General features: G+C 44.1%; 2 protein-coding genes across 2 annotated transcripts; one reads left to right on the forward strand and one right to left on the reverse strand.

Moving 5' to 3' along the window:
- Window positions 1-3,834: 3,834 nt before the first annotated feature.
- STXBP3 (syntaxin binding protein 3) lies at window positions 3,835-69,428 on the reverse strand. Its single transcript, XM_040407429.1, has 19 exons — window positions 69,271-69,428; window positions 58,583-58,632; window positions 56,454-56,535; window positions 56,029-56,105; window positions 52,757-52,835; window positions 47,119-47,219; window positions 46,894-47,042; window positions 46,683-46,773; window positions 44,713-44,837; window positions 34,023-34,127; window positions 28,106-28,163; window positions 27,275-27,340; window positions 24,337-24,417; window positions 21,959-22,097; window positions 19,365-19,471; window positions 16,297-16,389; window positions 14,526-14,611; window positions 12,514-12,662; window positions 3,835-4,617 (listed from the first exon to the last, which is right to left on the reverse strand). Exons 1-19 carry the CDS (start codon window positions 69,308-69,310, stop codon window positions 4,520-4,522), a joined length of 1,776 nt encoding a protein of 591 aa, XP_040263363.1. The 5' UTR covers window positions 69,311-69,428; the 3' UTR covers window positions 3,835-4,519.
- A 12,494-nt stretch (window positions 69,429-81,922) lies between these two features.
- On the forward strand, window positions 81,923-120,532 carry FNDC7 (fibronectin type III domain containing 7). Its single transcript, XM_040408759.1, has 14 exons — window positions 81,923-81,985; window positions 91,298-91,316; window positions 92,353-92,610; window positions 92,696-92,950; window positions 95,075-95,335; window positions 95,582-95,848; window positions 96,674-96,928; window positions 105,326-105,583; window positions 107,681-107,935; window positions 108,061-108,315; window positions 114,240-114,500; window positions 116,302-116,331; window positions 117,033-117,087; window positions 120,006-120,532. The coding sequence occupies exons 1-13, from the start codon at window positions 81,923-81,925 to the stop codon at window positions 117,062-117,064; spliced, it is 2,469 nt and encodes an 822-aa protein (XP_040264693.1). The 3' UTR covers window positions 117,065-117,087; window positions 120,006-120,532.
- The last annotated feature ends 4,404 nt before the right edge of the window (window positions 120,533-124,936 follow it).

Genomic DNA, 124,936 nt, shown 5'->3' on the forward strand with positions numbered 1-124,936 from the left:
CAGTACTATCCTTGTCCGTAATGCGGACAATAATAGGACATGTTCTATTTTTTTGGGGGAACGGACATACGAAAACGGAATGCACACGGAGTAACTTCCTTTTTTTTTGCGGACTCATTGAAATGAATGGTTCTGTATACGGTCCGCAAAAAAAAATAAAACGGAACGGACACGGAAAGAAAATACATTTGTGTGCATGAGGCCTAAGACTTGACACGTATTCTACAGACCTCTAAGTGCTCCATTCGCTGCCACCTCTTTGCAAGATGATATTCTCCTGTGGCAGCAGATCTAACTTTTTGGGGAAAATTCCTCTGTAATATGGCATTCAGTGGAACAAGCTACAATTGATGCCACATGAACCCTACAGAATATGTTCAGCATGTCTCCATATGAAGTTATATTAGAAAACAGATTTCTATGGCTGCTGTTGGGAAAGCAGATACAGCATTAGGACTCATGCACACGACCAGATTTTCTTTCTGTATACATTCCGTTTTTTTTTTTGCAGCCCATATGCGCAACCATTCACTTCAATGGGTCTGCAAAAAAAGACGGAACAGTCCTTGTGTGCCATCCGTTTCCGTATGTCTGCAAGTCCGTTCCGCAAAAAAATAGAACATGTCCTATTCTTGTCCGTTTTGTGGACAAGAACAGGCTTTTTTTTTTTTTACAATGGATCTGCAAAAAAAGGACGTAATCCGTTTTTTTTTTGCGCACTGCAAAATACATACGGTCATGTCCATGAGCCCTTATAGTAATAGACATTCTACCATAATAACACGCTTACTCAACAGCATCATAAAACCTTCCCTGGATGCTGGTACAGTAATACCAGCCGCCCATCCACTCCACCCTCTCTGAAAGCTGTAACACTTCTGCACATAAAGGATGCATATTTAACGACTATTGTGATCTTACAAAAGCAGCTGATAAAGTTACAGTTCGCATGGATGTGACTATAGCGGATATGGCCTTTAGATACACCACAAAGACAACATGCCAGGAAATCGCGTATAATGGGATGATACATAATCCAGTATCAGAAGGTCTAGAAATATTACAGATTGGCCGAAAGTATGTGCATTTCTCAAATCGGTCAATTTTTTTTAGGCTGTGTTCACACTGGTGCTGGGTTCTGTTCCTTTAATTTTGGGACATCGGTTACTTGTCGGCCACAAGAATAGCAACGTCTGCAGCAAAACCCTGACAGACGCATAATGAGTAAATGGGATCTGTCAGGGTGAGTTTTGAATTTAATCCGTCAGTCACGATTCCAATAAGAACGTGCAGCACCCATCTGTAATGGTGGGAAGGCGCCACCAGCCGTCATTAGCACTTAGGGTTCGGCTACACAGCGACCTTGTAACGCATCACTTTGCACCCAAATATCGCAGTGTAGCAGGGCATCCACAGAAAGGAATTGGGTCGCAGCGTGACGCGCACATTTACTGCGACTGCTGCTGGACTTCTTGTGATTCTGGGGTCGTGGTCACAGCAAACGTGAGCCTGTTCTGCATATGTACAATGTAGGTAGCTGCTAGAGGTGTGAATACATGGACACATTGACCTAACCTTTTTCTACCACAGAGGATGCTGGGGATTTGAAAAATATGTCATTTAGAACCCCATTCACTTGCACTGTACTGTAGTTGTCTGTGTTGTGCACCTCTGCATCCGGCTATATACCAGGCATAATACAATGTATTCGGGTTGTGCATTCAGTTCTTTTAAAGTTTGTCTTTTTAGAGTTGTCCAGGATTAGAAAAACATGGCTGCCTCCTTCCAGAAACAGAATCACACCTGTCCATGGGTTGTGTCCGGTACTGCATCTAAGCTCCACTGAAGTGAATGGACCCTAGCTGCAATACCACAACCAACCTATGGACAGGTGTGGTGCTGTTTCTGGAAGAAGGCAGCTATGTTTTTATATTCATGGACAACCCCTTTAAGGGCTTGCAGGTTTGTTCTGTGAACTTGAAGCACGGCTAAGGCCGTTTAGCTTTCCATTCTTCTGATCCGTCAGAACAGGAAAAAAATAAACGGATCAGTTATTTTGAGCATCAGTTCTGATCAGTTTGTGTCAGTTCCGTCAGAGACGACTATTTCTGAATGGAGAAAAAGTCCTGCATGCAGTGCTTTCTCCCATTAAAAATGACTGATCTCTGACGGAACTGATAAAAAAAATGGATCATCAGTTATGTTTCTTTTTCTGTTCTTCTGACGGATCAGAAGAACGGAAAGCTAAACAGTGACAAGATGGCCGCTTGTAACTAACAGATCCCACTGTGAATAAGCCGGTTGATAACTCAATGGATTTTTTGAGTGCCCTAATAAGATGTACAATTGGTTTTCCATTTTACGGTCAGTTCTTACAGATGTATGTCCCTAGTAAGCACATCAGAAATGCAGATCTTCTAGAACAATGGGAACATTTACTAATGCGATTGTGCCAAGAACTCTCTAAAAATGCTCTAAAACTTGTGGCATTTCTGACGCACAACGTTGAAGTTTAGACCAATTTATGAAGCAATTTCTCTAACAAGAATAATCCACTGCGCCAGACTCACCTGTTTGAGGTGACAAGCGGGAATGGCTAATTATGTGACAATGTGCAGCAAACATGTACTAAAATGGTTTGGGCAAAATGTTGGCTCTGAATAAGCCGATCACTACTGAATTTTATTGTACTCATTTTAATGCTAAAGGGATCCATTTGGCACATCCATAGACTGCCCGTCTAAGTTTACGCGGTCTACGTTTTAAACAGCATTAGTAAATGTGCCCCAATATTCCCTTGCACCAGTGTCACACTGAGCTCAGACACCCCCCATGTTCAGGATAAACTGTACCACCTGAAGCCAGGCTCACATGTACAGGCTTTATAACAAAGAAACCCGCAAAAGAAAGGCTTGCCACAATGGTGATTGGAATTTATCATGCCCACCCTTCTCTAAGGAAGGAGGTTGACCCCCAAAATGATAAGCATTTCGCTAAAATGCTTTAATTGTCCGGGTATCCAGACACGTAAAAGCATTTCATCACATACCATTGATAAAAAGCAGGTGGGTAAATAGGAGCCCATTGTCTCTACCTAACAACCAAGGCAAATTGATACTTGTTTAATTTGCACTGATCACATTTTTTGACCAGAAATTGGTTGTCACTTGTAGTAGAGCAATTGACCTGACACTGAAGTTGGCCACACACATCAGATAGCTGCCAGCCGAGAGCTCGTTCAGCTTTTCTCTCTCTCTAGCGAGCTGGGCTGAGCATTGGCTGAGAATAGGGAGGAAGGTGAAAGTCGCCGACAATCACCTCTGGCATGAGTCTTATTGGGCATACTGAAATTTGACACACCCATTCTGCCATCGGGGGAGAGTCTGGAGGCCCCACATGCACATTACATCAACGGATTTGGCCAATATAAATCTAATATTTACTGGAAGCTTTACTAGTCCTTTACCTCAACTACTACCATAATACTGCGCCCCATAGAAAACAATGGCACGTGAACTGATAGGAAAACCTGAGTAACCAAAGAGAATGTAGACTCATCCATTTAAAAGATCTTTTATTTAATATGTAATACTTCTCTTTAGTAAACCACGTTTAGCTGACTACAGCGCGGTGTTCCCTTTTCATCAGTGCCTGGTTAGACATAAAATGACTTGCAAATAAAATGACCCTCTTTTCCTTGTGTTACAAGTCTTCTGCCAAGCAGAGGTACAGGTTGTGATGAGCAGATCATACACATACAGTGCTGCCAGAACAGGCAGGTGGTGGCACATCTGGGTGGGATGGCTACAAGAAAATTAAAACTGCTCACAACACTCATCTTTACAATGTTTATGGGTCAGTCATGGAAAACATGGAATTAAACAGTATATCCATAATTCTCGGAAAAGATATACACACATACACAGTATATATTATAGGCAAATCTCAAAGCAATAAAACCTTAAGGGGTTTTCCAGGACTTTTATACTGATGGATACTTAGGAAGGGGATCAATATCTGTTCGGCGGGGGTTTGACACCCGTCACGCCCACTGATCAGCAGTTTTTCAGTAGCTCCGGGACTACTCCCCTCCATTCACTGTGTAGTGGACGGAACTGGTTACTGCAGCACCGCTCCCATTCACTTCAACAGGAGCAACGCTGCAGTAACCAGCTCCGTCCACTGCTCAGACGCAGTTTATCGGTGGGGAGTGCTTGGAGTCGCAGATATTGATGACCTTCCCTAAGTATAGGCCATCAATATAAAAGTCCTGGAATACCCTTTTATGCTGTAAAATATTAAACTGTACAAGAATATAATTCAGTGCCATGGTGGTTATTTCATATGGAAAAGGCATTTGGGTGATCCTTTCTGTTGAAACTTCCAGTTTTGTAGATGCAATTGTTAAATGATGACGCCAGATAGCTGGCGGAAAGCCAGGCATCTACACACGTGTAACTCAATGTGCAGACAGGTTACCCTGTAAGAAATGGTCTGAAAAGAGCAGATACATTACAGTTTATGCCATTATGGTAAAAACTTCTTTTGGGACATGAGGTTTTGTGAGATTCTTTACATCATCCAGCATTTTCTCCGGAGTTATAATATGTGTGGAACCTAGAGAGATAAAAGAAACAAAAACTACTGACATAAAGGAAACATTAAATTCTCAGCTCTAACAAAACCCACGAGACTTCAAAAAGAAAGGCGCCTGTGAATATCCCGAAATTTACAGATTTTGGCTACTCGTGTACAATAACAATTGTGGTTTTTATTACACAGTACGACACCAGGTTCAGTCTACGATAAACCCTCTTATGTCAAATTTAGCAAATGACAATATAACATTCTCCACTGTCCCAACGCCTGTATTACAGACCCATCAGAAAGGTAACCATATCTAACCACAGATTCCTATGCAGACTGTTCGCACAACAGTGAAAAAAATAAAAACAAAACGGACACAAAGTCAGTTTTTCATGGAAATTTTGTCTCCATGTGTGCATCCATTTTCTGTCCATTTTTAACGGCCGTTTTGCATTTATTTTTAATGGGACCTCCTCCACTTGCATGCCCAGGGACAGTTGATTTTCTTGATGCAGAGGGACCTGCACTTCCAGCGATCATGCATGGTGACATCATCACACTGGAAGCACAGGTCCTTCTGCATCAAGTAAGAAGCAAATGTCTCTGTGCATTCAAGTGGATGAGGCGAGTAATTTTTTTTTTAACCCCTAAAAGGCAGTTTTTCACTAGTGTACCTATTTTTAACAAACGTTCGATCGATTCACTCCTGTCTAAAAGGCCGTTAAAAATGGTCCCAACGGTTTCAATGGGGGTCTGTCTAGCAGTGAAAACAGCCACAAATAGCACATGTCCTATTTTTTGATGGCTCTGAAAATTGGTTCTGAAAATGGATGTGTGATGGCAGTTAAAAAAAAAAAAAAGTCGTAATGTAGCCCCTTATGCTGTGACCTAAACTATGGCCCCACTTTGGTCCAGCTCCATAACAGCAATGAAGAAAACCGGATCCCCATTCTCCCAATCACCGTTGTCACCAAAATCATACATTTATGGTATATCCTTAGGCTCTATGCAAAGCGAATAAAAAAAAAAAAAAAAAAAAAAAAAAAAACTCTGGAGGGGATTCTAATTTAGAAATACTTCAATTACTCTTACCGGTAATATGTTTTCCATGAGCCCATGACAGCACCTGTGAGAGATCCTCCTCCTTCCGGACAGGAAACAGGAACTTCCCAGATCTTTAAATTGGTCCCATGCCTTCCACCTTCAGTATTTGACAAGATTCCTGGGACCAGCAACGCACCTATATATAGTAAAAACTAACAACATAGGCGAGAAAACATAATAGAAAAAACTCTGCGCCAAATATATGCCAGGCATATCTCCTCTTTGGCACTATACTAAAGAGTAAATTTCTCCTTCTCTCTTTTTTTTTTTTTTTTTTTTTTTTCCCATCATCATTCTTTATAAATAAAAGTCTTATTATTATTATTATATATATATATATATATATATATATATATATATATATATATATATATATATATATATATATATATATATATATATATTTATTTTTTTTTTCAAATAAGGGAGGGAATTATGTAGGTGCTGTCATGGGCTCATGGAAAACATATTACCGGTAAGAGTAATTGAAGTATTTCCATTACGCCCCATGACAGCACCTGTGAGAGACTAGACTAGATAATTATTAGGGAGGGACTACAGCCTGCAGCACCTTTCTCCCAAAAGACATATCCTGCACAGATGAAAGGTCCAACCTGTAGTGCTTGTAAAACGTAGAGGGAGAACTCCACGTTGCAGCCCTACAGATCTGTTCTATAGTAGCACACCCTTTTTCTGCCCAGGAAGAGGCTACTGCCCTGGTAGAATGGGCTGAAAAATCTGAAGGGACCTGACACTCTGATAGTGAATATGCCAAACCTATCGCTCTCTTGATCCATCTGGCTAAGGTACGGCTTGTAACCTTTGAGCCCCTGTTCTGACCCTGAAATTGAACAAAGAGTTGCGGGGTCTTTCTAAAGTCCTTTGTAGACTCTAAATACTCACAGACACACCTTCTAACGTCTAAAGTATGAAAAGATCTTTCTCCCTCATTCTTTGGGTCCTGACAAAAGGAAGGGAGAACTATCTCCTGAGACTTATGGAATACAGACACTACTTTGGGCAGGAATGCAGGGTCTGGTTTGAAAACAATCCTATCCTCCAGAATCTGAGTATATGGTGGGGAAGAGGACAAGGCGGACAGCTCTCCTACTCGTCTGGCAGATGTAATGGCCACTAAAAATACGGTCTTATAGGACAACATCTTTAAGGGGATGTCCCCCAGAGGCTCAAACGGAGCCTTGGTAAGAGCAGAAAGAACCAGGTTAAGGTCCCAGGGGGCTGACTTAGATCTAACTATAGGACATAGTCTAGAGGACCCCCTAATGAACCTTTTGACCCAAGGATGAGCAGCCAATCGAAAGTCAAACAGGACACTCAGAGCTGAGACCTGCACCTTGAGAGTGCTGGGTTTAAGCTTTTTGTTAAGGCCCTCCTGCAAAAAGTTCAAAATTAACGGGATGTTGGGTGAGCTCAAGTCTAAGCCTGGACCTGCAAACCGAAGGAAGGTTTTCCATACTCTCAGATAGATTTCGGAGGTGACTTTCTTCCTACTAGCTAGGAGAGTCCCGATGACCTGTTCTGATAGGCCTCTAGACCTGAAGAATGTCCTCTCAAAATCCAAGCCGTCAGGTGGAGGTTCTTGACTTCCGGATGATGTAGAGGGCCCTGATATAATAGGTCCTGTCTTTCCGGAAGCACCCAAGGATCGGCTATTGATAGTCTCCTCAACCAAGCAAACCAGACTCTTCTTGGCCAGAATGGTGCTATTAGTATCACCGTCGCCTGCTCCCCTCTGATCTTCTGGATCACTCTGGGCAATAGACCGATGGGAGGAAACGCATAGACTAGGCCTTTCCCCCACGACTGTGAGAGCGCATCTGTGCCTATCGACTGATCCTCCCTGCTGAGAGAAAAGAACTTTTTGCACTTTTTGTTTTCCACTGAGGCGAATAGATCTATCGTAGGGGATCCCCATAGGGCCTGTATTTGGTGAAACACTTCCTGATTCAGACACCAATTCGCCTGACTGAATCTGTGTCTGCTGAGAAAGTCCGCCTGGTGATTCTCTGAGCCTTTCAGGTGCACCGCTGAGAGGGACAGAACTTTCCTCTGTATCAACAAGAAAATCCTGGATGCCAGCTCCATTAGTCGATAGGATCTTGTCCCCCCTTGTTTGTTTATATAAGCCACCACCGAGGCGTTGTCTGATAGGATCCTGACATGCTTTTGGGACAAAAAAGGGAGACTTTTCTCTAGTGCGCACAGGACTGCTCTTAATTCCCTGGCATTTTGGGACTGAGCACTCTGGTCTCTTGACCAAGGACCTTGGAAAAACCCCAAAACTGAATGGGCCCCCCATCCCCAAGGGCTTGCGTCGGTGGTAATTATCAAGGGATCGTGTCTCACCCACTCTACCCCCTGACCGAGGTTCGAAGCCTTTAGCCACCAAGCTAGGGACCGGGTTACTGAACCCGGGACCACAATCTTGTGATCCAGGGATAGCGACCTCCCATCCCATTTGGATAGAATGAGCCGTTGCAGTATTCTGGACCTGAATTGGGCCCACCTCACAGCCGGAATACAAGCCGTCATCAGACCCAGAATAGACATAGCTTTTCTTAAGGGGACTTCCTTGACCTTGCTGAAAGACCTGATCTTCTGCTGAATCCCCTCCTTTTTGTCTGCTGGAAGATAAGATTTCTGAGTCTGAGAGTCTAACAGGATGCCGAGGAAAACGCATCTGGATGTTGGAATCAGGGATGATTTGTCCCAATTTATTAACCAGCCCAGGCTCATGAGGATCCCCAGGACCTTTTGTATGTGAGATTTCAACTGCTCTGGGGACTGCCCTACCAGGAGAAGGTCGTCCAGGTATGAGACTATAATGATGTCCGACCTCCTTACTTCCGCCATTACCTCCGCCATCAGCTTTGTGAAGAGCCTCGGCGCCTGTGATACCCCAAAAGGAAGTGCTCTGAACTGTAAATGGACGATTGATTCCCCCATCTTCACTGCCACCCTCAGGTATTTTTGGGACGAGGGATGGATGGGCACGTGGTAGTAGGCGTCCTTTATGTCTATTGAGGCCATCACGCAGTTGGGAAACAGATGGAGGACCGTGGAGGAGATGGACTCCATCCTGAACTTCTGGTAGGACAGATACTGGTTGAGACCTTTTAAATTTATAATCAGTCTGAACGTACCGTTGGGCTTGGGGACCAGAAATAGGGTTGAATAGAAACCCTCTCCTTGTTCGTCCATGGGGACTGGGACAAGGACTGCCTTTCCCAGGAGGTTGTTTATTTCCTCCGAAAGTGCCACCTGTTTTGGAGAATTTTGATTTAAAGAAGTAACTTTGAATGTCCTGGGTGGTAGTCTCTTGAAGTCTAGGCGATAGCCTTCCTTTATAATATCCTTTACCCAGGCGCTTGCGGTAATATTTCGCCAGGCTGGAAAAAATAAAGAAAGACGACCGCCCACCTGGGGTCTGGCGTCATTGTTGAGTGGAACCTGATGTTTGAGGTCTGGGTTTAAACAGGACACTTTTTGATTTATCAGATCTCCACTCCCTCCTTTTCTTTGGATCCCCAAAAGCCTTCCTTCTTTCATTATTCCGAAATGGCTTCCCCTGTTTAGGAAAGGACGGTGCTGGAAATCCTTTCTTTTTATCGGATGCCTTATCTAAAATGTCATCTAAGGCTGATCCAAATAAAAAATCTCCTTGGCAAGGTAAGGCGCAAAGCTTAGATTTTGAAGCTACGTCGCCCCTCCACCCTTTCAACCATAAGGACCTTCTGGCTGAATTGGATAGGGCAGCCGCCCTAGCGGAAAGCCTCAATGCATCAGCAGAGGCATCAGAAATAAAGTCCACTGCCCTGGACATAGTTGGTATTGCCTCAAGCAGCTGATCCCTAGGAGTCTTATTCTCTATATGAGACTCTAATTCCTCCAACCAGAGCTTTAATGACCTAGCCACCGAGGTAGTTGCTATATTTGGCTTAAAGGCAGAGGTGGAAGCTTCCCAATTCTTCCTTAAGTATGCGTCAGCCCTTTTGTCCATGGGATCCTTAAGGGACCCTAGATCCTCAAACGGAAGGGCTGACTTTTTATTTATTTTAGCTACAGGAGCGTCTACCCTTGGTACCTCCTGCCAAGCTGAGACCTCCTGATCATCAAAGGGGTACTTTCTCTTGACCGCTCTAGGGATAAAGAATTTTTTATCGGGCTTCTCCCATTCACGTTTAATCAGGTCCTTTATACAGTCCTGAATGGGGAAAACTCTAGACCTTTTGGGCTTAAGGCTCTCAAACATCAGCTCTGGTCTAGACCTGGACTCCTTTTCCTCCCCCAGCTCCATCGTGGATCTAACCGCCTTCAATAATAGGCCCGTATCTTCAGCTCTAAACAACGGCTTCCCTGTCAAATCCTCGGAAGAGGAATCTGAGTCTACAATAGCGCCCTCCTCAGACTCGGAGTCCGTAGTATCCTCCGCTACCGCCTGGGCCTTCTTATGCCTGGATGAGCTAGGCAGGGATTTTCTAAGCTCCTCTACGGACGAACGGACTTCATTTTTTACTAAATTCTGGATACTCTGTAATAAAGATGGCGACTCCTCTGCCACTAACTTATCCAGACATGGCTGACAACATGTCTTGGAGTAAGATGAATCCAACTTCCTCTTGCAGATTCCACACTCCTTAGCTCTTTTGTGGGAAGCTTTCCTTGGGGCCTCTTTAGCCTGCATTTAATAAAACACCCCATCAGTTTAACCTGGCCAAAATAATAACTCCCCAAAGGGAGATGGTGGGGGTTAACCCCTCTTACCCCCAGGAGTACCATGCTGGGTTCCAAAAGCTGCTCCTGTCTGTCGGTGCGCTGTTGAACATCCCCTTCTTCCTGCATTATCGTGCTGTGTAAAGGGGGGCAATCGAGGGCTGTAGGTGCCGCTTGTGCCAGTCGCCTGCTGCTACTCCCTCGACGCTGGCTGGCCGGCGTTCCCTTTTTCAAATGGGCCGCGCAGCGCCCGCCATGTTTAGCTCCTCCCCTTCCGGCCGGTGGAACGCACGCGTCACTTCCGGCGCGACGCGCGCGTCCAGCACAGCCAGCCTCAATGAGAGGGAAGACGCAGCTCCCCCCTCATGCCGCGACTTCGCCGGCAGGCAGGGACACGAGGCAGCCCAGGCATCCCCCCATGGCTCCGAAGAAGGGAGAAAATGCAGACGCCGGACTTCTCAGCGGCTCCTAGTGGAGACTTACGCCGACAGGTACCTCCACTAGGTTTCGTCTTAACCCTAGAGGTCCTGCAGCCACAAAATAGACCTGGAAAGAAATCCTCCTGTCCCTGGACAGGAAACAGGAAAGAACTGAAGGTGGAAGGCATGGGACCAATTTAAAGATCTGGGAAGTTCCTGTTTCCTGTCCGGAAGGAGGAGGATCTCTCACAGGTGCTGTCATGGGGCGTAATGGAAATATTATTTTACTGATTACTCATCCCCCATAATCTACAGATGTGAATAAATATTAAACTATCTACAATATTTAATACAAATGTGCATTATTAAGAAGTCCAAGGCATGACCATTATCTCTTACTCGCAGTGTAGCCACCTAAGGGCTCTTTCACACCTGCGTTCTTGTCTTCCGGCATAGAGTTCCGTCGTCGGGGCTCTATGCCGGAAGAATCCTGATCAGGATTATCCTAATGCATTCTGAATGGAGAGTAATCCGTTCAGGATGCATCAGGATGTCTTCAGTTCCGGTACGGAACGTTTGTTGGCCGGAGAAAATACCGCAGCATGCTGCGCTTTTTGCTCCGGCCAAAAATCCGGAACACTTGCCGCAAGGCCGGATCCGGAATTAATGCCCATTGGAAGGCATTGATCCGGATCCGGCCTTAAGCTAAACGTCGTTTCGGCGCATTGCCGGAGCCGACATTTAGCTTTTTCAGAGTGGTTACCATGGCTGCCGGGACGCTAAAGTCCTGACAGCCATGGTAAGTGTAGTGGGGAGCGGGGGAGCAGTGTACTTACCGTCCGTGCGGCTCTCCGGGCGCTCCAGAGTGACGTCAGGGCGCCCCAAGCGCATGGATCACGTGATCGCATGGATCACGTCATCCATGCGCATGGGGCGCTCTGACGTCATTCTGGAGCGCCCCGGGAGCCGCACGGACTGTAAGTATACCGCTCCCCCGCTCCCCACTACTACTATGGCAACCAGGACCTTAATAGCGTCCTGGGTGCCATAGTAACACTGAAAGCATTTGGAAGACGGTTCCGTCTTCAAATGCTTTCAGTACACTTGCGTTTTTCCGGATCCGGCAGGCACCTCCGGCAACGGAAGTGCATGCCGGATCCCAACAACGCAAGTGTGAAAGAGGCCTAATGTGTCATACTGTAGAGACATGTTACCGTGTCTGCAAATAGGGTTTTTAGAGTTTGGAATGTAATCTATAGTAGAAAATATTCCTAGGAAAGGTCATGCTAGTTTTTCTGAAATAAACTAGACTTTTGTTGTGTGAAATCTTCAAGCTGCACTCAGCTTAATGTTTTTCACCCCAAGTCCATCGTATAGATTTGCTGTTTTTCATGAAAGCGGCATCCACATGCACCTCAATGGTTTTTATGGACTGCAGCCACCAAGGGTTCATGTGCAGCCCCATCCTAAAACATGGCCTGTAACAGGCAGCAGGGAGTGGAGGCGAGAACCACTGTTCTACATTATACTGGCCGCTCGTCACCAAACAGCGTCTCCAGCGGAAGTTCTGGTCATAGCTCGTGTGCGTCTTTACTCCTCATGGTATTTAAGACATATAAGACTGTATTTCTATGGACCGCAGGGTAAACTGAACTCGTATAATACTTACCAATAATAACCTGGACAAACTTGTTGGCTCGTGACACTTCATAAGCACAACGTATTTCAGAGTAAGTGATCCCACCGATTACAAAAATAATGAGCTTGGAAACTGTTTTCCGATCCTCCCGGTTTAGGGTATTGTGCTTCTGTCGGGCACTGAAAGCAATCCATGCATTAATATTTAGGCAATAAGACAGCATCATCTCCTGTAAGTTCACACAGACGCATTCATCCTATGTCAGTTTCTGATGCTCTTTGACTCCCTAAATAGTGGACCAATCTATCCAATCTATCTAACATATGATATCTATATAACTGTCCTATCAGTCATGGATCCTGTAAAAACTGATTTAAAGGGGTTGTCCAGCTTTTTAGACTTTAACCATCAATCCCTGCTTGCTGTACCTGTTGAAAAACATAACAAAACATACTCACCTGCACCCTTCCACTCTGTTCTGGCTCCCTTCACCAGTCTTACAGTCCCAGCATGTAAACTTCCTGATGGAAAGGGTCACATGTGGCGCTGCAGCCAATGACTGGCGTCAGTCCTCTAGCAGCACGTCACTGGTGGGTAACATGCTGTTTGGGGACACATCACCGCTGAGTCTAGTCATTGCCTGCAGCAGCTCACATGACACTGTCTGGAAAGATACAGGAAAGACCGCTGAAGGGAGCAGGAATTAGGTACAGCAGCCTGGGGTTGACAGTTAGGCCTCTTGTATTTTCTTTCCGTGTCCGATCCGTTTTTGTTTTGTGGACCGTATACAGAACCATTCATTTCAATGGGTCCGCAAAAAAACGGAAGGTACTCCGTGTGCATTCCGTTTCCGTATTTCCGTTCCACAAAAAAAATAGAACATGTCCTATTATTGTCCGCATTATGGACAAGGATAGGACTGTTCTGTTAGGGGCCAGCTGTTCCGTTCCACAAAATACGGTATGCACACGGATGTCATCCGTATTTTTTGCGGATCCATTTTTTGCGGACCGCAAAATACATACGGCCCTGTGCAAGAGGCCTTATGCTCGGGCTACATGTGTAGCATGACAATAAGTCACGCAACATATAGGGTACAACTACACTGTAACAATGCTAGTCTATGGTGTCGCACTGACATGCTACGACACGACAGTCGCCCAAAAATCCATCCTGGATGGATTTTTTGCAACTGGCATGTCGAAGTATGACAAAAAAGACTAGCATTACAAAATAAGTTGCACGACATATGTCGTTGTGTATCCCTAGCATTAAAATCCAAAAGCTGGACAGCCCATTTTAATGTGTTAGTCAGCATATATAGATGGCTCCCTACTGTAACCCAGTATGGTGAATCAGTACGGTTACTACCACACAAGTTCTATCAATCTATACTAGCTGATATTATAACGGCAGTGAATTCCCAAATACAGGGTTTTCTTAAAGGGGATGTCCCATCCGACAACCCCCTTCATATTCCAACTGCCATGGCGATTGGAATGATAACTCTCTGGCCACATATTTCCAACATGGCAGCTGAGGGGGTTGCATGGCAGTCAGATGAGTGGAGTCTGTCACAATGCTCTGTCTCATAAACGGGAGTCCTAAGTGGGGGATCCCTTTCTATAAGGGCTCTTTCACACGAGCGGATGCCGTGCGGGTAATCTGCTGTGTGAAAGAGAGCCAAGCCCCGTTCCGGACAGCAGAGACACGGAGCATTAATATGATTGACAATGCTCTGTGCCTCTTTTTGACCCTTGTACTACAAAATCAGAGTGAGATAAAGTGGTCACCGTGATTTTGTAGTAAAAAGGTCACAGAGAGGCACGGACCATTATCAATCATGTTAATGCTCCGTGTCCCTGCTGTCCGGAGCGCGGCTTGGCTGTCTTTTACGCAGTGGATTACCCGCACGGCATCCGCTCATGTGAAAGATCCCTAACATTCACATGCCTCTCGTAGGGCATATGGACAGGGCTGCTCCTCATCAGACAAGCCCTTTAAGCATCACTTGTAAGGTTTTAATAGATCTCTTAACTTACCTGACAGCCCCCGAACCGTTCCACGAAGCAGGACACTCGGAGCAGTACGGCCACTCCCGGGAGTCCAGTTTATTTTCTATATTGTCCTTCAAACATTCAAGAAACAAAAAAATAGGTTAAAGGATTTCTGTCACCAGAAATACCTACATTAAACTGGCTGACATTAGCGATGTGCTAATGTCAGCTGAACCTAACTAGCCTATTCCTAGTTTTATCCATGCCCCCGTTACTCCAGAAATTTAACTTTTATAATATGCAAATTAGTCTCTAGTAGCAGGAAGGGGGGGGAGGGAGTGTTGCTTCTGCTCCTAGAGGCTCCGTTCTCCCTCCAAGTCTTGATTGACGGGGCCAGGCAGCGTTTACATCCTCCTGCCGGCCCTGAGCGCATGGTAAATCTCGCACCTGCGCCGTTCAGCATTCAGCGCAGGTGCAGTAAGGAAGTCGGCAGCCAGTGAGTGTCCTTCCTTCACTATGCCTGCGCTCCAAATACTGAACGGCACGGCGCAGGCGCGAGATTTACCATGCAGTCTATATATAATGCTTTTATTTTGCAGTCCATTACACTTGTCAAGAAAACGCCGACAGGCATTCTACCAGGCAGTGCTGAAAAAGAATAAGCATGCTGCTCATAAGAGAATCTGTAGAATGCTCATTTTTCCATGGAGATATTTCTGCTATATTACATCACATCTGCTGTGGATCTGCAGTGTGGAATCTGCACTACTTACCCTCATAGTTTGAAATAAGTAAGGCTAAATTAATAGTGTGCCTAGAGTTAGCTATATGTATAGCCTAGCTGCCATTTAACCACTCCACACAGAGATGCATGTGCATGCTTGGACTGACTGCATTGGGCATGTTGAAATACAACTTGCCTTGTTTCTTTCATACCAAAGCGCCCCTAGTTGTCCAATTCCTCAACAAATTAAAATTCCGTCCAAAACAGCCGATCTTGAAGAACAGTGCTTGGGAAATACTGACTGTGGAGAGATTATGGACGATATGCATCATTCCCCCTACGATGGTTTTTGGCTTTAAAAAGTAGCAAATTCACTGGATTTGAGACTTTTCAATGCCATTGAGACTTTTCTAGACGTAATTGGCTTTTTACAGTGCTCTGGCCAATTTTACAAAAAGGGTGGTGTGGCGGAGTGTGGGCAGGGTCATCATTATTTAGGCCAGAAACTGGCGCAAGGACTGCTGGAGGAGGCATGTCATTTGTCATAAGTTACATACCTCCTCCGGCAGTGCAGGCCCTATCAAGACCAGCATAGCGCACACCAGTCTTGATAAATCAGGGCCTGTATATTAGGAAACTAGTGCACTAACTGTAATTTGCTTTAAATGAAATATAATATGCAGATTGTTCACTCTTGTCCAACCTCTGACACTGGATTAATACAAAGACTTTACACAAAATTGCAGAATTATAGGTTTACAATCCACAATCTCTTCTAAAAAAGCATAGTCTTTGACAGAATATGCTGTCCTGCCACAGTTATGATTATAATCAGCTCAGACAAGCAAAATAAAGGGTTAAGTACTTTTAGCTTTTGTGAAACATTACAAAGATTTACCATAGAGTCATGTAGTATATTCTTGTAGCATTCGCTACGTCTCATCATGCTTCTACCATAGAACAGCAATTAAATCAATGTTTACACTTCTGGAGCAATGAAGACATTTAGAAGATATAATATAAAATGTAATCATCAACACCCGTCCGTCATTCTGACTCATCAAGTGATGAAAGGACAGCTTTCTACCTCACCTCTATTATATCTTTTATCACCGGCGTCCATCTAGACAGCTGAAAGGTTTCTTCCCTTGATCGGTCTCTTCTGTGTGGTTTACGTTGTGAAGACTGAAAATAAATGTTCATTTTTTTTATTTTTATCAAAAACTGTTTTACCTTTACACAGGAGAATTCATCATCCCATCATAGTAAGCCGGGATAACAAGTTCTCCTATATTATATCAAAAGGACCCTTGTCTGCAAAGATAACAGCCAAACGAAATTCTAAGGGATGTATAGCCGAGAAATCTGATGCAGCACAGGCAGACGTGGCAGGGAAGACCTAGAGATGAACATTGCAGATACTTCAGTTATTAAAGAAAACCTCTGGGTCTTCTTTCACATTCCAGTTGAAGATTCACCAATTCCAGGTCTTCTCTTTTACCATCCAAGATGGCTGCACCACTTCTCAGACTACCAGGTGCATAATGTGCATTTGGTGGCCCTGATCCCTTCCTGCTGCCCTTGGATTGGCCACGCAAGCACTGCTGGCCAATCCAAGAGCAGGGCTGGAGTAACAGGAAGTATCTTGGACTACCGATGCACAATCTGCATCAGGTAGTCTGAGAAGCGGTGCGGCCATCATGGATGACAGAAAAGGAGGCTGTGAATCAACAGATCTGCAGCTGAAAAGATGGTCGCCATCTAAGAATTCTGTTTGTTCCCCAGTTGATGTGAGTTTTTCTTGAACCGGAGGGTTGCTTTGACATGACTGCGGAAGGGGTGGGAAGGGTTGAGGGGGTGGGGTGGGGGGGAGAAAAAGCTTGTATAATATTGAATACTTCCATATAATGTCTTGAAGCATGGTTACCAGAGACAGCCCTGGAAAATGCAGTCAGGAAGCCCACAGTTCTTCAACTTCTAACCCTTCTACAGTACTTTCAGGCTGTAGTGATTAAAGGGGTTTCCAGCTTTTTGATTTTTAAACTGTCAACCCCAGCCTGCTGTACCTGCCCCTCCAGCGGTCTTCCCGTGCTGTGAACTTTCAGACAGATGGGGGTCACGTGCTGCTCTGCAACCAATGACCGGCCTCAGTGGTGACGTGTCCACAAGCGGTACGTGACCGAGCAGTGACCAGCTGCTTGGGGACAAGACACCACCGAGGCCAGTCATTGGCTGCAGAGACACACATGACCCCCATCCGTCTAGAAGTTTCCAGAACTGGGATGGGAAGATTGCTGAAAGGGAATTAAAGCAGTGGGCAGCAGACAAGTATCTTTTTTTTTCAACAGTTACAGGAGTCTGGGATTGACAGTTAAAGTCCAAAAAGCTAGACAACCCCTCTAAGGGATTGTAGGAGATTAGAAAATCAGGTGCACAGCAGATCCAGAAGCAGAACATCCACAAGAGTGTGTGGCCTTTTTCCTAATACCATATAACTATTCAGAGTGATGGTAGGGATTTTGTCTGGTGATACGTTACACGTGTGTGCGCCAGGTAATAAAGCCTCATCATCACTAATTCCTGAGGTTCTCCTCTAGGGAGTGTCCTTCAATAATTCCAAATATATAATTTAATATTAATTCAAGAAATATTAATTAAGGGAACCATCTATTACTAAACAGATAAATGTACATGAAAACACAAAGTATATCAGGACATGGCTAAACACTGGATGGAAACTAAAGCGAGGTGATAGGAGGCATGTATGACGTCCACATAATACAGCATGGTAAGGAGTAGAATTATCCACAACTGCAGATGGGTGGTAACAGGCATGCGACGGGATACAAGGGTGCCAGTGATGAGAATAACGTTTATATACACAGTGGAAACAACTGGGCTATACGCTGATGGAAAGGTGCCCCAATCTATGCCAGGAATATACCAATCTAACAGGGTGCCCATAAATATATGATAAATACTCAAAAATTTATTATTTTATCAGTGGAACATGGATAGCTTTTAACTGACCTGGATCCCCAAACCAGACAGTCTTAAAGGAAATAAAGAAGAGGGTTAGTTAAAGAGACAGGCGAAACAAAAGCAGCAAGCAATAAGAGGCTGTCCAGATTAAAGAGCATTTGTCAGCAGGACAACCCTATTAAGGGTCCATTCACACGTCAGTGTGTGTTTTGCGGACCGCACATCGCCGTCACTTAATAGAAAATGCCTAATCTTGTCCGCAATTGCGGACAAGAATAGGACATGTTCTATTTTTTTCGGGAACGGAAGTGTGGACCCGGAAGTGCGGGTCCGCAATTCTGGATCCGGGCAGCACATCGTGCTGCCCCATATAAATGAATGGGTCCGCAATTCCGTTCTGCAAAATGTGGAATTAAATTGCGGACGTGTGAATGGACCCTTAAATAAACCAGGTAGGGCAGATCCTGCTGAGTAAAATGACACTTTATATACGTCCATTATTGAGTATAAATCATTTTCTATGTAATGGAGCTAATTGGTGCACTGAAGGGCAAGACAGAGTCCCTTGGAGCCCCAGATCTTCAACACCCTGCTCCTCCCCCGTCCCATTGCTTGCCAGGGCTAAGCATCTCGTCTGGCCCTCAAATCTTGCGTCTGCGCAGTTGCTCGCAGGATTGGTGCATGTGCAGTGCATCCTGCCACAGGAGCGAAATTGCAGGACTAGTCGAGATGCCTGCTCTGTCAATCAATGCAAAAGAAAGAGTGTCAGGAGGAGCAGGGCCTGGAAGATCCGGAGCTCCGAGGGTTCCAGGCCACTCACTGGTGCTCCAATAGGCTCACATGCAGAAAAACTATTCATATTCAATAATGGCAAATAAGAGAGACATAAGAAGGGTATCATTTTAGTCAGCAAGGTCAACCCTATCAAATAATATTCCTGGTTTCATAGGGTTCATCCTGCTGATCGATGCTCTTTAAAAAGTCTATGCGGTTCCGAATTATTGCCGCAAATAATCATGAGTAAATTAGTCAATGGAACAGATTTTGCTGTAGGACTAATTTTGGGACAGATGCAAAGTAAGACAGCCACTAGCAACCACCAAACACAAGCTACCGTTTTACAAAGAAAAGTGGTTAAATGCTATTGGCGTTCCCATGCCTGTCCCTCAGTGTCTTACCTTGGGGACTATAGGAACGCCCAAGTATTTCCAGTTCTTCAGTACATCCCCATCACTGTCAATCTTGACATGTTGAATCAGTCGGTCTAAGCTCTCCTGAGTTGTTCCTTTAGATCAAAAAACATAAAATGTGAAATAAGAAAACCTTATATAATAACGGAGCCTATAAAACACTGAATGACTGTGGTGATATCAGAAGGTCCCGGATAGAAGACATTTTTGCCAGATTCAACTGATAAAAAAGCCGCTCTCTGTAACTCTCACAGACCTCAATCATTAAAAACTTTGGGGCAGATTTATCAAAACTGGTGCAAAGGAAAATAGGCTTAGCTGCATTCATACCTTTAATTTTCCAAAGGAGCTCTATGGGCAACTGTGCCAGTTTTCCATCGTACCAGTTTTGATAAATCTCTCCCTTTATCTCATTGGTACTTGCACTTTGCGGTCTGTAGAGTATGGGCAGGGGCGGACTGGCCACACACCCCACAGGGAAATTTCCTGGTGGGCTGATGCCAAGTGGCATCTGATCGTTGTGTACCCGGCTGGCGGCCATGAGGAGGGCACTCAGCATTAATTATTGCTGCGAGCATCAGGTACTTCTGCAACTAGGTGACAGTCGCAGGTGCCCCCCTTCAACTGTATTGCCGTCCTCCCAGTTGAATACTGCAGCGAGGGCGGCAGGATTTCGTCCTGCACTCTGGTATTTGGTTCTTCTAAGGAAGTATTCTGTTCTGCTGGCTGGTATTCTGTGCTGTACTATAGTACTGTTGGACCCGACCTACTTGCCTTCTGTCAATATGGGCCCACCTACAACATGGGCCACTTTTAGGTTTTTTTTCCAGGGCCACTTTAAGTTCCCAGTCCACTCCTGAGATGGGGGAGATTTATTATGGCTGTATACCAGTTTTGACAAAATGTGCAACTTTTTTTGCTTTTTCTGACACTCTTGCCACTTTCCCAAAAAAGGGTGGGGCATGGGCAGGAGGAGACGGGCCATGGGTGGGAGCTTCGCAGTCTGATAACAGCATGTGCAGCAGAAAACTGGGTACATCACACCTGAAATCTACTCCAGCTCCTGGTCTGGTGCAGGAGATGCAACTAATGTATTAAGAGGCATGAACAGGTTAATAAATTTGTTGCATCTCACGCCAGTGCAGGTAAAGTTAGGAGCGGCGCACACAACCCCATTATTAAAGGGGTCGTCTCACAACAGTAAGTGGCATTTATCATGTAGAGAAAGTTAATACAAGGCACTTACTAATGTATTGTTATTATACATATTGCTTGCTTTGCTGGCTGGATTCATTTTTCCATCACATTATACACTGCTCGTTTCCATGGTAACAGACCACCCTGCAATCCATCAGTGGTGGTCGTGCTTGCACACTATAGGAAAAAGCACTGGCCTATGTGCGCTCCCATGGTCCCGGCCACCAGAGAGGCTGACACTTTTTCCTATAGTGTGCAAGCACGACCGCCACTGATGGTTAGCAGGGTGGTCTGTAACCATGGAAACAAGGAGTGTATAATGTGATGGAAAAACGAATCCAGCCAGCAAAGGAAGCTATATGCATAATAACAATACATTAGTAAGTGCCTCTCTACATGATAAATGCCACTTACCGAAGTGAGACAACCCCATTATTAATATGTCTCCACCACACAAACATGCTGTGTAGGGTTTAGATATGAGCCAAGTGCTGAAGAACGAGCACCTACAGCCTCCCGTTCCCCATCACCGCACTAAGGTATGGGGCTATTTACAGTACAATGACACTGAACTATGGCCCAATTTACTAAACCTAAAGATGGCGGAAGCTCAGCCTTAGATTTATCACAGGGTCCCAGGCTGGATGATAAATCTGGTGCAGGGATAGGCACTGTTCACTGACTCTATACCAACTACTGGTTGGCTTACTTTGATTCTTACGGCAGAATCACACCAAAATTGCCCCACCCCCTACATGTAAGGGGGTAAAAAGAAAAGGGGGGAAACCCTAGATATGACATTTTGCGCCACCTTTTTAGACAGATTTTTGGCGCAGATACATTAGTAAATCTGGGCCAATGTTATTAAGCAGAATAATGCGGCTCACTTTCATCATGGGGTGTAAGGTACACCTTTCCTTTTAAAAAAAAAACTGAAACACAACAGACATGTCAAAAGTTGGTATCTGTAGGGGTCTATGAGCTGAGATCCTGGCGCGGTTCTTAGTGCTGTGCCCCTTTAGCTTTGTAATGTCTGACTGTGAGTGAATTACATAGACTACAATGGGACTTAATATGCACTCAAGCACGTGTACGGATAGCCAGATGGTATACAATGAGGGATTTCTTATTCTGCTTCATAATATTACCTTCCAAGAAGCAGAAGTATGGGACAGGTGATGCTTGCAGTTATCTCTATGTAATCATCAGAGAACTGCGCTCTCTTTAGTGGCGAATACGGATTTAATATTCCTAGGGCATACAATGTCCAATCTGACATTAGCGTTCTTGCCTTTAGTATTAATGGTATGTACTGCAATATCACCACCTAGTAATAGTATATTGGGCACCTTCACTGTGTAACCCATGTTGTTCCCGTCACTCACCATTTTCCATAAAGATGTAGAGAAGTATCGCTCTGATTTTATCGTTATTCCCCACGTCTTTACTGAGCAATACTGGGAGCAGGACACGCATGTATTCCGTCACCTTCTGCCCCTCTGCATTGGTGCCCATTGCAAGATCCTGAAAATATAGTTCCAGCATGAAAGACAGTATGCTATACACCAGTGTACTCACAGGATACAATGCCGGCCACGTTTCCCTGCTTCATCATACAAAGACTTACAGATTTTACAGCCGTTATGTTGTAGACAAGTCGCCAATAAAGTCTAAGGATTTGGTTGCAACAAAATGGCTCTATAAAAAGGGACATAATAATTGTAATGGTTCTCTTCCCCGTTTGACAAGTGCACATACAAAATATTAATGGAAATTAAATGAATTTAAAATGTGAGGAATTTCTATCTGCAAGTTTTTGTATCTGTAGGGATAAAGGAAGTTTATAGATATAACACACAATTGACTAATTCTTGCAACAAAGGGTCCCTATCAGCACTACATGCACACGACCATGCCATGTTTTGCAGTCTGCAAATAGCGGATCCGTAAAACAAGGATGCTGTCCGCATGTGATCCGCAATTTCCGAAACGGAATGGGCGGCCCATTATAGAAATGCCCATGTTTGTCCGCAAACGGGCAAGAATAGGACTACTGTACGACTTTTTTTTTGGTGGGGGGGCACGGAACAGAGCAACACAGAGTGCTGTCTGTATCTTTTGCAGACCCATTGAAGCGAATGGGTCTGCAGCCGAGCCGCAAAAAATGAGGCTCGAATGCGGACCCAAACAACGGTCGTGTGCATGAGGCCTAAAAGTGGGTATAGGGTCAGTATGAAAGTATGAGAGCAGCGCTTCCACACTCTGGCTTGATCCATTAGCCCCTACAGCATGCAGTCTCTTTTCTATCGACACATACAAGAGCCATAGCTTTCTAGTGATCTATACTGACGTAGATACAGGAGGGCTTGTATTATTGTGTGATAAGTTGTATTTTAAACTCACCATTTTGGGGTATATATAACTTATTCCAAGACTTTTATACTGATGACCTATCCTCTGGATTCTCCTTCTCAGCTGATTGGCGGGGGTCCCAGGTGTCGGACCCCCACCGATCAGATACTGATGACCTATCCAGAGGATAGGTCATTAGTATAAAAGTCTTGGAAAACCCCTTTAAAGTTTCTAGAGAGGGGGGTAATTAAAAAAAATAATAATAATTTTTTATTCTGCCGCTGTATTTTGGGATGTTTCTGTGTTTACCATACAATATAAATAACCTTACTCTTATGTTACTATTTTTCCACAAAAAAGCATAACAGGTTTTTGCACCATCATCATATTTTGAGAGTCTTTTTTTTTTTTTTGGTGGATGGGAAAAATGTAATTCCATTTTTTTTTTATTGCTTTCTCTGTGCAGTTGATACCATGTATGTAAAGTCTGTGCTGTTTTATATTTTTGCCTTATTACAACTTGTTTTAATCGGAAGAAAACTTGTTTCTTTTTAATACACTTCACTGAAGTCCCACTAGGAGAATTCAACTTTTTATTTCTTTCGTTCTCTAGTACAGTATAATGCAATACTCCTGCAGTGTAATGGGCCTAATAAGTATAGAGCAATAGCAGGCCTGGGGCCTTTGTCGGGGCTCTGTCTGCCATCCACGTGGATGCCAATAGTGCCTCTTGCACACGACCGTGTGGCTTTTTCAGTGTTTTGCAGTCCATTTTAAACAGATCAGTTTTTCTGTTTTTTGTTTCAGTAGTGTTTCCGTTCCGCTTTCATTTTGCAATTCTGTTTCCGTTTTTTGCGGATCGCAAACGGAAACGGCAGCATGGGATATACAGTTTACAGTAATTACATTGAAAAATTGAGCTGGGCATAACATTTTCAATAGATGGTTCCGCAAAAACGGAACGGATACGGAAGACATACAGATGCATTCCATATCCGTTCCGTTTTTTTTATACAGCCCCATTGACTTGAATAGAGCCACGGAACGTAATGTGCGGGCAATAATAGGACATGTTCTATCTTTGAACGGAACGGAAAAATGGAAGTACGGAAACGGAATGCATACGGAGCACATTCAGTTTTTTTGGCAGACCCATTGAAATAAATGGTTCCGTATACGGAACTCAAAAAACTGAACGTAAAAAAAAATATAAATAATTATGTGCAAGAGGCCTAAAGCTGAGATCGGTTTTATCCCGCCTGTTGCGTGTGATGCAAGCTGTATTCTTCATTTATGGCACTGTGTGGGCAGTATCTCCCTCCTACACCCTAAATCTACAGAGCGAAGAGGTCAAGGTACACAAGAAAGTACACATATGATTTGTTCTGTGCCACATACAAGTTTTACTTACTTGTTCAACTTTGCAAAGCTTCTCCAGGTTCCCTTTGAACTTCCTCATACAATCCTCAGCAAGACTAAGATGTAAAGCTTGCTAAAAAAAAATTAAGAATTGGTGATTTTTCATTAGGAGCAGTTCAAACATCATAACATAGCAATTACTGTCTATTAAACCAGCATCATTTTGTGGCGATACATTTTTTGTACACAGCACTGTTCCCTCAAACACAGAGAAAATATGGCCAAAATTATGTGGACACCTGACCCCCACAGCTATATAGGATTATTGGACATTCCATTCCAAAACCAAAGGCGTTAAAATATGGATGTGCGCCCCCTTTTGCAGACACGTTCGATGAGAGGGTCTGGCTTGAGCCAATTCATCCTGAAGGCATCAGGTCAGGGCTCTGTGCAGCCCACTCGAGTTCCTCCACGCAAACTCAACAAACCAAGGGTAGATTTATCAAAACTGGTGTAAAAGGAAAACTGGCTTATTTGCCCGTAGAAACCAATCAGATTGATGATTTCATTTTCCAAAGGAGCTCTGAAAAACATTGATTGGTTGGGCAACTAAGCCAGTTTTCCTTTGCACCAGCTTCGATAAATCCCCCCCCCCCATGTATTTATAGACCTTGCGTTCTGCAGAGGTACAGTCGTATGAGAATAGGAAAAAGCCTTCCCAACTGTCACAATCTTGGAAGCATATAATGGTCTAATCTGTTTTAGTAAGCTGTAACATTGTAGGAGCCATGGTGCTCAGACGAGAACTGTGGCCTCTTCATACTGTACATTGTGTAGCGGTGGTGTTTGATATTGTAGCTCATTTCTTTTACATGAATAGGACTGAGCGGTAGAAAAGCCATGTGACCGATAGCGTGAAGTCACAGGCGGCAGCAGTCACTCCAGCTGGGGGTGCGCCGGCAGTCTGTCCTCCAACAATCAGATATTAACCAGATACCGGAGATTTTTTCGTTTTAATTTTTCTTACCGGAGCCATAACATTTTTATTTTTCCGTTCACATGTCCATATGAGGGCTTATTTTTGCAGGAAAAGATGTCTTTTCTAATGCCACCTTAAATATGGCATACAATGTAGTGAGAAGTAGGGAAAAAAAATTCTAAATGGGGTGGAATTGGAAAAAACGCAAATCCTCCAGAGTTTTACGGGTTTTGTCCCTACAGCAATCCCTTTGTGGCAAAACTGACCCGTGCCCTTCATTCTCTGGGTCATTACAATTCCAACGATACCACAAAGGTTTTATATGTTTAAATACTGAAAAATTTATTTTTTTTACAAAAAAATATTTTCACCATATTCTGACCCCTGTAACTTTTTATAGTTATGTCTACTGAGCTGCGAGGGGCTCATTTTTTGCTTGATGATCTGTCGTTTTTATTGATACCATTTTGGAGTGTGATTTTTTTTATCACATTTTATTACATTTTTGGGGGTAAGAGAAGCAATGAAAAAAATTGCGAATCGGACATTTTTCTATATATTTTTTTTACAGTTCCGCCATTTGGTGTATTGGAAAAATATTTTTATATTTTAAAAGTACGGGCGATGCCCATGATGTTTATATATATATATTTTATTATTTATGTGTTTATTTATGTATTTAAGAAAAGGGGGCGATTTAAATTTCAATTTTTATTTATTTTACATTTTTTTGTACTTTAAAAAAATATATATATTTGTAGCCCCTGTAGGAGGTTACAATGTCTAATACTTAGTTTATTTTTATAGATTACTATACTCCCATAGGGAGTATAATAATACATGCATTGCTGATCTATGTTGGCCTACCACCTGTTGGCCAACATAGGAACTGCAACTCTAATATGCTGGGTCTCTTCAGAGAGACCCAGCCTAGTAGAATTAATGACAGTTAGGCCTATTGCACACGACCGTATGGCTTTTTCAGTGTTTTGCGATCCGTTTTTCACGGATCCGTTGTTCCGTTTTTTGTTTCCGTTGTGTTTCCGTTTCTGTTCCGTTTTTCCATTCCGTTTTTCCGTATGGCATATACAGTATACAGTAATTACATAGATAAAATTGGGCTGGGCATAACATTTTCAATAGATGGTTCAGCAAAAAACGGAACGGAAACGGAAGACATACGGATGCATTTCCGTATGTGTTCCGTTTTTTTGCGGACCCATTGACTTGAATGGAGCCACGGACTGTGATTTGCGGGCAATAATAGGACATGTTCTATGTTAAAACGGAACGGAAAAACGGAAATACGGAAACGGAATGCATACGGAGTACATTCCGTTTTTTTTGCGGAACCATTGAAATGAATGGTTCCGTATACGGACCGTATACGGAACGCAAAAAACGGCCAGTAAACGGGAAAAAAAAACGTCCGTGTGCAATAGGCCTTATCCCCGATTGCTGCATGGGTCTTTCACCCTTTAGATGCTGTGAACACACTTGAACGGGTGGCATATTTAAAGGCCGTACATGTAAAGGGTTAATGAGCAATCCTGAAGAAAGGTCATTAATATTTAAATCCCACTGAACTCAGTTACCAATTAGGAGAGACATTTACATCCTTTTAGCCATGTAATGTACCTGTAAGAGTATGTACACACGTGGCGGATATGCTGCAGATTTTCTGCCACAGTACAGATTGGAAGATCTGCAATGTATTAGGGTACCAGCAAGGTGGACAGGATTTTACTAAATCTCATCCATATGCTGCAGATTTGCTGACCCAGCATGTCAATTTATGCAGCAGACTTTGATCACAGATTTGCTATGCATGCAGCGTAATCCTTGGCAAATCCAGAGGCAAAATCCAAATGTAACACAAGCAAAATCCTCAGTAAAAATTCTGCGCTGTGTGGCTGACCTCCGAAATCTCAGCTGCCCGCTCCCAACCATAAGAGCAGTACAGGCTTGTTACATGGTTCAACTAGATTTATACATAGAAATGGTCTCTTACCTTGCTTATTTGTTTTCGGATATGAGGCATTTTTTTCATCAAGTTAGATAAGTTGGAGATACTTAGCTGTATAAAAAAAAAAAAAGTCTGGCTTAATTATCTTAAATATCAGAGCAAGTCCAGGATGCAATGTTTGGAAACGATAGTGTACACTGCACAGACAACATCATATCATAGTCCTCCCATTATCCCTCCTGGCCACTCTGCGTTATGTCCACTGCAACAGACATCTATTATCCAGAAATCCTCCTATATTTGGCGGATTCCTGGTGCAGATTGCAGCTCATTGGCTAGTTGTGCCACAATCTGCGACTTTTCCCCGCTTACACCAGGTCTAAAAAAGCCGGTGTGGCGTGGGCCCGATATAGGGGTTATTAAGACCGGCGTCTAAAACGCAGGTCTTAATAAATGACCCCCTATGTATCATTGCAGGCAAAAGACATGACACTGAGCTGCAACAAGGTGCGAGTAGTAGTAAGTGTAGATGAAACTGGAGTGTTCTGCTTAGGGCTCATGCACACAACGTGGTTTTTGTCTGCATCCAAATTTGCAGATCGGATTTGGACACATTCACTTCAATGGGGCCGCAAAAGATGCAGGCAGCACACCAAGTGTTCCACAGCCCCATAAAAAGATAGAACATGTCCGTTTTGTGGACAAGGATGGGACATTTCTGAAGGAGAAAAAAAAGATGGTGGCAGACTCTTGGCCAGTATCCGTGTTTTGTGGATCCGTGATTTGCAGACCGCAAAAACACAAACGGCCGTGTGCATGAGCCCTGAGCTATGAATGAGCAGAATGTCCACACTCCCAATTTTGCTTATTTTGTACCTTTCCTTCTGTTTCTTTTTTAGTGGAAGAGATTTCTTTAACGAGTTTAGGAATTTCTCTGTAAAATAAATACACAGAATATTAGAATTCTGTCCGTCTCAGCAGAAGACAATACAAAGCTTTAAACTGCAATTCACACAGAGCTCATCTCAGGACAGGCCCCGACCTCATCCCACCTGGTGGTCAGACCTATGGGATCATAAGAAAGGATTCTGGGAATCCTTTCTTATAATATTGCTGTGGATTGATGTCCTCTCCCGGGCAGTGTGCACCTGAGTGAGTGCTGGTTTTTCCACATCCATCAGACCTATGGGATCGGCAGCGCTGGCTATCCTACAGTTTTCGTAACTCACATACAAGTGCATGGGAGTTACCGAAACAGCGTAGCACATTGAGTTACCCTATTTCCATAACTTCCGAGATGTTCACTGTCCTACGCCGTTTCCAAAATTCACATTCACGTGTATGGGAGCCATGGAAACAGTGTACATAGCCCGCCTCTTGGCTAACAACCTTTCGGCTGCCGTACCCAGGTACAAGGGGGTTGAATGGGCCCCATTTTAGAGATAGGTGAAGGTCCCAGAGGTGGGGCCAGAATCTATTAGCAATCTATTCTATAGAATATCTAGAGGATGTCAGAAACAGGAATACCACTTAAAAGGGACATTTCCATAAAAAAAAAAATAATAAGTTATCACATATTAATAACTTCCAGTCCTGGTTCTTTAATTTGCTCTTTGTTTGGACTTTTAGCACAGCAAACAGCCTCAGTCAGACCATTAACTCTGACCACAGAGAACTGCCTGTTCAACGGTCATGTCGTTATCCCTCACAGCAGCAGTAAACTGAAACTTGCATTACCTTTCTATAAAGGAGTTTTATTTGTGTGTCGAGTGCTACAGAAGGACAGTTTTCACTGGCATAGTACTGTCTAAGGGCTCATGCACACGACCGTTGGTGTCTTGCGATCCACAAGTTGCTGATCCACAAAACACGGATATCGGCCTTGTGCATTTCACATTTTGCTGAATGGAACATTGCAGACAATAATAGGACCCATCTTGCAGACATATGGACATGGAATGCACACCGTCATTTCCGTTTTTTGCAGCCCCATTAAAGTCAATGGTTCTGCATACGGGCCTAAAAAACCCTAAAAAAAAAAACGGAACAGACGTGCATGAGCTACAAAAATACCCCTTTATGGACACATGACATGGTACTTAAGGACACATGACGTACCGGTACGTCATGAATGGTTCCGATCACTGCCGCTCGGCGGGCGGTGATCGGAACCCGGTGCCTGCTCAAATCATTGAGCAGGCACCTGGGGCAAATGCGTCAGGGGGGTCCTGTGACCCCCCATGTCGGCGATCGCAGAAAACCGCAGGTCAATTCAGACCTGTGGTTTTCTGCGTTTCCGGGATATTCGGGTCTCTGAAGACCCGATAACCCGGAACAGGATGGTGATGGTGGTGTGATTTCACTCCACCAATCACCATCCAGCGATCCTGAGTGGTGATGGTGACATCACCACTCAGGATCGCTTTCTGATTGGTCTGTGGGCGGTCCGGCGGCAGATTCAAAAGAGGCAGGCGCTCCTCTCCTCCTCCTTTTGTGTTCCGGAGCTGGAGGAGAGAGGAGCTGCCTGCACGTGTGTCTGCCATCGCTGCCAGCACCCCCAGGACCCGATCTCTGCCCCCAGGACCCGATCTGTGCCCTAGCAACCCCCATCAGGTACATAGGGACAGCACAGGGAAAGTTTGGTTTAGGCAGGGAAAAAAAAGGGAAAGTTAGTTTCTGAACTTTGATTGCATCACCCTAAGTTAGGGTGTCTGGGGTCCACAGCACAGCTGTGTGACCCTAGACCCCCCAGGGGTGCTGCCACTTATCCCCCCACTACTCCACCACTACTCAATGTGACACGTGCCCCGATCATCCGGGCCACTGCATTATTGGTTGCTTCAGGGAGTATCACACTTCCATGGAGTACTAAATTTATATCCCAATTTAGCACTGACATCGGATAAAAAAACTGGTTCTCAGACTTGAGACACCCAAAAAAAGAAAATAATTTATTAAAAGTAGACATATTAGGTATTGCCGCGTCGGTAATAATCTCCTCTATAAAAATACCCCATGACCTAACCCCCCAGAATAACATGGTCAAGGAAAAAAAAAAAAAAGTGCAAAAAAAGATTTTTTTTTGTCACCTTACATAACAAAAAGTTTAATAGCAAGCGATCATAAAGTCATATAGCCCCCAAAATAGTGCCAATAAAACCATCCGCTCGTCCCGCAAAAAATGAGCCCCCACATAAGATAATCGGATAAAAAATAAATAAAAAAATGACACCTAGACTTTAGAGATACAAAAATTTTATTTTTGTATCAAAAAGGATAATAGTCAAAAACCTAAATAATTGTAAAAAAAAGTAGACTTATTAGGTATCGCCGCGTCCATAAGAATCTCCTCTATAAAAATATCTCATGACCTAACCCCCCAGATTAACACGGTTAAAAAAAAAAAAATCAAAAACGGTGCCAAAAACTCAATTTTTGGCACTTTTCCATTTCAATTCGTTTTTCCGGTAACAAAACAAGGGTTAACAACCAAACAAAAGTTAATATTTATTACCCTGATACTGCAGTTTACAGAAATGCCACATTTGTGGTCGTAAACTGCTGTATCAGTAAAAGGGAGGCCGCAAAAGGAAAGGACCGACATGGTTTCTGGAAGCCCGATTTTGATGGCCTTTTCTATTGACACCATGTCCCTTTTGAAGCCCCCCTGATACACCCCTAGAGTAAAAACTCCCTAAAAGTGACCCCATCTAAGAAACTACACCCCTCAAGGTATTCAAAACTGATTATACAAACTTTATTAACCCTTTAGGTGTTCCTCAACAGTTAATGGCAAATGGAGATGAAATTTCAGAATTTCAATTTTTGGTAACCTTGCCTCACAAAAATGTAATATAGAGCAACCAAAAATCATATGTACCCTAAAAATAGTCCCCCAAAAAATGCCACCTTATCCCGTAGTTTCCAAAATGGGGTCACTTTTAGGGAGTTTCTACTCTAGGGGTGCATCAGGGGGGTTGAAACAGGACACGGTGTAAATAAACCGGTCCATAAAAATCAGCCCTCCAAAAACCAAACAGCGCACCTTTCACTCTATGCCCCGCTGTGTGGCCGTACAGTAGTTTACGGCCACATATTGGGTGTTTTCTGTAAACGGCAGAGTCAGGGCAATAAAGATACAGTCTTGTTTGGCTGTTAACCCTTGCTTTGTTAGTGGAAAAAATGGGTTAAAATGGAAAATTTGACAAAAAAATGAAATTCTCAAATTTCATCCCCATTTGCCAATAACTCTTGTGCAACACCCAAAGGGTTAACAACGTATGTAAAATCAGTTTTGAATACCTTGAGGGGTGTAGTTTCTTAGATGGGGTCATTTTTGGGTGGTTTCTATTATGTAAGCCTCGCAAAGTGACTTCAGACCTGAACTGGTCCCTAAAAATTGAGTTTTTGTAAATTTCTGAAAAATTTCAAGACTTGCTTCTAAACTTCTAAGCCTTATAACATCCCCAAAAAATAAAATATCATTCCCCAAACAATTCAAACATGAAGTAGACATATGGGGAATGTAAAGTCATCACAATTTTTGGGGGTATTACTATGTATTACAGAAGTAGAGAAACTGAAACTTTGAAATTTGCAAATTTTCCAAAATTTTTGTTAAATTAGGTATTTTTTGGTGCAAAAAAAATAATTTTTTTGACTTCATTTTACCAGTGTCATGAAGTACAATATGTGACGAAAAAACAATCTCAGAACGGCCTGGATAAGTCAAAGCGTTTTAAAGTTATCAGCACTTAAAGTGACTCTGGTCAGATTTGCAAAAAATGGCCTGGTCCTAAGGTGTAAAAAGGCTGTGTCCTTAAGGGGTTAAGCATGTGTAAAATTACATAATTTTTGTCGGCAAGAGTAGTGCATCACTGTTCTTGCTGTGAAACTGACTAAAACCCAAAAGTAAACCAGTCAGGACATGTCAAGGTCTGTTTGAAAACAGCCCTAGCATAGCTTTCATGGCACCAATGTGAACAGAGCCTTACAGAGGGGGTTAACTGTAATTGATGACCTATCCTCTGGATAGGTCACCAGTATCTGATCAGTACGGGTCTGACACCCAGGGAAACTGCCAATCAGTTTGAGAAGGCCCTAGCGCTACTGTGAGCGTCGCAGCCTTCTCTCTGCTTACCCTAGGTCAGTAACGTCATGACTAGGGATGAGCGAATGTACCATCCAAAGTCGATTCGCTGAAACTTCATTTCAGGATAAATTCAAAGTTCCCGTCTGAAAAGTATTAGAATGTATTGGCTCTGAAGAGCCAAAGTTATTACTTCGCGAATTCGGGCAAAACTTTGTTCGGTACCTTGGAACCGAAGTGGTACCTTGGAACCGAAGTGGTACCTTGGAACCGAACCAGAGTTCTGTACCAAGGTTTTTTACAGTAATAATTAATCCCCGACGTTATTAAACAAAGTCTTGCGCGACTTTGCGAAGTAATAACTTCGACTCATCGGAGCCAATACATTCTAATACTGTACAGAGCGGGAACTCCATACAGTATTACAACAACGTTTTTAGCGAAATGACTTCAGATGTACCATCTAAAGTGGATTCACTCATCCTTAGTCATGACCATTAGTCATGTGGCCTGGGCGCAACTCATCCCCATTCACTTGACTGATGGTTGGGACGTCACTGGCCTAGGGTAAGCAGAGAGAAGGCTGTTTCGCTTACAGCAGCGCTGGGGCCTTCACAAACTGATCAGCATTTTTCACTCGGTGTCAGACACCCACCGATCAGATACTGATGACCTCTCATCTCTACAAACAGATAACCCCCCTTTAGGGAAGTTTCAGCTGGCAGACACCCTATTTTTTCCCCACCAAAATAGAATGGAAAACAGAGGTTGCCAATTCTAGTCTGAAATTATTCTATTGTGCAAATGTGTTTAGAAAAGTCGCTTGTACAATTACATATTAGTATAAGTAATTAAAAAATAAAATAAATTTAAAGGCATTCAATAATAAAGCAATTTGTAAAAGTGAAGAAAGGAAAGAGATTTTCCTTTTTTTAAGGCTGAAAATGAATGGCGCATACACAGGATTTCAATGTGGACAGCAGTGACTAGAGATGAGGCTCGATTTAACCTGAAACTGTGTAAAAAAATAAATAAATAAATAAACTTTTGCTCGGGATTGAAGATCTCTGCCAAAATCCCGCACGTGGTGACGTAATCTCGCACCGTGTAAGATTTCGCTCCAGAGATTCAAGCAAGATGGTGGCGGGCCGCCCATCGCAAACAAATGGAGGCGGTAAGTTTGATTAAAAAAAAATTAAATTGTTAATTTTACACAGTTTTTACACTCGGATGCCGCGATCATGTATGAACACGGCATCTGATGGGTACAAAGACGGGGGTGGCGCTAATGCAGCTCCCTGTCATTGCACCCGCTACTTACAAAAAAATGTGCTTTGTGATGAAGTAATTTGCCACAAAGCAAATTATTTTGTAAAATTCGGGGAATCAGCCGAATTAAACTTTTTAATTATTCGCTCATCTCTAGCAGTGACATCAGAAACGCTGGTGCTGTCAATCAGGGTACAAGCGAGGCGTTAGGTGCGGCTTGTAAGCGAGACTGAGTATTTGACAGGAATGGGACTACCCTGTTGGCGCCTAATTTTAATAACAGATAAAAGTTGATTTTCTCTGGAATGAAGATGCTGTGAACACCAAGAAATGTACACGTTGCTAAACGTCCTGCCAAGCACTGAGAGCCATTTGTCATCTGATATACTCTCTTAAATCTTTATGTAGGCAGACAGGTTATAAGATCATACATACTCTAAGACATCAGCAATGTGTCTGTGACGGATTTTCACCCATAGCTCATCTGACTCATCTAAGCGACCGTCCTTGTCCTTAGATGTGGCACCATCTGGTCTATACCTAGCAGAAAACAGAATGTAAATCATTAGTCTTTTCTAACCAAACATTCGGGAATCACAAGTAGCTCTAGATGGTAAAGGCTGAAGACAGTACTGTCCACCAATGACACTAGACATGGTATTGGATTCCTAATGCCTTGCACTACAATGACAATATGGTCCCGCATGGCGAGTCTGCGGTGGTTTTTCCACAGCGGATCTGTTTGAAATCAACCATCACAAAAACTGTCCAAAATTATCAGGTTTTTTTTTACAGTTTTTGTATCACAAAAGTTTGAAAAACCTGGTTAAACTACAGAACACATTAACATGCTGTGGATTGAAAACGGCAGAGCACGTCAGTCTACGCGGCAGGATTTTTCCTGCCCATAGAGGACATTTCTGAAGTTTAATCCACTTTGCTAGTACTGTAAATATTGCCGATTTACTACACACAATTCCACCATATGTGGTCATAAAGTTATAAGTATTTCACTGGCATCGATATCTGACCCTCCGGTCACAGACACTTGATACTACATTTAGCACTGTAGAACTGAACTTTGCACCAGTATAACTGACAGGAAACACTATTTAACCCAAATTTCCTTGTTGTTTAGTTTTTATTCTTATAATTTAACAAATGTAACATTTATTTTATGCAGCTGATTTTGTTCAGTAATTTAAGAATGTGTTTTATATACCGTACTTTTGCATTTTAAAGACCATATCAGTTGGAGTGCAATTAAATAAAACATCTGCAACAAATTTACTGAAAAAATTGTTAGAATATTTAAAAAGAAGAAAAACAAAACCTGCAAAAATGCCACAAAAGAAGAACCAAATGACTGAACAGAAAATGCTGTCTCAATCAAGGCTTTTTAGGGTACGTTCAAACGGGTACGTAAAAAAACGGCTGATAAAAAACAAGATTTTTGTACTTACCGTAAAATCTGTTTCTCTTCTGTTCATTGGGGGACACAGACTTGACCTTGGGTATAGTTGTTGCCACTAGGAGGCGGACACTAAGCCCAAAGGTGTGAGCTCCTCCCTTCAGCTATACCCATCCTACAGGGACTAAGATAATCAGTTATTGCAAAAGCAGTAGGAGAAGAAAGACGAAACAGGAAAGCCAAACTATATACAAACCCAGAACCACACAGGCCAGAAAAGGTCCGTAAACAAGAGAACGGGTGGGAGCTGTGTCCCCCAATCAACGGAAGAGAAACTGATTTTACGGCAAGTACAAAAATCTCGTTTTCTTATCCGTATCATTGGGGGACACAGGCTTGACCATGGGACGTTACAGAGCAGTCCCAAGGGTGGGCATACCAAATCAGAGAACCGCCGTCTGCAAAACTCTACTCCCCAGAGAAGCATCAGAAGACGCAAAAGGATCAGGAAAGGCGACAGACATGAAAGAGCCGCGAGTTCAGACACCCTACGGATGGAAGTGATTGCCACCAAAAAGGCCACCTTGTAGGACAGGAAGTGAAGCGACACCTGCTGCAAAGACTCAAACAGTGAAGACTGGGGAGCGTTGAGCACTATATTAAGATCCCAGGGATTCAACGGAGGACAGAAAGGGGGCGCAGCATGCGCCACCCCCTGCATAAAAGTCCGAACTGCAGAAAGCGAAGCAAAGTTCCGCTGAAAAAGAATGGAGAGAGCAAAAACTTACCCTTTAAGGGAGCTGAGAGCCAGCCCCAAGTCCATGCCCGACTGCAGGAAAGACAAGAGTCGCGGCAACGAGAAACAAACTGGAGACAGCTGATGAAGCTCACACCAAATAAAATAGGACTTCCAGGGGAACCTCCAGGCGTCTCTTTCTCCTATGCTGTAGCGCTGGCCAATCGCAGCGCTCAGCTCAAAGCCTGAGAGGTTTTTTTTTCTCTCTCAGGCTATGAGCTGAGCGCTGCGATTGGCCAGCGCTACAGCATAGGAGAAAGAGACGCCTGGAGGTTCCCCTGGGTGGAGCCTAACTATGAAGATACCGGAGGCTATACCGGGCGAACGGAGCGGCGCCCAGGTATAACAGTAAGTGCAGGGGGATCCCTGGGCGCCGCTCTACATGGCTGTATAGTTAGTTTAGATGTTTTATTCTGGTGAAAGGTCCTCTTTAATACGGCGGCCTCAATAGCCATGCCGTTAAATGTAGCGGCCCAAAATTCGGGTGGAAGATCGGTCCCCGCGACAAGAGGTCCTCCCGAAGAGGAAGATGCCAGGGTTAGTCGGCGAGGAGGGTGACTAGAGATGAGTGCCACACTCGGCGTGGCCAATCGGGGGCCACGAGAATGGTGGAGAGACCTACGGACCTGATCTTCCGGAGAAGATGCGGAATGAGAGGAAGAGGCGGGAACATGTAAGGAAACTTGAACTAACTCCATGGAATCACTAAAGCGTTGCACGCCAGGGCCATGGGATCCCTCGACCGAGTGGCGAAGTCCCCGACCTTGTGGTTGAAGCGAGAGGCAATGAGATCCACGTCCGGCCAACCCCATCGCTCGCAGATGGCTAGAAAAACCTGCGGGTGAAGAGCCCATTCGCCGGGATCGAGACGCTCCCTGCTGAGGAAGTCGGCAATTCAGTTGTCAACACCAGGGATGTGGACTGCCGACAGCGCCGGAACAGGATTCTCCGCCCAGCTGAGGATCAGTGGATCAGGGCGCCGCCCTGGTGATCGAGGTTCGCCACAGCCGTGGAATTGTCGGACTGAACTCAAACCGGACGTCCCCAGGGATGGTCGGCCCAAAGCTGCAGACAGAGAAGAATCGCTCTCAACTCCAGAATGTTGATTGGGAGGGAGCGCTCCTCGCGTGACGCCTTGAACGGATAGATTTCCCAACACCCCCCCCCCCCCCCCTAACCCCGGAGGCTTGCGTCCGTTGTCAACACCGTCCAACAGAGGAAGGAACGAGTGGCCTGATGTCAGCATCGGGGAAACCAACCAACACCTGAGGGCCCGGCGGGTCGGGGCAGAGAGACGTATGGGCCGATCCAGGGAGGCTAGGGAACGGTCCCAATTGGTCAGAATGGCTCGCTGAAGAGTCCTAGTATGGAACTGAGCCTAGGGAACTGCTTCGAAGGCAGAGACCATGTGACCCAGAGCCCGCATGCAGTGACGAATGGGAAGTGGACGGGGCCGCAACAAGGGAAGAATCTGAAGACAGAGAGTGGATAGCTTCTCCGAGGGCAAGAGTACCTTGGCCTGAAATGTGTCTAGCACTATGCCCAGATAGGTTAGCCGCTGCGATGGATAAAGACAGGACTTCTGCCGATTCAGGATACATCTGAAGCATTACAGGGTGTCCAGGACTATGCGCAGGCTGTCCGCCGTCGCCCGGAATGACAGACCTTTTACCAGGAGCAGAGCCATGACCGCTGCCAGTACCTTCATAAAGACTCTAGGAGCTGCGGCCAGGTCAAGCGGGAGGGCCACAAACTGGAAGTGAAAGGGACCCACTGCGAACCAGAGAAATTTTTGATGACTGACGCAGATGGAAACATGAAGATAAGTGTCCTTGATGTCTATGGAGGACAGGTACTCCCCCAGTTCCATTGAAGCAATGACCGATTTCAGGGACTCCATCCGGAAGCGGCGGATCTGAAGGAAGCAGTTGAGTGCCTTGAGGTCCAGGATGGCACGGACTGTCCCCTCCTTTTTTGGGGATCACAAAGAGATTGGAGTAAAACCCCCAAAAACGGTCTTGCACAGGAACCAGGACAATCACTCCCTGCCACAGAAGTGTGTGAATAGTCTGAAAAAAAGGAATTTGTGGCAGAAGGAGAGGTCGGAGGAGGCGACTTAAAAAAAAAAAATCGGGACGGAGGGGAGGACCTGAATTCCAGCTCGTAGCCCTCTGCGATGACCTCTCTCACCCAAGCATCCGAGACGTGAGCCAGCCAGACATGCTGAAACAAATGAAGCCGCCCGCCCACCCGATCGGAGAGTGCCGGAAGCTGCACCTCATCTGCATGACGTCTTGGGGTTATAGGACTTGGAGCCCTGTTGACGGGGACGCCAGGAAGGGCGAGGTTTGAAGGAAGGCTTGCGCTTCTGATCCGGGGCAGACTTGTCGGCTGGCCTCTTGGGGCTGGAAAAACTCTGAAAGGGGAGAAAAAGAGGCTTACGCTTTTTTGACTTGTTGAAACGAACCCTGTTCTGTGGTAAATGAGTGCTCTTACCACCTGTAGCGTCAGAAATTATCTCATCCAGGCGCTTACCAAAAAGTCTGCTGCCGGTAAAGGGGAGGGCCATCAGGGTCCACTTTGAAGCATTATCTGCCGCCCAGCAGGAGAGCCATAGGGTACGGTGAATAGCCACAGACAGGTCTGACGAGCGGGCCATAAGCCTGGCCGCATCCAGAGAGGCTTCACAAATATAGGCCCTGGCATGGGAGAGCTGCAGGGCAATATCGGCCAGTCCCCCAGAGGGGACCCCCAAGGAGAGACCCTTACATAAATTATTTGCCCACTCCCCCAAAGCTTTGCTCACCCATGTAGAGGCAAACACCGGTTGCACTGCTGTGCCCACTGCTTCAAAGGAAGATTTTGCAAAAGCTTCCAGTTTCTTATCCCTGATAGAGAAAGAAGCCCCATCCGCCATTGGCAAGATAGTATGTTTAGCCAAGCGGAAAACTGGCGGGTCCCCTATAGGCGAGGGCGACCATTTCCTAGTCAAATCCTCCGGAAATGGATAAGGCTCCATTCACACTTTGTTTCGCCCGAGACTTCAGTGAATTACTACTGTATTCACATCTGCATATTTAAAAACATTTTTACCAGCCAGTACCAAAGCCCACTTTGGATTCCGATTATAAAATGTTTTTAAATAAGCAGATATGAATACAGTAGTAATTCACCGAAGTCTTGCGAGACGAAGTTTGGCTCTACGAAAACAGCACTAACCACAAAGTTTTTGAGCGAATCGACTTCTGATCTATGATCCTAAGCTCGATTTGCTCAAGCCCAATTATGAGCCCCAACAGTGACATCAGTATATATTAATGCTCTGCACAGTGCCTACAGTATAAATAATGCCCTCTGTAGATATAATCCCCCCCAGTGACATTAGTATATATAATGGACCCCTGTTGTGCACTCAGCACTGCCCCAACCCCCAGATGTGCTACTAAAAATAAAATTAAAATAATTTTCTGAGTGCTGTGACGTCAAATGATCACGCTGGAAGTGCCAGGCCCTGCTGCCTCCAATGCGGATAAAGTGCTCCTTTGCGTGCTCCTTTCAGGTCCACTGATTTCAATAGGATCCGTATGGCTGTCAAAATGGCCAAAAATAGGACATGTCCTATTTTTGGACAGATAGTATTCACGGGCTGTTAAAAAGATAAAAAATATAAAAAAAGCCCATGTAAATCCCCCAATAGGCTGCAATTGTTCTGAAACGGCTGCTGTTTTATGTTCTGTTCATGCATATCATATTTTATACACGTTCCATCACCATTTCGTTAATCAATGTTATCTGATAATTTGGCCACTGTCAGACACCATTTATGTAAAAATAAATAAAATAAAAACTCTCCTCTCATCTACCTAAGTGTACCCATGATAGCCCTGTACCCTGTATAAGTGAGTAGCCAACTGCTTTATCAAGTTATGTATAGGAGCCAGTAATTGCTATAGTTCTGCAAGAAAACATCATCACTCTGGTTGGATTTATTTGGTTTGAGACGAGAACGCCTGGGGTCTTAACATGTTCACCAAAAAAACACAGCTTTTCCACTTAATTTCAGCGATAAGTTGGGGGTCTACACACCTGGACCCCTAACAGATCAAAACTTCTGAAATGTCACCAATATCAGAAGTTTTCTGTAACTAGGGGTACACTTTAAGTGTGTGAACAGTAGGGGTGCACCGAAATTTCGGCAGCCGAAAATATCGGCCGAAAATGCACCTAATCCACTTCGGCCGATATTGTTACATATCGGCCGAAAATATGGGGTGTGGGATTTGTCACCCACCATCTGCGGGCGGGCGCCGGGCTGGCGGTTTACTTTGTCACTGCATCTTTATTTTACCTTACAATCGTGAGGCTCCAGTAACTAACAACTCTGCAGGCAGAGCGGAGGCCGGCGTAACGTCACTTACTCACGTGACGCGCCTGCTCCGCCTCCTTCATTCATAAAGTGGGCGGAGCAGGTGCGTCACGTGAGTAAGTGACGTTACGCCGCCCTCCGCTCTGCCTGCAGAGTTGTTAGTTACTGGAGCCTCACGATTGTAAGGTAAAATAAAGATGCTGTGAGCAGCAGGGCCGGGGCTGTTATGGGTAGGGGGGATCGGTCTATGGAACTGCTATGGGGAGGGGGGATCTGTGCACTGCTATGGGGAGGGGGGGATCTGTGCACTGCTATGGGGAGGGGGGATCTGTGCACTGCTATGGGGAGGGGGGATCTGTGCACTGTTATGGGGAAAGGGATCTGTGCACTGTTATGGGGAAAGGGATCTGTGCACTGTTATGCCCATAACAGTGCACAGATCCCCCTCTCCATAACAGCGCCACCCACAGATCCCCCTCTCCATAACAGCGCCACCCACAGATCCCCCTCTCCATAACAGCGCCACCCACAGATCCCCCTCTCCATAACAGCGCCACCCACAGATCCCCCTCTCCATAACAGCGCCACCCACAGATCCCCCTCTCCATAACAGCGCCACCCACAGATCCCCCTCTCCATAACAGCGCCACCCACAGATCCCCCTCTCCATAACAGCGCCACCCACAGATCCCCCTCTCCATAACAGCGCCACCCACAGATCCCCCTCTCCATAACAGCGCCACCCACAGATCCCCCTCTCCATAACGGCGCCACCCACAGATCCCCCTCTCCATAACGGCGCCACCCACAGATCCCCCTCTCCATAACGGCGCCACCCACAGATCCCCCTCTCCATAACGGCGCCACCCACAGATCCCCCTCTCCATAACAGCGCCACCCACAGATCCCCCTCTCCATAACGGCGCCACCCACAGATCCCCCTCTCCATAACAGCGCCACCCACAGATCCCCCTCTCCATAACAGAGCCACCCACAGATCCCCCTCTCCATAACAGCGCCACCCACAGATCCCCCTCTCCATAACAGCGCCACCCACAGATGAATTTCATTCATGAAAAAGAATTATTAATAAAATCATTAAAAAAAAAGTATTTTAAAAGTATTTGGGCAAAAAGGCAGTTTCGGTTTCGGTTTCGGTTTTCGGTCAAGGGCATCCTGAATTTTCGGTTTCGGTTTCGGACCAGAATTTTCATTTCGGTGCACCCCTAGTGAACAGATTTTAATGGTTTTCAAAATTAAATTGTGGCTAACATGAAAACGTGCAACTAGGTGAGCTGCGTAGTGCCCCTTACCCCAAAGCCTTGATCAAATTATAGTTTGTTCTGTGCGAGTCAGGTTTATACTTGATCATTTTAGCAGTTGGTTATATGACTAATTTCAGAAGGGAGCAGGGTTTTTTTTTTTGAATTACTGTGTAATGGGGACATAATTCAAGGATGGTGTTTATATATGTCATAAGTACATACACCATAGCCACATTCATTAAAACTCATGTTTTCCCAATTTCTGTAATGCAATCCCAGTACACATTCCTGCTCTTCAGTCAGTTAGAATCACAACCAGGGCCGTCTTTAACGCGGGGCAAAAGGGGCAGCTCCTGGGGGGGCCCAAAGCAACTGCCTCTTGAGCCCCGCTGGCCACTGGAGGACCTTTCATGGGTCCATACTTTATTAACTAAGTAGCAGGACGTGTAGGACATACATGGGGGATGTCCCTGCACTTACTATTACTTCTGGGCGCCGATCCGTTGCGCCGCTGTGGACCCCGTTACTTAGCATACAGTGCAGGAGAATGTAACGGGGGCCACATTTTTTTTTTTGTTAGTACAATTAGAGCAATACCAAATTTATGTAGTTTTTATTGTTTCTCTACTTTAAAAAAAACAAAAATGATTCTTCGCATTGGCATAATTTGACAGCCATTTTTTATTTTTATATAATTGTGTTTTTATTGAAATAAAATGCAGTGTGTACAGATCACATATCCGAGGTAACACAGATCATACATCTGGGATCTAAGGCAACCAATATCTCTCAGATACAAATAAAGGCCAAGCTTCCTGTTGTATTCAATCATTTTGAAAAAAGAAAAGACGGGATGAACTTCAACAGTGTCCCAGTCTAAGGAAGACGCTCTTAGGCTACATTCACACGTCAGTATTTTTTTATATCCCGATTTACGGCCCGTTTTTAGTGGATCCGTTGTTCCTGAAAATGTTTCCGTATGTCATCCGTTTTTTGCGGATCCGCAAAAAACGTAAACATGTATAAATTTTAATAAGCAAATAAAGTTGTTTGGATTTCTTTGAAAAAAAATAAAAAATAAATAATTAAAATGTAATTTCCAGGAACGGTATCCGCATAAAACGGATGACATACGTAATGACATCCGAATGTCTTCCGTTTTTTGCGGATCCATTGACTTTGTATTGTACCAGGATCCGAATTTTGCGGAAAAGAATAGGACATGTTTTATATTTAAACGGACATGCGGAACGGAACAACGGAAACATTGTGCTGTCCGATTTTTTCCAGGACCTATTGAAAATGAATGGGTCCAGATCTGGTCCGCAAAAAACGGAACAGATCAGGAAAGAAAAAACGGACGTGTGAATGGACCCTTAAGGAGATGGCTACAAAGAATATCAATTGTTTTTAAGTTTCTGTCTACAGACAGAGTTGTGCAAGGTCTTGATTATTTTGCCTGGTAAGCTGGTGTTATTATTATTATCTTAGGGTACATTTTTTTTGATCCCTTATTTTTATTTATTTTTTATTTTTGGGAGATGAGGGAAGGGGGTAAGGTAAAAAAACTAACAAACAGCAAATTAGACATTTTATGTCAGTTTTCCAGTATGGTATTCACCACACATGGTGTGCCCAACTGATCGGAGCCCCCTCTCTCTGTTTAACAGCCCTACCGCTATAGACTGCAGCGTCTGAGGGTTTAAACGACCGGACTGACTGGAGTTTTCTACCATCTTGGTCACTGCGGCTGGGTGCCAGCTTCCGCATATTACACACCCACTGCATATGAATCTGGCTCAGCTCATGAGCCTGCTCCGTACATTACCTGCACAGTTACCACATGGTGTGCATTACGGTTAAGGCTACTGTCACACTGGCGTTTCTGGGTCTGCCTGTGAGATCCGTTTCAAGGATCTCACAAGTGGCCCAAAACGGATCAGTTTAGCCCCAATGCATTCTGAATGGATAAGGATCCATTCAGAAGGCATCAGTTTGGCTCCGTTCCGCCTCCATTCCGCTCTGGAGGTGGACACTAAAACGCTGCTTGTGTAGCTCAATAAGTTTGGTCTAAATTTGGATTTTTAGGAGGGTCATTCATTAACAGATATATGCCAATTTTTGGCATATATCTGTCACAGATTTGTTCCCAATAGGGATTTGCGGCGAAAACTTTATAGCGAGCATTATTGAGTAAACGACCTTTATATTGTATTAAAGGGGTTGTCCAAGTTATATTTATTGGTGACCTATCCTCAGGTCCGACACCCGGCACCCCCGCCGATCAGCTGTTTGAAGAAAATGCGCGCGCCTTGCCAGCGCCGCCTCCTCTTCACTGTTTACCTTCTCGCCGTTGCATCTGCAGCGGTGAGCAGGTGTAATTACACCCAAGCAGTCCCATTCATTTCAATGGTACGGATCGCTCCTATACAAGTGTATGGAAACGATCCATCCCATTGAAATTAAATGGGACGGATTGGGTGTAATTACACCTGCTCACCGCTGCAGATGCAACGGCGAGAAGGTAAACAGTGAAGAGGAGGCGGCGCTGGCAAGGCGCGCGCATTTTCTTCAAACAGCTGATCGGCGGGGGTGCCGGGTGTCGGACCTGAGGATAGGTCACCAATAAATATAAAACTTGGACAACCCCTTTAAAGAGGCTCTATCACCTGGAGAGCAGCCAATGGCATCAAGGGTGACGCTAGGGAGGCTCGTCCCGACTGCCATTGGCTGCTCCCGCCCCGACACCAGATGTTTTCATCAATGTGCAGGGAGAAGCAGCAGCGGCGGTGCGGGGACCAGGAGTGGCGCCGGAAGCATGGCAAGTATACTACTGGTGAGGGGCCCGCCACATGTGTGTGTGTTTGGGAGGTTGAGAAATTGGATAACCCCTTTAATGGTTAGCTGTGTGGCCTCGTATAGGAACTACATATAATGGCAGAATGTAGGTCTCCTGATCCCTTTTTGGCACTCCAGAAAGAATTAGATGAAGCAGAGAAGTGGCCATGCCTACATTCAGCTTTCTCTGTGGTTTATGGGAGTAGTGAAACACTCATCTGTTTCACAAATTCATATAAAGTACAACGGTGAAAGACACACTTTCTGGAGTGCAAACTGGAGAGAAGGACAAGTAAGTTCCTTTATTTATTTTTTGTCTAATCTGAGGTCTTAAGAAAATTGGGGGTCTGATCAAAAATATTTCCGCCTCTAAAACCCTAGGTGTGTCTTATGGTGCAGGAAATAGTCGGAATGATTTACAGAAAATAAGTGAATGGTGGTGCACTTACTTGTAAACATCATCCTCAATAGGCAGAACATCATATATCATGGCTTGGAAAGTCAGTTCATGCAGCACTGTAGACACCGGATCAAATCCCCGGTCAAGTATAAGTAACTGAGACTGAGATTTCTCCTGTGTGAGGAAAAAAGGGGTAATGTGGACAATATTCTACCAGGCGTTTGTAGCTTGAAAACAAACCAATTAAAGCATTTTTTGTTGGCCTTGTGTGCAGGGCTTCCAAAGGGCTGTACCCATGTACTTTTAACATGATGTCATTGGTGACACCGGTCATGATGACATGTAAATGATACATAAAATGCAAGAGACCTTCTAGAGATGTAATAGAATCACTATACTAACTTATAGAAAATCCCGTCTAATCTTGGTTTTAATAGTTTTTGTTCCATGCCATGGACTGATTTCTGGATATATTGGGGCACATTTACTAATGTTGTCTAAAGGACTGTTAGACCAGGTAGTCATGAGATGTGTCAAATGTATCACAGTGGAGCACATCCTGCATTAGTTAGACACTTTCTTACTCACACCAGCTCAAGACTGCTCCAAATTTACACCGTATTTTGTGGCAAAAACCTGCCCCATGCCAACTCGGTCATAGTTTACAAATCCACCTAGCCACACCAGCTTTTCTAGACACTTTACAAAAGTGTCCAGTGAGATACAAATGTCTAAAACAGTAAAGCAAGCCTCCAGGTGAAGAAAAGCAACTCCCATTAACGGGAAGGAACAGAACACTTAGAGTGCCCACATTTTCATCTTTTAACTGCAGATCCACCAATTTCCAGGCCCCTATCCTGTCATCCAAATGACGCTTTGCTTCTCAGACTACCTGGCGCATACTGTACATTTGGTAGCCCAAGACATTTCCTGCTGCACTTGGATTGGCCAGTTTGGCCACTGCTCACCAACCCAAGAGCTGGGCTGCACTAGATGGAAGTGTCTTGGGCTACTGATTGTGAGAAGCATTGCAGCCATTGTGGATGGCAGAAGAGAAGCCCGACAATTAGCAGATCTGCAAGTAAAAGGATGAAAAAAGCCATGTAAGTGTCCTGTTCCTCCCCTAGTTAATGTGACTTTAATTTCTTAAACTGGAGGGTCACTTTAATAAATTATGCACGTGGCATGTATGCCAGAATTCTGGAGCATTTTGTTTAGTAAATCTGCCCCATTGTAATGGGATATATCCAGGTACCACCCTGTCAGGACCTTGCTCCTAAAATACATCACCACAGGATTACTGTTTCATGCCCTTCTCAATATAGGGGGGAGAAAATACTGCGCAGTGTGGGCACTGCATGCCACTCTCTGTATATGTACAAGCTTCAATCAATAGGATGGTGAGTGGTCATCTGTGTGGTGCCTGAGAGGACACTGCACGACTCTGGTAGTCACGCACTGCTCTTTAGGCCCTCAGATAATATAGGGTATAAGCTCTGCCTGTGTTCCTTTATTGGTATATTACATGGACATGTTAGTTACAAATCAAGTTAGGCTACTTTCACACTTGAGTTGTTAATTCGGGTACTGAGATCCAGCAGAGGATCTCAATACCGGAATTAAACGGATCAGTTTTGATTTTGTGCATCCGTTCAGTTAGGAAGCAGTTGTGTGAAATCAAACCGGAAAAAAAAAAATTATCCGTCACTAAATACATCGAAATTAAATGGGTGACGGATAAGTTTTTTAGGCTCCCAAAAAGAAAAAGAAAAAAGAAAATGGAATGCTGCCGGAACGGAAGACATCCTGATGCATCCTGAACGGATCTCTTTCCTTTCAGAATGCATGAGGACTAAACAGAAACTTTTTTTTTCCGGTATTGAGATCCTCTGCTGGATCTCAATACCGGAAAACAGCCACGCAGGTGTGAAAGTAGCCTTACACTTGTATGATCACCTGCCCTCAATTCTGTAAGTGCTATGCCCTATACAACATGACATTAAATGTTACTCATATTACCTTACACTGGTTCCGTTCATCTGTCTGGTAGTAGTGGACAAGTTTTTCTTCCACCAAGTTGGCCAAATCTTCAGCATTATCCATGGGGTCTCTACACAGATATATCATTGTGATGAACCAATGACTTTATAATGTTAATACTACAGGACAAGGCATGCTCAGAATTCACATTTCCAAAGTATCTGTATGGAGAAGGATCTCTGGAAGTTACCTCTTGTAGCGGACACCAGGGTTCTCGTCTAGAGTCGCACAGAGCGTTACTATCTGCTGGGCAATGGACTTCATGGCAGATACTTTATCGACTGACTTATCTGGACTATACAGCAGGTGAAAAGCTTCAGGGACATTCAACAGAAACACCTACAGAGAACAAGAGACCTCGTTTAGGCACTACATACACTGTATGGAAACAAAGCAGAGGAATCACCAGAATTACCTGAGACTCTTTAGGGAAAAAGGAAATATTAATCTCCTTGCATCTTTTTATTGTTTTGGGCTGGCAAGATTTTAGCTTCTCGAACAGGCTGTCTGGACAAGCTGAAAAACAAAGGTTGTGAATACAAGCTTACTCTACAAACCCATAAATCCCCAATAAAATGAGTCCATCCTGGTCACACGATGGACGTGGGTGCTCAGCTTGTTAGAAGATAGCGCTCTGATAAATGCTCTGTAAGGGATTGGGTTGCAGATTTTGTTTAAAACGCCATCTACATCCAGCAGAAAATTACTGCGTGGACATAAGAGCATTCTGAAGATTGTCAAATACCGCATCGCTCTCATTCTTGTGTGCAATTCTCACCCTTTTAATGTGTATGGTGAAATCCAGGGAGTATCCTCAGCACAATATGTAACAAGCAAATTCCACAAAGGAATCACAGATGATTCGTGTCAAAATCCAGAGAGGAAAAAGAGCAAGTGTGGACACAGCCTAAGTGATTACTCAGGTTTTAAAAATTACTAGTGTGGCTTCTGCACCAAAAAACCACGAAGAAATACATAACGAAAGAACTGTCAAAATCCCAGGCCTGATGAGGACAAAAAATATGTTCGTTGCATGTGCCCTAACTCTAATCAGATACGCACCTATGCGATCACTACATGACACAGACAGATTATTACCCACTGCAAGAAAGCTTTCTTTTAATGCCTACAAGCATCTTAGAAATGGCAAAAAACTTTATATTACACAAAGAAAACGATTATTACACTTACCAGAGTCCATGACAGCACCTGAGAGAGGGATCTTCCCCCACAGCTGTACAGAAAGCCTTAAAGCAGAGATGCCCAACCTGCGGCCCGCCAGTTGTTGCAAAACTACAACTCCCAGCATGCCTGGACAGCCTACATCTATTAGGGCATGCTGGGAGTTGTAGTTTTGCAACAGCTGGAGGGCTGCAGGTTGAGTATCCCTGCCTTAAAGCAGTAAAAATGGGATCACCAACTTATGGATTCCAGAGTAGATCAGTAGGAGTCGTACAGATGCATTCTTAAAATGTTACTTTTTATAACTATTTATATATTTACCACACTGAAGCAAAGCAAAGACTACAAGCAAAAGGTAGAGAATAAAAGGGGTTTTGTCATAGGCCCTGAAAAATCTAATTACCAGTAAGTAGATTTATTTTTCCCTCCAGCATCAGAGAGAGGACAGAAATGGAGCTAAACCCTAAGGAGGGACCACCACTTGTAAGATCTTACTCTTGAGGAAGATCCAAAGAGACACCGAAAAGTAAGCAGCGGAATGAGCCCTGCAGCCACCAGAGCAGAGGAAAAAGCCCACCGCCCATCCTCCACCGCAGCAGAGGAATGAGCCCTGCGGCCGCCCATCCTCCACCGCAGCAGAGGAATGAGCCCTGCGGCCGCCCCCCACCAGAGCAGAGGAATGAGCCCAATCAGGCACAGGTGCAGAGGCAAAACCATCCAAGCAGGCACGGCTGCAGTATCTCAACCATCCAAGCAGGCACGGCTGCAGTATCTCAACCATCCAAGCAGGCACGGCTGCAGTATCTCAACCATCCAAGCAGGCACGGCTGCAGTATCTCAACCATCCAAGCAGGCACGGCTGCAGTATCTCAACCATCCAAGCAGGCACGGCTGCAGCAGCTGTATCATATAAGCAGGCATAGCTGCAGCAGAAAGACATCCGAGTAACAATAACTGCGGATACCAAACATCCAAGCAGGTTTAGTTGCAGAAGCAAAACATCCTAGAAGGCATAGCTGCAGAAGCCAATCAATAAGGCATACATATCTGCTGTAGCAAATTATTCCAGCAGATATAGCTGAAAAAGCCAATCATTCAAACAAGCATCGCTGCAAAACTCAATAATCCAAGCAGGCATAGCTACTGAGCAAAACTTCTGGGCAGGCACAGCTGCATAATCAATTCATCCAAGCAGACATAGCTGCAGAAGCTAATTTTTCAGACAGACGGGGAAATTTATCACAACTGGCTTAGTTGCCCATAGCAACCAATCAGATTTTACCTTTCATTTTTCAGAGCTCCCATGGTTGCTATGGGCAACTAAGCCAGGTTTCCTTTAAACCAGTTTGATAAATATCCCCCACAGAGTCCATAAACTAAAGTACAGTAAACCAGAGGCCTCATTCACACAGTCAGTACTCCGCCACCGACACTCACCAGCGACCATAAAACCTAAGGGAGCCTTCACACGTGGCAGATTTTGTGGCAGAAAATTCTGGGACTGAAAATCTGTTCCACTCACCTTAATGGGACTTGCAGAAATCCATGTGATTGCTGTCCACTCAAATGAATGGAACAGATTTTCAGTGGTAGAATTTTCTGCCACAAAATCTGCCTTGTGCGAAGGCACCCTAAGGCCCCTTTCACACGAGCGAGTATTCCGCGCGGATGCGATGCGGGAGGTGAACGCATTGCACCCGAGCTGAATACCAACCCATTCATTTCTATGGGGCTGTTCACATGAGCGGTGATTTTCGCGCATCACTTGTGCGTTGCGTGAAAATCGCAGCATGCTCCTCTTTGTGCGTTTTTCACGTAACGCAGGTCCCATAGAAATGAATGGGGTTGCGTGAAAATCGCAAGCATCCGCAGGCAAGTGCGGATGCGGTGCGATTTTCACGCACGGTTGCTAGGAGACGATCGGGATGGAGACCCGATCATTATTATTTTCCCTTATAACATGCCTGCGGAATACAGAATGCAAAGTAAACTAGCGCTGGAGGGGTTAAAAAAATTAAATAAATTTAACTCACCTTAGTCCACTTGATCGCGATGCCGGCGTCTCCTTTGCTGAACAGGACCTGATGTGAGCATTAAATACAGGTAAAGGACCTTTGGTGACGTCACTCCGATCATCACATGATCCATCACATGATCTTTTACCATGGTGATGGATCATGTGATGACCGGAATGACGTCACCAAAGGTCCTGTTGCTGCACAGATATCAGATGAAGACAGAAGGAGATGCCGGGTATCGCGATCAAGTGGACTAAGGTGAGTTAAATTATTTTTTATTTATTTTCAACCCCTCCAGCGATGTTTTACTATGCATTCTGTATTCAGAATGCTATCATTTTCCCTTATAACCATGTTATAGGGGAAAATAATACAATCTACAGAACACCGATCCCAAGCGATTTTTCTCACGCGAGTGCAAAACGCATTACAATGTTTTGCACTCGCGCGGAAAAATCGCGGGTGTTCCCGCAACGCTCCCGCACATTTTCCCGCAACGCCCGTGTGAAAGAGGCCTTAAGGCCTCTTTCACACGGGCGAGATTTCCGCGCGGGTGCAATGCGTGAGGTGAACGCATTGCACCCGCACTGAAACCCGACCCATTCATTTCTATGGGGCTGTGCACATGAGCGGTGATTTTCACGCATCACTTGTGCGTTGCATGAAAATCTCAGCATACTCTATTTTGTGCATTTTTCACGCAACCCAGGTCCCATAGAGGTGAATAGGGGTGCGTGAAAATAGCAAGCAAGTGCGGATGCGGTGCGATTTTCACGCATGGTTGCTAGGTGGCGATCGGGATGGGGACCCGATCTTTATTATTTACCCTTATAACATGGTTATAAGGGAAAATAATAGCATTCTCAATACAGAATGCTAAGTAAATTAGGGATGGAGAGGTTAAAAATTAAATTAACTCACCTGCTCCTCCTCTTGATCGCGTAGCTGCCGGTCTCTTCTTACTTCTTTAATCATGAGCTGCCGGCTAAAGGACATGTGGTGACGTCACATCACATGGTCCAATCACATGGTCCATCACCGTGGACCATGTGATGAGCTCAGTGGCGTCACCAAAGAGCAGAGACCGGCAGCTATGGAGGAGGGGAGTTAATTTTTTATTTTTTTTTCTTAACCCTCAATTGACCTTCTACTAAGCATTCTGTATTAAAGAATGCTATTATTTTCCCTTATAACCATGTTATAAGGGAAAATAATAAAATCTACACTACAACTAACCCAAACCCGAACTTCATTGAAGAAGTTCCGGTCTGGGTACCACCTTCAGTTTTTTCTCACGCGCGTGCAAAACGCATTGCACTCACGCAGAAAAAACTGTACCACGCAACGCAATCGCAGTCAAAACTGACTGAAATTGTGAGCTCACCTGCACGATTTCCCCGCCACGCACCCGCATCCTATCCAGCCCCAATCCGTAACACCCGTGTGAAAGAGGCCTAAGGGTCCCATTCAGACATCAAATTGCGGATCCGCAAAACATGGAAACACCACGCATAGCCGGCCCTATGATAGAAATGTCCGCAATCGCAGACTAAAATAGGCAAGAATAGGACATGCTCGATCTTTTTTGCGGAGCCGTGGAATGGAACTACGGATACAGACAGCCCACAGTGTGCTGGCCAAATCTTTTGCGGCTTTGTTGAAATGAATAGGTCCGCACCAGTTCCGCAGAATTGTAGAACAAATGCGGACCTAGAACTACGAACGCAGTTGCACAGAACAGGAGCAAATCTTTCCATTATACCCCATCTCTGTGGAGACTCCACTCCCCATCATTGACCACCAACCAAACCTTCTAAGAGCTGCAAGCCAACCAGGTTGTGAGACAGCCATTAACAAAGCATATAGACAGCGCCATCCGTACCAAACCAAACACAGAAGCTACTTTCACACGAGCGTATCGAAATCAGTCTGCTTTCTGGCTCTGGAATATCCACGGATTCCGGATGATGTACCATCTGTATTGTCATCAGTATGGCTTCAGAAATTCATTCGGATTTACTTGAGTATTATTTCCTTCCTGTGTTTCTGATGCACTGCCATAAGCTGTAATGGACGTACAAAATGAGGCCATGCTGCGTATTTTAAATTACCGTATACGCTTATGTAAATAGCCCTATTAGTTAACATTAGCAGCAGATTATGGTACATAGTATACACGCCATATATTGACTGCAAATACGCTCATGTGTAAGATGCAAAATAAAGATACCCAGACTACTAAGCGACTCTCACAACAGAAGACTAAGGGCTCATATACACAAACATATTTTTTCTTTGTCCGTTCTGGGGTTTTTTTGTGGCCTGTATGCAAAACCATTCACTGCGTGCATTCCGTTTCCATATGTCCGTTTCACAAAATAGAACATGTCCTATTATTCTCTACATTATAGACAAGGATAGGACTGTTCCGTTCCGCAAAATACGGAATGCACATTGACGTCATCTGTGTTTTGCAGATTTATGGACCACAAAACATCTAATGTGTGCACCAGCCCTAAGCTCCAGGGACAGACTCGAATATTCACTGTACATTAACGTGTTCCTTGCTTCATGGCCTCATAAGCCCCAGGCTCCTCTGTCCACAGAACCACTGAAGGAGGACATGGGTGTCACATATTTAACTGCGCTGAGGCTTCTTGTCCAGCTGTGGGGGCAGATCCCCTTCTCTCTATGGTGCCGTCATGGGTGAAGGGAGAAAAGCTTTATTTGCTGAAATGATGCTCATGTGAACCATGTAACATAGAGGGAGAACCCTCCTTTACTACAGTCTCAAATGTGAACAGCTATATTCTCCAGTGTAAACCAGTAGCAACTGCATCTTGCTATACTTACCATCGCTGAAGTAGATGTAGGCAGCTTTATACTTGCACGAAGACTTGGATTTGAAGTCCTTCACAACACAGTCTACAGACTGAAATAAGCGACGATAGTGCGTATTAATAAAGGCAGTTTTATTGGTGGCAGGAAGGGATCTGAGCGAGATATTACAGTTGGTAGCTATTTCACAAAAAAATTGCATATTTACTATGGACAATGCACCAGTTTTTGACATTTTGCACCAAAAAACTGGCATGCACGCTTTGCATAAAATGTACTAAATGTTTTACACTGTTTTCTAATGTGCAGAAAAATCCTACTAAATTTTGGTGCATTTTTGGAGTCAAACTACACCGACTTACAGGTGGTGTTAACATAGATATGTCATCAACTTCATTACATATTTCAACAGATGTAGGCTACTTTCACATTAACGTTTTCAATTCGGCTATTGAGATTCGTCATAGGATCTTAATAGTGGAAGAAAACGCTTCAGTTTTGTCCCCATTCATTGCCAATAGAGATAAAACTGAACTGAACGAAACGGAATGCACCAAAATGCATTCCGGTCCGTTTGGTTGCAAGCAGCGTTTTTCTGTCCGCGATGTGGTGCGGAGAAAGATGGATCCGTCCTGACACACAATGTAAGTCAATGGGGACAGATCCGTTTTCTCTGACACAATAGAAAACGGATCTGTCTTGAACACCATTGAAAGTCATGGCTATGGAAGACATAATACAACCGGATCCGTTCATGACGGATCCGCAAAAAACGCTGATGTGAAAGTAGCCTTACACGAAAAAGTAAAACTGCGCTCTTGTAGCAACTTCTGGAAAGGTTACAACATCAGCATGTCTTCCTGTATTTTGGAAGAAAAGAAACCTCGTTTTTATACACTTGAATAGGAAGGAGCCATCCCATTGAAGTGCATGGGGAGGCTTACCTGTCCCCCGTTGTATCGCTGCAGACGCAGCGGCGAACAGGTCAACAATAATGGGAAGGCTGTGCTGGCACGGCGCTCGCCTTCTCTTCATCCAGCTGATCGGCGGGGGTGCCGGGTGTCGAACCGCCGCCGATCTGATATTGATGACCTATCCTGAGGATAGGTCATCAATATAAATAACTTGGACAACCCCTTTAATAATGCACAACGGAAATTTTAAAGAAAACCATATAGGGTGCCACCATTTCCTTAAATTTTTTTTAAAAAAAGGTCATTTAAAGGGCATCTGTCAACAGATCTGCACCTATGAATTTGGCTGACCTGTTACATGTGCGCTTGGCAGCTGAAGGCATCTGTGTTGGTCCCATGTTCATATGTGCCCGCATTACTGAAGAAAAAGTATGTTTTATATATGCAAGTGAGCCTCTAGGAGCAACGGGGGCGTTTTCATTACACCTAGAGGCTCCGCTCTCTCTGTAACTGCTGCGCCCTCTGCGCTTGGATTGACAGGGCCGGGCAGTGTTAACCTCATCACACCTGAGCCTGTCAATCAAAGTCAGCCAGTCTCATAGGTATACATCTGCTGACAGATGCCCTTTAAAGCTCAGTGAAGTGCGAGGTAAGTTTGCCATGTCACCTATTATTTCTGGTCCCTCGTTGCACTTTTATTTAGAATCTTAAATATTGGAAATCCACAGCATCAACTGAAATGCTGCAAATTAAATATCCACACCGTAGGCCAATTTCTAGTGCCTTGTGGAAGATACACAGTCAAGTCACATTATGATGACCACCATCTAGTATCCAGATAACCGCTGTGTGCAGCACGGACAGCAGCTAGACAGTCTGGGAGTCAGTAAGGTCCTGGTAGGTTGTCACAGGTATCTGAAGCCATGCTGACTGCTGGAGGGTGCGTGGGATCCATACAGCAAACACAACGATCATGGTGGTTCCATGGATACCCAATTTAAGTTTAGGGGACCAGGGTAGTACTTGAAGTCCTGCTCATGCTCTTCCAACCAATGTTGGGCATTTGTAGCTGTGTGACATGTCGTATTGTCTTGCTGGAAGATCCCATCACCCCCAGGGAAGATAATCAGCATGTATGGGTGTACGTGATCTGCAAGGGTGGATTCATACCCAAATAAGTTGAGAGTGCCTTCCACATAGAGGAGTGGGTCCAGAGAATGCCACGAAAACAATCCCCAGACCATAACGCTGCCATCACCAGCTTGTGTTCCTTCAGAAATGGCTGCAGAGGGTTTGTTCTCTTAAGTTTCTCGCCTGACACGCCAACGCCCATCCGTTCAATGAAGCAGAAAACGTGACTCATTGGAGAAGGAAATTCTGATACTGCTGTGAACATTGAAGCCTTTTCTGTCAATGCAACTTCGTTAGCACCGGTGCAATGACCATGTGTCTGCTTTGGAGCCCCATACGCAGTAGGGTTCGCTAAACTGATGTTTTAGAGATGTCTGGTAGCCCCCTGGTTCATTTTGGCGGCGAGCTGCTCCACTGTAATGTGTCAGTCCACCCTTGCGCACCTTCATAGCCAAAGTATAAATCTCACATCATTGGCACGTGCTGCTTCACAGTTTCCAAGTCACTTATTCGCAATGGCACCATTTGACTACTCACTATACACTTTCACCACAGCAGCACGAGAACAGTTCAAAGTGCGCAGTTTCAAAAATAATGCCACCCTTGGGGCGAAAGCAAACAATCACCCCTTTTACCCATGACAGCAGCGAGGGATATGTGTGCAGACAGCCTATCACACAGCTAAGGGTACTTTCACACTAGCATTTTTCTTTTTCGGCATCGAGTTCCGTCACAGGGGCTCAATACCGGAAAAAAAACTGATCAGGCATATCCCCATGCATTCTGAATGGAGAGTAATCCGTTCAGGATGCATCAGGATGTCTTCAGGCATGCTACGGTTTTATCTACGGCGAAAAAAACTAAAGACTTGCCTGAATGCGCAGACCGGTAAAAATGTGAAAAAAAAAATACAAGACGGATCCGTCTGTCTGCATTTGCGAGATGGATCCACATCCGGATCCGTCTCACAAATGCTTTCAGTCACATCAAAATCGGCGGATCCGGCGGGCAGTTCCGACGACGGAACTGCCCACCAGATCACACTGCCGCAAGTGTGAAAGTAGCCTTATATACCCACCAAGCCAGCTCACCACCCATGAGCTACACAACGTCAAAAGTAGGAAGTGGCCATAATAATGTGGCTCGACTGAAGATCCTCTAAGATCCAGCATTTTAATCATGAAAGTCACTTGAGATTTTTGAAATTCTCCTAAAATATTTTCTAGTCGAGTGAACACAAACCTTTTCATTTGGTGATATGAAGTATATAGCTTTTAAGTCTCCCACCGGTTGTCTTTCCTTATAGATGTCTTCGACAACTAGATAGAAATGAAAATAATGAAAGACCTTGCTTTTATTTTTACATGACTAAGGCTACTATGGAGGAACTGCAGAATCTGGCCATCTGTGGAAAGCATTTTCTAGCAAGGTGCCATCACCATCTGCGGTTAGAATTGCCCTTTAAAGACTTTGGCACCATTTCTTATGAATGCCAGCCAGAACATATGAACTCTGGATTAAGGGCAGAGGTTTTTACAGTCTACTACTGAGGGACTGAATTACAGGTTGGCCATGATCAATCTAAGATGATTTATTATGGCATAATATCTATGATCATAAAGCATGTCTCATATAAATACATATGTATCTAGTACTCCTGATTTTACCTGTAATCCCCTCCTGGAGTAAATCTGTCATTTTGCAACATGTTGTAAGCAGCTTGGTTGTAAACTGGTCTAGAAGGAGGATCTGAACAGAAAACACAAAATACAACAATGTAATAGTCGTATTGCTTTGTTTTGATGGCCTATGTGCGGGCTAGGCCGTCAATATCTGATTGGTGGAGTCCGACGCACCACACCTGGGGCGGATTGACCATAGAGCCTACAGGGAAATTTCCAGATGGGCCGATGTCCAGGGGCCACTTAAGCCATCTTGATGGCCGCAGGCCAGGTACATAGTGATCTGATTCTCAACAGCCACAGGTGGCCTCCTGAACTCAACTGTACTACTGTCCTCATGATGGTGATACAGTTAAATACTGTGATGAGGGCGGCAGTATTTGGTTCTGTCCTGTGGTATTTGGTTCTGTTGGGGCGGTATTCTGCATTGCACTACAGAATTGCAGGCCCAGCCTACTACTTATCCCCGCCTACTTGTTTTGGCCTGTCTTTCCCCAGGCCCACTTTAAGTTCCCAATCCGCCCCTGCCCACACCCCCAATGTAGCTCCAGTGTCGGAAATACACAGGTCGGTCCATTGTGCAGTGGAGAGCGTTGGCTACTGCAGTACTGTTCCCAATCACATCAATGAACATTCATGTGGCATGTGAATACATGGTTTGCCTGCAGCGCACATAAAGACAGGGATCTGCTGCTGTCAGGACATTCAGTTACTACTTTGCTTACAACTTACCTTATATACTAGACACTGCCTGCAGTTTATTATGATGATTTCATGACTGCCATCATTTGGATTTCTGGTCACAATATTGCTTTATACAACCTTACAGTGGCATGCCAAAGTTTGGGCACCCTGGATGGTTAGTGCCTAGTAGCACCCCCTTTGGCAAGTATCACGCTTGTAAATGCTTTTTGTAGCCAGCTAAGAGTCTCATTTCTTGTCTGAGGGATTTTCATCAATTCTTCCTTGCAAAAGTCTTCCAGTTCCGCAAATGTGCAATCTGAAGATTTCTACCATGGCCTCACAGTCCCCTTTCTGAACATCAGTGCATGCAAGACGGCCCAGGAGTCTCACAGAACTGGAAGAGTTTTGGAAGAAAGATTGGAAGACTCTTGGCTGGCTACAAAAAGCGTTTACAAGCTGTGATACCTACCAAAGGTAGAGCTACAAGGTAATAACCATGCAGGGTGCCCAAACGTTTGCTTTGGGCCCTTTTCCTTTTTTTGTTATTTTGAAAATTTAAAGGATGAAAATAAAAGAAAAATTGTTTTTGCTTAAAATACAAGGGAATGTGTCATCTTAACAGTGTGCCTTTTGGAGATCATTTCATGTTAAACCTGCTTAAAGGAGTTGTCTCACTTCAGCAAATAGCATTTATGTCGAGAATGTTAATACAAGGCACTTACTAATGTATTGTTATTATCCATATTGCTTCCTTTGCTGGCTGGATTCATTTGTCCATCCCATTATACACTGCTCGTTTCCATGGTTACGACCCCCCTGCAATCCAGCAGCGGTGGTCGTGCTTGCACACTATAGGAAAAAGAACTAGCCTATGGGCGCTCCCAGGGTCCTGGCCACTAGAGAGGCAGTCGCTTTTTCCTATAGTGTGCAAGCACAACCACTGCTGATGGATTGCAGGGTGGTCTGTAACCATGGAAACGAGCAGTGTATAATGTGATGAAAAAATGAATCAAACCAACAAAGGAAGCAATATAGACAATGACAATACATTAGTAAGTGACTTGTATTAACTTTCTCTACATGATAAATGCCACTTGCTGAAGTGAGACGACCCCTTTAACTGTTCACACTAACAGTATTGGGGTGCCCAAACTTGCATGCCACTGCACATAAAAATATTACCTACATAGATAATGCAGAAATTGTGCTCCCACTGACAAAGTGGATAGATTCAGACAATGTGGTAACACTCCACCAGTCATCACCACAACCATATTGCTTGTGCCAGTGCAGAATTTTGGGAGACCAGTAGAAAGTATGTGCCAGGCCTCGGTGCCCACACCCACAATCCTTCAGAGACGTCCCTAGAATCAATGAAAGATGTTGTGTATAAAGGCAAAAACTGGAGTTTAGGAGAAAAATGAACTTACCTTCCATTCCCCTTCCTTTCTACAGTCATCCAGGACTTCTCTTTTGACCTCTAAAATACATGATAAAACACATGTAAGGGTGAGTTCACACATAGCATTTTCGCGCCGTTTTCCTAGCACAAGCAGTTTTCGTTTGAACAGCGTCAGCTACAGATGAAAGTCTAGGGGAAATCTGCAGGACATAAACATTTTTTTGCTGCAGCCCTCTTTTTTCAGTTTGGTGGCTTATTTTAAACACCATGGTGTTTTTTCCCAGTGTTTCTCCATCTCCTTCTCTACAGGAAAAAATAAAATCTGAAAACACGCAAAAAAAGGCAATAATAAAAAGACCATTAAAAATGCATGCGACATCAGAAAAACGTGCAAGCGGTTTCCATGGCGTTTTTTTAGTGGCAGAAATATGCAAGAGGAACTTTGTGTGAAGGAAGGCTAAGGGTACTTTCACACTAGTGTTTTTCTTTTGCGGCATCGAGTTCCGTCTTAGGGGCTCAATACCAGAAAAGAACTGATCAGTTTTATCCTAATGAATTCTGAATGGAGAGCAATCCGTTCAGGGGGCATCAGGATGTCTTCAGCTCAGTCTTTTTGACTTTTCAGGACGGAGATAATACTGCAGCATGCTACGGTTTCATTTCCGTCCAAAATTCCGGAACACTTGCATTGATGCCAGATCCAGCCCCAGTTTTCCGGCAAAACGGAGCCAGCATTGCGTTCTGCGCATGCACAGACCGCAAAAAAATGTGAAAAAAAATAAATGCCAGATCCGTTTTTCCAGATGACACCGGAGAGACGGATCCGACATTTCAATACATTTGTCATACGGATCAGGATCCTGAGGCGTCTGACAAATGCCGTCAGTTTGCATGCCGGAATCCTCTGCCGCAAGTGTGAAAGTACCCTAATGGCAAGTCTGGGTGGCATTTCTTTATTTTTTTTTAAAGTGTCACACAACTTGTTTCCGTTTATTTATTCAGCCTTTTTTTTTCCTATAGAGAAGTATATGAAAAAATCCTATTAAAAAAAAAAATGGCACACTCGAAGCATGCTGAGATTTCCAGAAATGTGAAGGGATAAAAAAAAAAAAAATGGGCACAAAAAATAAAATAAAAGAGTGTTTGTAGGGCATTTTATAGTGCTATATATGCTTTTGGCTAGCATGTAAAGGCTGTGACTTTTTCTTTCCAGCAAATAAAATGAAAGGCAAAAATAAAAAAAATTTAAAATGTGTAACCACCATAAAAAACTTCACCCACATGACACAATTAACCCGTTACTAGTACTTTTTTTTTACTGACTAATATTCACAATTTTTTTAGGTTTTTCTTAAATGGGTTGTCCAGGAATAAATAACTTTTCACAGATTCCTGCAACCTGCCTCCACTAATGGAAAGAATCATATTTACCTGCCATCTTCTGGTCCATCGCTTTTTTGTACTTCCTCCCCTGCATGGGCACAGTCACTTAGTCCGCTGGCTTCAGCGGTGGCATGTCACCACTAAAGCCAGTCACTGTCTGCAGCAGAGCAGGAGATGGGCAGCGAGATCACTGAAATGTTAATAATTCTGAGAAAACCCCTTTAACTTAGGGTTGGGCGATATCAAAAATATTCCCACAATAACGATATTAAGAAATTTTATCGCAATAATGATATATCGCAATAAATGCCCATTTAGGAAAAAAAAAAAACACTCAAAACATGTACTCGTGTTTACTTGTTGCCCCCATACATTATAATGTCTCCTAAGCAGTAATATCTCTTAGTTGCCCACCAAGAACGGGGTGATGGAGCGGCGGTCGTCCGTGCACCCTGCTGCTCCATTCATTCTCTATGGGAGTGCTGGAGATAGCAGCGATCAGCCATCTTCGCCGCTCTCATAGAAAATAGGACATCCTAGCGGAAAACCCCGATATGTGGGTTGTTCAAATTGTGCCCATCATAGGTGCACATTGTCAGGAAGGGCACCTTGGCATCAAATAAAACACTGGGGGTCATTTACTAAAGACTGGCGCTTCTCATATGGGTCCTAGTCCTTACACACTACAGCCATATTACCGCAGCCCCCAGAGCGCAGCGACTGTTATCCAGTGCTGAATAAAGGTGAATAGAAGCAGCACAAAACGGTATCCTAGAGCTTGTATGTGGAATGCAGCAGCTGTATCCAATACCACGGATGCCACGTGGACACAGAACAATAATAAAAAATTATGATGTTACAGCAGCATCTCCAACGATCTCCTTTATTGTAGTATTTCAAAGCATATGTGCAGACGGATAATGCAACGTTTCGGCTGTCCTCCGCCTTTGTCAAGCATACAATGTACAACCATTGATTCCACATATAAATAGTAAAACACGTATACCGCCCCCAACAATCCACTCCAATCATCAGTGTGTGGGCAGATACCCATCCCCCAAACACAGACATCCCATTGGGCAGAAATCCCAATGCTTGTTTTGCATAGTAGATGATCGCACCCGAGTTCTTACCTCCAAGGAGTAATCATGTCACAACACATTCCAGCTGCATGTTGGCGTCCATCAAGCGCTAACGCGCATGTCTGACTGCGCGTGTACATGGCAACATCGCGCGCACGTCTAGCACCGCGGGAATCAGCGGGATCTCGTTCGCACTGCATGTTCATAAGAGCACAATTAGGAAGAAGATGCTGGACAAACCAGTGGCGAGGCATTTCGTCGCGCGTGGACACTATCAATCAACTCCGATTCCGAGTAATAGACGCAGTGGGGACACTCACAAGAGGGGGTGATAAGGATAAAATATTGAGGAAAAAGAACTTTAATGGATAAATACTCTGAGAGCAATGCAGCCGTATGGACTCAATTTAGAGTTCAATGTTGCAGGGATCGATTAGAGTACTCCCCTTTATACACGGGTATAGATTTTGTATGTACATGCAACAAATGATTTTATTATGTATCACTGTAATTGCCCCCTGAGATTCACATTGTGCTGGTTTTTACTTATTGTACTCTATGACATTTGTGTGTTCATGGTGGCTGATCGCACCATAATGCACCACAAGGGTCGCTCCAGCTGCTATTATTATATGGATTGTGCGTTCCTTTTTTCCCCCCTCTATTCGAGGGACTGGATTGCACTTAGTAACGAGCGAGTGTGTGTCCTTGGCAACACGATGCGGCGTGACGTCAGACGAGTGGGAGGAAGGAGCTGTTCACAACACATAGGTCAGGTGACCATGATGACGTCTGCTGATGCGGAGGAGTGCGAACGAGATCCTGCCGATTCCCGCGATGCTAGACGTGCGCGCGATGTTGCCATGTACACGCGCAGTCAGACATGCGCGTTAGCGCTTGATGGACGCCAACATGCAGCTGGAATGTGTTGTGACATGATTACTCCTTGGAGGTAAGAACTCGGGTGCGATCATCTACTATGCAAAACAAGCATTGGGATTTCTGTCCAATGGGATGTCTGTGTTTGGGGGATGGGTATCTGCCCACACACTGATGATTGGAGTGGATTGTTGGGGGCGGTATAAGTGTTTTACTATTTATACGTGGAATCAATGGTTGTACATTGTATGCTTGACAAAGGACAGCCGAAACGTTGCATTATCCGTCTGCACATATGCTTTGAAATGCTACAATAAAGGAGATTGTTGGAGATGCTGCTGTAACATCGTCATTTTTTACTGTTATCCAGTGCTGGTCTCCTGGCTCTGGGGGTTTACAGCCACTAGATGCCATCTCTTAGTGACCTAACGGACTTATACCGCCGTGACTGTCGCAATACCAAAATTTGGGCATTCAATTTCGGTCCCATAAAAAAGTAATACAACTCGATATCATTCGATACCACACAAAAGAAAAATTAAATGCCCAAAAAAAAAAAAAAAAAAAAAAAAAAAAGTGTGCATTCCACAATTCATGGAACGTGCGGCCCATAATAGAACAGTCCTATCCCATTTTTTATGGGAGAAGGAGACCAAAAAAAAAATGGAGAATCGTGTGTTTTTTTACATATTTTTTTTCTGTTACTGCGTTCACCACATAGGAGATATTTTTCTATACTTTAAAGGGAACCTTTCATCAACTTTATGTTGACCTCGCTCAGGGCAGCATAAATTAGTGACAGAAATGCTGATGTCAGCGGTGTGTCACTCATGAGCTAAAAGTCAGTGGTTGCTGAGAACCAGCATCATAATCATTGCAGCCCAGGCCTTGAAAAGAGTCAAATCTACCTGAGAAGAGTCCTGGTTATTCCTAATCTCCTGCTCTCTCACCCATCTGCTGATGATTGGCAGTTCTCTCCTAGAGAGAAAGGGAGAAAACTAGGTAGAAATCTGTCAGTCATCAGCAGGTGGGCAGGGAGAGCAGGAAGTCATGAATAACCAGGACTCTTCTCAGGTGGCCATGACTCTTTTCCAGGCCCAGTCTGCAATGATTGGGATGTTGGTTCTCGGCAACCACTTACTTTTAACTTATAAATGACAGACCGCTGAAATCAACTCACATGTCTCTACTTTTTTCTGCCTTTAGTATGGGCAGCATAACGTTGATGACAGGTCCCCTTTAATAGTTTGGACTTTTTCGGATGTGGCGATACCTAAGGCTAGTTTCACACTGGCGTTTTGGTTTCCGTTTGTGAGATCCGTTTCAGGGCTCTCACAAACGGCCCAAAATGGATCAGGTGCATAGGATCTCACACTGTCCCTGCTGCCCTGGGCTTTGTGCACACAGCAGCAGGGAGATTACCATGGCAGCCAGGGCTTCAGTAGCGTCCTGGCTGCCATGGTAACCGATCGGAGCCCCGAGATTTCACTGCTGGGGCTCCGATCAGAAGCTACCACTGCACCACCAATGAGATGAGGGGATCCTGTGGCCACTGCCACCAATGATGATAATACTGGGGGGGTTGGGTGCACTGCGCCACCAATGATTATAATTTATAATACTGGGGTATGGGGGGGCGGACTGCGCCACCAATGAATGTAATTAACCCCATAATACAAATATAGACTGCAGGTGCCGGCCGTATCACATACCCGGCACCCGGCCTCAATGACAAGAAGCGGAGATCCCGCGAACCGAGGCAATTAACCCCTCAAGTGCGGTACCTGAGGGGTTAATTGGCGCGGTTCGGCGAGATCCCTGTCATTGAGACCAGGTGCCGGGTATTTGATACGGCCAGCACCGGTAGTCTATATTTGTATTGAGGGTAATTCTCATTGGTGGTGCAGCGGCCACAGCCCCTCCCCTCCTCCTCACTATTACCTTCTCATTGGTGGCACAGCGGCAGCCGGATCGCAGTGGGGAGGGACTCTCTCCTGCTCCACTGTGCCGGCTGTAATGTGCGCCGGACGTTTTAGAGGCATTTAGTACTGTGATGTGCGACTGCCCCTATGACGTAACTAAAATACCGCAGTAATTAAGAAATGGCGATATCGCAGTTTCTTAATACCGTAGTATAACGTTAATACCGGTTTATTGCCCAACCCTACTTTAACTCTATCCATGTCACACGAATCCCACTCCTCTGGGGAAGCATTGGCTTCTGTAACCACAGACCTATCCATCCAGGCCAAGCTCTCCGACTAGTAGCGTTCAAAAACTGAAAATTCTTACATGAGAATTTAGTACAAAATTTCCAACTTTTTCAATTTTATACCACTCTTTACTTCTGAAAAAAGGGGGTGGGGCCAATCAGGGGTTGTGGTCTCCCCCGGCCCGACAGATTTACTATAAATTTATGCCAGAAACTGGTATAATTTATAGTGCACATCTACACCAGCTTCTAGCTCACATAAATTTGCTTTTCTGGCACAAGGACTGCCCGATGTGTCAAATGTATTATTCAGCCTGTGCCACCATCTTTTCTACATGCAAGCCCGCGGTATGTGCGTAACGTGTGGTCGTACCCTTTCTGTTCAGCCAGAGCCATACCAAGACTATGTTCAGAGTTTTTGACCCACACCTGGTTTTGGCTCAAAATCACTGATGGAAAACACTGACCAAAAGCTGGAGTGTGAATAAGGCCTAAGGGTGCAGCCACACGGTCAGGTTTCTGCAGGCAGTTTTGGAAGCCAAAATCAGGAGTGAATCATAAAAGGAGAGAAAATATAAAAAGGACCAGACATCGCACTACATTTTTTGCAGAAGAGTAAAAATTCTCTTAGCTTTTTTGAGGAATATTTTTAGCCAAGGAAGAGTAGGAAAGCTTAAGTAATTTACATACATAATACAAAGGCGACCTCTCCCCTCTCCTGACAGATCTGTTGTGGTAACAACTTCCATTCCCCATTCAGTAACAGACTGCGGCAATTTATTTGTAAACTTCTAGCAGGAATAATAGAAGAATGGCACAACATAGAGTGATAAGAGTAGATGCCCCAGAATTATTATTACATGGGGAATGCAAGAAGTTACTAAAACAGACGTCTAGAGAAAGGTGACGTCTACTCCACAACTGTCTTCCATACATCAGCAGCAAATCTGAGAGATAGATATGGCTACTTTCACACTTGCGGCAGTGTGATCCGGTAACCAGTTCCGTCGTCAGAACTGCCTGCCGGATCCGCCAATCTGGATGTGACTGAAAGCATTTGTGAGACGGATCCGGATGCGGATCTGTCTCACAAACGCACTGCAAGAACGGATCCGTCTCTCCGCTTGTCATGTGGATAAAAGGATCCGTCTTGTATTTTTTTTTTTTCAGTTTTCAGGATCCGTCCTTCAGGTGTTTCTTAATGCCGGATCTGGCACTAATACATTTTAATGTAAACCCGGCATTCCGGCAACTGATCAGGCATTTTGGACGGAGATCATGGTATTTCCTCCGTCCAAAACGCTGTTCAGTGACTGAACTGATGACATCCTGAACGGATTGCTCTCCATTCAGAATGCACAGGGGTGAAACTGATCAGTTCTTTTCCGGCATTGAGCCCCTAGGACGGAACTCAAAAGAAAAACGCAAGTGTGAAAGTACCCCAAGACTGAATCTCTACCTTTCTGGAGGTACCGGACCTGTCACTGAGGGACCTGAGCAGTAGAGCGAGCAAAACTCATCACACTGACAACTGAGCAGAGAGGTCTGGTGGTGGTGGCACTGGGTAACAGTTTGGAAGGCGCAACCAGTGGAGGACTGGAGGCAGCAGTGGTGTCTGGTGGCACTGTGGTAAAGTGACATCAGTGATGGGATGGAGGAACTCAGAGTAACTAATGCTGTACCTCCAGCCCCTAGTCGCCTCAGTAACCATGTTAGGATATATTCAGACAGTGCAGTCAACTCACTGTTTTACTGTGACTGCCACAAATATTATACTGCGAGTCTGCAACTACCGCAATGTGTCCTGTATTTTCATGGCAGCAACAATAAAAATTGCAACTTTGCTTTACCTTTTGAATATACCTGTCGATAAGAGACCCTGGGCGGCGCTGGCTAGGGTCACCAAGACCCTGGGTGGCGCTGGCTAGGGTTAATAAGCCCATGGGTGGCACTGGCTAAGATTAATAAGCCCATGGGTGGCACTGGCTAAGATTAATAAGCCCATGGGTGGCACTGGCTAAGATTAATAAGCCCATGGGTGGCACTGCATAGGGTTAATACGACCCAGGATGGCCCTGACTAGGGATAATATGCCCCTGGGTGGGGTCTGGGGTGAAGTGGTAAAGTACAGTCTCATACACAGTATATTGGACTGTGGCACAATAGTATCTGACTACTCTGTACTTCATCACTTGGCTATAACTTGCCTGCTGTGCAGGGGCTCATTACCCTAGCCAGTGCCACCCAGGGTAAACCGTTGGCAGACACCCTGCTCAACATTCACTAGTGCCCACTACCCACCTCTTACAAGAGCCTGCTTACCCTGCCAGGCCACCACTCCACTGCCAGTAGTGATACAGATGGAGGCACCACTGCACAGGCGTCTTCCTCCACAGCAGTCTCACGGTGGTGCGTGGAATGCAGTTCCTGCTGCCATTCATTGCTGAATGCCAATGCCATCTCCATCATGACAGTAAGCACCGTTCCTGGCACTTTAAGAGGGCACTGTGGCAGTCAATATTTAGGGAGGGGGGCACCAGGTCTGTTACTATTTTGTGGCACTGTACCTAAGCTGCTGCTATATTTGGGGGACTGTGGCCAGCACTGTTATGGTAGCACTGTAACTATCGCTCTTTAGGGGGCACTGGGGACGGCAATGTTATGGGGGCACTATAACTATCGCTATTTAGGGGGCACTAGGGTTTTCACTACTGCAAGCAGCCAAGTACAATAAAGTCTGATACGAGAGCAGCACATAGTATGGTACATGGATATATTCATTTATGACACCGCCATACACCACTACCGTGGACTGTGGAAATCCACCCTGCAGAACCACAATACCCAGCATGCCCACTCCGGACACGCCACAGACAATGCAAGGTTAACAAGAGGTCACAGTGACAATTCTCTACACCTCGTGGCCCCCTATTGGTCAGGTTGTGATGACACTAGAAGCCAATTCCTATTGGATGGCGGTGTTGACAGGTCGCTGCTCATTGGCTGATGCAGAAAGACCTCCCCCTGGCTTAGTCAGTGTGAATGTGCAGAGCACCAGGTGGGCATAATGTACGGCAAGCTGCAACGGTAGATGAAGACCCAAGCGGTACGACACAGCCGTTCAGGGCGCGACGTCTCATGTGTGGGCAGCACGGTGGCTCAGTGTTTAGCACTGGTGTCCTAGGTGTGAATCTGGCCAAGGACATGGAGGTTGTATGTTCTCCCCGTGTTTGCCTGGGTTTCCTCTGGGTGCTCTGGTTTACTCCCACACTCTAAAGACATACTGATAGGGACCTTAGATTGTCAGCCCCACTGGGGACAGCGTGTGATGATAATGGCTGTAAAGCGCTGCGGAATATAGTAGCGCTATGTAAGTGCATAAAATATAAAAAGGCTCTTAGGCGTTTTGTTTTTTTTTAGTAAAATTTACTGTAGAGGCGTCTATGACACTCGTACAGTTGTCACTGCAACCACTGTAAAGGACAGATACGACCAGGATCAGGAACCCTGACCGCGCGGCCGTACCCTTAGGCACACATTGCGGATTTGTATGCAGAAGATGCCCATGAAATCCACACCAGAAAACCTATAAAAATCTGCACCATTTATTGCGGTTTTGGTGCATTTTGTGTGTGATTTTTATGCAGTTTTTGTTGCAGGTTTTCTGTTTAGGTTAACAACTTCATTAAAAGTCTATGGAGAAAACCATTCCATATAAGTTGCAGAATCGCACAAACAATTGCTGCGGATTTTATAATCATGTTTCCGCACACACAAACACAATAAAAACTAAGTGTACATGAGATTTGTGAAATCTCATTCACTTTGCTAATTTTTCTGCACAAATATCTGCTAGGAAAAACCATATGTAATCTGAATCATGTGCAGGTAGCCTAAAGGTACGGCCACTCCGTCAGGTTTCCTGATGCAGGAAGCCAGGAATGGATCATAGGAGAGAAAATATAACGGACTTCTCTTTTTTGAATTCACTCCTGGTTTTGGCTTCCTTAGGATCGGTGGAGCCAGCACTCTACTGATCAGGAAACCTGACAGAGTGGCCGTACCTTAGGATCGGTGGAGCCAGCACTCTACTGACCAGGACACCTGACAGAGTGGCCGTACCTTAGAATCGGTGGAGCCAGCACTCTACTGACCAGGAAACCTGACAGAGTGGCCGTACCTTAGGATCGGTGGAGCCAGCACTCTACTGACCAGGACACCTGACAGAGTGGCCGTACCTTAGAATCGGTGGAGCCAGAACTCTACTGATCAGGAAACCTGACAGAGTGGCCGTACCTTAGGATCGGTGGAGCCAGCACTCTACTGATCAGGAAACCTGACAGAGTGGCCGTGCCTTAGGATCGGTGGAGCCAGCACTCTACTGATCAGGAAACCTGACAGAGTGGCCGTGCCTTAGGATCGGTGGAGCCAGCATATAAAAGGGGTTTCCACTCTAGAAATTATTCTCCATACAGGTCATCAATATCAGATTGATGGGGGTCTGACATCCGGCATCTGCCATAAATAATAATGGACGGAGCCAGAAGCAGAAGGCTGCGGCCATTGTGTAGTGGGCATTGCCAGCGTACCGCAGCTCGCATCCCGTGTGAATGTAACCCAGCACGCGCCTTCTGCTGCCAGCTCTGACGAAAGCAGCTGATTGGCCCCCCACTGACCTAATATTGATCATTAATATCTGAAGAGTGGAAAACCCCTTTAAGGGCTTGGCCAATGTTATCTTGTAGCCTCCAGTCAATTCTTGCATTGATGCAATCTAGGGAATACCGCCAGAACCTGCACCAGCGTCATACACACACCGCCATGTTCTCTGTGATCGCACAGAACATCCCATACTTTTCTACACTGGGTCCAATGTAGGCGGGCGGTGGACACGTGTAAATAAGTGCCATGGTGCACTCCAAGCACATACATGTCCTCCTATAGATGAGCTCGGCAGTGGTCTGCAATGTACAGCATGATGGGAGCTGTAGTCTCCCCACAGCTGCAGACACCACTGACACACACAGGCTTGGCAGGAAATGTCCCCCTCTCCACCACTACTGGACTATACTGGAGCTGTGTGAAGGGGGCTGTAAGTGACGTCCTGTGACGTCATCTGAGCTGAGTGTACACCCAGTGGTGACCCGTCCATCTACTCACTCTGCCATGCTGTAGATTTCAGTCCCCTATCAGTCGTCATATCTGTTGCCAGAACCAACGTCACTGGCACCGGGCTCAGCTCTGGAACCGCTTCTGGGCCTGTGGGAAGGAACTGAAGTGACGGGCAGATACGTCTCCGCTCGCACTGCTCAGCCTCTGGTCGGGAAATTTACTGTCTGCAAATAATGACTCCGAGAAAATGGCGGCCCGAGTACCCGCCTACATTTCATTACGGGTTTGGTGGGGGTCAGTCGCTGTCTGCGCAGGCGCTGTTGTGTTTCTGTGCACGGTCAAGGGGCAGTACATTGCAGGTTATGCGCTGAGCGGCCTGGCCATAAACCCTGCTGGGAAAATTCCTGGGGGCCACCGGCCGAGTACATAGCACCCTGCAGCTTACTCTGGGAGAATTAAAGGGGTTATCCAACCCCTATAATTACCTCCCAATGCCTGCGTGGTTCCTGATCCCCGCACAGCCACCGCTGCATCTACCTGCGATGCCAGGGAGGCTCGTCCTGCCATTGGCTGCCCCCCCCCCCCCCCATAGGGGATCAGGGAGCGGGGTAAGTATAACCTGTACAAGGGGCCCGGGCATTATAGCGGCTGGATCACCCCTTTAAGTACCCGGCCAGTGGCCACTTTTTGCCCTCCTGAATGGAACATTTTCACTGTCGTCAGGACAGCAGTACACGAGGGAGGTAGATTGTGCTGTCCTATAGCATTGCTGACCCCACCTACTGGTCTTGACCCCTCTACTGGTGTTTCTGTAAATTTGGAGCTGCTTTCAACATGGGACCACTCTGAGGGTACTTTCATACTTGCGTAAATTTTTTCCGGCATTGAGTTCCGTCCTAGGGGCTCAATACCGGAAAAGAACTCATCGGTTTTATCCTAATGCATTCTGACTGGAGAGCAATCCGATCAGGATGCATCAGTTCAGTCCCTCTTACGTTTTTTGGACGGAGAAAATACCGCAGCATGCTGCAGTTTTCTCTCCGGCCAAACATCCTGAACACTTGCCGGATCCGGCATTTTTTCCCATTGTAATGTACTAGTGCCGCATTGATGGATTCGGTCTGCGCATGTGCAGACCTTTAAAAATGTAAAAATGAATAAATACCGGATCCGTTTTTCCAGAAGACACCGGAGAGACGAATCCGGTATTGCAATGCATTTGTGAGACAGATTCGCATCCGGATCCGTCTATAAATAGTTTCCGTTTGCATACAGACTGCCGGATCCGGCGATGGAACTGCCTGCCAGAATCCAGCAACGCAAGTGTGAAAGTAGCCTTATTTTTTTTTCCGGAGCTACTTTAAGTTCCCAGTTAGCCCCTGGAATCGGCTCAGTTATTCTGCTACAATCTGTAATGAACCGCTTCAGAGAGCCCAGAACTGGGGTCCGCTCCGTACAGAGTGCGCTTTTCCTATTCCTAGTAGTGTCGGAGGTGAACCACGGGACACGAGGACTCGCTTGCGGATGATCAGTGCTGAATAGCTCCAGCACTTGGCTCATGCTACAGCTCTTCAAAACGTCTGGATCAATTCAAGTATGTCACCTGCAGCGAGCCCCGTGGGAGCCAGTGTAGATGATGGGAGTGGCAGTGGACCTGGTGTAGTGTAGTTGTGCCATGGTATCCTACCTCTGGCCATTGCCCCCTGGGGCTCAGTGCAGTAAAAGAGATGAAGAGGAATAAGGCCAGACTTGAAACGTAACAAAGTTATTTTATAAGTGCAACTTAAACTTGAGAATACAAACTGTTTCAGCAGACTTTAGTTCAAATTCCTTCTGGCACCAGCGGAGGAGGTATGGTGGCAGGCTGACTTGGTGATGATTTCTGCACTTAGCTAACACAGGCCTAATAGTGGCTTGACGATGATGAGGGTGTCCTTGGCCCATTCTCCCTCTCTGTATATGCAGGGAGTGGGTGCTCCATGAGCTGCTTTCACACTCCTTCTGGCTGGAAAGAGGCCATAGACATCCCCTCTCCGCCTCACTCTTTTCTCCACTCACTGGACTAACTCAACCACGCGACCCTTGGCAGGAAGTCATCCTAGCCCCCTTCTACTAAAGGGGGAGTAATGGAATGGTACGTTCCATTCCTATGCAGAACATGGCCAAGCCTACTCCATCTACTGGTGAACCAGGTGTAATACATGTCATATATTCACATTGTCATTTACTTTACATGAAAGGCACATGTCACAAAACAACCTGGTGCAAACAAATAGTAATGCCCCTACTCTGGGGTATGACAAGCCCAGTGTATCCCTTAGGGTCGGTGTCACCAATTTATGCTGCCCTCATATAGGCTAGCATAAAACTGGTGACAAATTCCCTTGTAATATACAGCATGCCCTGTAGGTCACAGATTTGCTGGGGATTTTGCTTCAGGATCATGTCTCAAGATACCTTTACTAAGTTCTCACTATTTAAACTCATAGTGTCATGGCGCCACACACGTAAGGTTTATTTCCATCCTCTGCAAAACTCTCGCTCACTGTCCTGCTCTAGTAGACACTCGCATGTGACAGATTAGGGATGAGACCTTGGTCTTCATCATGAGACAGTTGATTGAGAGTCCAGTTGGGATATACAATAGTATCACACTGCGGTCACAATTTTACCACAGCAGGATCAGCATACCCATTGCTTACCCATTAGTATCTGGCTGAACGCTAGCAGATCCCATTCTAGTTGATGGAGATCCTGCAGTATGCGGCTATGCTGGATATGGTAAACTCCTCTAGTCTGTTGCTCTGCTGGAACAGATGTGCACCTACCCTAACATACAGTACATACAGGTCTGCTTATGGTTTCACGTATTAAATCTTATATGCTCTCTGTTAGGCCTCCTGCACACGAATGTGTGCGCCCCGTGGCTGTGCTACGGGCCGCAATGGAGTAACACCGACCGCGGGGCAGCCACAGCGGATCGCGGACCCATTCACTTTAATGGATCCATGATCCGCCTGTTCTGCAAAAAGATAGGACATGTTCTATCTTTTTGCGGAACAGAAGTACGGAACGAAACCCCACAGAAGCACTCTGTAGTGCTTCCATAGGGTACCATTCCGCATCTCTGGATTTGCGGACCCATTCAAGTCAAGTCACGGATGCGGAATGCACACGGAACATTGCCCGTGTATTGCGGATCCACATATGCGGTCCACAATACGGCAACAGGACACCTATGGTCGTGTGCAGGAGGCCTTAGGCAAATCAGCGGGGTAAGATCCTTGGGGGTAGCTTTATTGCACTGTAGAACCTAAACCGATCCCATCTTAAAGGGAGTCTGTCATGTACTTTTCACTGATATAATGATGGTACATCAATGGTCATGGGAACGCTGTAGAAGCATTATAACCAAACCTTTATGTCAATCGGGGTGTTTATTCATTGTCCAATAAAAAACTTCTCCCAAGTGCCCTTCTGGGCAGACTTACCTTTGAGACTTGCCCAAGCTCACCTACCTTCCCCACTGCTAATCCTCTAACCACCCAAGAAGGAGAAGCCTTTAGAGAGGTCACTTTGAAAAGGAAAGTCCGTCCAGCTGGGCATTTGGGAGCCAAGGTTTGGTTATAATGTTCTTACAACGTTCTGATGGCCATTGGTGGTAGTTATATTAGCGAAAAATGCATGACACATTCCCTTTATATACTCTTATCAGTAAACCAAACTACCATAAGGGCTTGGAAATCCTCCACTCTGCCTTTATGTGGTCAAAGTTAGAATGAATAAAAGTCATTATAAAAGACATACGGAAATAGAATGCACATGGTGTCATTTCTGTTTCTTATGCGGACCCATGGAAGTGAATGGATCCACATACGGGCCGCAAAAAAAAAAGGGCACAGAAAAAAAAAACGTTTGTGTGCATGAGCCCTTAGGGCCTCCCGTGTGCCTTCCGCGATTTTGGACAAGAATTTGCCGCAAAATGGACAAGAATAGGACAGGACTTCTAATTTTTGCGGGGCCACGGAACAGAGCAACGGATGCGGACAGCACACAGAGTGAGAAAACGCAGAAAACAGCCCGTATACGGAACGCAAATTACGTTTGTGTGAACGAACCCTTAGGCCCCTTTCACACGGGCGAGTATTCCGCGCGGATGCGATGCGTGAGTTGAACGCATTGCACCCGCACTGAATCCCGACCCATTCATTTCTATGGGGCTGTTCACATGAGCGGTGATTTTCACGCATCACTTGGGCGTTGCGTGAAAATTGCAGCATGCTCCTCTTTGTGCGTTTTCCACACAACGCAGGCCCCATAGAAGTGAATAGGATTGCGTGAAAATCACAAGCAAGTGCGGATGCGGTGCGATTTTCACGCACGGTTGCTAGGAGACGATCGGGATGGAGACCCGATCATTATTATTTTCCCTTATAACATGGTTATAAGGGAAAATAATAGCATTCTGAATACAGAATGCATAGTAAAATAGCACTGGAGGGGTTAAAAAAATAATAATAATTTAACTCACCTTAGTCCACTTGATCGCGCAGCCGGCATCTCTTCTGTCTCCTTTGCTGAACAGGACCTGTGGTGACGTCACTCCAGTCATCACATGGTCCATCACATGATCTTTTACCATGGTGATGGATCATGTGATGACCGGAGTGACGTCACCACAGGTCTTGTTCCTGCAATGAATGCTCACCACAGGTCCTGTTCAGCAAAGGAGACAGAAGAGATGCCGGGCTGCGCGATCAAGTGGACTAAGGTGAGTTAAATTATTTTATTTATTTTTTTAACCCCTGCAGCGCTATTTTACTATGCATTCTGTATTCAGAATGCTATTATTTTCCCTTATAACCATGTTATAAGGGAAAATAATACAATCTACAGAACACCGATCCCAAGCCCGAACTTCTGTGAAGAAGTTCGGGTTTGGGTACCAAACACGCGTGATTTTTCTCACGCGAGTGCAAAACGCATTACAATGTTTTGCACTCGCGTGGAAAAATCGTGCGTGTTCCCGCAACGCACCCGCACATTTTCCCGCAACGCCCGTGTGAAAGAGGCCTATACAACTGCACACTGTTCACACAGGTTCTTACTGGGCTCTTGTCTTTCAAGGCTAAAGAGTAAATAAATAAAAAATATAAGATCACCCAAAAACAGCTAGGAAATGCTACTTATGGGTGGGGTTTGCATAAGTCCCATCCATTTTGACCCATGACAGGCTGAATTTGCCAGGACTGTTGGCAACTATGTATGTGTGATAACTATTTATTTATATGTGTATTACTTGTTACAACTTTGTATATGTATCAAGAAACAAAGCACAGCGTTCAGATAAAGCACCTCTCTTCTTATGTAATACAAGTAACGTCTTTGAAAACAAGCATACCTTTAGGCTAGGTCTGCGCGACACATAGGGCACAACTACACTGCAACATATGTCACGCGCCAATTTTTATAATGGTAGTCTATGGTGTCGCGCTGCGACGCGACAGTCGCAGAAAAATCCATCTTGTCGCAGTCGCGGCGCGACACCATAGACTACCATTATGAAAGTTGTCATGCGACATTGGTGCGACAAATGTCGTTGTGTAGACCTGCCTATATATATTATTACATGCCATGTGTGTGGAGATAAGTTAGGGTACTTTCACACTTGCCGGATCCAGAAATCCATGTGCAAATGGATAGCATCTTAGAAATGCATTGAAACCCCGAATCCATCTCTCCGGTGTCATCCGGAAAAACGGATCCGGTATTTATTTATTTTTGCATTTTTAAAGGTCTGCGCATGCGTTTTGCCGGAACACTTGGTGCTGGATCCGGCATTAATGCATTTCAATGGAAAGATTATTTTTTTGGGCCTAAATGCAAAACACTATGGGGGTCAGTTACTTACAGATATATACCACGTTTTGTCATATATCTGTTACTTATTGCGGCGCAATCTAAATCCCATTGGGAATCTGTGTCCAATCTGACTGAGCTTCAGCTATTTTGCTGGTAGAGACATACTCCAAAAGACTTGTCGCTTTATTTGCAGCAAAAGGTGGTCCTAAAAAGTACTGACTCAGGGGGGCTGAATACAAATGTACTCCACACTGTCCAGATTTGCATTTATAAAAACCTTTGAAAACCATGTATCATTTTCTGTTCACTTCACACATACTTGCTACTTTGTGTTGGTCTATCACATAAAATCCCAATAAAATAGATTTAAGTTTGTGGGTGTAAGGCCTTATTCACATCAGCGTTCAGCCTTTCCGTTCTCTTGCTCCATTATAGGAGCAGGAAAACGGAAAGGACGGATTCGGCTCATAACTGAGCCGAACGGAGCCTACGGACCTCATAGACCCCCATAGACTATAATGGGGTCCGTTAGGTTTCCGCTCAGAAGATGATTTTGGAGCGGAGACAAAAGTCCTGCATCTTCTGAGCGGAAACCTAACAGACCCCATTATAGTCTATCCGTCCTTTCCGTTTTCCTGCTCCTATAACGGAGCAAGAGAACGGAAAGGCTGAACGCTGATGTGAACATAGCCTAACATGGAAAAATTCAAGAAGTAGTGTAAGGGATCGTCTCTTTTTCGGGGGTCATTCTCACAGAATTATCGCTGACAACCGTGTTGCATGTCCAAACAGTGCTTTTATTGGACAGTATTCAGACATAGCATGACACAAATAGTACAAAACAATGAACACTGGCCCGGCTGGGCTCTAACTAAACATATCACCTAATCCCTGACTCGTCTACATAATGCAGTTCACACTTGGACTCAGATGCGGCTTTCTCAGCCAATCGCCCAGCAGCCTCCAGGCTGTAGCAAAACAGTATGTCAGGGGAACTAGGCCCCAGAAGTCCGCCTGACTCTGGCCGTGCAACCCTCTCACTGCAGGCGTCGCGTGGTCCCCCATTTCAAGCCTTGTGGCCCCTCAGTCCTCCTGACTGAGACCACACACAGAGCCTCTGCAGGACTCTGCTTCACAGACTAACATACTGGGAGGTGCTTTATGCTGGCCTAATTACAGCAGGCCTCAACTGGGAATCCCTTCCTGCTAGGGGGGGTGGATTGGGAGGTCCCACTGCCAAAACCTACCATCCCAATCCAAGTAAAATCCAGCCCTGATTAAATAAAGAAAATAGCTCCAGCAACTATGTTTGCTGAAGCCAGCACCATCCTGGATTTCACCCACCTCAGCCACTTGAGAAACCGGGAAAAGATATACCCCCCTTCCGGGACTTTCGCATGCATTTTACTGTTCACCTTGCCACAGTAGGAATACGTTTTAAAGGCATTGTATATCCTAGATGGTTGTGTATGGGCAACAGTTAGTTAACACTAGCAGTGTTAGCCCAGTTTCCAGGGTGATGGTCTGGTTCCAACCCCTGGTCAGAAAGTGTCTAGTTATCAATGCTAGAGGCTGCACATGTATGTGTGAGCTCTTAAGATGTAGTCCGGAAGAGAAGCCTGGTCCAGGGAATCTTTATCCCTGAGACCGAATGCTGCCAGAGATCAACCTAAGGGCTCATTCACACGGCCGTAGGTGGGCCGTTCCGCGCATTGGGGACTGCAATTTGCGGTCCCCAACGCACGGGCAACCTCCATACGGCCACCGGGATGAATCCAGACCCATTCAACTTGAATGGGTCTGCATTTGTCCATTCCGCAAAAAGATAGAGCAAGTTCTATCTTTTTGCGGAACGGAAGTATGGAACAGAACCCCACGGAAGCACTCCGTAGTGTTCCGTTCTGTGATTCCGTTCCGCATCTCCGGATTTCCGGACCCATTGAAGTGAATGGGTCCGCATCCGTGATGCGGAATGCACACGGAACGGTGCCCATGTATTGCGGATCCGCGAAAGGGGATGACTGAAATACTACCCCTGAGGCGAAGAGAATGAACATTTACAGAAGGTTTAGAACCACCTTGCAAGGTGGTGCTGGAATCAGACAGTAAGGTACCATACGTTTATGGTAATACTTTACTGCTTGTGGAAAGGGTATATTGCGTCAGCGCCCATCACACTTTACGATGGTCTGGCCATCCAAACTAAGATCTGCTCACCACAGCCTGGGAACTGCAGAAAATGTTAATGAGAATGGAATTGCGCGGCTCTTTTTATTTGGGAAGATTGCAAAGTGTACTCAGAGTGAGACTTGGGGAGGATTACTACCATCATCATTGCTGCTACCTGTACACATATACACTGTAATATACTTTGGAGCTGTGCCCGTTGCTGCTATTTGTGCTACTACTACCACCATCATCAATTCAATAAAGAAAAATGTTATTTATTGCAATCAACAGGCCTGGTCATTGACTCCACCATTCATCCACCAGCTCGTACATCTGCCCTTCTGCTTTTTAGGGGGTTTTTACACATTGCGGAATTTTCTGCAACAAAAGCTGCAGGTGCAGAATTTTCAAAGTTGTGTTTTTTGTTAGGGATTATGATGCAGATTTTGTGTGTGATTAATGTTGCGGATTTCTTTGCAGATTACATCTCCATTCAGCTACAGTAAATCTGCAAAAAATCTTTATTTTCATTCTTTCCGTTGTTAATTCTGCAGCGGAACAGAACACAGGTATTGTTCTGTTCCCATTCCCATAGGCTAACATGGGGATGTCTTTATGCTGCATATGTTGTTGCAGAAAATGATGCAACATGTAAAGGTACCCTAAAGGGGACCACTGTGTGCCTGTATGTGAGGAGTGATCTGAAGACAAGTGTGAAAGAGGCAATTGTGGGTGAGGATGTGGAAACCTTATGGATGAAAGTTCAAAGGGATATAAACACTGAAAAATAATACTTGGTGTAATCTATAGACCCCCTAACATCACAGAGGAGATAGAAACGCAATTGTGTAACCAAATAAAGCAGGCGGCACAGGCCGGTACAGTGGTCATAATGGGAGATCTTAACTTCACCGCAAAGGGGAGAAAATTCCTCAACTTGCTGCAGGACCACTTTATGGGCCAGTTTGTAGAAGCTCCCACTAGGGGCTATGCTCTGTTGGATCTGGTAATCTCTAATGATGCAGAGCTTATTGGAAATGTGACCACATGTAATAGTGACCACAATATAATTATAATCCCTGTGGCGAAACTAACCTCGCCACTGGGTTTTGGAGGGGCCTGTTTGCTAGCCTCTTGCCTCAGGATTATGGCCCATGTACTAACTTTGAAGGAGAAGGCAGACCGGCCGCACAGCCTAAATCTGTGGAACTGTTTTGGGCAGGAAAGCCATGCTTGCAGTCGGTCAAATATGACTTCCATGGAATTCGGGAACCCCTGCTCGGATCTGGGTGATTTTTGGATATGTTGTTCGCCCAGATCAGAGCTATCCATGGATGTATATTTGTTTATGGGGATATGTGGGGTTTTAAGGTGTTTTCTGTGTTTTGGGAAAAATGTGTGTTTTCTACCTGTGAGTGATTGTATTTGTTGATTGCGTCAAAGACATTGTATTTTGTTAATTGTGTCACAGGCAAGGGGGGTTGTGTACATTAGCTGGGAGTGTCTAACTATACAATCTGTGTTGATTGGCTTTTGTGACTTTGTGTCCTGTGCTCCACAAGGTCCATGTGGGTGGTAGTCTTGTGGGGAAAACTGTATATAAGAAATGCCTTTGTGCTCATTAAACAGACCTGCTTTACCCCTTCCTGAAGTCTTGGCTCATGTTTGGGGGATGGGATAACTACACTCTTGGTGATTGCTATATCACAATACTCCCCTGAGTATAAGCTCTTGTAAGAGCTTGTTCCTGGTTCCTTATCCTAGGAGAGGTTCACCCACTGGAAGCTGAAGCCCGGTCTTGGGTCCAGCGTGGGTAGAGGACGGCGAGACCCCAACCAAGCTGCAACGGTTTGTGGGGTCTGTGGTGGTTACGGTGTCGAGCGGAGTGCTTGGAGCCCTCAGGAAGCACTAGGAGCATCCATCAACGAAGGTACCCAGTCGGGGTGCTAGGAGATCCGTTACATTCCCCCTAAACTATAAGAAGCAAACTGTCAAGCAGAGAAAAGACACTGAATAAAAAGGCTAATTTCCCTGGGTTGACGGCAGCATTTCAGGGCATAGACTGGGAGCAGCTATTGTCACATAATAAGGCCTCCTGCACACAAGGTCTTCAACCCCCAATCTGATCCTCAGTATAGGTCATCAGTACTGAAGTCCTAGAAAATCCCTTTAAAGAGCATCTGTCACCATGATCAATCCTATTAAAGGGGTTGTCTCTCTTCTGCAAATGGCATTTATCATGTAGACAAAGTTAATACAAGGCACTTCCTTGTCTGCAAGCACGCCCGCTGCATGGCTGGTGGCTGTTCTTGCATGCTATAGGAAAAAGCTTTGACCTCTTTGGTGACCGGGACCACAGGTATAGGCCAGTGCTTTTTCCTATAGTGTGAAACCACAGCCACCACTGCTGGATTGCATGGTGGCCGTAACCCTGGATACAAGCAATGTATAATTTGATGGAAAAACTAATCAAGCCAGCAAAGGAGGCAATATGGACAAGCGCAGTACATTAGGAAGTGCCTTGTATTAAAGAGTTTGTGCTATGACAAATATTCTGCAGCTTTCAGACCAGCCCTGGATTTGAATACTTTCATAATTGCATCTAATTAAAATTTTTGCATAGTCTCTGAGTTATTCAATAAAATGTATCTGTATAGCGCAACCTACTGTTTTTTCTTATTTCTCTTGCTTAGGTGGACGCACATGCTTAGTTCCATCCATCAACTGCCTCTTGAACTGTTTTAGTAAGAGAGCTGCACCAGAAAGAACAACCCTCCCCCCAAGCTGCCAACTTGATATGAATCTAGCAGAGCAATGAATGGGGAGATCTCTGGATCCATGTGAGGTCCAGGGCTGGTTCTGGATTTGTTAATAGGAGATTGTCATGTATTATATAATGTCTGATTTTCCCTTTTTTACATTAATCATGAGATAACCCCTTTAAAGGGAACCTGTCACCGGGATTTTGGGTATAGAGCTGAGGACATGGGTTGCTAGATGGCCGCTAGCACATCCGCAATAACGAGTCCCCATAGCTCTGTGTGCTTTTATTGTGTATAAAAACCGATTTGATACATATGCAAATTAACCAGAGATGAGTCCTGTCCCTGACTCATCTCACTTACAGGACTCATCTCAGGTTAATTTGCATTGGGTTTTTTTACACAATAAAAGCACACAGAGCTATGGGGACTGGGTATTTCAGATGTGCTGGCGGCCATCTAGCAACCAATGTCCTCAGCTCTATACCCAAAGTCCCGATGACAGGTTCCCTTTAACTTTGTCTGCATGATAAATGGTGTTTGCTGAAGTGAGATAACCCCTTTAAAACAGGCATACTGCCTGGTAGGGTTGATCATGGTGAATAAAATAAGCCTTCTATTGCTGCAAACTGATCTGAAGACCATTGCAGTATAATTATTACTTTGATGGTTATGCAAATGAGGTGATGAGAGCACGGAGGGGCTGGCCTAGCTCCTTGGAGCACCGTTTAAGCTCCACCTCTCCCCGTCATCACTCCCCCCTATGGTTTGATTGACGGGGCCAGACATCCTCACTGTTTGGATGCCTGAACCTGAAATCTCATTCTTGCACAAGCTTCATTGGTGCATGCAGGGTTGATCTCAGGAAGCTCTCCTGGCAGAGATTTGCACTGCGCTGGCACCAATGACATGATTCTCCTCCTGGAAGAGAAGACACTTGGCTTGTGCAGTGCAGATCTAAGTGCGGAGAGCCTCTTGAGATTATCTGCGTAAATGCCTATAAAGTTTTTTAGTGCAAGAGTTCTGGGCCAGACATCCAAACAGTGAGGATGCCTGACATGTCAATCAAGCCATGAGCTGGAGTGGTGAGGAGAAGGTGAGATGGTGCTCAGAGGGGCTAGACCAGCTGCTTGATCCTCTGATCGCCTCAAGTAATAATGATGCTGCATCGGTAGATCTATTTGCATCAACAGAGGGCCCAATTTATTCACCATGATCAACCCTATTAGGCAGAATGCCTGGTTTAATATGGTTGATCATGGTGACATATGCTCTTAAGGCTAGGTTCACATTTTCAGTAAAATAAATAAATTGAACAGTGCTGGCGTCTGCCTGAACCCATTGACTGTAAGGGAGTCTGTCGGGATATTGGGATGGATGTGGCCATTTTGCCAGAAAAATACCACTGAATGCAGCAGCATTTTGACCATTTTTATTCTGAAATTTACGATGGAGGCTCTTGCTGTAATGTCCCCTGCAGATGTGAACCTAGCCTAACAATTTACAAGACGCTAGATACTGTTTTCAACACTTTGCTTTTGAATTTTTCTCGACAAATGAAAAAAATAAAAAAAATAAAACTGTGATAAAGCATCATGGTCAATAAAATCTACAAAGCTGCCTAGATTCATCTAGCTGTATCCTTATTCCGATGTTCTTACAGCGTACGACTTTCTAGGTGTATGATGGAGCGTGAATATTTCTCTTTTTCCTCACACAATAGCTTGGTTTTCTCTTCAGAAGAGGTTTGTTCCCCTTAGGATACAGTATCCCACAGTATATACCTTTGCAGCCTCCACCCACATTCTATCAACAACCTTAGAGCAGGAGCTGAGACGTGGAGAGCCTCCTTTATAGCAGCTGTGCGCAGTGTTTTATCAAGGAATAGATGACATTCAGGTCTGAAAATGGTAACTAGAACCTCAGCTTATCTCTCGCTCCTTCATCTTCTGCTTCATGGATCCATAGAGGTAAGTAATAACCCTTCTAGTTGTGCGCAGTGTGTTGTAAACAGTCACCATTCATAATAGAAAAATAATTAGTAGAACATTCCATTTACTACAACATTAAAAGTTTATAAAATTGTTAAAATGTAATAAGTGAAGAGTTAACTATTATTCTTTACCTGACTATACCGTACATGATGTGCAATACTCCATCAGTGGGTGAAGCTTATGCATTTTTATTTAGTTAAAACAGTGCATTTTAGGTGCAAGTAGAATAATTTGTAATCCACTGAAATGGAAAGCATGCACAGCCCCATTCTGTCTTTTTGTAGGTACTTTATATAGTGTTTTATTCTGCTTAAGAAGTTCTAACTCTAATGATGACAAGGACTTTGTGATATTAACTTTGGATTTCTCATGACAACTGTTCTTTGTTTCCTCTCATACTAATTGCTGGAGCTTGCGTCTTATAGTGAAGTTGCTATTATAGTGCCTACTGAATTTAATTACCTGAGAGTTTGTAAAATATCAACATGCTTTCTGAAAGATTTCAGGTCACACATAGGGGCGGTATCTCCAAATTGTATTATATCACACTGTCTAATCCAGGGAAAAACATTCCTTTCAGACTTTAATACAGAATCAGCATTTTGTATGAAACACCCAGACCCAGCTATCTCTGGTTAAAGGGAGGACATCAACTGCAATAGAATTTTTGGGTAAATTGTTCACCAGCCTACCTATACAGGTTCACACCCAGGCCATGTTCTAATACTTGGATAGTGCATCTCTAGAGGTCAAAACTTTAAAGAGTACCGGTAACGAAACTTTTCAACAACTTTTTATAAAATTGTTATTTCTAAATGCCCTATTGTAAATTTTTGTAATGTACTATGTATTTTCTTTTTACAGTTTTTTAGGGACCAAATAGGAACCCAAAGTTCTGGGTGTTTATAGCACTTTTGAATGCGTACACTGGAACACCGATAACATGTATGTGGTCTACAGGTGTACAGATTCCAGTGTACTGCAGGCACAAGGCCCTGAGTGAGCACTGTACAGACAGGAGCACACCTCGCTGCTCCCGCCTGTGCCTGCACCGCTCAGCTGCAGCCTGGCATGGCACATCGGTGCAGAGTGTCCTGCACAGATGTGCTATGCAGTGCATAGCTGGTAAAGGGAAGAGCTCTGCGTAGAACATCGTTGCTCCTGCTTGTGTCCGCTCCCCTCCGCTAAATGTTTTTAATAGCACATTGGTGCAGTAGCAAAAATGAGCATAGTAGGCACAGGCCAGAGCAGCGAGGTGTGCGCCTGTCTGTACAGCACTCACTGTGGGCCCTATGCCTGCATTACACTGGAATCCGTACGCCCATACCCCAAATATGTGAGTGTACGGATTCAACAGCATTGTAGACAGTAGACACCCAGGACTCCAGGTGCCTATTTGGTCCCTAAAACATAAAAAAAAAGTATGTTACAAAAAATGACAATAGGGAATTTAGAATAATTTAAAAAATAGTTGTAGAAAAGTTTTGTTACTCTTTAAACCCAAGATTAGTGTGCTTGCCATCTTAAAAGCGTTGTACAACTCATATTGTCGTGTTGTATTCTTGAGCTACATTCAAAAATACATGAGTGCCTGTGCTCCTCTACCATACCTTGAATATCGTGTTCATTGAAATATTGTATATTAATCTCTGTTGGAGTGCAATCACAGATAGGAATCCGCACTACTCACAAACGGTTAATTAAAGAGGAACTTTCACTTTTTTTTTTTTGTTAAACTAAGTACATTTACAAGCGGGGTATGCCCCTCAGAGGCTGCTATAACTTTTCTTTTTTTTCAAATGCCCCTCAGCTGCCCTGATGTGCCCCCTGTTCTGTTTTCGCTCCTTGTATGCTAATAGCATCAGTACCACTTCTCAGTGGCGTCTTCTTCTCCCTGGCTGTGGCGCGGTCGACTGGGATTGAGCCTCTCCACAGGGAGAAGGAGATGCCCACTGAGAAGTGCTGGTGTGTCCTCCTCCCTGTACCAATGCTATCTACTAGTGTACATGGTAAAAACGGGACAGGGGTACAGCGGGGCAGCCAAGGGGCGTTTGGGAAAAAAAAGAAAAGTTATAGCAGCATCAGTGGATCATACCCTGCTTGTAAAGGTACTTGGTTTCCCTGTCTCCCACTAAGGTAAAAACATGCGAGTAGTGAAGTACCACTTCTTTATACAGAGTTATTATACTCCCAGAATCAGATATAGAAAAGGCACATCAGTAAAGCATTACTCCATTCGGATCAGCCTGACCAAGTTTCACAGATTCTTCATCGGGGGGAACCATATGGTTCATTCACTTACTTGCACTTATATACACACTCCATTACTTCCTACACAGTGACCTGTGTGCAGTCCCGCAGATCTGAGGGTATCTGCACGGTTTGGTTTGTTATGTAATGTTTATACTGTACACCAGCATGTGAGGTATGGTTGGCATCAGGAATGGGGCTAACCACCCCACGCCTCCCTTCTTGGTAGGAGTGGGCTAGTCTTCCTGCCTGGAGAGGGTAGTGTTAGCTAGGATAGTAAGGAGTGAGGAAGAACATCTGATTGTTCCTGCTCCAAGTGCCTTAGGGACCAAAGAACTAGCTCATCTGTGAGGCCACTACTCTAAAGAAACTGAAGGATTCCAAAACTGCATATATCTGAAAAATTACAGTGTTTACAGTCAGCAGAGTGACCAGCAACCACAGCTATACAGACCCTGCTGCAGGTTAGGGACTACAGCTCAGACACCCATCACCTTAGAACACATCCAAGCCAGGCCAACTCACAAAAGCCTGCATTACACAGTGGACACCTACAGCCACAAGTACCTTCTTTCAACTGTTAGCCAGAAGTTCAGGAGAGAGACATCAGCAAGATAGCATACCAGAGTTACCATAATCTGTCAATAATCCACCGTACCTCATCAGCTTGGGAGAGCAATTTCACTGTGTACAACTACTGCTGGATGTACTAAAAAAGACTTTTCTTCTTTTACTTCTGGCCAGATTAATTAAGCCGCCATTTCACTGCATCGGTCCCTAGAGAGCAATGGCTGGAGGAAATACACCATGACACATCTCCTCAGGGCCACTACCACTCCCATCCTCTGCTCCAGCCCCTCAGGGGCACACTGCACATGTATATTAAATCAATAAAAAAAACAATACATTCCATCTCAAATACATACGTTATTAAAGCCACACATAAACTGCTTTAAGCATCATAAAAAGCTAAAACTATGGGGGTCATTTATGATCCAGAAATACGCCTACTATAGTAGACGTATTTCTGGCACAGATTGCGGTGCAACGGTTAATTGCGCTGCAATCTGCGACTTTTCCTTGCTCATGCCAGGTCTAAAAAAGTGGATGTGACATGGGCAGGGAAGGGGACAGGCTAGCAGGCCTGTCTCATTCATCATTTTCTACGCCTGTTTTAGGCATTGAAAATGGTCTAGATGTTAGCCACCTAGGAAGCTGGCTTACATTTAGACTGGCGCTGGACCAGTGCCTAAAATGCCAGTCTTAAATGACTGCCTATATATGTCAAATTTATAAGAACCTCTATTTCTCCTTATCACATGACCACATCCAGAGACGAGATTCCCTCCCCTAAATTAATGTCACTGAAGGGAAACTACTGCCAATCGGTGTGAGGTATCTCCTCTTTCAGAATCTGGAAAGTCACATGTCTTCACCACATCTCTCGGCCAGCTTCTATCACTCATACCCTTAAAGGGAACCTGTCACCAGATTTATGGTGTCCTAACTAAGGGCAACATAAATAAGTGACTGATTCTCTTAGCAAAATGCTGGGTCACTTTCTTTAATTGACCCAGTCAATCTGCCAACATCTTGTATTGAAAAGCTCCAGCTGATAATGATGAGTCATGAATATTTATGAGCTCCTGACTCTCCCCACCTACCTGCTGCTGATTGACAGTTATTTTCCATATGAATCAGCAGCAGGTGGGCAGGGGAGTGGCTATAGCTCTGAATTAAATATACGCTGGACTCAATGACATCACGCCGGACTCCAATCAGCTCATTAGCATACGGCATCTTTGTGTGTATATTATGAGGTAACCATCTGTCACACCAGTAAGTGAATACATCTAATGTACTTTTTAGTAGTTAATGATTGTATATAATTAGTTAGATTATAATCAAATATCCACATGACAGGTTCCCTTTAAGTTAGACAAGGTTTTAAATCCATATCAATGTTTAAGCTACAAGGGTGGATAGTGTCTGGATAGGAGTGGATTTGATGCTTTTTTTCCCTGTTTCCCACTAAGGAGAAACCGGGAGAGCATACTGAGGAGTGAAGTTGCCCTTAGCAATGGGTGAGCTGTGATTAAAAGGAGATACTACATGTGGAAGGCTGGACACTATTGAAGTAATGGAGAACAACTAAAATGGTCCATACTTAATTATCCATTTGTGAGCAGCGCAGATTTCTGTCTGTGATTGTCTATTTGAAGGTGACCTACTTCATCCTGCATCTCTCTCATTGTAGATACTTCTCAATGGTGAACGTTTGTTTCTTTTGAAGTGCAAATATAGCTTTTTGTTAATGTTATTACCTGTGTCATAAATGTTAGTTTTTCTGATCACAGAATGGATATTCTCCAACCATACAACCTTATGCTAGTACAAACATGAGGAAATTTGATAACATTAAAATTAATATTATTTATTTGAAAGCGCCATTAATTCCATGGACATCTAGGAGGGGGTATACATACATACATACATAAAACAACACAAGTACAATGTGCATGAACTTATGAACAGACTGGTAGAGAGGGGGGAATAGGATCCTGCCCACGAGAGCTTACAATCTAGAGTTACAAGAACTTCAAAGATGTGAAAATTGACCTACATAGTATCAATAGACCCTGTAGGGCTGTTTGTTCCTTATGCAGCCAGTGAGGTAAGTGACTCTAAGATACAACAACACAATTTCCGGGTACTTTCCTTACATGAATCAGACAGGTAAAGGGGACTTCCAGTGGTAGAACAGATCCTAAGGAAAAAGTAGTGGTGGGAAGTCTTAGACAGTGTTTTTCTGTAATCCACAAGTTTTTCTTAATAAATGATGGTACATTTATAGAAGTAAAATTAAAAGCTGGCCCAGTAGTATGGTATACATGTATGCCATGGACATTTTCAGTTACAATTGACAATTAAAATTCAAGAACATTTTAATTCATTTGTGTTGACTGGGATGCACTTCTGTATTGTCAGTTATTAAAAGTTTAGTTTTTTTGTAATATTTACACATGGTATGTTGCCAGAATATGCCATCGGGTGCTGATCCACTGGGACCACCTCTGATTACAGAAAGTGTTGTGGCGGTGGTTAATGCCCACTGCCACTCCTCTCCAGATGGCGGGCACAGCTGCTGCCTTGTTCACCCACTTTATAACTTCAGTGATCCGGCGGCCCGATCCCATGGCATCTCCTTCTCCCTGCCTAGTGGTCCCGGCTGCCAGGGTAGAAATTCTCTTTCCCCACAGTCTGCTTCCTGCAATGCCTCTCCCTGCCCTCTCCGGCTTTAAAGGGCCAGCGTGCAAGCCACCTGATTTTGCACAGCCAATAGCTGGTTACCCTGGGGCACTTCAGGCACATTCTACTTTCCTGCAGAGTGCCATTTGTTCTTTTGCCTGTTCCCTGTACCGATTTCTGCCTGACTTCTGGAACTGACCCTTCATTGCCTGACCTGACCCCTGCCTTTTCTCGTTTATGACCCTGAGCTGCCCGCCCTGACCTTGGACTGTTTATCATACTTCTCGTACTCTGCCTCCCCTGACCTTGGCCTGTCCTTGACTACAGTTTTGCCTGATCTCTCAGTGCTCTGCACCAGTGTCTCTTGACTCCTGTGGGTCAGCTATCACATTAACAGAGACTAATCCAGGAGGTAGCGGCCTGGTGGTTCAAGTGAGACTAATGGATCCACATCCACTCCGTTATAGTGCATATATAAATCAAAGGAACAGCATATATATAATCGTATCCATTCAAGCACCTTATTTGTTGGCAGTTAATTAATCATTAATGCCAAGTTTTCTGAATGTAAAGGGTGGAGAAAGATTTGCCAGAAATTTATCCTAAGTTAAAGATTATCTTTACTTCCCAAGATATGGAACAATGAAATAACTAGATTTGTAAAGGCCTCCAGCTTCCCTAATTCTAGCCAATGTAAAAGGCACTTGGGCGGGGAGAGGTACTAAATCCTACAGTATGTAATATCGTGACTGATCACTGCCATTAGTGAAGGTATTAGTAGATATCAAGGCTTCGTTTGTTAAAAATTACAGTAGGAAGGTGGAAAGGTCATTTCCTAATACTGAGCCAAATCTGTATTATCTAGTCTGTCACCAGATAGGAACTTTCTCATTTTCATGAATGAGCAGATTCAGAAAACAGCTATGCAGCTGAAATATTTATTCAGTACCTTGTCTACATCTTACCCAGGCAGCTGAGATTTATCATTCCTGTCGGTAGGACTGCTATTAATCTTTTGCAGGATTTCACAATGCAACACACACATAATGAAAAGCTGTACTAAAAACATGCATTATCAAAGCATGTTCAGTTTTGCAGATAGATAAAAATGTCTATATTGTATTAAATTGCAAACCAAAAATAATCATCTAACTGCATCTATTGTGACCCCAAAGTGCCAGTCAGGGTCAGGGATCCTGAACTGAATGAGCCTACTTCCCTCAACACCTTAGAATAGGCTCTGCTGAATGACTGAGCAGGTGCACAGAGGTGACGACATGCTAGTTCCCAACGCCTCTCAGCAGCCAATCATGAAGCTGTCTAGTACAACTGCCCCCTCTATTTATTAAAAAGTTCCCTTTAAGGTGATAAAGGCTGGTGTGGTAGTTGGGAATTTTTAAAATTTAAATTATTTTTCCTTTGTTATTGAGTTGTAGTATGGTTGTATGTTTAAAAATGCTAATAAAGTATAAATATGAGCATAGACAGTGTATAGAATCATATTTTATAGTAGCCTATGGAGACACATAAAAGGAACTCTAGGCTGAACTGAATGTGAGTGTGAGGGGGCGATGCTTGACACAAGCCTAGAGTGTTCCTTCAAAGAAGGCTCCTGCCTATACAAGTGCATTTCAATCAATTAGAATCTGTTGTTATCCCTGTTACTTTTTCTACCAAACTTTTTCCTTCCACAAAACTTTCCATTAATATGCTTGGATACGGCAATCTGTGAGCAGCCAGCTTCTTTAGCAATGCCCTTTTGTGCTTTGTGGAGGGTGTTAATGACTGTCTTCTGGACAACTGTTAAGTCAGAAATCTTCCCCATGATTGTGTAGCCTACTGAACCAGACTGAGGCACTATTTAAAAGCTTAGGAAACCTTTGCACATGTTTTGTGTTGATTAGCTGATTAGAATCTTGCATGGCAAGACCACTTACTGTTATCTCACATATATATTCTTATTATTATAGCCAAATTTACCACCCTAACTCTTCCCACAGTTTTGACACTACATAGACAGTAATATACCGAAACGTGCGGATTGTTCCCAATTGGTGTGCTATTACTATGTGGAACGTTTCGCAGAATGGTTCACAAAATATCAGCGTTTTTGTGGCGAAATTGGTCCCATAGGAATGAATGGCGGAATGTTCAAAACTAGAGTAGGAGCTGACAAAAGCTAGAGTGTGAGCTGAAAAATCAGGACATGATTTCTAGACTGCCACCACTTTCTCAGTTTCTTTTAAACTACAATAGTTTGAAGATGGCAACCGCCAGTGAAGTGAGCAAGTTGGAGCAGTTTGTTTTTAACCGCTCTTCTCTGCCCTTGCTGTAGAGTGACTTTTTATAGGAACCCAGGTGTGTGAGCAGCCAGCAGAGTGACAAAAGCTAGAGTGTGAGCTGAAAAATCAGGACATGATTTCTAAACTGCCAGTACTCCCTCACTTTCAAGCTCACCTACACAAATCGTCTGCTAATGTTTTTATAAATGTATGTTTTAATGTAACTTTGAAGAACTTTGGGCAACAACATTGCAATTAAATGTGCTATATAAATAAATAAAAGTTGAAATGCATTTCTCACTCTATCAAGCTTGCCATGTGCACTTTTTAAATTTGATCAATCAATTGGTTAGTGTAATGTTTACTATCTTTACTCACTCCAAACACTCCACACAGTTACTCTGCCCACTCCATAAAGTTACTCTGCCCAGTCCAACCTTTCCACAGTTACTCCAGCCACTCCAACCACACAACAGTTACTCAAGCCACTCCACCCAGTTACTCCACCCACTCCAGTTGTAGACTACTGGTGGAGGCAAGAACACTTCACACAATTTCCCCAGAAATTGTAGCTTTTCTAGTTATATTCTAATTTATTGAGATGCAACTATATACATATGTACTATATTCTGTATATGCCTTGTGTGCAACAGAAGCAATATTTAGGCCTCTTTCACACTTGCGTTGTCCGGATCCGGCGTGTACTCCACTTGCCGGAATTACACTCCGGATCCGGAAAAACGCAAGTGTACTGAAAGCATTTGAAGACGGAACCGTCTTCCAAATGCTTTCAGTGTTACTATGGCACCCAGGACGCTATTAAAGTCCTGGTTGCCATAGTAGGAGCGGGGAGCGGGGGAGCGGTATACTTACAGTCCGTGCGGCTCCCCGGGCGCTCCAGAATGACGTCAGAGCGCCCCATGCGCATGGATGACGTGATCCATGCGATCACGTGATCCATGCGCTTGGGGCGCCCTGACGTCACTCTGGAGCGCCCGGGGAGCCGCACGGACGGTAAGTACACTGCTCCCCCGCTCCCCGCTACACTTACCATGGCTGTCAGGACTTTAGCGTCCCGGCAGCCATGGTAACCACTCTGAAAAAGCTAAATGTCGGCTCCGGCAATGCGCCGAAACGACGTTTAGCTTAAGGCCGGATCCGGATCAATGCCTTCCAATGGGCATTAATTCCGGATCCGGCCTTGCGGCAAGTGTTCCGGATTTTTGGCCGGAGCAAAAAGCGCAGCATGCTGCGGTATTTTCTCCGGCCAACAAACGTTCCGTACCGGAACTGAAGACATCCTGATGCATCCTGAACGGATTACTCTCCATTCAGAATGCATTAGGATAATCCTGATCAGGATTCTTCCGGCATAGAGCCCCGACGACGGAACTCTATGCCGGAAGACAATAACGCAGGTGTGAAAGAGCCCTTACTGGTAATAAATGACTGATGAGGCAATCTCTAATGAGGATCTATTGAATATTTTATTTTCTATTTTTTTTAGGTGGCTTCTTATGACACAGGTAAATCAAACTTTCTGTCTGTCTATCTCTGTCTATCTGTTCAGCTTCATTATTTGCCTAGTATTTAGCACTATATACTTTATATAGGATTATATTATTTTAGTTCTATACATGTTGTACATTCCATACCATCTTTTTTCTTGAGTGCAAAAAAAATTTCCCACTCCATTCGTAGGCATTGCATGTAGTTACAGTAAAAGTCAAAAGTTTGGATGCACTTTTTTATTTCATGGTTTTTCTTCTGTTTTAATTCTATTTTCTACATTGTAGATGCATACATAAAAACGATGAAGGAACATGTATGGAATTAAGTATTGGAAGGGTTGTGCAGTGGTGTAATATTGATGACCTATCCTCGTCAATATCAGATTGGTTGAGGTCCGACTTCCAGCTCCCCCGCCAATCAGCTGTTTGAATAAGTTCCGGTGTTCTTGCGAGTGCTGCGTCCTCCTTAAAGGGAACCTGTCACCTCCAAAAACCATCCCAAGCCCCCAACAGTACCTGACAGTAGCCAGTAGCGTGTTTCCGACGATAATTTTCTTCCTGAAGGCCGATGCGGCTTAGCTCAGAAAACTTTATTTTATCCCCTGCCGGCGCGCTTCTCTAGTCATGCTTGAAGTCAAGGGGGCAGTGGCCTCCTTTCTTCAAGTCAAGATAACCACGCCCCCTACCCTGCCCCTTCTCTGTGACTGACAGCCGGCAGTTCGGCTAGCTTTGCCAAACTCTTTGCATAAGCGCTGTCAGTCACAGCGAAGGGGGCATGGTTATTACTCCTCCGCTGATCTGAGATTGACGCACTGCATCCTTCCAATCATCTACATTATTTGGCTTTAGAAAATCAGTCAAGTAGAAAGTCACATCTTGATGGGTATGAGGGTTTGTGGAGAATTTTGGCACCAAATATTTTATCATCTTGCAGTATCTTCCTCTTCTTCACTTATTCCTGTTTATTTTTTATGGATAAGCAATAGACTACCTCAAACTAAGAACATGACATAGTCGATGTTTACAATAAGACATCTATGTTCTTTTTCAGATTTCTCAATCTCCACATATGATGTTACATCACGAAGTATATATGTTAAATGGACAAAAATTGCTGGTGCCACATCCTATGGAATTACTGCATCCCCTTTCATGTCAGCAGCACAGTCTTCATTTGCTGTATTTAATCCAGCCACAATTATAGGAACTTTAAACACTTTGCTTCCTAACACCAATTATACAGTAACTGTAGAAGCCAAGGACAAGGATGGCAATACTCTTGCTCAGGCTCAAACTCTGCAGCTTACAGGTTAGTTTTGTTTTTTACCCGTTTTTCCCCTATCAAGCATTTATTTGTTGATTTCAAAACTGTTCCTGGTTCCCATTTCTTGCAGCTCCAGAAGTTCCCATTATTGAACAGGCATATTCCAAGCTGAGCAATAGTATCACAGTGGAATGGGCTGAGGTGTCAGGAGCTACAGGTTACCAGGTAATCGCTCAGTCTGGACAGTTGTTCTTTGAGTCTTTTGTCACTAGTTCCCCAGGAACAGTCACTGGTTTGCAAGCCGCTACGTCCTACAAAATCACTGTGAGATCCATCAACTTAGCTGGAAAGAGCCAACCTTCTCCTCCTATGTGGGCAGCAACAGGTAATTCATGATTGTAAAACAAATTAATAGCAGAACTGTTGCAAAAATGAAATTGTGCCCTAATCATAAACCAATATAACAATAAAACAATGTAAATGTGTATCAATTGCAGTTTAAATTTTTGAAGACAGGAGATTCACTGTTAAACCAGGCATAACACCGTGTAGGGTTAGCTCAGCTGAATTAAATAATGCATTTCACTTAGCATCTACTTAGTAATCCATATGCAAAAATCCCCTGTGCTGGCACTGGTTCTTCCAAAGTTATGTAGAGGTGCAGGCTTCCCTGCTGGCGTAGATTTAGAAAATTTTCTACGCCTTTTTTAGGCGTAGAAAATGATAAATGAGAAGGGCCTGCTGACCCGTCCCCTTCCCTGTCCATACCACACACCCATTTTTAGATCTGGCATGAACGGGGTAAAGTCGCAGATTGCGGAGCAAACAGTCTGCAACAGATATACGACAGAAAACTGGTTCTTACCGTAAAAAAGGAAGTCCATACAATATGAAGTATGGTAAGGCTTTACTGCACTGCACTCTCCTGCATGATAGTGGTAGGAGAATTCTGCCGATGGTAGTAAACTCACCCAATTATCTTGGCAAGATGACACAAAATTTCTTAGGTCGTTTTTTGAAAACTTGTTCAGTTTGGCCACTAGACTGCAAATCATAAGCCAAGGAGAATCTACATATAAACTGACTGCCAGCAGTCTCCAATACAGTATTCTTCTCTACTGGTAAAAATGCTTGAGAGGATAAAGTGCAGGTAAAGGTTTTCCCCCTACTCCCCCATTGTGACACAACTGCTCTAACACATACAGAAGAAGCTCCATCCTTCAAGATAAAGGGCTTAGTGGTGTCAGAAAGATGAAGAAACGTGGCAGAGAATAAGGCTTTTCTAACTCTAATACGGCTGCTTAAGCTTGAGGAGTCCATACCTTTCTTGGTTTGAGCAGTAATAGCTGTGACCAGAGAAGAGGGAAATAATCTGCCGATAATAATTGGATCATTTGTAGACCCTGAGGAAGAGGCCATTTGAGCACATCAGATAGTTTCTAGGAGATCACATATCCTAAAAAAGGCAGTTTAGTATTCTTCAAAATGATTAGTGGTAACATAGTAGAGTCAGTAAGGGCAGATAGCAGTGCTGAATTTGATGTGTGGCATGCTGTCAGTGGTGATGAATATGGTGGGCAGAGGGCACGACACAGAAAATCTATTTGTTACTTTATTTAACTCCAGTACTTCACTATTCCTGTGTCATAATGTACGGTTACAGGACGGAAACATCTGAACTAATTTCCAAGAGGGGAATTATTGATGTACTTATCTGGCCATTATTTCCATGGCCAATACAATAGAAGCTCTATTGGTACAGGAATAGGTATAGGAATAGGCAATGTAGCTCCCCAATTTATGAACCCCACCAAAAAACTCTCTAGTTCTCGGCTTCCCGGACTCTTGTGAGAGTAACTTAAAGGGGTTCTCAAGGAATTAAGAAAAGGAAAATACTTACATATTACTTTATTATAAATATATTCCCAAATACTTTTCAATAGTTTTAATGGCTCATTTTGTCTGGGGAGCAATCATCAGGAGAAATAAAATGTCCGACGTCCTATTAGTACACACAAAACCTGACAAGTAGGAAAGGAGGATGAGGCACTGGGCAGCTCTTTGGCTTAGTGTTGTGAAGTAACTTATTCTCCTGTGTGATGAGGACAGGTTATGTGTGTACTAATAGAACAGCGGCCAATTTGTTTCTCCTGAGACAAAACGAGCCATTATAACTAATGAAAGTTAATTGGTAATATATTTAAAGTAAGGTAAAGTAATATTTAAGTATTTTAATCTTCCTAATTCCCAGAGATCTCTGCAATTATACATGATTTATTATATATTGCACAAGCCTCCATGTTCAATATATAAAAGCTGTACATATACCTGCAGTTCCAATAAATATGCAAACATATTATTGGAAATAGTACTGTATCGTTGTACTGTCTCAAAACTCAGGCCAGACCTTTGCTATACTTAGGAGACTACATCTGTAATACTGTACAATCTGCACAGTAGATGTATCTATGTGTTTTTCACTCAAATGTTTTTCCCCCTAATAACTTAGTGCTAGCAGCTCCATCTGTTACGGTGGAATCTTTAAGCAGTGACTCTATCGGTGTTAGCTGGCATCCAGTGCCATCAGCGGTTTTGTACTCGGTTTCTGTGATGAGATCAGATGGATCTGGCAGCAGATGGAACCAAAACACCACCGCCCTGTCCCTTGAGTTCACATTATTGGATCCAGGCACTGTATATACTGTTAAAGTTCATGCATGGGATGCCAAAGGGACTCCAGGAGATGATATCACCTACAACCAGATAACGCGTAAGTCATTTGTGTCAGATATTTTATTTTATTTTACCTATACAGTACATGTACATTTAGCCATTTTAAAATAACTGTATTTGCCATATGTCCAACTTGCATTTAGATAATAGGTTTATTTTCTTAAAATGTATATTGTTCTTTAGTAGCTAGGGGGCTGGCCCAATGGCATATGAGTAATCCTTCAATCTACACCTTAGCTAATAAAGTATTTTGTCTGAGTGTTTTATGTGGTATTTCTTGTAGGCCCGCTTGCTCCCTCTGATGTTCAGATAACTTTCAACAGTGGAGCTTTGGAAGCCACATTCTCAGTACCTGGAACTGAAGCCCTGACCAACATCACAGTACTTCTTTATAGTGGGGCAACTACAGAGGCCAATGCTAACTGCACAATGTCAGGGTCTCCCTGTACAATTTCCACATTGCATTGTGGGATAGAATATACTGTGTCTTTGTTAGCAACCAATAAAGCCGGATCTACTCCATCTGCAAAGACCTGGAGTCTTATGTCAGGTATGTTTTTGTTTCCAGAATATAGGCCGTGCATCTTGTAACCAGATGGATGCTTGGATCAGAAAACAAGACTTCTCCCCAGCACAGCCTCTCAAGGATAGACTGAAGTTCTAATTTTTACTGAATTAAAGTTTTATTTGCAGTGTTTTCAAATAATTGTTATCTGGTTAGGACCGAACGCAAGATCAAGTAACAAACACTGATGTAGAGCTCAGTCCGAGCCTGAAACTTGGTACATGTAAACACTGCAAATACAATCCAAATTGACTAAAAAGTGGAACTCCAGTCGGTTCATGAGAAAGGGATGGAAAGAGGTCCTGTCTTCTGATCCCCTTATCCATTGCCTAACTCTATACCCAAGTGGCAACACCAAAGAGGATCAGTGAATCGGACACTTGCGGAGAAGATAATAAAAGCCCAGTTACTCTACTAGATTTAGCAGACAATTTAGCAGAGAGTGTTTTGACAGCACAATCTGCTGCTAGCAAGTGATGGTTTACGTAGGTGTCTGCAAAAATAATCTTATTACCCGATAAACGAGCACTTCACTTATTCATCGGGTAATCAACTGCACCTTTACCCCAGGAGTTAACTAGCGTTCCTACTAACGCTTGTTAGCGATTATCTGGCTGATGCTCGGCTAGTGTAAAGGTTCTTTAAGAGTTCTGCCTAATCGCACAACGACCCAACCTCCAAATATGGTCCCAATCATTCTTGGCTGGGCCATCTAAGCACCAAAACCATTTTGTACATAAACAACTTGACCATAATTTTCTTGGGTTTTGTTGTAAATACCTGAGTATAGCAACTCCTCTCTATGCTTAGTTCCATGTGCACCAAGTGGAATCTCTGTTGTGGAAGAAAATCCTGGCAACCTCACAGTGTCATGGTTTAATGGAAATCTCTCTGAGTATTACGTTGTGTTTGTGAAGAGTGATGACGGCTTTGAAGTTCACTGCAATACAACCCAGTCACCATGCTACTTTCCAGCTGAGTGTGGATTCATCTACTTTATGAGTGTCTTTGCCTATAATAAGGCAGGACAAAGCCCTTTGGGTGAGATTTTTAACTACACCACAGGTGAGTAATTGTAACCAATATATACATCTAGTCTGATGATTTCTAGTTTGAAAGCAAAATATAAATAAATCCCATCACATGCATGGAAAAAGGCCCATTATAATAATTTACTGGGCATACTCACTTATGTAGAATCATATATTTTATTCAAGGACATGTAAGGTAAAGTAAAATCAATTATTTTAAAAAGCACATATAAAATACAGTCAAGCAATATAAGAACACATGGATACAATAAAATATATAGATATAGAATAAATAATAGGACCAGTGGTGGATAGGCTGGGGATGGTAAAAAATCAGTCCATACGAAAGTCAGAACAAATAGAAGTATAGCCCAGCTGGTGGTTTGAGCTAATATAGTGGCTAGCTTCACAAAGTACTATAAGGTTCACAGTCCTGATTCACTGCAAGAGAATAATGTAACTGTGGTACAACAGAATTCACTTAAGTGAGTATACTTGCGGCGTCCCGCTAATACTCACTGTGCAGTGCGGTTCCTTATGCAGGTAAACTTGGAAACAATTGTCGTTATCAGCTGCTGCTGTAGCAACTGAAGGATACTGTGTCTTTTCTCTGTGCCCTTGCGATCCTCTGGCTGCCGCTCCGTAGTAGCAGGAAGCCGGTCAGCGCTGGGACTCAAGATGCTTTTCCCCTCGTCGGTATGTTATGCGACACACTCCTCGTGTGTTTGCGCTTGTAGGTCCCGGCGTATCAGGGGTTTAGTAGGGCACGGAGTTCTCAAAGACTTTGAATTGCCGCACGGCTCTGGATAGTTCAAGCACGTACTCCTTGGGGTTGTTCCGGGGGGCTCCTCACCAAACGCGTTTCGGGGTACTTGCCCCTTCTTCAGTGGTACACCCGGAACAACCCCAAGGAGTACGTGCTTGAACTATCCAGAGCCGTGCGGCAATTCAAAGTCTTTGAGAACTCCGTGCCCTACTAAACCCCTGATACGCCGGGACCTACAAGCGCAAACACACGAGGAGTGTGTCGCATAACATACCGACGAGGGGAAAAGCATCTTGAGTCCCAGCGCTGACCGGCTTCCTGCTACTACGGAGCGGCAGCCAGAGGATCGCAAGGGCACAGAGAAAAGACACAGTATCCTTCAGTTGCTACAGCAGCAGCTGATAACGACAATTGTTTCCAAGTTTACCTGCATAAGGAACCGCACTGCACAGTGAGTATTAGCGGGACGCCGCAAGTATACTCACTTAAGTGAATTCTGTTGTACCACAGTTACATTATCCTCTTGCAGTGAATCAGGACTGTGAACCTTATAGTACTTTGTGAAGCTAGCCACTATATTAGCTCAAACCACCAGCTGGGCTATACTTCTATTTGTTCTGACTTTCGTATGGACTGATTTTTTACCATCCCCAGCCTATCCACCACTGGTCCTATTATTTATTCTATATCTATATATTTTATTGTATCCATGTGTTCTTATATTGCTTGACTGTATTTTATATGTGCTTTTTAAAATAATTGATTTTACTTTACCTTACATGTCCTTGAATAAAATATATGATTCTACATAAGTGAGTGTGCCCAGTATATTTTTATCATTATTTATTCACTTTAGAGGAAGGGCGGATCCTCTTTTACTGGTAGCACCTCGTCCTAATTTTTCCTCAGTCCTGTGCGTCTCATTAAACCTGTGTTCCATTATAATAATTATTGTAGACCACAGTCTGTCACGGATGGTGTACAGGAAACAAGACAATACCATATAAACAATGTCTCTCTGGATCCACAACTAAGGAACAAAGGGAGACCCCTGCAATAGAGCAGCCGCTCTCCCTCACTGCTCAGCCTATGCGAACACCCCAAAGGTGGATGGCCGCATATCCACGTTCCTCGGCTATCTATTACCTGAAGACCCTACAATAGTGAAGGGACACGACCACCGGCTCCCTACACTGACACGGAGGGAGTCAGGGTCACCTGGATCCAGAAAAGACAAAAACATAAATACATAAACAGCACTTATCTGCAGACGATTGACGACTGAGGACTGGGAACTGGGAACTGCATGCACACACACTCCAGGAAGTTGTATCAGCCGCACACTACTGCATTATGGGGAGGAACTTAAAGGGTAGCGATCAGTCTGACTGCATGACAGCTGAGATAGACTAACAAGATGAGAAACTAAACCAAAACAAAGAAATTCAAGGAGGAGGATCTGAGAAGCTCCTGTGAGCGCTTCTCAGCTGTCTGGCTGTGACAGTACCCCTCCCTCTAGGAGTGGACTCCGGACACTCAGGGCCCACCTTCTCAGGATGGGACCTATGGAAAGCCCTGATGAGACGAGAGGCCTTAATGTCCGTCACTGGGACCCACATCCTCTCCTCAGGACCATAACCCTCCCAATGAACGAGGTACTGGAGGGAACCGCGGACAAGACGAGAATCCACAATCCTAGAGACCTGAAATTCAAGATTTCCATCAACCATAATGGGAGGAGGAGGCAAAGGCGAGGGTACAATAGGTTGAACATAAGGTTTCAATAAGGACTTATGAAAAACATTATGGATCTTCCAAGTCTGAGGAAGATCAAGACGGTAGGCAACAGGATTGATGACAGACAGGATCTTGTAAGGCCCAATAAACCTAGGACCCAACTTCCAGGAGGGAACCTTCAATTTGATATTCTTGGTAGACAACCACACCAGATCACCAACATTCAGGTCCGGACCAGGCACACGTCTCTTATCCGCCACACGCTTATATCTCTCACTCATGCTCTTTAGATTATCCTGAATCTTTTGCCAAATAGATGACAAAGACGAGGAGAATCTGTCCTCATCAGGCAAACCAGAAGAGCCCTCTCCCGAGAAAGTCCCAAACTGCGGATGGAACCCATATGCACCAAAAAATGGTGACTTATCAGAGGACTCCTGACGACGGTTATTTAAAGCAAACTCAGCAAGGGACAAAAAAGAACACCAATCCTCCTGATTCTCCGCCACAAAACAGCGCAGATATGTCTCCAGATTCTGATTGACGCGCTCTGTCTGGCCATTCGACTGCGGATGGAAAGCAGAAGAGAATGACAACCGAACCCCCAAGCGAGAACAGAAAGCCTTCCAGAATCTGGAAACAAACTGCGTGCCCCTATCAGAGACTATGTCTGAAGGAATCCCATGCAATTTGACAATGTGGTCAATAAATGCCTGCGCCAGCGTCTTAGCATTGGGCAAACCAGGGAAAGGGATAAAATGCACCATTTTGCTAAAACGGTCCACCACCACCAGAATCACAGACTTCCCCGAGGAACGAGGCAAGTCCATTATGAAGTCCATGGACAGATGTGTCCAAGGACGGGAAGGAATGGGCAAAGGAAGGAGAGGACCTGATGGCCGTGAATGAGGGACCTTGGCACGAGCGCAAGTCTCGCAAGCTGCCACAAAACCCTCAACCGACTTACGAAGCGCAGGCCACCAGAATCTCCGAGCGATGAGATCCAGTGTGGCTCTTGCCCCCGGGTGCCCAGCAAGGACCGTGTCGTGGTGTTCTTTAAAAATCTTGTGTCTCAAAGCGAGAGGCACAAACAACCTCCCAGGAGGACAAAGATCAGGAGCTTCTGACTGGGCTGCCTGCACCTCTGCCTCCAATTCAGGAAAAAGAGCAGAGACCACCACACCTTAAGCCAAAATGGGACCCGGGTCTTCAAAATTCCCACCTCCTGGAAAACAACGTGACAGGGCATCTGCCTTCACATTCTTAACCCCAGGGCGGAACGTAACAACAAAATTAAACCTTGAAAAGAACAAAGACCATCTGGCCTGTCTCGGGTTCAGACGCTTGGCTGACTCCAAATAGGCCAGATTTTTATGGTCAGTAAACACGGTAATAGGGTGTCTGGCTCCCTCTAGCCAATGGCGCCATTCCTCAAAAGCCAAATTGATGGCCAACAATTCCCTATCTCCCACATCATAATTTCTCTCTGCGGAGGAGAGTTTCTTTGAGAAAAAGGCACACAGTTGCCATTTGTCAGGAGAGGAACCCTGAGACAAGACCGCACCCACCCCTACCTCAGAAGCATCAACCTCAACTATGAAGGGTAACGAAATATCAGGTTGTACTGGGATGGGAGCGGAAGCAAAACTCTCCTTGATATTAGAAAAGGCCTTACGCGCCTCTACCGACCAGGAAGAAAAATCTACCCCCTTTCTGGTCATATCAGTGAGTGGTTTAACAACAGAGGAATAATTCAAAATAAATTTCCTGTAATAATTGGCAAAGCCCAAAAAACGCATCAGCGCCTTCTGGTTCTCAGGAAGCTCCCACTCAAGCACAGCGCGGACCTTCTCGGGGTCCATGCGAAAACCAGAAGCGGAGACAAGAAACCCCAGAAATTGGATTTCTGGAACCGCAAACACACATTTTTCCAGTTTCGCATATAATTTATTCTCCCGCAGAATGAGCAAGACCTGACGTAAGTGTTCCTTATGAGTCTTGAAATCAGGAGAAAAAATCAAAATGTCATCCAAATACACTAATACAAATTTTCCCATTAAATGATAAAAAATGCTGTTGACGAAATGCTGAAAAATGGCTGGGGCATTCATCAAACCAAAAGGCATAACCAAATTCTCAAAATGGCCCACAGGGGTATTGAAAGCCGTCTTCCATTCGTCTCCTTCTCTGACCCTAACCAGGTTGTATGCCCCTCTTAGGTCTAATTTGGAAAAGACTTTAGCCCCAACAGCCTAGTTAAACAGATCCGGGATCAGAGGAAGCGAATAAGGATCACGAATAGTGATACTGTTCAGCTCCCTGAAATCCAGACAAGGTCTTAAAGAACCATCTTTTTTCTTAACAAAGAAAAAACCAGCGGCAACAGGTGACTTCGAGGGTGTCCTTTTCTCAAACTCTCAGAGATATAAGCCCGCATAGCGACCCTAGGTTGGGAGAGATTGTATAAACGAGATTTAGGCAGCTTGGCGCCTGGGATGAGATTAATAGGGCAATCATACTCCCTGTGCGGAGGCAAACCCTGAACTCCACTCTCAGAGAAGACATCCAAAAATTCAGAGAGGAAAGGTGGTACAGTCTTAGTAGAAACCTCAGAAACAGATGTTATGAGGCAATTCTCTCTGCAAAAGTCACTCCAACCATTTATTTGCCTCGCTTGCCAATCAATGGTGGGGTTATGTTTAGTGAGCCAGGGTAGCCCCAACACTAGAGGAGTAGGCAAACCGCTAAGGACGAAACATGACACATCCTCAACATGAGCATCACTCACAATTAAACGGATATTGTGAACTATGCCCTTTAATGATTTCTGAGAAAGTGGAGCTGAATCAATAGCAAAAACAGGAATATCCCTTCCCAAAGTGCATACCTGGAAACCTTGAGTTATTGCAAATTGATTATCAATGAGGTTGACAGCTGCTCCACTATCCACAAAAATCTCACAAAAAATGCTCTTGCTCTCTAGCGCCACCCTAGCAGGCAGGACAAAACGGGAACTACAAGCAAACGGAAAACCTTCAATTTCCGCCTCAACCCTGCCAATAGTAACAGACGGAACATTTTTAAAAGATTTTTTCCTTTTTGTCTCTTTATTACTCCCAGAAAACTGCCTGAATCTCCTTGAGGGACAAACATTTGCCAAATGATTTATACCTCCACAACAAAAACAAACCCTCCCATGCGGGCTGAATCTTCTATTGTCAGAGGCAATCAACCCCAGCTGCATGAGCTCCTGCTCAGAAGGGGCTGACAGCGACTGAGACTCCTGCGCACAGAATGAGACCGCTGCACTGTTCCGAGACTGAGTAGGACAGGAAGGAGAGATCTCTCGTCTCTCTCTAAGACGCCTGTCAATACGAACGGCCTGAGACATAGCAGAGTCCAAGGAGATAGGCCTCTCATGAAAGGAAAATGCATCTTTCAATCTCTCTGAAAGACCATGGCAAAATTGACTTCGGAGTGCATCATCATTCCAACCAGTATCAGCTGCCCATCTCCGAAATTCGGAGCAGTATATCTCTGCGGATTGTTTACCCTGGCATAACAGACGTAGTCTAGACTCAGCCAGAGCAATACGATCCGGATCATCATATATCTGACCCAGGGCTAAAAAGAATTCATCCACTGAGCGGAGGGGCCGTGCCCCCTCCGGTAGCGAAAAGGCCCAAGACTGAGCGTTACCCCTGAGCAGCGATACAATGATCCCCACCCTCTGTTCTTCATCACCAGAAGAATGGGGAAGAAGGCGAAAATGGAGTTTGCAAGCCTCTTTAAAATGCACAAAATTCTCACTACCCCCAGAGAACGTATCCGGGAGCGAGACCTTGGGCTCAGCACAAACTCCATGAACGCAAGCTGAACCGGTCACTTGAAACTGAGAAAAAATCCTACGGAGATCAGCTACCTCCAATGAAAGACCCTGGAGGCGTTCAGCCAAAAGTGAAACCGGATCCATGCTTGAGACGGTTTTGGCGGCTGATAATGTCACGGATGGTGTACAGGAAACAAGACAATACCATATAAACAATGTCTCTCTGGATCCACAACTAAGGAACAAAGGGAAACCCCTGCAATAGAGCAGCCGCTCTCCCTCACTGCTCAGCCTATGCGAACACCCCAAAGGTGGATGGCCGCATATCCACGTTCCTCGGCTATCTATTACCTGAAGACCCTACAATAGTGAAGGGACACGACCACCGGCTCCCTACACTGACACGGAGGGAGTCAGGGTCACCTGGACCCAGAAAAGACAAAAACATAAATACATAAACAGCACTTATCTGCAGACGACTGACGACTGAGGACTGGGAACTGGGAACAGCATGCACACACACTCCAGGAAGTTGTATCAGCCGCACACTACTGCATTATGGGGAGGAACTTAAAGGGTAGCGATCAGTCTGACTGCATGACAGCTGAGATAGACTAACGAGATGAGAAACTAAACCAAAACAAAGAAATTCAAGGAGGAGGATCTGAGAAGCTCCTGTGAGCGCTTCTCAGCTGTCTGGCTGTGACACAGTCACTTTGAAATATATTGCCATTAGAACAACACTTTTAACTTTTGATGAAGCAAAAAAAAGGGGTTCTTCTTACTGGCCTCACCGAGTTTTCCACTTTAAAAGCCAACTACCGAAGTTATTCAACAAAGTCACGTGGACTTCGGGAATAACTTACTTCGGCTCATCGGACCCCATACATTCTAATACTGTACAGAGACAGATCTCCATACAGTATTATTCCAGAGTTTTGAACGAAGCGACTTCAGATAAAGCATCCGAAGCTCGCTTCGCTCAACAGTAGTCCCAACCACTGGGACCTATATGCAGGAGGCTATTTGGAGACCACTGCTAATTAAAGGCACTCTCTAGGTATAATGTTGTACCCTGTGCTTGGCTTTAAAGCAGTATTCTAGGAATTTGTTATTGATTGCCTATATTCAGGTTAGGCCATCATAGTAACATAATTTATAAGGCCGAAAAAAGACATCTGTCCATCCAGTTCAGCCTGTTATCCTGCAAGGGGAAAAAAATTCCTTCCCGAGGTTCCATAGTCTCACTGCTCTTACCGTAAAGAATCCTCTTCTATGTTTGTGTAGAAACCTTCTTTCCTCCAGACGCAGAGGATGTCCCCTCGTCACAGTCACAGTCCTGGGGATAAATAGATGATGGGATAGATCTCTGTACTGACCCCTGATATATTTATACATAGCAATTAGATCCCTAATTTTGATAATCTTTCTGGTTACTGTAGTCCCCCCATTCCAGTTATTACTTTAGTTGCCCTTCTCTGAACCCTCTCCAGCTCTGCTATGTCTGCCTTATTCACAGGAGCCCAGAACTGGACACAGTACTCCATGTGTGGTCTGACTAGTGATTTGTAAATATATTATATTAATATCAATCATTGAGGGTCCGACACCCTGCCCATCAGCTGTTTCAGATTAGCTCTGGCACTGGAAGTCGGTGCTGGAACTACTAAGCTCCATCCACTGTCTAGTCAATGGAAGCAGTGCTGCAGTAGCCAGCTACCACTGCACAATAGACAGAGCTCTAGAGCTCAGAGTTCTAGTGCAAGAGGCTACTAACAGTTGATCGGCTGCAGGGTGTCAGATACTGATGTCCTATCCTGAGGATAGGTCATTAGTAACAAAATCCTGGATACCCCTAGAATAGTTGTGGTGGCTCATGAACATGGGGCTCAATGGACATCCAGTAGAGAATCTTTGTGTACATGCCCTCAGCTCTTGCGGTTTTGCTCATAGTGTTCCTTTAAATGAAGTAGGGCACTGAACAAATATACAATACATGAACTAAACGATGATGACATGTTCTGATCTTCATACAGTTGTATTCTTCTCAGCAATATATTGAACTAAGCATTTCTGAATGTTCATGGTTTTATCTACAGCACCCTGCTGTCCAAGTGATTTCAGCACAGCTTATGTGTCGAGTGACACGCTAGAGATTGTCTGGTCTGCTGTGCGAGGTGCAGAAATGTACGAGACCAAGGCTGATGACGGGACCAACGTCATCCTGTGTAATGACACAGCTACAATGTGTGCACTGTCTGGTCTGCAGTGTAACACCCAGTACAATGTCACTGTGTATTCATACAGTGAAAACAGGGGCAGCAACACCTCCTGTTCCTCAAAGTACATGAAAACAGGTATGTAGATGTGATATGATATCGATGATATACTCGTTGTTAGTGGCTCTGCTCTGGCTAATAGAGAAGAATGGAAGACCATGATGTCCATTAGCCACAGTAGAACATTTGGAAAGTGAATGTATTTATGAGACAACACCTTAAAAGACGTTCTTTGGTTTAAAAACCTTCTACTATGTCCTTCTACTATGAACTTTTAAAATAACCATTCTGAAGGGGCTGTTCTTGGCGTTCCGGGCTGTGGTCACATGTCCATGTCCATGCAGCTCTTTCGTATTTCCTGTGATATTATGTCCTTGTACATGTCATAGCAGCAACAGGGGACAACTGTACATTATCGCATGCTATGCCTTAAAATATAAATGGATGTAATGTGACACAAAGTGTTCAAATAAGAATAAATAAAACAACACTGTAATAACAGTCAACTTGGTGTGCCATAGAACACAGAAAGCAGCAACAGGGGCAGTGATAGGGGAGCTTCTGTGTAACTGGCTGGGTGGGAGGAGCTATAAACTAGTTGGGTGGGAGGAGCTACATACAGGATGGAAACTAGAGTCATTTGTTATATAGTAGAAATGGGTCAGGAGAGTCCAAATTGAAAAAAGCATGGGGAAGATGTATGTAAGGTAAGCAACTACACAAGCATATCTGTTAAAATCCATGGAAAATTTGAAAAAACCCTTAAAAGCTATGCACCCCTTTGGGGGCAATTTTCTTTTATTACTGCATTGTACTAATTTTGAGCTAAAAATTATTTTTTAAACTGACCTTTATTAAGAATATGGCGTCCATTTTTCTGTACAGAGCTGACATGCGCTAGTAGCACCCTGTGGATTTTCTGTCTTTTCTGTCATCTGGGGAGCAGATGGACTCCTTATCTCTGCTCTCTGACCTTATAAACACTCATTATGGCTAAGTTCTTATCTTACTGATAAGCATGTGGCTTAAATAAGTGTTTATGACCCCTCAGTAGTTTAGAGATAAGGTTTATTAGATCACCGCCACAAAGTGAAAGTGTCAGTAACACAGCTAGAAAAATAGTTTAAATAAGCTCAATATTTTAAATAAAGACCAGTTTGAAAAAAAATATTTTTAGCCAAAAATTAGTAACATGCAGTCATAACAAAAAAAATTGCCTCTGAAGGTTGCTTTTTTTTGTATGCTGAAAATCTGCATCAAAACTACATAAAAAAGTAAACTTAGATTCACACTATCTATTGCATTTTATGTATGTTTTTATGTATGATTTTATGTGTTTTTTGTTGTAGATTTTCTATTTATTTATACCCTTAATATAGCAGTTTCTATGTTCACCATTCTCAGATCATCTATGGTTCAGGGCTAAGGCTACTTTCCCACTAGCGTTTTTCTTTTCCGGCATAGAGTTCCATCACAGGGGCTCTATACCGGAAAAGAACTGATCAGGTATGTCCCCATGCATTCTGAATGGAGAGTAATCCGTTCAAGATGTCTTCAGTTCAGTCATTTTGACTGATCAGGAAAAAGAGAAAACCGTAGCATGCTACGGTTTTATCTCCGGCGAAAAAAAACTGAAGACTTGTCTGAATGCCGGATCCGGCATTTTTTTCCATAGGAATGTATTAGTGCTGGAATGCCGGATCTGTCCTTCCGGTCTGCGCATGTGCAGACCGAAAAAAGGTGAAAAAAGTAAATGGCGGATCAGTTTTGCCGGATGACACCGGAGAGACGGATCCGGAATTTTAATGCAATTTTTTGACTGATCATGATCCTGATCAGTCTTACTAATGCCATCAGTTGGCATACATTTTGCCGGATCTGGCAGGCAGTTCCGGCAATGGAACTACTTGCTGGATCTCTCTGCCGCAAGTGTGAAAGTAGCCTAATAAGATCAAAAAAGGTTTGGTCATTTACTGCCAGGATCAGTGCGGGTGCCAGTTCATAGTATAACATCAGAAGTTTCTGAAGAAATAGTGAGTCATGGATTTTCTGGTATTCATTAAATGGGTAAATTGTGTTTTCATACCATAGTTTCCTAAGATTATTTGTCTCACTTTGCTTCGTGTATCTCGCGTTCTGTCATATATTGCCAGCTAACTACTTGTTCACCTCCAGCTCCCTGCAGTCCTGAAATCACAAATATCACAACAGTTGATGCGAGCACATATATTATACATTGGGATTCCAGTAATTATAATGCAGTGTACACGGTGGCTGTCAAAGGGGAGAGTAGACTATGGAATTGCACCAGCTTGGGCACTTCTTGTACTCTGGAAAGCCTTCCATGTGGATCAATATACATGGTCAGTGTCGGGGCATCTACAGCTGAAGGAATAAGCTTGCCCAGTTACAGCGTGCCTTTGGAAACTGGTAATGTATTATGCTATCTTGACTACAAAATTATACTGTATATTGATTACATACAATATAAGCATAAAAATGACCTCTTCAGAGTACGACCTGCAATTTATAACAAAGTTCTATTTCTTTTAAAGCTCCTTGCTGTCCAACAAACCTTAGTGTTGTCCAAATCACACAGTCTGTGACCAACGTAAGCTGGTCCACCGCCACAGGAGCACAGACATATACTACAATGCTGCAATCACCAAGGGGAGAGGCCAAGTGCCACACTCTAGAGGAGCATTGCCTGCTGGGATGTATTACGTGTGGAACAAGTTACTCTGTGTCCCTCGAAGCAGTGAGTGAGACGGGCCTTGTGTCACAGTGTTCTTATCATGGGTACTCATCCAGTAAGTCACTCTATTTGTATTTCCAATGTAGAGTTTCAATGTTATAGGACCTCACTTTGACAGCTACAAGGTGTCACCATGTAGCCCACTAATAAAGGTGTCTGTCAGCTTTAAGGATTTTGTGACAGCAAAAACAGTGCTTCATGTGAACAGATCCTTAATTAATAGGAAAATGAGCGAGCACTCATACACTTGGCAACCAGATTGACATATGCAGAAAATATTTATTAAATCCCCATAAAATACAAGTAATAAAATTCATAAGAACAATGTAGCAATAATATACAACATTACAGTCACATATGTTGTGGTAGATATGATCGATACTATATTCAATAAAAATATATTCAATAGAAATATTCGATAAATTGAATGGTAGAAAATTCAATGTTGAAATATTCGATAGAATATTCGATACCACTCAATAGTGTCGGTAAATTCAATAATATACACTGCTCAAAAAAATAAAGGGAACACTTAAACAACACAATGTAACTCCAAGTCAATCACACTTCTGTGAAATCAAACTGTCCACTTAGGAAGCAACACTGAGTGACAATCAATTTCACATGCTGTTGTGCAAATGGGATAGACAACAGGCGGAAATTATAGGCAATTAGCAAGACACCCCCAATAAAGGAGTGGTGATCACAGACCACTTCTCAGTTCCTATGCTTCCTGGCTGATGTTTTGGTCACTTTTGAATGCTGGCGGTGCTTTCACTCTAGTGGTAGCATGAGACGGAGTCTACAACCCACACAAGTGGCTCAGGTAGTGCAGCTTATCCAGGATGGCACATCAATGCGAGCTGTGGCAAGAAGGTTTGCTGTGTCTGTCAGCGTAGTGTCCAGAGCATGGAGGCGCTACCAGGAGACAGGCCAGTACATCAGGAGACGTGGAGGAGGCCGTAGGAGGGCAACAACCCAGCAGCAGGACCGCTACCTCCGCCTTTGTGCAAGGAGGAACAAGAGGAGCACTGCCAGAGCCCTGCAAAATGACCTCTAGCAGGCCACAAATGAGCATGTGTCTGCTCAAACGGTCAGAAACAGACTCCATGAGCATGATATGAGGGCCCGACGTCCACAGGTGGGGGTTGTGCTTACAGCCCAACACCGTGCAGGACGTTTGGCATTTGCCAGAAAACACCAAGATTGGCAAATTCGCCACTGGCGCCCTGTGCTCTTCACAGATGAAAGCAGGTTCACACTGAGCACATGTGACAGACGTGACAGAGTCTTGAGACGCCGTGGAGAACATTCTGCTGCCTGCAACATCCTCCAGAATGACCGGTTTGGCATTGGGTCAGTAATGGTGTGGGGTGGCATTTCTTTGGAGGGCCGCACAGCCCTCCATGTGCTCGCCAGAGGTAGCCTGACTGCCATTAGGTACCGAGATGAGATCCTCAGACCCCTTGTGAGACCATATGCTGGTGCGGTTGGCCCTGGGTTCCTCCTAATGCAAGACAATGCTAGACCTCATGTGGCTGGAGTGTGTCAGCAGTTCCTGCAAGACGAAGGCATTGATGCTATGGACTGGCCCGCCCGTTCCCCAGACCTGAATCCAATTGAGCACATCTGGGACATCATGTCTCGCTCTATTCACCAACGTCACGTTGCACCACAGACTGTCCAGGAGCTGGCCGATGCTTTAGTCCAGGTCTGGGAGGAGATCCCTCAGGAGACCGTCCGCCACCTCATCAGGAGCATGCACATGCGTTGTAGGGAGGTCATACAGGCACGTGGAGGCCACACACACTACTGGCCCTCATTTTGACTTGTTTTAAGGACATTACATCAAAGTTGGATCAGCCTGTAGTGTGTTTTTCCACTTTAATTTTGAGTGTGACTCCAAATCCAGACCTCCATGGGTTGAAAAATTTGATTTCCATTTTTTTATTTTTGTGTGATTTTGTTGTCAGCACATTCAACTATGTAAAGAACAAAGTATTTCAGAAGAATATTTAATAATTCAGATCTAGAATGTGTTATTTTTGTGTTCCCTTTATTTTTTGGAGCAGTGTATATCACACCAAAAAACTTAAAGGGCTTCTGTCACCCCGCAAAAGTCATTTTTTTTTTTTTGGATAGTTACATTCCTTATAGCGCGATATAGGAGAATATAATGGTATTACTTACTTTCATGCGGCCGTTTCTTTAGAAAACGAAGTTTTATAATATGTAAATGCGGTCTCTACCAGCAAGTAGGGAGTCTACTTGCTGGTAGCCGCAGCAGAAAACCGCCCCCTCGCCGTGTTGATTGACAGGGCCAGCCGGGATCTCCTCCTCCGGCCGGCCCTGTCAGTAGTTCAAAAAACGCGCGCCTCTGTTCAATCGGCGCAGGCGCTCTGAGATGAGGAGGCTCGTCTCCTCAGAACTCCCTCAGTGCGCCTGCGCCGATGACGTCTTCTCTTTCGGTGATGTCATCGGCGCAGGCGCCCTACTTGCTGGTAGAGACCGCATTTACATATTATAAAACTTCGTTTTCTAAAGAAACGGCCGCATGAAAGTAAGTAATACCATTATATTCTCCTATATCGCGCTATAAGGAATGTAACTATCCAAAAAAAAAAAATGACTTTTGCGGGGTGACAGAAGCCCTTTAAAGTATATGCTTTTATTTGGGAAAGAGGGGGTATTATCTTCTAGCGCTCTATCCCAATTTGGGAAACTGAATGTCACTGAAAATGTTGTAGGTGTATTCACTGGGAGCGCAATATGTTCATAAAGTGTCCACAGGAATCCTGATAATGTGAAAAGTCTCTTATAGCATATCCTTTTAAGGTCGATATGAGCTTAGAAATTTTCTTCTGTATGGCCATACAGTATTATCGGAGGCTTTTCAATGCAGGTACATCACTTGTTTCACCATACGCGTTACGGGTAGATTCACTCTCCCTTCCTCAGTGGTCAACTCTCCCTTCCACTGAGGAAGGGAGAGTGAATCTACCCGTAACGCGTATGGTGAAACAAGTGATGTACCTGCATTGAAAAGCCTCCGATAATACTGTATGGCCATACAGAAGAAAATTTCTACAGTAAAGGATTCATTATTCTTATCGTCGAAAGCTGCACCAAAGGAAATTGCGGAACAGAGTGGCAACTCCCGCGATCTTTGGAACTCCCGCGAAATTTAAACCAGCTTGCTGTATGGAGCGACTGAATAAGCCGGCAAATATTTAAAGCTCCATTGAAGCAATAGGGAGACAGCAGACGCTAGACGGTAAGCCAAATATCGATTTAAAGTTTTCTTCAATTCAAAGCTCATATCGACCTTAAAAGGATATGCTATAAGAGACTTTTCACATTATCAGGATTCCTGTGGACACTTTATGAACATATTGCGCTCCCAGTGAATACACCTACAACATTTTCAGTGACATTCAGTTTCCCAAATTGGGATAGAGCGCTAGAAGATAATACCCCCTCTTCCCAAATAACAGCATATACTTGAAGTTTTTTGGTGTGATATATATTATTGAATTTATCGACACTATTGAGTGGTATCGAATATTCTATCGAATATTTCAACATTGAATTTTCTACCATTCAATTTATCGAATATTTCTATTGAATATATTTTTATTGAATATAGTATCGATCATATCTACCACAATATATGTGACTGTAATGTTGTATATTATTGCTACATTGTTCTTAAAAATTTTATTACTTGTATTTTATGGGGATTTGATAAATATTTTCTGCATATGTCAATCTGGTTGCCAAGTGTATGAGTGCTCGCTCATTTTCCTATTACTACATTTGCCTTTTAAGAGAGGGTGGGGTGATTCCCTCTATATGAGCTCGCAGCACCATACCTTAACTACTTGCTAGTGAGCCACCACAACCTACCACTACTTTAGATCCTTAATTAAAGCTGATGTTCCTTGAGGTTGCCCATCTCACACTTTGGTGGTATATTGTTAGGAAATGCCACCATTGTCTGATAGGTGTGGGTCCAACCTCTGGGATCCGCATCTATCTAAAGGGAACGGGGCCCCCAAAGATGTGAGTTCCAGAAATAATCGAGTGCGCTTGCTTGGCTGTTTTTTGTAACTTCCCTAAAAGTAAAAGGAGAGCACGCTATGCATGTGCGGTACACTCTCTTTTACTTTTAGGGGCCCATTTTAGGGAAAGGTGCAGGTTTCAGAGGTGGGACTCAAACCTATCGGACATTGATGCCGTACCCTAGCGATATGCCATCAAAATGCGAGGTGGAAAACCCCTTTTAAGTGTCATACACTTTTAATAACTGTTGGCCGAACACTTGTATATCTAATAGCTATTCTATCAATTCTGCTATACACACACATGTGTATGTGATATAAATGGGCAAAGGGGAGTAAGCTGGTGCCAGACACCTCTGCCAGTGGCTTTTCTGCCTTAAGGACAAATGGATCAGGCATTGAATTTCAACATGCCCCATCCTTCATTTTCCTGACATCATATGTCGGGGAGAGTGGGCATACCACGAGACACGAAAGATAATCAGTCCGTTCCACCAACATCAGGGGCTTTAGCCCACTTTATGGCTTGACCAGCAAAAGGCAGATTTTTAATTGTTGATACTAAGTATGTGGGTCTTTTTAAGTAGCAGCTTGTTTGTCGAGAGTGATGTGCCTATCATAGAGCTCTTTTCTAGCAGGTTCTTTAGAGATATATACTAACTTTCCTTCGGGATTTCAATCCACTGTGGTAATGTGAACAGTGCTGGAAGGTGTGTTGTCTCACTTCAGGTACCTCAGATGGGTGAGACAGATAAAATCCAGAGAGTGGCAGTAGTCTCAGCAAAGCATCGTTTGCTGAGACATTTCTTTATACATTTTCTGGGCTGGATTTTACTTGGACTGGTGGCTAGGCTTGGTAGAGGGAGTTCCCAGTCCACACCCTTCCAGTACGGGTTTTCCTTTCTACCTGAGGTGATCACAGGTGAGGCCTGCTGTAATCAGGCTGGCATAAAGCGCCTCAGAGTAGGTCAGTCTGAGGAGAGAGAGCGAGACTGTTTTGTGAAGCAGAGGCTCTGTGTGTGGTCTCAGTCAGGAGGACTGAGGGGCCACAAGGCTTTGAATAGCCTGAGGTTTGGAGGACCTAGCGACACCTAGAGAACGAGGGTTGCACGCCCAGCATCTGGAGGACTACTGGGCCACACTCCCCCAAAAGGTACTGGAGTTGCCACAGCCTGGAGGCTGAGTATTGATGTTGGCTGAGGAAAGCCGCATATAATGTCCATGTGTGAACTGAGCTCTATGAGTGAGGTAGGGACGTATTTTGTTTAGGTAGCCCCTAGACGGGCAGGAGTTTATTTGTGTTTTAAGTGTTGGCGGTGTGGGAACCTCACCCCACCCAGTGATGTATAACTGGACTATCCTTTACAGGAAGACTGTTAAAATAAATGCACAGTTTGGACATAAAAATCCGTTGTCTGGTGAGATATCTGTGAGTGTGACCCCCTGAAAAGAGACGATCCCTTACACCACCCATAACAGTATGACAATTGTTAAAAAGTCCTTTGCATGCAAAGAAGCAGATATTAGGATGCATTGTCTTGATAAGATGGTTGTGGGCCCCTTTTCCTACTGGGCCCCTATGCAGCCGATCTTATTCCAAGGTCAGCTCCAAATTATACTGTCTTCTTAAAGACTTTAGGGGCCTTGTTTTGTTAGAGGTTCTTTACTGTGTCAGAGCTTTGGAATCAAATCTGTTGGTTGGCACAGTTGTTCCACACCCACTGTCCGTAACAGTCATTTATGCTCATTTATGTATATGACGTATGTGCAGCAGTAATGTCTCAATGGTTTAGTTTGTTATGAGAAAGATGAATTGAGGATCGTTTAAACTAATTAGCTAGGAACAGAAATAGATTCTGCAAATGTACGCATGGAAGATTGCTGACAAGAAGTCCACTAGTTTCTTTGTATTCCACAGGTGCTTGCTGTCCATCCGGAGTGAAGCTATATAGACTGTCTAATACTGGCATCCGAGTTACTTGGCGAGCATCAGCCTCTCCAGACAGCTACACAGTCAACATCTATGGAACAAAAGGAAACTTTACCTGTAGTCCAAACAGCAGCTTCAGTTACTGTGATGTTACCGAAATTCCATGTGGAGATGTGTACACTGTGGTGGTTTCCCCTGCCAGCGACGTAAAGAACCAGATTCTATTCTGCCCTCAAAAAATATATTCTGGTAAGATGTATAATCTTTGCAGTGAGGCCCTGCTGGCACAAAGATTTCCCAACATTGTCAAGACATTACTGTCTTCCCAGTTTGAGACCTGGCGTCTGTCATAGCCTGATTCATTGTTCGCTATGATGTTAATTTGTCTTTTATGCTTTTTATATTATCAGTAAGTGTAAGACAAGGCATATTTACTGTATATTATACACTGGGTCAGCTGCTGATGTTAGTACACTGTATATGTAACTACGTAACTTAAGGCCCCTTCATACAGACCGATGATCGGGGCATTTATTCCTAGGAATGCTCGTTCCCAATTATTGCCTTGTGTAAAGGTGCTGTCGATTACCTGATGATCAGGCAAGCCCTTGTTCATTGAGAGAAATCTGTGGACGTCAAAATCATTGTTTCTGGGCAGCACTGGTCAGGTTGTGATTTGCTGCCCAGAACCTATGAATCTGTATGGGGAGGAATGATCGCAATTGCTTCCCCATACAGAGGAGATGATTGGTGCATGTAAATTCAGCCCCTTATCTCTGCTGACGAGCAGGCAATTATCAGGAACAAAAGGTTCTTTCCCGATAATCGCCTGCTGAGTTGGCTTATATAAAGGGGCCTTAAAGGCTACTAAACCCTGAAAAAGAAGAACAAAAGCATAACCTGTAAGTTTGTCTTTAGTTCTTTCTCCATGGACATCTGCAAGCTGCTACAGAAAGCCGTTTTCTTACAGTCAGAGAAGTGTCTCCTTCCTACCTGCCTCCATATTCAGCTAGGGACCGTCTCTGTGCCCTAGCATGACCTCATAGGCAAACAGGGTGTTCGGGGAAAGCGCTTAACACTGTGTTCACTTTAATGGACGCCCAGAGAACTGTGAAAGAGGTGGAAACGGCAAAACATAGCAGCTTCTTTCAAAACCTCCCCTGTATGTATGCAGGCAGGGGCGTAGCTATAGGGGGTGCAGAGGTAGCAGTCGCTACCGGGCCTAGGAGCCTGAGGGGGCCCAAAGACCCTTGTGCCACATGAGACACTGGCATTATAGAAAGTGCATACTGGTCTATTTACACCTCTGGCTGGAGGGAAGGGGTTAGGTTAAGAATTTGGCATGAGGGGGTGCCCTTTCAATGTTTGCCTCAGGCAGCAGGAAGGCTATGTGCTCCCCTGCCCCTTGCCAACAAGCACTGAGGGACGGGGGCCCAAGCTGAACTCTTGCACCAGGGCCCATGAGCTTTTAGCTACGCCCCTGTGTGCGGGTATATATAGGACAAGGGCACTGACACTATAGAAAGCGCTACCCAGCTTTCCTGGGTGTCAGAATGTCAAGTTTGCCTATATAGAAGATTTTTCTCAGTGTCTGTCTAGGCAAATCTGACATTGATCAGTGTGGCAAAGCTGGATTTGTAATTTGTTATTCTTTGCTAATTCTTAAATGGCAATTAGGATTAACTTGCAATTTTTGCTGCAGATAGTAAAGTGTCTGTGACAATCTACAGCAGAAAATAGACATTGCTTATCAAGAAGCAATTTCTACCAATTTCTAAACCAAGGGGGTCATTTACTATACTGAAATACGTCTAAATTAGGCATACTTCAGGCGCCGATGGCTCACGCCAGGTCTAAAATTGTAGGCGTGGTGTGGGTCAAAGTGCCAGTTTTGCTTATGGGCTGTAATGGACTAGTAATTGTTAGTCATGGGAAGGCCTTGCCTGTCCTCTACATGCTATCAGTAAGACAGAAAACAATGCATATTTAGACCTACTATATTCAAATAAAAACCTCCGTTTATTACTTTTCTTTTCTTATTTTATTACAGTTACGTGTTCAGGTAGCTCTCTTGGAATGGGTAAGGTGACATTTTTTTGTAAATTATTCAACTTCAAAGAATTTTCGGGACTTAAGTATTGATTACATATGCTGGGTATAGGACATCAATATCTGATTGGTGAGCGACGCAGACTCTTCCTAGGCTTGTAATGTCACATCCGTCGGTCACATCGCCTTTGTGCAGCTCAGTCTTCTCCAAGTAAATGAGATTAAGCGGCAATACCGAGCACAGTCACTATACAATGTACTGTGCTTAGTATAGTAAGAAGAGGTACAGAGGACCCTTCCTACAGTGCCGGGAGTCAGATCCACACTGATCAGATACTGATGAGCTATCCGAGGGGAGGTCATCAATGTTTAAGCCCTGGAAACCCCCTTTAAATGAATTGTCAGCTGAGTAGTTGCATTTAGCTTAGGTTGTCTGTTCACACATGGAAGATTAATTGCAGAAATCTCTGTGACTGAAAATCTATTCCATATATCTGAATGGCATTGTTATTGCTGCATATGTGTGTGTTATTTTTATAAACTCCATTCAGATGTATGGAACAGTCACAGAAGTTTTTACATGAGAAGTCTGCCACATGTAAATATACCGTAAGAGGCCTGCCCTGCTCTAATAAACCTGCAGGGTCAGCGCCACATGAATGTTCTACTGTGTTGGTATTGTGTGTTTTAATCTTTATTATGTTGTAACTACATTGTGTGTGCTTTATCTAGTGATCTATAGAGGAAAAAGAAGCATCACATAAAATAATGAAAACTCTGCATATTGGTAAGTAAATTATGTGCATACTACATTATACACAGTTGGGGAGATTTATCAAAACTGAAGTAAAGGAAAACTGGCTTAGATGCCCCTTGCAACCAATCAGATTGATCCTTTCATTGTACTGCATTGTACTGCATTGAAACAGGGATCAAACCCTGAAAAGTTGAAGTGGGACAAAAATAAAAAGTTAAAAAAAGGGGGAAAAAGTGTTTTTTAATAATAAAAAATTACAGTTTCAAGTAAAACAACAACAACGCCCTTTCACCTTATAAAGTCATGTACAATCAAAAAATAAAATGAAAACGAGACATATTAGGTATTGCCGCGTCAATAACCGGCTCTATAAAAATGTCACATGATCTACCCTGTCAGGTGAACACCATTAAAAAAATATATAAAAATGGTGCCAAAATAGCAATTTTTTGTCACATTGCCTCATGAAAAGCGTAATAGCGAGCGATTCAAAAATCAGATGTACCCGAAAATAGTACCAATGAAACCATCACCACATCCCACAAAAAACGAGCCCCCACTTAAGACAATCGCCATAAAAATATGGCTTTCCGACAATGCCAACTCAAAAACAAGATTTTTTCTTTTCAAAAATGCTTTTACTGTGTAAAAAGTAACAAAAATAAAAAAATACACATATCACTGCATCTGTAACGACTGGTTCTATAAAAATGTCACTTGATCTACTCACTCAGGTGAATGCTAAATAAAAAAAAATTGTGTCAAAATAGCAATTTTTTGGTCACCTTGCCCCAAAAAAGTGTAACATTAAATGATCAAAAAAATCATATGTACCGGTACTGAAAAATTGTACCAATAATACCACCATCTCTTCCTGCAAAAAACGAGCCCCTAAACAAGATGATCGGCAGAAAATAAACGAAATGTAGCTTTCAGAAAAACATATAATTTTTTTCAAAAATGCTTTATTATATAAAACTGATAAAAAATACACATATTTGGTATAATCGTGTCCATATCAACCTGCTCTATAAAAAACAAAACATGAGCTTTCCTGTTAGGAGAACTCCATAAAAAAAAAATTATAAAAAAAAAAACGGTGCCAGAACAGCCATTTTGTGGTTACCTTGCCTCACAAAAAGTGTAATATTGAGCGATAAAAAATCATATGTATCCAAAAATAAAAAAAACGATAAAACTGTCACCTTATTCCGTGGGTTCTAAAATGTCACTTTTTGGGGGTTTCCACTCTAGGGGGTGCATCATGGGACCTTCAAATGTGACATGGCAACTTAAAATTATCCCAGGGAAATCTGCCTTCCAAAATCCATATGGCGCTCCTTCCCTTCTACGCCCTGCTGTGTGCCCGTACAGCAGTTTATGACCACATATGGGGTGTTTCTGTAAACTGCAGAATCATTGTCCATTCACACTTCCGCAAATGGGTCCGCATCAGTTCTGCAATATCAGGAATGGGTACGGACCCATTCATTCTCAATAGGGCAGGAATGGTTTCGCCCCCGAACTTCCAGGCCGTGGCTCCGCAAAAAAATAGAACATGTCCTATTCTTGTCCGCAATTGTAGACAAGAATAGGCAGTTCTATGGTGGGTGCCGGCCGGGTGTATTGCGGATCCGCAATACACTATGGACGTGTGAATGGACCCTTAGGGTAATAAATATTAAGTTTAATTTGGCTGTTAACCGTTGCTGTGTTACAGGAAAAATTTATAAAAATGGAAAATCTGCAAAAAAGTCCTCCATTTTCCTTTAATTCTTATGGAACACCTAAAGGGTTAACAAAGTTTGGAAAATCAGTTTTGAATAATTTGAGGGGAGTGGGTTCTAAAATTGATTTATCCTATGTAAGCCCCACAAAATGACTTCATAACAGAATTAGTACTTAAAAAAGTGAGTTTGAAAATTTTCTTTAAAAGTTTCAAAATTGCTTCTAAAATTCAAAGCCTTCTAATTTTCCTAAGAAAAAAAATGACATTTACAAAATGATGCCAACATAAAGTAAACATATGGGGAAAGTTAAGTAATAACTACATTATGAGGTATTGCTCTCTGTCTTAAAAGCTGAGAAATTCAAACTTAGAAAATAGTGGATTTTTCTAAATTTTTGGTAGATTTGGGTAATAAAGGTAAAACATATTGACCTCAAATTTACCACTAACATGAAGTATAATGTGTCATGAGAAAACAATTTCAGAATCGATTGGATAAGTAAAAGCATTCCAGAGTTAATACCACATAAAATGAAACATGTCAGACTTGCAAAATGTGGCCTGGTCCTTATGGTGAAAACTAGCTTGGTCTTGAAGGGGTTAAACACATTTTGATTCTAAAGCCTCATGCACACGACAGTGAAAAATGGCCGTGTGATGATCGTTTAAGTAAAGACCGTCACATGGCCATTTTTAGCACCAATGAAAGTCATGGGGCAGTTCTTTTAATGGCCAGTGAATAGCGTCCGTCCAAAAATAGGACATGCCAGACGGGCACCATTGAAATCAATGGGACCGTTTTTAACGGCCGCTTAGACAGGAGTGCATTTATCTAATGGCCGTTAATGTTGGGGCATTAAATAAAAATTAGCAACACCATGGGGGACATTATTTTAGCTGGGGGCCAAATGGTTGGCATTATTAAAGCTGTAGGCAGTATATAAAATTATTTAAACAGTTGGGGACAGTATTTTAGCTGGGGGCACTATGGGGACATTATGGGCACCATGAGGGTTATGAAAAACGGATGCAAAACGGACATTAAAAATGGACACACGGCCAGAAAATGGATTCACAGACTGATGCAAAATGGCCATGAAAAACTGACAGTGTGTCCGTTTTTAATGGACTTTTTTTGTGCATGTAGCCTAACTGGCTTTTTTTTTATCATATAGTTACTACAAATGTGATTTACTAACATTTCTTTTCCTCTGTCTAGATCTTCATGTTATCTCCCTTATAGAATTCATGACAATTATAGATGGACAAAGCTGGACAAATGCAAGAAATACATATAGCCAACAGTATGGATAAATGTGCATACATGACACAACAGCAGCATGTTCAAGAACTGTTTGGTGCAACATCTCATTGACCTTGATATTGTAACTGCAAATTGTTCCCATTTCAGTTCAAGATGGTGACCACTGGATAAATGCTGGATAGTATTGGTTATAATTTCCAATAAAGTTATTATTAGTACAGTTGACAGGTTTCAGAAGAACCTTGCTCTGCTTGTGTAGGTGTAGTGGGAGCCTTCTTGGGCACAATGCAGAATCTTTGTCTTGATCATCACTTGATCTCAGGCAGAAGATATACCTTTAGGCCCACTAAAGCCTGGGGATAATGTCAACCTCTGCACCTTTTATAGCTAAGCCACTGATTCTAAAATGTTATATTATACAATATGGGAGGCATTTTTTAAAAACTGGCACTTTACATTCCAGTCTTGATCTAGTTTGCGCTGCTGTGAGATGCACCAAGTTTAATCTGAGGATAGGTCATCAATAGTAAAAGCCTGGACAACACATTTTTGCACAAAAGGGGCTTGCAGAAAAATATATGACTTTTCTGGTGCTGTTTTTTTCTGGTGCTTTTCTGGTGGGGATGCTCAATAAATCCCTCCCTCTCTTGCAGACAAATATGTTCCTTCCAGCCATTTTCATTTCATAATTGACATCATAAGACTTGCAAGGTCTTGGCTGTGTTTGTTACATATTATAAAACAAAATAAAATAATTTGGAATTAATAATCAAGGTGCAAATAAAATGTTGCACTGTTTAGAGGAAAGGCTCAGTTTTGTTTAAATTGCTTCGTATCACATAAACTTGATCCTACCATATATGTTCTTGAATGTTCTACATCAGTTTTATCACTAGGAAGCCATATTTTGATATGCTGTTAATGCACATTTATACCTAATTTATTACTCAGCAAACCATAAAGATGCAAATTCAATCTCATTTCATGTTGGTTCAGAGATTCTTTATAATGTTCTCTAGTTTGTAGAAATAAACCTACTGTAACGGCATAATGTCACGTTTGTGTTGCCTTTGTCTTTGTAGCAAGCAAATACCAGATAATACACACTATAATGGGGTAGGACATGGAGAATATCTAATTTCAGGCATATTTTCTTTGGCAGGGCCATTTACATTTGTTTTCTAAAGGAAGGGGCATTTCTGGAAAAATTGAAGATTCATAAATAGGACACAAAAGCAGTAAATCTAGTAACACTTCTAAACAATGGTATCATTCTCTCTGTGACCTAAGTACAGGAAGCACCTGGGGTGATTTATTCAATAACACAATCTAGTTCACATTTGTATTCTGATATCCTCAGGCTGTTAAAGGTATGCATAGATAAAGGGTTCACTTTATTGTAGCATGGCGGAAATAATCTACAAACAGGTCATGTTTCTAAGGGCATTATCCTGGCAGTCCCCTGTTTTTCACCCTTCAAACCCTATACAGGGATCTAGACATTGCTTTAGGGAAGCAACCAGGACTTTAGCTCTTGGAGTAGTCACTGTGTGATTGACAGCTGACCTACAGAGGTCAGAGACACCAGTGCGGAGTACTGAGGGATCAGCTGAAACCATAGTCCGGGACAGGCCGAGGTCAGGGCAGGTAGAGTACAAATGAATCTGTGAAAGAAGTCTGAAGTCAGGGTAGACAACAAAGAGTCAATACAGTAATCAGGTAGAGGTCAGGCAGTGGAGGGTCAGAGTCAGGAAATAGGCAGAGATCAGTACATGATCAGACACATGGAACAGCACACCTTTGCAGGAACTAGCAAGCTAGATTAACCTATTGCTTAGGCACCTTTCAACTGAAGAAGGTTCCTGAAGTACCCCAGGTTATCAACCATTGACTGGTGAAATTAGATTATGTGCCATTTGTAATAATAGTGTCTTTTTATGTGGCAAAAGGACCAGTTCTTAGTTCATGCTGACTGATTCTAGTATCAGTAGTTCCAGATGCCATAACCAGAAAACTTTGAGGCACATTTATTAAAACCGGCGTTTTAGACACCGCTCTTAAAGGGGTTGTCCAGGTTCAGAGCTGAACCCGGACATACCCTTCTTTTCACCCCGGCAGCCCCCCAGATGTTGGCATCGTAGCATCTGATGCTCCGATGCGCTCCCTTGCCCTGCGCTAAATCGCGCAGGGCAAGGTCTCTTTTGTTTTCAAAAACACACTGCCGGGTGGAAACTTCCGCCCCGCAGTGTGTTCGGTGACGTCGCGGGCTCTGATGGGCGGGCTTTAGTGCTGCCCTAGCTGTTTTACTGGCTAGGGCAGCACTAAATCCCGCCCATTGGTGCCGGTGACGTCTCTGGGGTTCCTGGCAGCCCCAATGGAGAGGCCCGGTACGTCAACGGATCTCCAAAAAATGCCTTTGCCCTGCGCGATTTAGCGCAGGGCAAAGGGGAGCATCGGAGCATGAACTGCTCTGATGCTCATGTCAGGGGGGCTGCCGGGGTGGAAATAGAGGGATGTCCGGGTCCAGCTCTGAACCCGGACAACCCCTTTAATAAAGCCCCATAGTTGGTGGAGGACCCGCCGAAGTTATGAAGAGGCTCTGGCCTCTCCATATCTTCGGCACATCCAGCACCAGTTCTAAATGTACGACAGCTTCCTAACTGTCTCACATTTAGACCGTTTTCTATGCCTAAAACAGGCGTAGAAAATTATGAATGAGATGGGCTTGCCGGCCCGTCCCCTTCCTCACCCACACCACGCCCACAATTTTAGACCTGGCGTGAGCGGGGAGAAGTGGCAGATAGCGGTGCAACTGTTAGTGTGCCTGAAATATGCCTAATTTAGGCATATTTCTGTACAATAAATGACCCCCTTTGTGTGCAATCCCTCTTTAGTTTTGTTATTTCTGTATTTGTTAAAAAGAAGTCAATAAATAAAGAATCTTGAAAACATGAAATACATATATGTCCGTGTGGCAAAAAATAAATTATGATTGCATTTTACTCATTTTGTGCTAAAAATCATTTTTTCAGTTGGTGTTTATTAAAAATATTGAGCTGTTTGTCTACTAGGTGAACTGTACTTTCACTTTTGTGCCGGTCATCTAATAAACCTTATCTCTAAATTACCAAAGCCTGTATTGAACTGGCAAATTTACTGCAAGATGATCGCTAACCAGTGTTCGTAGTAACTCTCGTTAGCGATGATCTGGCAGTGTAATACTGCCGCCAATTAACCGATGAATAAACACTCATTCATCGGCAATAGTGATCTTTTAGCATGCTGAAAGATCGCGAGTTGCCGACGGCAGATCGTGCTGTCTAATCACAATCTGCTGCCGTCTAGTAACTAGACAGCAAGGGAGACGAGCGATGGCATAACGATCACTACTGTTCATGTTGTGGAGGAGATAACTTGGTGTAATAGCAGCAGTCTCCTCCGCTAGCAAGCAGGCGATTGCCAGGAGGGAACACTTCCTTCCCAACAATGCCTGCAGAATTGGGCTGTGTAATACAGCCTTAAAGGGTCAGAAACACTTAAGACCCTATTACATGGAGCGAATATTGTACAAGTTCTTGTGTATGCGAGCAAAAATATAGTGTGATGTAATAAGTATGAACTATTCAAAGATGAGCGACAAATCACCTGTTTCTCGTCCATCGTGATCTTTCAGCATGCTAAAAAAATTATATCGCTCCTTGTTAATAGATCCGTTCGTATAATATGGAGTCGTCTACTTGCTAATAATCTCATACAATCTTTGTATCAAAGATCTAATAGGCAACATATTGTTTATCCTTCTTTTGATGCGTAAGTAGTTATGCTGTTGTTTGCATTGCCACAGTTTACTGAATTCTAGTTCTCTGAAAGAAAATGTTTTGGTGTCATTAATAGTTATAAGTATGAACATAACTAAAGCCATACCAATTCTAAAGGATCGCTCTCTGTCAGGGGGTCGCAATCACAGACTTCTCTGACAATGGGGTTCAAGTCCAAAAGGTGCTTTATTTTGGTACTTCAGCACCATAACACACATAAACATCGAAAAAACACCTGCCCGTCTGGGCTCTACCTAATACACGTGTTGTCTTTACCTCACCTATAGAGCGCCGTTCACACACGGGATTAGATCCGGCTTCCTCAGCCATATACGGTCCAGCAGCCTCCAGGCTGGGACCACATCAGCACTCTTGGGGGGCGATGGTCCAGAAGTCCTCTGTCACGGCCTATGGTGTGCGCTGTGACACTGTTGCTACACTTGCGGTTGCCCGTGGCAACGTGTTGCTGTGTGTGCATGCGGTGGCAGTGTCTCGGCCTTCTGGGTGACTGCCGTGACATGGTTGCCACGCATGTTGTTGCCTGCGGCAATGTGTAGCTTTCTATGCTTGTGTGTGCACTTCCCATTTAAGTGGCTTCCTTCCCTTGTCTGGTGTTGGAAGGGTTAACTCCCTTCCTAGTGTTTTGTTAACACTGGGTTTATGTGTGTGTCGGTGTGGCTGCTTGGGCTATTTAGCCTCTGCTGGATGCCTGAAGCTGGGGGGTACTCCAGCCATGGTGTATGCTGGAGCTATCCTCCTGGTCTTCATATTCCATCTGTCCAGTGAGGGCCACCCTTGTGGTCATAGATTTTAGATGTTTTTATGGTGTCTCACGTTTATTGCAGCTATGGGTGTCCTGGGTCCCTGTGTGGTTTGTGGTGTGTGCTGTGTCCTTATGTTGGTGTGGACAGCAGCACTTGTGCACGGGTTCCAGTCAGTGTGTCTGTGGCAGGTAATATGTTATAGGTCTCGCTTACCTGCCATCTCTATAGCTGTATGTGTTCCCCTCTCCTTGCAGCCTGGCCTCAGATAGAGACTCCTGTTCCTCCATTACTGGGATGAACAGGT

Source organism: Bufo bufo, chromosome 9 (assembly GCF_905171765.1).
Source record: "Bufo bufo chromosome 9, aBufBuf1.1, whole genome shotgun sequence".
NCBI classification, from domain to species: Eukaryota; Metazoa; Chordata; class Amphibia; order Anura; family Bufonidae; genus Bufo; species Bufo bufo.

What these genes read in the sequence shown, in the direction of transcription:
- STXBP3 (XM_040407429.1), bottom strand. Translation starts at nt 69,310, where the DNA reads ATGACGACTGATAGGGGACTGAAATCTACAGCATGGCAGA. An exon ending in CTACATCTACTTCAGCGATG is followed by an intron (nt 47,220 to 52,756) that starts GTAAGTATAGCA and finishes TTTGTTTTTCAG; the next exon opens with CTTGTCCAGACAGCCTGTTC. An exon ending in AGCTTTGCAAAGTTGAACAA is followed by an intron (nt 22,098 to 24,336) that starts GTAAGTAAAACT and finishes CTATATTTTCAG; the next exon opens with GATCTTGCAATGGGCACCAA.
- FNDC7 (XM_040408759.1), top strand. Translation starts at nt 81,923, where the DNA reads ATGGTAACTAGAACCTCAGCTTATCTCTCGCTCCTTCATCTTCTGCTT. An exon ending in GACCTGGAGTCTTATGTCAG is followed by an intron (nt 95,849 to 96,673) that starts GTATGTTTTTGT and finishes CTCTATGCTTAG; the next exon opens with TTCCATGTGCACCAAGTGGA. An exon ending in GATTTTTAACTACACCACAG is followed by an intron (nt 96,929 to 105,325) that starts GTGAGTAATTGT and finishes TTTTATCTACAG; the next exon opens with CACCCTGCTGTCCAAGTGAT.